This window comes from Macrobrachium rosenbergii, chromosome 11 (genome assembly GCF_040412425.1).
Source record: "Macrobrachium rosenbergii isolate ZJJX-2024 chromosome 11, ASM4041242v1, whole genome shotgun sequence".
NCBI lineage: Eukaryota > Metazoa > Arthropoda > Malacostraca > Decapoda > Palaemonidae > Macrobrachium > Macrobrachium rosenbergii.
Window position 1 is genome coordinate 28783235 of NC_089751.1, and position 144179 is coordinate 28927413.

A 144179-nucleotide genomic window follows, 5' to 3' on the forward strand; every position below is an offset into this window, starting at 1 on the left:
TCCATGTACTGGCACCTGGCTGGGCAGGGATTACATGGAGGTCATTGAGGGGTAGTGGCCTATCCTATATCATTACCAGAAGCACGATTATGGCTAACCTTAAATAAAATTTAAAAAACTACTGAGGCTAGAGGGCTGCCATTTGGCATGTTTGATGATTGGAGGGCAGGGGCGTCATTTAGGGGGGCTGGGGGGAACTGCCCCCAAGACTTAAGTTGCCCCCTCAAGCCTCAACTTGCCCCCCTCACCCCACCAAGCCCCAAGAAGTAACAGCAGCTAGTTTTCCATTATTCCTACCAAAATTCAAATGTGTCATCACATTAAGTTATATCTATCTATCTATTTTATGTGCTTCAAAAAGCACATAAAATAGCTCAAGATAAAAGAAAAACCAGGTGATTAGGTTCGCTTCGCCCTCCCCCCCCCTCCTCCCCATCAAAAATCTGAAATGACGCCCCTGTTGGAGGGTGGATGATCAACATACCAATTTGCAGCCCTCTAACCTCAGTAGTTTTTAAGATCTGAGGGTGGACAGAAAAAAGTGAGGACGGACAGACAAAGCCGGCACAATAGTTTTCTTTTACAGAAAACTAAAAATGGTACATTTTACTCATTTTACTTCCTATTTCATCCAGCCCATTTGCTGATTCATTTTCACTAAGACATATTCCTTTTAGCGCTGAAGGAAACAAAAACAGTTGTTCCTATGTTTTTAGATAAAATCAAAATGCAACTAATGTAAATCATATCTTGAATATTCGTGCATAAAATAATTTCATGGCAATGATTACAAACTGTCTGATACACAGAAGCTCACTGTATAGCAAAGAAGATGGTTGTCTAGGTTTTAGCATCAAAAGGAATAGTATAGAAGCATAATGATATATATAGGTATGAAAACTATCTAGACATTTTCCCCCTTACATCTCCCACTGAATGCTTATTACATACTCGTCAATTTTCTTATTCGTAAGCTTCCCTGATTAACAGCTTTCAACTTTTTTCGGATTTGAAATGCAGCAACATGAGAATGAATTTCCAGATTTTTTGCCCACTAATTTTTAGGCACAAACTTCTCTGGCTGTCTCCGAATATAGGAAAAATAATGACCCTACATCTGTTAGCTTATATTTGCAGGAGAAAAAATGAACCATTCATGAAAAACTTTATTTAAATACAACATTAAACAGGTAGGAAACGTTAATGCTGTTTTCCCACAGATTAACCCATTGTAATGCCTCGATTACACTAGTAAAACTAGCTCTTGATGATAAAAAAGGAAAAAATTTATGCAAATGAATTCAATCAGTAAGAAGTTTTGGCGAAGTTCACGTCCGCTCGAGAATCATTGTAATATTTATGTAAAAAAATGTAACAGCATCACCAGATAGGATTACATCGCCTTGAGATAATTACACCCATACAAACTGACGGATAAGTAAATAGATGACAAATAAATAAATAATTAAAAGACCTTAAAATACTTTTGAAAACTTCTGAAAGTTCCAGTGATATGTGCAAGAGATGGGGTCTTTGGCGCGTTATTCTCCGAGTGATTTTTGAGAAGCTGAGTTATTTGTTACAATTCCAAAGCAAAATTTGGGATATCGATACGTCTGGACGAATAAGATTTATCTCAGTAGATAAGAAAATATTTTTTCTAATAACGGTTCTTTAAGTCTTATTTACTCAAACTTGACAATTACGGGTTATCCCTTCTTTCTAAAAGAAATAAAATAAAAGTGTTTGCCCTGAAAACTTGCGGGACAAATTAGCAAAATAAATAAATAAAAGTAAATAAATAAATAGATGAATAGATAAATTAAAAAGGTCCTAACTGTAAAATAAAAGTCAAGGAATCAAAATGCATGTCTGCTGCTGAAAACAAATCCTGTGCTACAAAAATAATATAATTTCAGAATAACACAATGATCATGAAGGGTTTCGAGAACCACAAAAATCTTCAAACTGCCGAGTTTAAGTTTAAAACATTGAGAATATGGAAAATATTCAAAGCATTCTGTGAAGATCAACAAATTCAGAGCAGTCTGACATCGTTAAATATAATAGAGTATTTTGGTCATTTAAAATACTTTTCTTGGTGAATTAGTGATAAGAAACCTTTCATCATCACTGAGATGGTACCTAAGCCAACAGTTTACTATTCGTCTGATGCTAAGGAGGAGAATGGAACGGTGTAGATTTGTACATTTGTGCACTGTAATGAAGGCTGTCCTGGCAGTTTTGTGAATATTGTTGTGCCTTTTATTTTCAATTGTCTTAAATGCGTGGAGTTGTAAACTTCGTTTTACCTGAGCATTCGGTGGTAAAATAATGGGGAGAGAACGCCAGCATGTCGAGTTAACCTACATTTTGGAAAATGCACTTCTAGGAAATAATTTCAAGAGGTTGATGAATTATTTACGGATCTAGTAACAAGCTGCTATCGTTTCCTTGCTCGTTAATGATGACCTCACGAACACACTAGAGCTCAGCTGGAGCCCTTGCAACTGACAAATCAAAACGTCACAACTACTGATGGATGGATGGAGCTATGACTGATGACGATCGTCCGCTTCCCCTGGATAGTAAACAACACTCAGAGAACCACGAGATCTTTCATGAAAGTCATCTCTTCCTCGTCCTCCTCGCTGGCAATATCGTGATCTTCTTCTTTCTTATCTAACGTGACCCTCTGGACGAGGTCTGCCGTTGCTGCGAGGCTCCTGACGATGTCATCAGCGTTCGGTTCTTCGCTCGTGACCAAGACGGCAGTACTAGCGTTGTCACCTAATGAGCTGGGGTCCTCTCTGGGTCGACTGCCTCTTTCTCTGAGAGGATTTGGGTCACTTTCTGCGTTGCCAGTATGCCGACTGGTGGTGACCTGCAAAGCACGTGAATACGTAAAATAGTTTTGTTGTTGACAGATGGGTAGAATGAAGTTTCCATATATTTTGTCCCATTGTTTCATGAGTTTCATCGTCAGAGATTCTGACTACTGCTAGAAAGGTAGGCATTTCACTGTAAGGACACAGGGGTGGGGGACGGGCTAATGGGAGGGAGAGTAGCATAGAACCGAAAGAGTGGATGAGGTATGGTGGGGGAAAGGCAGTACGAGGCAGGTCTATATGAGCACATAATTAAGATGGTGAGGATAAATATGCCAGGTTTTGGAGGAACATTTTGGAAGGCAGCTTTTACTGATGGAAGTTAGGCCTAAAGAATACTACGAGACGTGTACTAAGAATAAAATCTTATTTAAATGTTCTAACTGATGATATAGAGAGTTAGTTTATGAGACTACTTGCTGAAAATGAAAGTTATGAACCTCAAGAATATGCCAATAAAAAGGCATTAAAAAGTAAGTAAAATTATATTACCCCTCTTTCTCCCGCTCTTCTGGCCGCAAGCACCACGGCTGCAGCCACAACAGCAGCTGCCGCTCTTCTTCTTGTTCTTGGCCGAGCTACAGCAGCAGCTACCTGCCTCACCACCTCCTGGAAATAAGACGTATAAATTTATTGTTAAACGAATACAAAATACTTTTAAAATAATTTCTTCTTTCTGTGTTTGATATGAGAAGTTTAAAGTTTGGAGCACGACATTTAAATGATGATTATTTTGTACAACAACGGCTTTATGGTCTAAGCTTGAACGCATATCGTCCTTTAGGCTCTAAACTAAAGGACGCAATGGGTTCAAGAAGTATTTTTTTTTCCCTGGTTGATTAGAGATACTTGGCAAAGGAATTGTACCGCTTGTTGTGTTAAGAAGATTGTAAAATTAGCATAAATGTATTATTCCAAGGCGTGTGGAGGTAAGATGAGGACCAGTAGAAGAAAAGAGTGAGAATGGGAAGCATTAGTTTCTGGGAGATATGAACTTTTAAAGTCTGAGTGAGTGGGGAAAAATGAGGAAGGTTGGTTGTGCTGTGTAATTTGAATATGATGATTGGTAGTGGAATAACAGAATGCGTGGTTGGTGGGTGTGTTGAGTCTAGAGTAAATGAGTATAGAGATCCTCATGGAAATATTTTCCAAGTCTCCTTAGAATAATTTTCATGAATATAGCCAGTGGAGAGAAAATTTTGAGAAAAATTGTGAGATTATGTATAAGAATAGCCTACAGTTGGTTATAATGGTATGCATTTCTGATCATTAACCAGTTGAAACAATAGTTTGCACAGAGGATAGGTTTTCCTCTTTTTGAGAAGAATAGTTCAAAATGTGGATGAAAGGGTTATAATGGATGGAAATCAGCTATGCTTCAAGATACTAAAGTAGAAGGCGTTTTAAGAATACGCAAAATTCAAGTATTAGGTCACTAAATCAGAAAGGAACTCGCCGGTATAGGCATTCCAGGACCCACTTATATTCATGCTGGAAGAGGAAACAGAATGGGTAAGGCGACACATGCAACGGGGCTGAAAAAGGTCAGGATTTGTTGAGAACTTGAAGTTACCTCTAGACAAAAACTTCAGTGAGAGAAGGAAACTGTACTGAAGGGAAGTGTTTAGAAACAGTATAGTCCTGCGTAGACAGTAAAATTTTAGAGTTGCGGAATATCAAAAAGTTATGATGTAAATGGAATACGTACTGACTGGATAATGAAGGTTAGTATAGATTTGCGACGTTAGGACGAGAGAAGAGGTTTGATCACATAATAGGTAAAGCAAGTGTGGTAAAGGGGTTCGGAGGGAAACAGAAGTTGGGATGTATGATGAAGTCACTGAACCAACTCTTTTTTTATGAAAGAGCAGATCTTGAATGAGAAAAAAAAGTAAAAAATGCTTTGAAGTTTCTTCGGCGCAATCGAGTTTTCTGTACAACAGCTACAGCGTATAATCAAGGTCACCGAAAATAAATCTACCTTTCGGTGGTCTTGGTATAATGCTGTAAGAGCCGTGGCCCATGAAACTTTAACCACTGCCCGGTGGTGGCCTGTCCTATATCGTTGCCAGAAGCACGATTATGGCTAACTTTAACCTTAAATGAAATAAAAACTACTGAGGAGGCTAGAGGGCTGCAGTTTGGTACGTTCGATGATTGGAGGGTGGATGATCAACATACAAATTTGCAGCCTTCTAGCCCCAGTAGTTTTTAAGATCTGAGGGCGGACAGAAAAAGTGCGGACGGACAGACAAAGTCGGCACAATAGTTTTCTTTCACACAAAACTAAAAAGAGTGAAAAGCTGAATCATATTGGTTTGAAGTGTTTGGTTACGTAGATAGAACGAAGCACCAGTGGTTTAAAAGTCTCTATGATTTTGAAGTTTCGTGAGGAAGGAGAAAAGTGAGACAGAAGATACCGGGTAGATGGGATGAGTTAGGTCTGAGAGCTGGAAGGGAGTCTTATCATCCAGGGAGTATGGATGTGCATGTGAGGTAGAGGTGAGTGGTACACTGTGCGTAGTGGGTCTATGCAATGGTGATGATCATTCTTTTTCATTCAGTCAAAGGACAAACTGGCAGTGATATTTGTCTTTTTTCAGAGAAGGGGCCGTTGGGTGTGAGGGGACTGCATATAGCCTATTAATAAAGAAAGTGCATGAGAACAGTAAAAATCATGCATAAATATTTGGTTATATGTGTAAAGACATTGATACAAGAAAAGATGAGGAAAGATTTGAGAGGAAATGAAAAGACCGTGAGAAAATAAGCCAGAAAAATAAAAATAGAATAAAAAATTATATATACATACATACATATATATATATATATATATATATATATATATATATATATATATATATATATATATATATATATATATATATATTGTATATATAACGCCCTGAATAGACCACTAATTAGGCGGACCCTTATTAAAGGAAGAATAATCTTCTCCACCACCAACTCTTAGAAGATATAGCAGATAAGATTCGGGCTGTCACTTCCACCTGCATAAACACCGTCACACTTCAGGGAAATATTTACCACTGCGGTTTTATTGAGTCTCCTTTAGATAGTTTTGTGTCCAACTCGTAGTGGAGAGGTCTTAGAAAACGGAGAAAATAGGGAAGGAAGAGATAAGTCTTCTTCGACCTTTAAATTAATGTCATCCTGTCTTCACGCTGTAGATTTAAGAAAGAGAGGTGAAAAGCAGATCATAATCTATCACTCATCAAGAAGGTTGCTGGCTAGAGTAAATGCAGGGTTCGAAATTTATGTTAGCAAAAGGAGGCACATTTAGACTGCGTAATGATACAAGCAGTATTGGGGAAAGAAATGTAAACTTATTGCGCTGTAAAGAATCAGCAAGGAAAACAAAACAACCAAGAAAGGATAAAAAATCATATATAACAGAAGCCTCGACTTGAATGAAAAGAACACTCGCAAATTGTTATAAAGGTTCCATTCTTAGTGAATCGAGGTCAATTTTAAAAAGTGAGATATGAAAAATAGAAGAAAAATTCGTCAAGATACAAACGGAGGAAAATACAATATTTAGGGATAAGATAAATACGGCAGTTGGAATGAGTTAAAAGATGACAGAAGGGCAGTGGAATGCATAGAATGTGCACGTGAGAAGAAGATATAGAAGATGATGAAGACGAAAGCTAACCGATAATGTTTGATACAGGGAGATGCAAGGCGTGAGGTTTTCCAATTAAAGTGCTGAAGTCAAGAGGAGAGATCATCTTGGTAGATACGGTAAGGAAAGAGACTCTTAATTACTTTTGCTTGTCTAATGATGTAATAAGATACTAGACTGGACAGGATTCTCAAGGTATTTTTTTTTTCTCTTTGATTATTATCATTATTATTACTGTTGTTCCTCTCCTAAATTTACATTCTTCTGTTACGAATGACTGTTTAGTAAAATTTAATGCCAGTTTCTAAAAATATAATTATAATGATTTATACAAATGTATCCGTAAAATATGATCAGCATGCATGTATATAAACTTACCGGCACCTCATATTTGTAGGAGCATAGAAACCGCGCATGCGTGTTTATACATGTTTATCTACTCCGTTCTTAGACATTTTAGGCCTACCCTTGCATACAAGTAACGAAAAAAAATTAGGTTCAAACGCTGATTTCTGACGCTTTGTACTTTCAGTATTCGATCACTGATGATATCTAAGAATGAATCGGACTTCTAATTGGGTTATCTATCTATTTATTATGGATAATCAAACATTGAGAGAAAATTTTCTGCTGTTATAAAGGAAAAGCGCTCTTTAGGTCTGTTTAATTAATTTCCCTCACAAACATCAGAAGCTTTGTGAAAATCTTTCGGCGCTGATTTTATGCATAAGTTGAAATGAAACTTGTGCTTTCGTGTGTTTACCTACACACATTCTTGCACATTCATGTAGATTTACGGCCCCGTACAAGAGTAGTGCCGTCAATGCACCTCTCGTGTTGCACTGTAAGCATTACTGTGGAGTGTTTGCAGCGTACTATCGTCCCTTAGCTGCATTCACGTTATTTGACCTTTTACTTTACCTGCATTTACCTCTTCCTTTCGTCATTCTTGCTGTCAGAACCTTTAACTGTTTTTTCCTAGTGCAACTGCGGGGGTTTCTCCCAGTTCCACTTGAAAATCTTTGCACCGCATCTCCCTTATTTTCTGGATCTCCTTATCTTGCTGTCCAACCACTCCAGTTTCCTATTGTCACTGTCTTAAACGCTGAATGAGTGAAAGCGCCCAGGTGCTTGGCTTGACAACCTGAGTTTCACATATCAGTCAATGCACATTTACCGGATATTTTACTCAAATCCATAGCTGCTTGAACGCTATAAGCCAGACCTTTCGAGTGTATCGAAAGTTCAAGTACTTTAAGACTCAAATTGATGCGTACTGCAGTTAATGTCCACGGAAGCTCTAGCCAAAATCTTTTCGTTTTAGAACCTCCTTATAGATAACATGTTACATGTAGTACGCGAGGTCTCAGAGATTTATTAGAACCACATGCGCAGAAACTGAGAGAGAGAGAGAGAGAGAGAGAGAGAGATGAGTGTGTATGTATGTATGTGTATATATATATATATATATATATATATATATATATATATATATATACTGTATATATATATATATATATATATATATATATACACATTTAAAATCACATCTTGAGGCATCAAAGACTTAATCGCTTCCTAACAATTATTTAATTCAACTACGCGCATGCGCAAACACACGATCAGACGACCGTCGCGTCATCCAAATTTGTCAAGAAATGAGTCTAGGCGTCTGATGGTGGTGGCGTTCACCGCGACCTGTTTATGGCGATGTCCCGTCGGATGAATCACTGTTCGACTTAATATAATGCCTGCATGATTGATGAGTTGATTTTGGACAGTGTCATCGTAGGGAACGCGTCAGTTGACGTCGATGAAAATGCAGTTTTAATGTGGCAGCGCTATTTATATTAAGACCACGGTGCTGTGGGTAGATAAAGAAGTGATAAGGAAAAGACTTTTTTACATGAGTCGCGTTTCGCAGATTTACTAAGCTAAATCATTTTAGGTTTATTTTCTTTATCTAGATGAGATTAAAATATGCACATATGTAAAAAATACTTTTATATATATATATATATATATATATATATATATATATATATATATATATATATATATATATATATACTGTATATGTGTGTATGTATTTATGCAAGTATGTACACATATACTGTATATATATATATATATATATATATATATATATATATATATATATATATATATATATATATATATATATGTGTGTGTGTGTGTGTGTGTGTTTTACGCATTTCCATGGTTTATGATGGCATACTTCTTTTGTATTCTGTCCACTTTTTGAACTGACAGACCCCAACGTGCAATCTAAATCAAGTGTAATTATAGCTCTAAATTACTGAAAATAATTTTTCATATCCTGCTACGAATACTGTCTCGAAGTTATGAGGAAGCTATATAGCGTCCCATGTCAAAAATGGCTTAGCAGACGTTGGCAGTGACCATTTCGGGCGCCACAAAGACTGACTGAAAAGTACTGTACGACGACATTTTAGTTGATAAATATTATTGTAAAATGCCAAAATTCAGTTTCCGAGAGAGGTCAAGTTTCCTAGTGATAATTTGATTTAAAATCGAGAGCATCTTTCGTAACCGTTGCAGAATTTAGACAAAGTCGAGAAGTAACACCGATCCTTCGTCGGTATTTAAAGTCATCCAGCTTTGAATTATCAGGTTCATGAGTATCATATCACGGTACGGCGCTTTATAAAACCTTGTCTCGCTTAGATCAAATTCCTTCCATAATCATTGGAGCGGGCAATGGTGGTAAGAGAACATCTACTATTATATGGAGTCATAAATCAAAGAGCATGCAAGTTTTCCAGTGGCCAAGTGAAACGATGCAGTGCAAGTAGTAATACCAGTTTTTATGTTCGGCATTGCGTTCAACTCATTAAGTTTTGGTCTCTCACCGTGTTGTCAACCAAATATTTTAGTCATATATTCTGTTGCATTTAAACAATGATATTCGGTATAGATTAGCGAAGGTAGTACTAGTGTTTTATTCAAAGTTAGTAGGCCTTGGTGTTGGTGGTGGTAAGGCCATTAGTACAATTTGAAATTTCTGTAACACTAATGCTGAAACCAGCTACACTGAGAACCACCGCCTGGATCTAAGGCGTTGTATTTAGAATCATAAAGCTTTGAGCACAGGAAATGGCGAATCTCCCCACCAAATTTCAGGTATTCCGGACAGCAGTTCTCTAGTTATATCTCCGGATTGTGAAATGAAAGTCCAGATTAACAGTGTGTCGTAAATTTACTAAATCTCTCTCTAAAGATATAAGGAGAAAATATGAACACAGGTCCATACTATTTTGGGAAACTCACAACAGTCCACAAGTCCGTTACAGTTTTGTAAAAAATCAAGTTCATTAATCATCAAATAACCAGTACATTTAAAAACCAGTTTCCGTTGTAGTTTTCGACATTTCCATTCCCGCGAATTCTCCTATTATCGTACGCGCTGATTGAGCCAAAATTTAAAACGGAAGACTGACTCAGGTTACTTGGGGACACTACAGTGTACATTAAACTTCCCATTCTTACGTGAATACCAGGAAATGAATTCACAAAAACCCATAAGGACCTGGACGTGAAGGAATTAGGAACAAAATAGCTTAATCAAACTCTCTCTCTTTTCTCCACCACGGTGGCAACTGAGAAACTTATCTTTAGTACCATTAAGCTAATATTATTTAGTTGGCAGCTCAGTAAGCCGGTGCTTTAGTGAGCCTATCTGTCTGTCATTCAGATATTATGCAGGTCTTGCATAATGATTATTAACGTCATTACTGAGACAAATCTTTTATCCTCGAGATAATCGTCCGGATAGGCATAGTTATTCCGTCTCCCCTGCATTATCAGAGTCTGATCAATAGTTCCTTGTATGACATGGCATCAAAGATGCAGAAGTCGTGAGGCTGTTATATCTTAATGAAACCATTAGTGTATCAGAGGTTACATTCCTTTATTTAATTGCATAAATAAGAGAACTCGAAAATGGTTCTGAATTGCATAGAAATGACGGTAAAGATAAATATGTAGATACGTAATAGATAGATATGCAAACTACCTCCACTATCTCTCTCTCTCTCTCTCTCTCTCTCTCTCTCTCTCTCTCTCTCTCTCTATATATATATATATATATATATATATATATATATATAGTCTCGGTAATTGGGCGCCTACTTGGAAATCTTAGCTTAATGATGAATAATATTGCCAAAACCAGGAAGAACATTCTTTATTATACAAGCTTTCGAGGTATAAAACCTCATCATCAGGCTGAAAAACCGACAAGGATGAGAACCAGTGAAATTACAATAAAATGAAATGTCAAATAAATCTTCAGCAAAAATACTAACCAAATATATAAAACGAACAGTAAATACAAACTAAAAGGGAGAGACGCAAAATAACGAAAAATTAAAAACGAACACAAACATAAAAAAATGATAAAAATAAGGTGAAATGTAAACAAACTACCACTCACAAAGTAAAATATGTAACGACCCAATTGTGTACCTACTATGAAATTACACGTTAGCTAGTTGAATGCCAGACGAGTTGTTGTTCAATTTCGGTTTCATCTTTTTAATAACCAGCGACTCTGAAATCAAAAGGTCCAGTCAATTTGAACAAAGAGACAGTACCTGAAAATCCAGGTCAGTGAAAGGATGGTCCTGTGCTAAACTGTGTTCCGTAATGGCAGAAAAGGGTGTTTGGAAAGAGGTAACCTAGTTCTAATAGAAAGACCTCTGTGTTCCAAAATTCTGTGTCTGAGCCAGCGGGAACTGGATCCCACGTATCGCAGACCACAAGTGAACAAGTAAACAACACAGGAATTAAAGTCCACACTCCACAGGCAGAATAGGCTTCTCCCTCAAAAGTGATCTTACAGTAAAAGGATTATTGAAAACAAACCGGAAACTAACTTGAGGGAAACAATGCTTAAGTATTTCTTGTAACTCTTTTCGGACCATATAGCTACTATGACCAAGGTAAGGCAATTCAACGTACTTTACATCTTTACTAGTAGTACTGTACATCGGTCTGGGACAAAACTTTTAATTTAAAAATTTTTTCAGAACTTTGTAAAATACAAAAATGGGATATGAGTTTTCAGAAAAATAATTCAAGAGGAAGACCATATCTTGATGAAAAAATTAAAATCACAACAAACATTGTATGCACGAAAGAATGGGAAGTTTAATGTACACTGTAGTGTCCCCAAGTAACCTGAGTCAGTCTTCCGTTTTAAATTTTGGCTCAATCAGCGCGTACGATAATAGGGGAATTCGCGGGAATGGAAAATGTCGAAAACTACAACGGAAACTGGTTTTTAAATGTACTGGTTATTTGATGATTAATGAACTTGAATTTTTACCAAAGTGCGTATTGAATTTATTTTATACAACTTTGGTGAAAAACTGAGGTAATTCAATCCCAAGCCAGTGGACGTACTTTTCCTATAAACAGAGGCCTCAAATTTGCCACTATTTCTGTATACCTGTACATCTAAACATGACAACTCATTATTCTGTTCAGTCTCACAAGTAGAAGAAATGTTAGGGTGACGAGAATTGAAATATTAAAAAAAACAAATCAATATGTGATAATTCCTTAAACACAAGAAAAGTATCATCTACGTACCTACGATAATACAAGGGTTTGAAAGCATTAGGGCATTCAGGCATCCAAATCCTTTCACAGTAACCCATGAAGCAATCCGCATATACAGGTCCGAGGGAATTTCCCATAGCTACTCCATCTATTTGATTATATAATTTACCATCAAAAGTAAAAATGCCATCAGCAGTTGCTAAATGTAATAATTTTTGCAAGTCTATTTTATTAAGTCCAAACATTGATAAGTGGTTATCACATATATTATTAAGAATAATGTCGGTTGTTTCTTTTAGTGGGATATTGGTGAAAAGAGAAGTTACATCGAAACTAGCCATTACAACATCTTGGTTAAAATTGAAAGAGCATAATTCTTTAACAAATTTGGAAGAATTTGAGATGTTAAGTTCACTTAAAGTTAGAGGGTTTAAAACTGGAACTAAAAACTTAGACAGGTTATAACTAAAAATACCAATTGAGGAAATAATAGGTCTTAAAGGGTTTCCTAATTTATGTACCTTAGGCAGACCGGACAAATAACCAGGCTTAGACCCTGAAGCAAATAAAGTGTAACTTCCCCAATCTTATCTCTCAGGCCTATTAGCAACCTATTTAGTTTGTCTTCTAATTTCAAAATGTGACTCGCAATATCTACATTTAAAATCCTAAATTTTGTGTTGTCGGACCTATTCATTAATACAACACTCCTACCTTTATCTGGCTTGGTAATAACTATACTATTATCGTTCTTAAGGTTGCGTAAAATATTAATCCTGTCTTTATTTAACTGATTATCACCCTCCTTTTTCCAATTAAAATTTTTGAAAGTATCGTTTGCAATTACGGAAATTTTAATAAAGAGTGAAGTAAGGGTTTCACTGCAATAAATGTCACAGCCTCTCAAAGTTGAACATAGCTTTTCAAAACTTAAAAAATGCTTAAAGAAATTGAATTTCATGGGGATCAAAGCAAAATCAAGACTAAGATGATGAGGTTTTATACCTCGAAAGCTCGTATAATAAAGAATGTTCTTCCTGGTCTTGCCAATATTATTCATCATTAAGCTATATATATATATATATATATATATATATATATATATATATATATATATATATATATATATATATATATATATTTATATATGTATGTATGTACAGTATATATAGATTGATACAGGTAGATAGATAGAATTAGGCAAACATCACAGAGAACTGTCAGTGTGTCTCGATTTTTACTTTTTAATGAAAGAATAAGCAGAAGAAAGAGAAATAAATTTCTAAGTCACCCAACATTCCTTCAGAATTTCGTTCACAATTTAAAGGGTAGGCATAAAAAAAAATCAGTGAACCTGTTCTCTCTTTTGTCTTTCTCTAGACTCATAATTCACCCAAGTTCTCAAGGAAGGTTTGACGTCATCGAGGATAAGAAAGAAATCTGCGTATTTGTTCTTTTTTTCACAGTGATTAAGTTTATGACTGCTTTCTCTCCTGAGCATCTTTTTGCAAATAGCATATCGCATACACAAACCGATCCACCACCATGCAACATACATAGATACATATATACATACATATGTATTTATAGATATAAAATATATATGTATATATATATTTATATATATATATATATATATATATATATATATATATATATATATATATATATATATATATAATTGTGTGTGTGTGTGCGTCCGTAAATAGATTTGTATTGTCTTTACATATGTAGATTTATAGATTAAAAGGTCGGTCATCGTGGCCTTCCTATATATATATATATATATATATATATATATATATATATATATATATATATATATATATATATATATATCACTATGACCTTTTAATCTATCAATTTACAAACATTTTTTATACAATTTTCGGTGCAAGTTTCGCAATCTGAAGGGAAATGAATTCAGAATTCCTCCATCCTAAGAAAGTATCGAACTCACACTGGTAGTGAGACTGTTCTCAGTGTTCAACTTCCTCTACCATCCACTGCTCATTGTCTGTGTCTTTATTTGTGAAATAACAAAAAAAAAAAAAAAAAATTGAAGCATGATTTGCGGTTATGTAAAATGTGAATTCTTTTAATTCTTTTATATAAATATGGTACTCAGGAGATAGCAACCCGCAGCTAACTGGTAGATAGGTATAATCAAAGTTTTGTTTTATTATTCGATGAATTGTAACCTACTTTGATGATTCTGATGATATGCTGGAGAGTAAGGTTCGAATTAACCCCCATAAGGTCACTGATCTCTCCTCCTCTGCTATTCATCTAGGGAGAATGCGATGCAAAGATTCTATTGCGCTTTGTGAAGTGCAGATGGCATCAGTTTTATGGGGCATGTTGTTGGCAGCAGAGCGTGACCTTGTCGTGCAGCAGAATGCCCTAAATTTAGGCATAGTATGACCAAATGACGTTAAGCAGGTTGTTATATATGCTATTATTTGGTAAAATATATATATATATATATATATATATATATATATTATTATTAAGATAGTTTAACCGGACCACTGAGTTGACTATCAGCTCTCATAGGACTGGCCCGAAGGATTAGAATAAAATATCAGGTCTAGGACAAGCACTGGGACCAAATAGGTAATTGGGCGTGGTGATGAATGAATGAAAATGAACTTAAAATCTACACAAAATTCACCTGAATGGGTATAGGGTAAAACTTCTTGAGATGTCCAGTTTATAAAGTTTCTTATGGTTTATCAACACGGTGGCTGATAATTCCCTGTTTCCCAATCATTTAATATTGTTAAGCACTGACAACTAGATACCGTTACGCGTGACCTGAATGGAGTCGACGAGACCTTGGTGCAGCTGACGTGGCTTTACGAAGCACCTTTGAAGGTTTAAAAGCCTTTGCGAAGATTTTTCCTCTTTGTTTTATCAGTCGGAGAGTGGATGGATTGATGAGTCCTGTCTGTGTTTCAGATATCACCACAAAAGATATCTACTCATGCGTAATTACTTCACGTCAGCCAGATTAATTCTGTATATACAGTGTATATATATATATATATATATATATATATATATATATATATATATATATATATATATATATATATATGACTCACATCAGGATCAACCCAGGTCTTTCAACTGAAAGACGAGGCCGCTGCCAACGAGGCCACACAAGTTGACAGCTGTCTCGTCTTTCAATTGAAAGACCGGGGTTCGAATCCTGATGTGACTCAGAAATTTATCTCTGTTCCACACGTGATTATGTATTGATTCTCTCTCTCTCTCTCTCTCTCTCTCTCTCTCTCTCTCTCTCTCTCTCTCTCTCTCTCTCTCTATATATATATATATATATATATATATATATATATATATATATATATATATATATATATATATATATATATTATAGAGTTTTGTTTTGACAGGTAGTTTGTCCATTATCATTCGTATTAGCATGCTGACGATAGCGTTAACCTAAATTCAGGATACTAATAGTGAGGAGGAACTGTCACCGATTCATTAACAAAAAAAAAAAAAAATCCGGACTTGACTTCGGTCGTTGCCATAGAAAACGTATCTAAAAGATTAATGAAACTGAAAAGTTAAAGATTCTCTGGCTGTAGTTATTTAATTTATTTACTTATATCTGATAAATACAAGAACGGTATCATGTTCAATACGACGTAGGTCTTAGGATTAGATAAATCAAGCAGCTGGCTTTAGTGACCGCTAAGATACAGATAGTAAATAGACCCATTAACATCCGCTGGGCCTGACATGGTGCTAACAACCTCGTCACTTTATGTAATATCTTAAAATTAGAAGAGCAAGTTTTCTTGGAGCCATGTATGATCTGGTGAATAACTACTGCAATTTGTCATTCTGGTTGCATTTTATAGTTTAACTACCAGATTTATCATTCAGTGATTATATCAACTGATGTTCTAGGGGTTTTAACAGGTCATGTTGGGATCGGTATACATTCGTTGGCAATCAGATCAGGCTCTTTGAAATAGAAATATATATATATATATATATATATATATATATATATATATATATATATATATATATATGTATATATATATATATATATATATATATATATATATATATATATATATATATATATATATATATATATATATACTCTTATATATTGGCATAAAACCAAGCTAACACAAAAAAGCAAGGTTCGGCTAACTATTGCAACCTGATTAAAGCGGAAGAAGATAGTTGACTCGAAAGTTTGTATACAGTATCTACATACAATATTTATAGACATACAAATGCAGGTGCATAATAAACCTTCAGTTAGTGACAGCTTGCTTCCGGGTTTAGTACAGGTGTGGGGAGGGGGAGACGGTGAAACACGTGTTGTGGAAAGATCTTAAAATTAAATTTTCAGTTCGGTTGACGACAGCAGATTCTTTTGTACGAACAACTCGGTCTGCGCCGTAACCAGCATGTTTACGAAAGTCCCCCTGCCTCTCGGTGGCATATCTTACAAATTGTTTTCGCTTAGCTAATGTTTGGGGAATTGATTTACTGGTCTACTCAACATAAACTTTCTCGCAAATTTATTTTTCCAATATTTCATTAACACTAGAAAAGGTGTTTTTTTTCCTCTCGATTTTTTTACGTGAAAAGAGCAGAGCATGAACTGTAACAAGATACCAGACCATGAGATGGCAACGTTTCCACCCATATGTTGTCTAGGTAATACACGGAACCATTACTGAAATGGAATAAATAATTTATAAAATCTTCAAAAGTGAGTGGATACTATTATTATTATTATTATTATTATTATTATTATTATTATTATTATTATTATTATTATTATTATTATTATTATTATTATTCAGAAGATGAACCATGTTCATATGGAACAAGCCCACCACAGGAGCCACTGACTTGAAATTCAAAGAAAGATTGTGTTCATTAGGAAGAAGTAAGAGGAGGTAAAGAGAAATACAGAGAGTAGAGATCTCGCTTATTAAAAAAGAAAAAAAAAATAAGCAAATTACTAAATAGATAAAAAATGTATTAAAATGCAAGGGGAATAGCATTAGGGTAGCAATGCATTGCACCTTCGCTTGAACTTTTGAAGTTCCAGTTGCGTGACATCCTCAGGGAGACTGTTCCACAGTCCAACGGTGTGAGAAATGAAGGACCTCTGGAACCGAGAAGTTCAACAACGAGGCACATTTACTGCACATTGTTGTTGATGTTCAGCAAATCATCATCCCGCCACAAGTACATCGACCAGGGAAACTTACACTGGTGTGGGTGTGCAGAGTTATAACTCGGTTCGTTAGAGGTAGGACAAGGCTTGAGAGATCTTACAATTCACGCAGGATGTAGCCCAGTTTTTTTTTTATTGTCATATGCATGTGTTTGTATCTAAACAAACTCACGTTTCATTACACAATCTACAGTTTGATCAATGTACAGTATGACAGTGTGACTTCAGACGAATAATTATAATTTCTTATGATACATCTTTCTCTGTACTGACAAGCCTTGAAATTATTCTTTTAAGTTTTTCTATATTTTCACGATCTCTCACTCTTTCAAGGAGTGTCTTCAGTAGTAGCGACGGGCGGTGTGTACAAAGGGCAGGGACTTAATCAACGCAAGCTGATGACTTGTGCTTGCTGGGAATTCCTTGCAACACGAGGGAATACATATAAGTGATACTGAGGGGGATAAGTTGGCGAAAAATTTTTAAAATTTGGGTGTGTTATGAGGGAGAAGAAGAGGAAGACCTAAAATGAGCTGCACGAAAGTAGTCAAAGAGGTATTAAAAAAAAAAAGTATTTCAATATCCAGAAAGAGCAAACGTGTAGGAAGATGGAAGTGAATGGCGCACTGTGAATAGAGGAATTCGATGTGATATTGGTAAGCCCTCTGTGTATTAGCAAACATTTGTTATGGAAGTTTTCTGTACATGGAGTTCATCTATGCTTCAGTAGTTAAAGTATGAATGTGGCATAATGTAACGTTTTCTCTTTTCTTGGGAGCCATCCTGTATTAGGGGAAACGGCCTAATATCAAAAGAGAGAAAGAGAAAGAAAAAAAATATATTCATCCATACACACGCAAACACGCATATAGCCTATAGACAAAAATGACTGTCATATATGAGAGGGTTGAGACGGCAAGCTTCCAGCTCTGGTTTGACCCATTAAATAAGGGTGAAGGTGATCGAGGATAAAGTGACAATTATGGGAACACAACCTTATATACTTAGTATAATCACGACAGCTCAGGGTAGCATTTTGATTAAAAAAGTAAGACAGATGTGACAGGGATTGATAGAAGAAGAACAGTGCAGTTTAGATAAGGAAGAGTGTGTGAATGAAGAGTTGTTTGTGAAGCAGTTATGTCAAAACTGAAAGCATAAGGGAAAAGCCGTGTGAGGAATACATGGACCTAGAGAATGCTTTTGACAGAAGCGGCACAGGCAACGTGGTCGGTGTTAAGGATGAATGTTGCAGGAGGTTAGTTATTGAGCGAAACTGAAAGTGGATAAAAAGTGTTTAGTTTGGTGTAACAGTCGGTCTGAAACAAGGTTTTGTCTCCATCACGACGTAATACCTTTATCGATGGAGTGATGCCAGAAGTCAATTAAAGGATTTAAGACGTGGGCGCAAAGTTATGTGACAGGGAAATTGATTTTGAAAGGAATTTGGAATGTCTCATGACTGTAGATGAAACATTTCTCACTGAAGATAGTGAAGGAAAACTGCAGAAAATGTTTTGAAGATGGTAAATAATTGCGATTAAGAGTGGGGCTAAGATAGCAAAGGGAAACTACGAAGACAGAACAATGAATGTTGAATGAATGGTGGAAGAATGGAAGCAGATGACTGGCACAGGTGTTTGAAAACAAATTTAAAAGATGATGGGTGGTAAGCTGAAGATAAGGATTCGGTTACAGAGGAGATGAAGCAAAAGGGCAGAAGTGTGCTTACTAAAGACTGCAGAGAGATTTGAATTGTCAGTGGGAAACAGTGTTGGAATGCATGAATGGATTGTTAGGCCAGCTCTCCTTTATGGAAGTGAAGTGCAAATGTTGACTGTGAATACAAAATAAAATAAAGGCTGGCGCTGTGGAGATGAATTGCTTGCGTGGGTTATGTAGTATCAGAAGAACTGAAAGAATCACAAAAGCGAAAATAGGTAGTAGAAGTGGCACCGCGGATAATGTGGCAATGGATGGATCAGAGTATTTTTCAGATGGCTTGGTCATGTGGAAAGAATTAAGGTCGACCGATTGGTGGAAAAAGCACAAAATCAGAGGCACAGGGAGGAACGAGAAGTAGACTACCTAGTCCTAGAGAGCACTAGACAAAATGCATGAAACTGGCATTGGAAAGCAAGGGTCTAAGTAACCAAGAAGCACAGAGTGCTAACAAGATAGAGATAAGTGGCGCAGTGTATTCAGGGGTTCAGTACACTGCTGATAAACACACTGTGTAGATACAAGAAGCAAATAATATTGTTGAAATATTCTACACGGGGACCCATCCATTCTTGTTTTCCCTCTAGAACCACACTTAGTTGGGTTGGACTGGTATATATATATATATATATATATATATATATATATATATATATATATATATATATATATATATATGAATCTTTTACTGTAATACAACAGTATAATATGAAGACAAAAAGGCCCATAAAACACTATTTGAACGTTGCAACCATATATTTCGAGCACTTCCTTCTGTGGCCCTGTTCACTGGTAAAATATGGGCGGATGATATATTACAAGAGTATATATATACAAAGCATATGCAGGTGTGGCAGCAAGTCTCCGCTGGTATGCAATTGTGAGCAGGGGCACAGAAGGAAGTGCTCGAAATATATCGTTGCAACGTTCAAATAGTGTTTTATGGGCCTTTTTATCATCATATACATATAGATATATATACAGTATATGTATGTGTGTATGTATATATACACATACATATATACTCATGTATGTATATATATATAAATATGTATATATATATATATATATATATATATATATATATATATATATATATATATATATATATATATATATATATATATATATATGGATATATGCGAGCGTATGTGCGTGCGCGTGGTAAGTGTGCCTATGTACCCTGTTTTCAGTTCACTGATAAATAAATAGGCGCACAATGTTCAGTTCAGTTTAACTTATCATTTTAGCTCTTCTGGGATACCATAGGTCTATGTATAGACTAAGAACATTCATCACTCTGAACTAAACATTCATGTCTGTCACACAAGAGCCATTAATTCTCTCTTTCATTGCGATAAAACAATACCCACATGCAATGACCAGTTCGTTTTAGCAGTAAACATTACCTTTACAACAGCAATTAAACAGTGAAATCATATACGAAATATTGCAACATCGTTTCTATGCAGTCTCTCCCGAGTATATTTAAAATAAAGCCTGATTGACGAGTTCATTTTAGCATTAAACACTTTCTTTACAATAGCAATTCAACAATGAAGTTACATGCGAAATATTAAATAATTTCTGTGCAATCTTTCCCTATTGAGTGTATTTAAATGAGGTCTGACAAAGGGAATGACAGAAATGAAAAAATCTTCTCATTTATTCCTTTTGACTGCCCAAGGTCTCGCCTCAGACTTACGAGAAGCCCCAGGTGATATCTACAGTATTTATGCCTTGTCAAACAGGTTTGCATATGCAGTTGAGCTCCTGATTTAATCTTTAGTATGATTAATAGACTCTAAAGCATATATGCTATCAAAATGATATCTACAAAAAATAATAAAATGATTAGAAGTTAGAAAAATTCACTGAAAATATTTTCTGAGCGATAACACTCCGTGAAAGTTGGGTCTTCTTCTTGAGGAGGGATGCCACCTGATTTTTGCAGCCTCGCTCTGGAATTCAGCCAAAAGAATAATGTAATCGCATATGGCACTGGGCATTGTCATACCTGGGCAAAGTATGCCTGGCAGGGTTGAAATCTGTTGTCATTGCTACACTAACCTTGAATGATAAAACCAAGGATCTGTCACGACTATATTTAGAATACATTTTTTTCTGTAACGTAATCCTGAGAAATGTGTCACAATTTGGTGCTCTAAAATTAATGTGATAGAGGTTACTATGGTGGCCGCAATGGTTTATGGGCTTCGAAATATGCCAGTGACGTGACTCAATTTTATGGAGATTGTATACATATCTGCTTTTGAGGTTTGGGTGTCTTTGCCAACAAGCAAAAGCTAAAAAAAAAAAAAAAATCCTAAACTTGCAGGTACTTGAAAATGTATGAATTCCGAGATCGAGGGATCTAAAGATGTCACTTGTTAAGATTTTAAGAGTGAATGCGTAAGACATGAAAGGTTATTAGTCAATAATCCCATTAAAGGTAACTCCGACGGCTGAGACCTATTCTTTAAAAAGGACCAGGTTAAATGATTCAAAAGGAATACGGAGATAAAATCAGGGAATTCATTATTTATAAAATGAATATGAAGGACTGATAAAATGCTGAAGCCTTACAGCAGATCAGAATGTCTTGAATTTAGATTCGTATTTTCTTAGTTTTTAACAGTAGAAGTTCGTTTATTGTTTGCAGTTCCGTTTGCACAAGTTTATAATAAAACAATGTTGTACAAGAAAGAGCATGGTTAATTCAGGAATAAGTCTTATGCACTTTACAAATTACTTGATATACAAACCATTATGTTTTGAACTTTCAGAAAGCGTGGATTTTCTTATCCAATGTTCCGCTAATTTCTAAGCTCTTGTTATCATCGCATTCTCTGTAATGCTCAGCTGACACTGACAAATTCTTTCGAAAAGTCCAACCTTATCTAAGGTCGTTACTCATAGAGTGGTGACGCTCTTCCTTCCTCGAGTGGCAAGGTCCAGTTAGGGTGACGTTTAGATCTCGTCAGACGTCCTCCGAGTTATGGTTATATAAATCTTATGCTTGGGTATAAATGAGTTCATATGTCTGCGTTACGTTTCTCCTTGTTAAGTATGAAGTTTAAATATGTTAACTGGATTTTCTTGCTATTATTATACATCGGGGTCTTTCTATGTTTGAATGAAGCACCTTTCAAGTAGTTTATAACTGTTAGCTTCCGAAAAACTTACTTGTTGACAAATATATCTAATATGTCCAGCTGCTAAATGCCTTGATATCGTTGGATAAAATACTTTATAAGCAATTCGTAGCTGTTATATTCCAAAATACCTACTAGTTGCCGAATGTAGCTCTGTTTCATGTGCAGTAATCTTGTATCTCCAGCTGCCTCCGTCGTGACTTGGTGACTAGGCCTATCCAAATTAGACAGGACAGTTTTATTCCGGGACTTAATTTATCTCAGGCAATGGAAAGTGCCCCGGAGAAGGGTAGTGCCATCAGTGCACCTTATGTGGTGCGCTGCAGGCATTAGCCTACTTAAGGATCTTTGCAGCGTGCCTTCGGCCCCCAACTGAAACCCTTTCGTTCCTTTTACTGTACCTCCTTTCATATTCTCTTTCTTCCATCTTACTCTCCACCCTTTCCTAACAATTGATTCATAGTGCAACTGCGAGGTTGTCCTCCTGTCACACATTTCAAACCTTTTACTGCCAATTTCCATTTCAGCGCTGAATGGCCTTACAGGTCCCAGTGCTTGGCCTTAGGCGTAAATTCTATATTCAGTTCAGTATATGGCAAGTGATGAATGTTACTGCAAACGATGTGAAATAAACCAAAGTGAACTTACTGTCAATATGAGGAGCAGCCTTTGATGATTTTTCTCTTGTAGGAGATTAATACGCTACCCACTGGTTCTTGGAACGCTGGTCGCGTGTGATCACTACACATGAAATGATTCGATGTTGCACCGTAAGAACATCAGTAGCTCAGTTTTCTTTTGATCCAAAATAGTTTTCTAGAAGGAATTCGTGTTTCTCTTGCTATTAAAATAAGCTTATGTAGGATTTGGCCAGAGGACATTGCTCTTTTTCAATATAGTGGCTGCTGGCTTCACTGACTGATAATAAATGAGAATGTTTACTTACAAATGTTCGCAGAAGGTTATTTTAAAAAACTCTTTCTCTCTATATAAATATATACATACATACTTAAAATATATATACATATACATATATACATTTTAGTTATTAAAAATCATCTTCTGTGAATATTTGTAAATAAACATTCCTATTTATTATTAGTCAGCCAAGCTAGCAGACTTTATATATATATATATATATATATATATATATATATATATATATATATATATATATATATATATATATATATATATATATATATATATATATATAAAGGCTGCTACCTTATTGACTAATTATAAATGGGAATGCTTATTATATATATATATATATATATATATATATATATATATATATATATATATATATATATATACATATACACACTAATCTCCATAACAGACCTAAACTGAAAAAGTTCTAACGGCCACCGGGCTATCACCGGCGCTCCAAATCATGAAAAAGCTCTCAGCTACATATTTCTCCTTCTCCTTCTTCTTCTTGTTCTTCTTGTGGGGCAAGAGGAAATTCTATTTCAGTCGCTTTGTTTGTTATCTGTGATCATGTCTCGGCGGTATTTGTTGATTTGGCCTCGGGATGGACAACCTTTTCGGAGAATGTTGGATTTCTGGCCGTGGGTGTGTTGCTGGTTGGCAAATATGCGATTTATTATTATTGTAAGCAGTTGTACCATTGCTGTTAACAGTATTGATATTGCAGTTGCTATTAATGGTAAGGCTGTTGATGAAGATGAAAAGTTTATTGCCATTGATAGGACTGTTACGACAACTACTATAAGTAATGTTGTTTACTCTTAATATTATTATTATTATTATTATTATTAAATACAAAATCCACATTTATGTAAAGTACTGTATTTACAAATAATAAAATGAATTCCAGGAGCTTTCGAGAGCCTGCTCAGCTCCCTTCTTCAGCTAGAAATGACAGTCTTGGTTATGAGAACCTAAAAACAAACTTTAAAAGCAAGGGTAAACAAGACGCATTCTTTACAAAAATGTGAAGAAGATTTGCATTATTATTAATATTATTATTATTATTATTATTATTATTATTATTATTATTATTATTATTATTACTGTAGTCGAGTTTAATATTAGACCAAATAATATTTACGATGAGTTTGAACACTTACGAGAGTTAACGCCTTGGCAAAAATATAAAAAGGTTGACTCCTGTTCGCGTCATTTGTTGGCAGCAAAAGGCAAAGCTGTACATGCGATTTTAATAAAACTTACGTCGGTTATTAATTATAAGGGCAATCATGTGGGTAACAGGGAGCCTATTACGAGTGAATTCACGCTTTACTATGAGACTAAAACTACCTTATAATCAGAGAATCTTATGATATAGGTCTAAGCGCAGAGTTTATTACTCGCAGATTAGCACTGCAGCACACACAAAAATAAATACCATATATGAATACATTTTGCATTTTTCTATAGTATAATAAAACAATTAGCTCTTCTGGTTTCAGATGATTTCTTGGACTTCGCAATTTATGATGTATTTTATGAATTTAATAACCGTTTATTATTATTTAGGGTGAATGACCTTTATTTTCATAAATGAATGTGTTTGCATATATTATGTTAACAAAATTATCTAATCCAAGGTGTTTTAATAAAGCGTTGAACTGTTAAAGTGCTGACTAAATAACTCTAAGGAAACGGATAAACTACTGCAGAATAAGAAAGACCATACGAAAGAAATCTCATTGTTTTTTCTTTTATTCCGCATAGGGGACTATTTTCACTGAACATCTGAAACATAAACCTGCTCTCAGTGCCGTAAGTGCTATTGTCAATAAACATTGTAGCGCGTGAGATGTAAATACGTGTACTTAAATCTCTCTCTCTCTCTCGGATAGTCATGAATAAACGTTGCTTTTCGATCATAATAATTCACATGACTAACTAATGGCATTCCTCTACGAATGCAGTTTAATGCAACGTCTTATCTCCAGTGAAGCCTCAAATTCTCGAGGCCCTAACATTCTTGAATGTGATTTCAACTGAGGACCTTGAATTTGTGTTTAAGAATAGAATGAAAGAAGAACTCTCCCTCAGACGCCAGAATTCAAACCACATTATCACGAAGGAATCTGTTACCAATAGATTCCTGGTGTTTGTAAGCTTGTGAACACGATGGAATGTATCGAAAGGGTTTCTAGATAGCCATTCTGATAGCCACTGAAGGATGTGTCTATTTGAAATTCTCATTCTGATGGTTTACCTTTGTTTTCAAGCTTTTCTTTGAATTAAATCTTGTGACAGACATTTGTTTTAGTATAAGCATTTCAACCTGACAGTCGTTTTTACTTCTATTAGTATAATATTTGTAAAATATTTCCACGACATATTTGAGGATATTTTCACCAAAAATTTTCTCTGTCAGAAACGTCTGATTAAAGAAAAATCATCTTGAATAATAAAACAGGACTTCACTTTCGACATCTTTATTGATGCTGTGAGCTATTCTTGCTCTCTGACCCTGATATAGCAATTTTAATTTGAATACCAAGGCGTTCATTAAATCCTTCGATGTGTACCGTCCATTTTGATAAAATTTTATAAATATTTTGTAAAGTATTTTGCAAGTGTTGATAAGTTTTTTAAAATGTTCTACAAGTATTCTAAAATAGTAGTTTATCAATATTTTTAAAAGTATTTTATAAGTATTTTTAGAAGTATTTCATGTGTATTTTATAAATATAATTATTTTGTAATGAACAGGGCTGCATTTTCTTGTTGGAACTAACAATGTCCTCAGCGTAGTGTAAAATTATTACCAGAAGAAAATAGTTCTCATTTGATATTTCATTCTATCGTAACAATGAGACTAACACATGCTTGTATATTCTTTACTAAATCCAATTAAATAGGTTTTGTCCCATGTATGAATGATTTCTCCACTATTCAATTAGTTTTCTTATTAGATGTCTAAATGTAATATGGGAAATCTACTCCATCTGCTATAAGAAGGATTTTCATCATTCACTCTATATGAATAAATGTCCTATTGACTATCGATTCAGCTTATTATATACGATGAGAAACCCAAGTCCATTCAACTGGTTTTGAAGAAAACATTAGATTTTTCTTTATACACGCAATTAATTATTATTTCTCCTACTTTTTCCAGTTCTGTTCAACTCTATTGAATATATAAGAATACTGGACGGACTGAATTCCTAACAGCCACTTTTAGCAGTATTTGCTTATGTATACTGAGACAAGTAAAAATTCTATACATGTCAAGTTAATTGTCAGATTATCAAGTAGATGAAAACTATGTAAACAAATGTCTATTAGTAAATACAATGTAAATGTAAATACACGCATTGATGAATGTATAAACAAGCATATGAATAACTAAATATAAATAGAACCCTATAATCACACAGAAAATAAACAGTTAAAGTGGATTATTCTCAGTTTTCTCCGATATCTGCCCTCTTTAAACATCACCAGCTTTCAAAGATCCCCATCACCTACGTTCAGGGACAGTTAATCTGAGTTTTTTCCTCTCTCTCTCTCACCTGTCCCTTTGTAAGCATCCATCTGACCCTTTCGCATCAGGTATGATGCCATCTCCACTCCCTTCAAAGGCCTTCTTGACGGCTCTCATGTGAAGCTTGAGTAGTGAAGGTTTACGAGCCCACTAGCTGAAGGTCACAAGGCTCACGATAAGAGACAGAGCCGTTTTAAGAGTTGCTCTTGGATTTGAGCTGGGACGGACCCCTTAGAGTGAGTGGTATGGGCGAGAGAGCATTCATTTACTCACGACAGTCGCTAGAGATTCTGGGAGGTCCAGATGTCGTCTGTTGCAATTCACACACGTACTGCTCATGGTTACGGCGAGGATTTTCTTTTATTACTTGCTGTAATATTATTTTTCACGTATGGTTCTACTTACGGTGTCATTTTGAAGGTGAATACCTGCAAATTATGTTAGTATTAACAAATAAAATATTTATGCGATGATATGGCGTGCACTTTACCACGGGAATAACTTACATCCGAAGGGAATTATGACTGATAACTTCTGCGCTGAAGCGCTTATCTATTATAATTCCATTTGGGTATCAGTTATTCCAACGGTATAGTGAATTCAACGTTAATCGATATTTATGGCCCAATATTTGTAGATATAAAAGAGACACGTGTATAAGTGACAAAACTAATTTTATTATGTTCAAAAATAGAAAGTAACAAAAATAAAGAAAGTCAAGAGGGCGAGCTGAAGTTAGTTTACAATTTCTTACCGTGACGTCATCCGCTGTCATCAAAATCTCAAGGTTTGACATTTGCAAGATTGCAAATGACGTCATCCGAATTTCTAAGGTTTAGAGGTCAATATCCCTTCTGGCTCATTTTAATAATTATTATAGTTATTATTTAAAAAAACAATAAGAAGGATAGTAATGGAAACGATTATTATGGTACTGTAATGACTTTTTCGTTACTGTCAAGATTTTGAATTTGTTTCTTTATTGACGTAAGTTATTAACGGAATGATGGTATTGAATATTATTCTGGTGACATTTTCATGATTATTAACAGTAATAATTTCATAATTGACATAATTACCTCACTGATAGTGAGGTTTGTCGATGTTCATAGAGACATAAAAAAGACTTTGACGCCTTAAAATACCACCAAAACTTTAAGACAAAAATTGACTTGTTGGATTTATATAGGTAGAAGTATGAGACTTCAAATACGTGTAATTACTGCAACAAAGGACTTCATAATTCAGTTCTGGCACTCACAATCCTACTTTACACTGAGATCCAGTCTTCAGTCACACTTCTTGATAGTTTAATCTTATTGATTGGGCTCCCTCCTAATTTTATTATTAATATCATTCCGAAGATGAACCCTATTCATATGGAACAAGCCCACCAAAGGGGCCACTGACTTGAAATTCAAGCTTCCAAAGATAGGAAGAAGAGGAAGAAGCAAAAGGAAGTAAAGGGCGATACAGAAAGAAGAGATCTCAATTATTAAAAAAAGAAAAAATATATTGATAAATAGATAAAGTAATTTTTATATTAGTTGAGCTTTTCAGTGTTTCGAACGGGATAATCTTTTAGTAAAGGAAACTCCGTTGACATTGTTTATTTTAATGTGAATTTTGTTCTTTTGTGCGTTATCCCCCAGACATTTTCGATCCCTTCCAATCTCTCTCTCTCTCTCTCTCTCTCTCCTTTGCACTTGCATCTAAAAAAATTTTTTCTTTCGTATTGGCTCAGAAAATAATGATGCATTTATTGCGCTATTTCATGAATATTATCTGAGAGGGAGTCAATAGAAAGTGCTACCATAGCAAACTCCAATGTAATTCCCAACATTAATTAAACTACCATTGAAGCATCATAGAAGAAGCAATAAAAACCTCATTATACCTTATGATAAAGAATGAAAATAGCTGCTTCCAACAGCCGGTAAATGAAGTATAGACCCAGTGAATGTCAACAGGGGATATTACTGACACTGTCAATCCACGCAATCTCCCCTTTCCGGTTTCTGTCAGCGACAGACTTCTTCCAACAAATCTTGATCCATTATTCTTCAACGCCTTGTCTCTTTTGCGCCCAGTTATTGGCTTCTTCAATTTTCTATCTTTATTCATTCAGTCGCTCCAATTCAGCTCGACTTTTCTTCTTTTGTCTTTTTCTTTGGACATTTTCTTGTACAGTAACAGTTTAGCAGCCATTTTTAGCTTCTTGTAGATAAATTAGTGCCCATTTTGAATAACAGTTAAAACAACATTGGCGATAGGGTACTGATAAAATTCAATGTGTATCGCCATATTTTTGTGTGTTTACAGATAGTCTGTCGAAAAATCATAGACGAAAAAATCCAGAGCAACATACTTTACTTGATATATCATTTACAAAATGCAAGGATAACATCTTTTACATTTTACAGTCATTTTTAACTACTTCAAAAATTCAAGCGTAGATGCAATGCATTTTAATACATTTTTATCTAATTATTAATTCATTTTTTTCATAAGTGAGATCTCTTCTTTCTGTATTCCCCTTTACCTTTTCTTACTTCCTAATGAACACCATATTCTTTGGAAGCACGAATTTCAAGGCAATGGCCCCTTTGGGCTTGTTCCTTATGAACATGACTCATCTTCTGAATAATAATAATAATAATAATAATAATAATAAAAATAATAATAATAATAATAATAATAATAATAATACTTCTATAACTGCTAGTAATGAAAAGTCTTTATTTTCCCTTTCTGTTGATTCTGACACGAATCCAAGAAAAAGACCCAACTCGGATTTTGTTTCTTTTATGTTAACGATGATATCTGCACCTGCCGATCGTTACCTGTCATTCTCTTGATTTTTTTTTTTAATATCTGAGACCACGTCAGTATTTTATGCGGCATGTGATTGTATGCACGCACACACATATGCATATATGCAAAACCTTTTATTTCCCAATGTAAGTCACTTATTTTTATCACATATGAAATTTTACTTTACGTTCTCTAATCGATATAAAGCCCCTTCCAAAAGTACGAAAATCCCCTTCAAGCTACACATGACTTCGGTCACAATCATTAAAGAGTTCGTAAGGTCCACTAACATTGTATATTAAAGTTCCCTCGCGCTTGTCTGAGCGTCAAAGCGATTATTTTAATTTACAGCGAATCCAAGCATCACTCACGCTGACTGTGGGAGTTATGAGAAATCCAGTCCCATAAATACGTTTGGTATGGCGGTTATAAAGACGGGCGGTATTGTGGGCAACTTTTATTCAGGCCCATACAACGAGAATTGACGCGAGAGTTGGAGAAGTGGCGGCGTTAGCACCAGCTGGTCGCCATTTGTAAAGACGGAAAGCATATGGGATGGCTCAAGCAGGGACAAGCAACGGACGATGGAGATGCAGTGCCTTCGTCCATCTGTCTCTATCTTTCATCAGTGGCTGAGCCAAAATCCCTAAAGATGAGTTTGCCTTCTGAAGGAAATTTATGTTAAGCGGGGACGTACACACTGCAAACGTAAATCTAACTAGGCAGGGCGTGTTTCTTAATATTTACACGCGATACTTGAAAAGAGGACTGAATGGGCGTTATAGAGTTTCTAAACTTATTATGAATCATCTGCACCTTGAAATTCTCTTAAGGAATAATATAGCAAACACAACACACACACATATATATATATATATATATATATATATATATATATATATATATATATATATATATATATATATATATATATATATATATATACAGATATACGTTTATTTATAAACAAACTTTAAAAAACGCGTGTTTGTTGACGTTTAAGCTACAGAATCTATAAATGATTAGCCATCGTCATGTAAAAAAAAAAAAAAAAAACACCCGGGATGTTAACGAGTGCATGATGACTTGGGACGTTTCTCAAAATACCATAGCGAAACTTATCCGGTCCCTTCAACAAGTGATCTCATTAAACTTTATCGGTGCACCTGTAGGCGTTCGTGACAGGTGGCCCGTGACTCAGGTTCGAAAATAGAGGCCACTGCCTATGTGCACTTGAGGCTTTAAGGTTAATGCATCGTCAGCTACGGCCATAAATTCTTCCACCTATTAGGAAAAGTTTCACACACAGTTTGTGTTTGTGTGTATTTTTTTCCGTTGGGTTATACGGTGCAATGTCTTGGGAAAAATTTCACAGTTTTGTGTGTGTGTATTTTTTCCATAGAGATATACGGTGCAATGTCTTAGTTAAAGTTTCACACACAGTTTGTGTGTTTTCCATAGTTTTTTTTTTCACAGCTTTGTGTGGGTACCATTAAACTTTCACACACAGGGTTATTTTTTTCAGTGTTATACAATATCGATGTACTGGTCCCAGTGACCTCTGCGAATTGAACAGGAAAGTAAAATCGTTTCGCTAAATGCTGATTCACATTTCCCACCAAATTAGAATTATGATCATCTGCAAATACAATGGTTTTAAAGGTTTTTTTTTCATATGTTCTCCTTTATGCTGTCTCAATCAGCTCTTAATAACAGCGCTTTTCGTTGATTTTTGTTTTGTTGTCAATATGAAAGAATTTTGCTACCCAGAAATACTAAGATTTGCTCTGCTTTCCAGTGCAATATATAAAATTGTAAACGTTTCCCTTAGCTGTATGTTACTGTTGTTGAACAATTATATACGTATCTTGTTCACCTAACGCAATCAGCACGCTCTTTAGATGAGAAAATCACTCAGGCAAGGTCTACTCATTCGAGTTTTCCATAGTTCTATGTACCTATTTACCCCATGAAGATTCCCTATCCATTTTGTTAATCAACGTAAGGCATTTTATTAGAACATTTTGTAATGCTATGGAACTATAATGACAACGAAAGGGATACAAACATTAAGGTTCCATGGCTTTGAAGGTCAAGAAAAGGAAGTTCAGGTAGAGGTTACTAACTTGTTCACTTAGAGCAACGGTATTTCTCCCAATGAAGGTTCACACTTATTATCATATGGCGTGTATTTGATGCAGGGTAATAGAAAACAAAAATATAAATGTACATGTGTTTGAATTGTCAATTTATAACATCAAAGCTGTATAGATGCACCTTTTCGATACCGGGAATATATAATTACAAAACTTGGTCCTTATATAAACATTCACGTGATTCCACAATTCATTAACCCTCCTCACAGTAACTGACATGAAATGCATATCAGAAGAAAACAAGTAAAATATGCGCCGAAGTTTCTTCGGCGCAATTGAGTTTTCTGTACAGCCACGGCCCATGAAATTCTCAGACGCGGCCCATGAAACTTTCAGCCACAGCCCGGTGGTGGCGTGTGTTGTTGGCACCTATAACAGAACCAGACACACGATCATGGCTAACTTTAACCTTAAAATAAAAACTACTGAGGCTAGAGAGCTGCAATTTGGTATGTTTGATTATTGGAAGGTGGATGATCAACATATCAATTTGCAGCCCTCTAGCCTCAGTAGTTTTAATGATCTGAGGGCGGACAGAAGAAATGAGGACGGGCAGACAAATAGCCATCTCAAAAGTTTTTTTTTTTTTTACATAAAACGAAAACGCTTATCTCTTAAAAAAAAAGTGAAAAAGAGCGAAACTGAAAATAATACTGAGTACTATTTATCAAATTAAATTCCACGGGTTCTCACCGTGCCATTAACGTTCTGGAATGCAGAGGGAGGGGTGTTGGTAACATCGCCATCAATAAATCCTCTTGAACGAGATGGGGGGATGGGATACCGACCCCTCTCTCTCTCGTGATCCGTTTATTCATCTCGATCGCTCTCTAACTTTGATGATATTGATGGATATTTTTGTTTTGCTGACCGGTTGTTGCTGTGTAAATCGTTTTTGTTGATAGTGCATAATTCCTTTGTAGCTCCCCGCCCACCCTCTCTCTCTCTCTCTCTCTCTCTCTCTCTCTCTCTCTCTCTCTCTCTCTCTCTCTCTCCTTTTTCAGGATAAATTATGTTACCACTTTTTAGCTCTATCTGCTACTTAAAATGATTGTCCCTCTACACAGGAAATTGCATAACAGTTATGTTTCTCTCTTTGTTTCTTTTCCATTCATGGTAACCGTCATAACTTCATAATGGCCGTTTTATATAACAAAGATACTCATTAAAATAACAAATGAAGAGTCATCCATACACAAACTTCATAAGTATAAACATGACCACGCAAGTGGAATAGTTGAAGTCTCTTTTCGCCTTTTGAAGAACACATCACAAACTCTCTCTCTCTCTCTCTCTCTCTCTCTCTCTCTCTCTCAGCAGGATTTATTGGCAGTAATGGCCTAGGAGTGACGTAACAGAAATGGACATCTTACCTGCCTTATTTTGGGCATCTCGCCAAGGCTATTGCGAAATAACCCCGCCCACTTCAAGTTTCCTCACGCACCTACGCAAACACACAAACATGCGAACGAGCGCGTGCTTCCACATACAAGCACTCGACATTTCACGGTTGCGGATCGTCTCCTTTGATTAATAAGGGACTCGCGTCAAGATTTGAATGTTTAGTGTATCGCGTCGTTTTCCTAACGGTCGATTCGCTTCGTTTATTTATCCGACCATTAATCGACAACTCGGGTATTTTTCGAGTAATGTCTCAAAGGGGGAGATGCACCTGCTCCGTTGTTAATTATCAAAGATACGTTCGTTTCTATTCATAGCAAATGAACGTGAAACCGTTCGTAATTGCATCACTTGATTTCAGAACACGATGGCTAAAGTTTAATGGACTGACGAACATCTCTGACCTTTTAAACGTTGATAAACGAATCCTATAAAAAGTAACGTTAAACTGTAGACTTTACAGAGGATATACTGTATATGTACAGCTTTATTCATTGTTATTATTAGGTGGTGTGACGATCGAAGAGCAAAGAATTCAACATCATTAGACGTATCGTCCTAATAACCTCTGAGGTTCAGCTGTACTTTCGGGCCAGCCCTAGGAGAGCTGTTAATCAGCTCAGTGGTCTGGTTAAACTAAGGTATACTTAATTTTTGTACTTTCTGTCGCTTGGTAAAGTCGAAGGGTTTAATCAGAGTGTTCTACTTTTACCGATGACACTGCTTTATCGTTGCTGAAGCTTTGAAGTGTACAGTACATCTTTAAATCTTTTTATTGTAGGAAATACCTTCTTTGCACGAAATATTTTCATATCAAAGGAGAGGATAGGTTTCTGCTATGACCAATATATATTGCGTTGTTTTTACGCAAAGTTCTTAATTCGCCAGAGCCAATCTTTTCGAAATTATTATTGCAGCTGTACATATTTGACATAATGGATTTGCAACTTAATTTTGGCTGGATTCCAGTGTTTCTTAAGGGAAATAGAATCCACTTTTGTTCAGTATATTTCACCCCCGGTTACCAAATTCCAATTCATAACATTACATTGGAATTGTCTTAGCTCCTTAACTATTATTGCTATTAGTATTCATAAGATGAACCCTATTCATATAAAACAAGCCCACCCAAGGGGCCGCTGACTTGACATTCAAGCTTCAAAGAATATGGCGTTCATTAGGAAGAAGTAAGAGGAGGTAAAGGGAAATACAGAAAGAAGAGATCTCACTCACTGAAAAAGAAAAAAAATAAATGAACAAATTAATAAACAGATAAAAATGTATTAAAATGCAAGGAGAATAGCACCAAGGGTAGTAATGCATTTTATCTTCGCCTGAACTTTTGCAGTTCCAACTGCACTACATCCTCAGGGAAAAATAGTATTATGCCACGAGGAAGGTGATGCCAATCTGCGGATTGTGTCTTGTACACATTAGCCTCTCACATGGATAATTTACGTCGGGAAACACCAGATATTATTATTATTTGGATAACGTGGTTGAATGTAAGGTATCTGTTGGATAAATGCCCCGGTATTGAAGATCTTAACAGTCGACTCTTTGCTTTTACTTCTGTTACAAGAGAAGAACTTTTGAAGCTCTCTTATACTGTTGGTATTTTCATATTGGCTTTCAAAGCTAGTTTTTTTTTTTTTTCTATTCAAGAAATTATTGTTGTATTTTCTTTCACAGCAATAAAATCATATTTATTTGTTTTTATTGCTGTTTACAACTGATACCAGCGCTAAAGGTTTTCACGCTATGATACTTAATAGCGCTATTGTTTTCAACTGCATCGCCAGTCAAAAATCAGTCGCGCATACTCTGACAACTCCTTTCCTTTTATACTATTACGAACAAGCGTTCAGTGTCTTCACTTCAGTGTCCGCTGTATAATAAAAAGCACAAATTTTCTAGTTGTCAAGTGGTTGTTTCCTTTGTATGTCACTTCGGGGCTGATGTTCATGTTTACTGTAAAATCATTTTATAGTTAGAGTTGCGAGTTTTGAATATCTCTTTCATGAAGTTTAAATTAAAACGCTTGTCTGAAACCGCGTTTTCATTTCTACTTTTGCTTTGGTGCTCGTAACCTCACCAACTTTGCTCTTCACTTTTTCTGCTACAAGTTCCTATCTATTTCATGGTACGAATGAAAATGGGTTGCCAGTTCGGTTGGCAATAAGACCCTTGCCTCTCCCTCTTCATTTAAACAGCGTATTACTTATCAGTGATTTATTCAGAAATAGTTAAGGTTATCGTACATTAACTGGAATAACTGAATCTAGGCCTTCGTCACGTGGTGTCATTTATATTCATAATGAATATGGAAGCGGTACATGCATTTAAGTTTTATTCATTGAAGCGAATATATAAAATTCCAAGCTCCTGTAAAATGGCGCAGAGTTATTTCAGTGACTACCCTTCTCTATCTCTCTCTCTCTCTTAACCCTTGCAACAAGTTTTAAATATTCATCCGGTGATGCAGAGCATGCTCGACAAAGAAAGACGATACAATATAAAGATTCAAAGATTCCACGTTACAGGAGAGGAGATGGCCAATACCCAAACAACAACGCTTGAAACAAGTTTTAATTATTATTCCAGTGATGGAGAGCATCGTCAACAAAGAAAGAAGATACACTTCAAAGGTGCAAAGAGTCCATGTTACGGAATTTCGGAAATTTCGTGATCGTTGTTTGGGTATTGGTGATCCTCTCAAACCATACCCTGTTCTGTAACGTGGACTCTTTGCACCTTTAAAGTGTATCCTCTTTCTTTGTTGACGATGCTCTCCATCACTAGAATAATAATTAAAACTTGTTTCAAGGTCTGAGAGAGAGAGAGAGAGAGAGAGAGAGAGAGAGAGAGAGAGAGAGAGAGAGAGAGAGAGAGAGAGAACTCTACACCACTTAGGTGCTTAAATACATCAAAGGGGAAAACGAAGAGTTCATGGACATTGCAGTCTGGGAAAATACAGACTGGAGGTATTTTGGGACTTCACTTAGTCGTGTGACAGAAAGTCTAAGAATAATGAGTGGGAATGTTAGAACTGTTTACCAAATCATTTAGTGACAGCAACATGGTAAATTTGAAATCATGACTTTAAAGAGGGTCATCAGACACTACACTTCCATTATTTATCTTTAAAGGGAAAGACTAAATATCGTTTTCATACTTGAAAATACGTTTCCCATCTTACCCGATCGATTTTTTTCTCCGATTTTTGGTTAAATTCAAGATGAAGACCAAACTTGTTCTCATTTAGAAGATAGTTTTCATAACGGTTAATTCAGAAAGCACAGTTCACATAAAAAAAAAAATTGTAATGGCAATTTTTTTTTTTTCATTTTTCACGGTCGAGGACAAAATACATTGGTCCATAAATTTTTATCTCCTCAAAAAATATAAGCTAACTAGTTACAGATACCCAGATGGAATGCCTCCGATGGATACTACTCTACAATATATTCTTTTCCTTCCTGTTCTTTCTCATTGGTCTATTTAATGGAAATCATCTCCCAAACGGATGATGATTATGATGAAAAGAACAAATTGAATGTAAATCACTCCTTATGGTTGCCTTGGGAACAAAGCAGTTCTATTTGAATATCTGGTAGGAAAGGTATTGTCAACATTCTAAAATGTGAAAAAAAGTAAAAATAAATCTTAACATACATTTTGGTGGCCTCCAAGTTCATAATATACAGTAACCTTTGAATTAAACTATGTTTTTAGTTCACAGAACCCTCCCAAAGTTGAATCTTTGACGAAATTCTTACGTAATCTTTTAACCGACATTCATGCCTGCGAGGAGAAGCGACCGCATCTCCTAATGGTAGTTTCGTAAGACGAACGTTAATGAAAAAATAATGTCTAATAGTCGTTTATAAGAAATTTATTGTATGTATACGTACACAATGTCTTATATATATATATATATATATATATATATATATATATATATATATATATATATATACAATATATATAATATGTATAGTCTATATATATATATATATATATATATATATATATATATATATATATATATATATATATATATATATATATATATGTATATATATAAATCTAAATCTTTGTCTTACGTTTTTCAGCGAACGTCACTCAAATCTGTGTAAAATACACTGCGCAAAAATGAAAAACAAATTAATGGGATATTTCTCGAAAACCCATTCAACAAAGTAATTGCTGCTTGCGTCAACGCGCCTTCCTCTCTCCGTTCTCGTGGGAGAATGAACGTGGGCGGGAAATAGTTTACTTAGAGCCTGAGCAAGTGTTTACTTTGACAGCAGCAATGAATGATTAGATCCTTGAACTGGCATAAAAATGGCTCCATCCATTGCTTGCGTTTGGACGTAGTCTCTAAAATATTTTTGGCATTGGTCACATAGTCTGGGCCATTGAATGTGACGGGAATAATAAACGTTTTTAAACGTGTTTTTATTAATATAATTTTTATATATTCTATATTTGAACATATGTTTTATATATATATATATATATATATATATATATATATATATATATATATATATATATATATATATATATATAATATATATATATAATAATATATAATCAAACAGCGCAAAAGCGAGAATAAGAAAAATCATTCAAAACACGTTTAAGTTTATTATTCCCGTCACATTCAGTGGCCCACACTATGACTTATGTGACCAAATGCCAAAAATGTGTTGGGTTGAATAAATTCGTCACAGAAGGATAATTGATGGTTTTCACGCAAGTTTTGATGTATCATTAAATGTCAGCACTCTTCACTTATGTTATATCCACTGTGTATTACTTGATTCTCATTCTGCTGTACTTGCTTTCATTTTTTGCTACCTATTTCATTAAGCAAGCTATCACCACTTAATTTGGCGTATAATTCGTTCTCCTCACTGGAAACATTCTAAATGAGCATGATGACATAACTTAAGGATTTTTTTTCTTCTATAGACCGACGTTTCTTTAAACAGCTGAATATGCTACATTTTTCATTGGACTTCTTTTTCTCCTGAACAGATTTCATTGACATTTAACTCGGGTCTTCCCTTGCGTCTCTGTCGGTTAAAAGGGTTCAGAGGTCCAGATCAGGCCCATTATTCTCTTTAAAACGTTCAGGCCGCCTTTAGCTGAGGCCTCGTACTAGCGTAAGGCTGACTTAATCTAAACAAACCAGCGGAGTTTTCTAAATCTTCGAGTTATTTGTAAATGTGCGAGTTCGCTGTCCCTTCAATAGCATGTGGTTTGTGGGAAACTGAATCAACAAATTCGGAAGCATGCTGAAAAAGACTGATTAATTTTGTCAGGGGCACTCGGCAATATTCAATTCCCTTTTCTCTGTCGCCACTAAATTTCCTGCAGGCAAAGGGTACAAAAAATCTTCAACATATGAAAACTTTTTGGTTAGTCGTAACCTACAAAATTAATCTGGTTTATGATTAGTGGTGATATAGGGCTTACCCCATATAGAAAATGGGAAAAAAGCACGTTAAAACGAAGAAGAAGAAGTTGATTAAGGATAAAAAATCAGGTAAATATATAAACTTAGGCCTTTCCATGAGAGAGAGAGAGAGAGAGAGAGAGAGAGAGAGAGAGAGAGAGAGAGAGAGACTGTAATACGAAAAATATTTCAATAACTGAGAATCGCGTAAGTCTTTATCAAAGCGACCTAATATACTGTATGTTCGAGGATAACTAATCTGGGCCATTTCGACAACTAAAGAAAACATAAGCATTTACTGATAGAAAGACGACAAGTGAAACTCAGTTATATGATATAAATCAATCAATCACAATTTTCTTCTGCCGAGGGCAATGTTTACACACTCGTCAGTGGGAGCATTAATTTGTCACTGGCGCTAGTAAATTTAATGTTCTAATTTCCGAGGATAAAAAGCTGTCTCTCACTACTGATAATGTTCTTTAAGGAACGTCTCGTGAAAAAATACAGAAGGAAAATTAAGATTTTCTTACCGTAGTGGCCCTGGAGGCGCAAGGCCTCTTAGGGCGTGATGTGGTCGGAAGACACAGTGTGAACTATTTCAACAGACTGCACGAGTTGCAACTGAACCGTTGGGATGAGCCCACGTTGCTTTTATGCTCCGTTACGATCTGGAGCTGCGCGCGCATCTCGAGGTTCTGTCACCTTTTACATCGCGTACATTTCACGGTCATGTTCTGTAGATACACTTCTTCCACTCTCGATTACTTATTTTTTTTCTCCTGAGATTTGCCTTTGTGCACATGGGACGTGAGCATCTAAGAATTCCGGTTACGTAGGTCTGTTTGATATCAAAAGATGACATTGGAATTTCTTCATCAAAGGCTGTTTCGGTGACATCAGATTATGGTTATTTACAAAGTAAGCATTACTGCGTCCGCATAATATATAAATTATAATATTTATACACACACACACACACACACACACACATATATATATATATATATATACATATATATATATATATATATATATATATATATATATATATATATATATATATATATATATATATATATATATATATATATTATTATATATATATATATATATGATTCTCACCTTTGCGTAAACATGCATGGGATATACGTACAAGTTTGTGCATTCATGTTATCTATTACAGTGTGAAACAAAATCTCGCAAATCGAATTCATTAGGAGAACGGAATATTGGCCTATGGCAAAAATTTTTATCAACAGCTTTATATACCCACTACTAACGTGGCAAAGACAATCCTGCAAAATCAAACTATTTAACCAACTGATTACAGAACTTATCTTGTATCAAGCATATATAAATGGAATAAAACCAGTGGGAATGCTATGGGATTATAACAATATTTGTTACTACTAATGTAGCTACACCTTACATAAAGAGAGGCAGTAAAGATTTTCCCGATGCAGTCGACAAATACTTCCAGCTAGCCTATTGCTAGTTGTCTAGTGACACAACCAACTAGGTATCAGAGCGTTTGGCCACGGATTGCTAAGTAGCTTCAGAAAATTATTTTAAAAATGAAGACGTTCATTATCATCATGTGAAAGTCATCTCTTAAAATAACATTTCACTGGGAATTTCTTATAACAATGCAATAACTATTTCATACATGCTTATTGTTAAACTCTAGGTGGGAAGAGGGAGTTTTTGTAAGATTTTGATAGAGTATTTATGTAGCCAACAGCAGAAGTTCTGTTTTATTTCGCCGTATTAATATGGCACAGATGATCAAGGAGGATTAACTGTCATATCAAATTATTTCAGGCACTTTTCTCAAGCCTGCTTCCTCCAGCAGTGAATTAGGCTGAAGTGACTAACCGAGGAGACAGTTACTGTTGTTAGATGAAGTGATGCACTTTGGTTAATTTTAACATATATCGATACCTCACAAATTGTTTTGATATTTTGAAACCTCACATGGTTGATAAGTTTTTACGGGATCACATTAACAAACCAATGCTCACAGGCATAAGCTTACTTTTACTATGATGGGCAACGATTTTTTTTTTTTTTTACATGTTTAGCAACAATAAGGCATGGAATTTTGGCGAAGAATTAGATTAAAAAATAGGAAAAAAGGAATTATCCAAAGAATGTTAATACTATTCTCACGTTTATTTTGGAAGTGAATTAAAGGTTGAGCGGTGGTTTAAGAATGTAGGCTGAAAACTGCAACGAGCAATTAAAATGTTTTTGCTCTTCACTCATTTTGCATATATCATAATTAGCAAATTGCACAATTAACAATGCTATCTTTAGATTTTAAGATATATAAAATATTTCAGCTGTGATTGAATTTTAATCCAAGCGTCACAGGAAGATCACATGCTGGCTATTTTAAGACTGGAAGTTGTTCCTACAATATTTATTGTTGCAGGATATCATGAGATGAAGTAAAAAGATTATGTCTATTAGACATATTAACGTTTTACCTTCTTTATTTATCAAAACGTTTGCACTGATTTCTAATTTTATTTATGAAAACATAAATATAATTATAGCCTAGCATGGGCAACGGTTTTCCTCACTTTGTTTTGATGTATTTAAATTAGTATTCGTAAAAAAAAAAAAAAAACGTAAATAATACAGAGGGAAAAAAGTAACTACATTGACTGAACAGTCAGAAGACAGCAATCTCCGATCACCTTTTCTGTGTTGACGTGGGACAATAATGCTGATTACTGTCAAACTTAGTCTAATGTGTAAATGAGTCGTCAATAAATGCAAAACAAACTTAAGCAAATACTGATAAACTCGTCCAAAGTAGAAAGAATAAGTCCAAGGAAATAGTTTCATTTCTGAATTTAAGGCGTTCTATTAATTGCTACTGTGTGTTTAAGGTCGGGTTTCCTTTGGGGTGACATCTTTATCTACACACTCGAATATCTTGATCGTGATCTCTTGATTAAATGTGTCAGAGATCTTCTAAGCACTTAAATGCAAATAAAAAAAAAAGGGGGTGGTGGGGGAAAGCCGAACTACAATGAGAAGGGGTTTCCTCTCTTAAATTCTCCGATAAAAAAACTCAGAATTTCACCGATGATGATTTGGAACAATATAGTCGATCAAGTCTTTTTAATTTTCGTCTGAATCACCTTCCTTTTAGACTGCTGTTTAGTATAAGCTCTGTCATCAGATTTTTTTTTTTTTTTTGTAATTGCATTTTGAAGTACCTTAATTGATCAAGGAAAGTTTCATTTTCTTTTATAACTTGATTTTTATTAATATATTTTTATATTTTCATCACCGTCAAGGAACGTGTTTAGATGATTTTCTTGCTTGGGGAAAGTTATCAAAGTTAAACGTCAAAGATCAAGATCAAAGTTCTACTGTTGGGATTCGTAACAACCAATGATCAGATTTCAAAGAAAAATTTTTATTAATATTTGATAAAAGAATTAGTTCAAGATGGAAATTCAAATGTTCAGGGTAAATGGGATTCATAGATGTGAACGCTACGTAGCGGGCTGCATAATTTTCATATTCTTTTCAGCTTTTAAATAATAATCTTTCATGCTAGCCAGAAAATTGTTGTTGAATGCTCTTTGCGAAGGCATCTACTGGATTTTCTTATAATTGCCATGGAATTTTATATATTTTTTGTGATATTCTTATATTACATAAATAGGCTTGATGTCTTTTACAATGGTGCTGCTTTCTTGTACGGTTTATAAACAGTGTTCATGAGATCAGGTAACAGTGATGTTAGCTTACAGAACTGTTGCAAATTGTTATGAAAACACTTTCATTTAGTTATGTTAGCGTTTCAGAAGCTCATACAGCTGCTTTAATTGATTTTGTAATTGACATAATGGTCCTTGTTATTTATTTTTTTTCTTATGAAACCGTTTCTACTGCGGCCTGGTTAGGCTTCAAATCATCTCATTTAACACTAAGGATAAACATCTTAATGTTATATAAATACAATATATATATATATATATTTTATATATATATATATATATATATACTGTATATATATATATATAAATATATATATATATTAACTATATATATATATATATTGTGTTTATATAACATTAAGATGTTTATCCTTATAATGATTTGACAATATATTCTAACCAGAACTATATGAAAAGCGAGCGCTATATAACACCATTATGTCATTATAAATAAAGTGTATGAAAACGCTAACACAACTAAATGAAAGTGTTTTCATGACAATTTGCAACAGTTCTGTAAGCTAACATCACTATATATATATATATATATATATATATATATATATATATATATATATATATATATATATATATATATATATATATATATATATATATATATATATATATATATATATATATAAAACCGATGCAGAGTACTGTAGGGAGACAGGTGTATACGGCGTGAGAGGTCCTAACCTTTCCTTGAATACCATGTCCTGATGCAACTAGATCTTACTTCCTAACCTAACTTAGGGCGCCGTGCCCTAACCTGGCCGGAGGATGGGCTTCCCAAGTAACACTGAATACCCTTGTCTCCCTGTTCTACATACTACCCTGTGTATACATGCTGTATTAAGTATATTATTCATATAAACAGTTATATCATCCAAGCCACATCAGTTGTAGCTTTCAGACAACGCATTAGACCCTCTTGACCTCCAGAATATCATCGTCTCAGGTAAGGTACATTTCATTGTCGGCATCAAAGATGCTAATAACGCCAGAGTGAGTTCTGGTCAAGTATCTGCCGAATTTATCTCCAATTCAAAGCCTCCTCGACGTCCTGTGACCACTTTTTTGATGAGAGAGAGAATGAAAAAATGAGGTGTTTTTTGGCCGGTCAAAGCGGACCCTCGCACGGATGACCCCTCTCCCCTCCCCGCACACACACGAATATCAAAGAAGAAGAAGAAGAAAAAGAAGAAGAAAAAAAGAGATATCCAAAACATCAAGAGGCGGTGGAGTAGTAAAAAACGAATAATAAAAGAAGTGCTGGGCTCGGGAGCCCTTGAAATTCCTGCACGACAAACGTGTTTGGAATAAATATTTTTATTTATATAGTCACTCGTGATTTCCTCCTAGTTTGTTTACGACGAATTAGCCTTGAATCAAGGCTTACAAGAAATGTGCGGGGTTGCACATTTAATCACCAACGGACTTGCATCACTCTGCAGGAATCAAGTCGAAGGAGATAAAGGAATAAATAAAACCATCTTTAGCGTAATAAGATAGTATATTTTCCCTTCTCCCTCAAATTATGAATGGCCGGGGATTAACTGAAAGAAATTCACAGAATTATGGTATACAGGTGACTGTAATGACTTCTAGAATTTAGAATTGGACGAGAAAGAGCAAAGAGGACGCAGAATCGTGATTTACGAAACACAGCTGTCTAATAAGGAAATATTTTATATACCTGTGATTTTGCTCATCAGCCAACTTCCATTATTTTTTTTCCATTTTGTACATTCATCTTCCAGTTTTTTCTTATTTTCTCCAGTCATATTTTCATGGGCTTATTGGTGGATATTAAAACTACCAATGTGATGGTTTTCTCTTCTTTCATTGACCGTAATTTGAATTAGAATAAATATCTACTGTTTGTAAGTCAGCTTAGCGTAAATTTAGTATTATAGGTAACGGTAGACTCAAAAAAACTTCGTATCTTATTTGCTCCTCTACCGAAGTAAATTCTATAATTTGGCTGCCACTGAATCTAAGAAAATTTTGTGATGCAGCTGCCAGTCTGCCTGCATTTCAAGATTTTCAACTTACTTTTCTTGTGGTTCAAGAAGAACGAAATAAGCATAAACTTCACATATCTGTTACCAGTCTTGTATATCTCTGGATCTTTACCGGTCATTCTACAATCCACTCTGTTAGTAAAAGACTCAACACGTAAATATTCCTGTGAATTTGTTGAAAAGCTAATCATAACACACACATAAGACCAAGAAATGTTTTGGCTGCCTCGTCTTATTCAAATATTTAGCTTGTTGTAAATCATACCAAACTAAAAGATAAATAGCCAAATGCTTTGTTTATTTAACATGCAAGAAACTGGGGCTGGATTTGCTTCGGAAGGTCAGTTAATGTACACAGATGCATCTGTCAATCTGTCTATCTATCTATCCAAATTGTTTTTTCCTTATTTTTTTACCATGACGAATTTGGAGATGGTGGCGACGATAGAAACATGCAGCCTTCGGTTTCTCAGGAAGTCCTTTTTCTTGACCTCACCGGGCACTGGTGCCCATTTTACAACTAGGTGGACTGGCTGGCCTCGGGCCACGAAGGAACCGCGGATCTAGCAAACGTGGGCCAATTACCGCTGATATATATATATATATATATATATATATATATATATATATATATATATATATATATACATGTACACACACACACACACACACATATATATATATATATATATATATATATATATATATATATATATATATATATATATATATATATATATATATATATATATATATATATATATATATATATATATATATATATATATATATATATATATATATATATATATATATATATATATATATATATATATATATATATATATATATATACTTTCCTACATCCCTACATATACTGTAGATGTGTACCCTTGTTGTTTGGTTTGCCGCATAGTATTCATAAATCCATCATAGGTCTTCAGCAAAGCGCTAGCCCTTATAGGACTGTTCCTAACAGCTAGGATTCTTCATTTAGCATTAATGAAAAATACAAACATTTAGCAAAGTGAAAAGCGCGATGTTTTCTGAATAAATGAATCGGTTAAATGACCCATTAGGTACAAAAACGAGCATATACATTAGGACGTGGATGAAAAATATCCGGTCATTAAGAAGTTCGATGTTGTAATAATTTATGATATGCCCACCAAGAATATATGAAAAGCAGAGGTTATGAGGTAAAGTAATACTTAAAGAAAGAGACGATGCAACTCTTTGCTGAAAGTTTTGTAAATCTCATAATGACTAAAAGTCACAACCTTCTTAATGCCAAGAGCTCTATTGGCGAGAAACGTTCTGGTGAACAGAAAGTAAAGGGTCACCTGACTGTAAGCATCTTCTATTCAGAGAAAAGAATATGAGAGTGAATAACTCTTAAAAGTCACTAAACCATTTTTTTACGAGGTAAGTGAGAGGCTTAATGTACATTATGAAGAACATCTAATGTCATTGCATAAGGAGCTCTTCGTTGGGAGAGTCGGTAGAGCTGTGGACTGGCACTCGCCAGCCCCGAGTTCGAGAATTTATTTCTGATGATAGAAATTCATTTCTCGCTATAATGTGGTTCGGATTCCACAATAAGCTGTAGGCCCCGTTGCTAAGTAACCAACTGGTTCTTAGCCACGTAAAATAAGTCTAATCCTTCGGGCCAACCCTAGGAGAGCTGTTGATCAGCTCAGTGGTCTGGTAAAACTAAGGTACACTTAACTTCGTTGCCTAAGGATTATATGACCATTTATTTGCATACTGTCAAGAATTAATCGTTAGGAACTTTGTGCATTTAAAGGGGGAAAATTGAGGCTAACAGACCTTGAATGATTGCCAGAATATATCTCATTTTTATCAACTTCAAGGAAACATTTTTATCAACTTTTTACAGGAACGTTCGCTTTTTCTCTTCATTTAGGCTGATATGAGGGACAAAAAATTTGGTAGAATTTAATGGCTTTTATTACATTCCTCACCTTTACTACAAAGAAAATAAGCTTTTTAACATTTAAAGACTTGCGTGATTCACGTTCGGTCATACTTTTCACAAGCACTTGCAGAAGAGAGAAGTTACTTCCTAAGCGCACACATAAAGATAAAAATTAAACGTTATACACAGATTACAAGACTTTATTCGTTAAGTTTAGCGATCACAAATTTGTATCTAAGCAATGCCTTCGGATCTCTTCATAGGAACAATTTCTGTTGACAGATTCACTTTATATGTAGGTGATAGGTACATGCGTTCAGTTAGAACTCGCTCTCTCTCCGTTGTTACTGTTGACCTCAATAGTATACTACATACCTGATTGTCAGCTGACTATTTTTTTTTATAGTGGGTCACAGCCGGTATTGGAGAGAGGCATAAAAGAAGAGAGGAGAAAAACACTGAAAAAATGAGGGAGCACTCTGTGTGATATTCTTCACTCCACCAGGGCTAAACCATTCATTAAGAATTCATCAAATCCTTTCTCTCTCTCTCTCTCTCTCTCTCTCTCTCTCTCTCTCTCTCTCTCTCTCTCTCTCTCTCTCTCTCTGGTATATTTACATCCTCCACACAAATAAGCATCGAACCCAGAACCCAAAGACAAGAGGAATTCGTTCTCGGTTGCTAATTTTAAAAACAAAGAGGATCGCTCTATCGTGCAACGAACCCATAAGGGACCCTGTTGCGTCGAAGCTCGTTAAAAGAAAATTAACGCAACGGCGAGTCCAAAAAATTCGGCGTTAATGAAGTCACTTAGAACGTATTCCCCGTCACTCCAGGGCCTTTTGTTTAAGAAGGATCTTTTATTCAAGCAAGGTTCGAGAGCTGGCAGGAAAGGAATTCACTACTGTGTCATGATGCTCTGTTCTACGTTCTTGCTGCATACCCGGAAGAGGCAGATAAGTGATCGGTTATATTTGTCATTTTGTGAACCATGGTGGGTAATCATAAGGAGATATTGTTTATTAATGAAATTTTTTGACAGAACAACATAGAAAAGGGTATATATGATGCAGTGCAGGCGAGATAACTTGAGAAGTCTGCGAAATAATATGAGAAATTCACTTTCTCCTGTTTATGTTTTTACGTTAGTCCTCGAGGGGCTGGTGCTAAACATATGCGGTCTCGCGACTCTTTTTTGTTTGTTTAAAACCTAAACGAAAGTCGGTAAATTTCATAACTTATCTCACCTGTACTGCATCATAAACACCCTTTTCTATGATGTTCAGTCAAAAAATTTCATTTATAAACGGAATCTCCGTGCGGAGCTATTACTTAGAATTGCCCTATGGTCTGCTTACAGGGGGTTAGCCAAAATCCACTTAAACAGGTTCAGATAGACAAAAGTTCTCAACTTTCTTCTTGCTTGAAACTTACCTTTCTCTGCCGACTGACTTACTGTTATCTCTTTTATTTGTTTAATCGAATTTCATTTCACTTATTTTCTGAATGTCTTATTTACACGTCCAACGGAAAAAGCAAGGCATTAACTAATGCCAGTCATTTTCTTTGGAAAACCGTAAGTTAATCATATACAGTGTATATATATTATATGTGTATATAATATATATATATATATATATATATATATATATATATATATATATATATATATATATATATATATATATATATATATATTTGTGTGTGTGTATAGTGGGGGATGAGTTCACTCGTGGTCCAGTGGTTAGGTGATTAAGACCTCACCTCAGCAGCAAAAGCTCCTAGTTCGATTCCTAGGCGAGCCAGAAAGCTTGATAAACATCTTTTGAATCCTTTGTGCTTCTGTAGAGATCAGCAGTGAATTATTACTTGGTACGTAGATGGTTATGGTGGGTCGCAGGCTCGAAGGAGCCACCTGCCAGTGCCACCTTATTTCATGGATAGTATATATATATATATATATATATATATATATATATATATATATATATATATATATATATATATATATATATATATATATATATATATATATATATATATATATATATATATATATTGCGATGTGTGTGTGTGTGGGCTAGAGATCGGATACAGTTATTTTCTTTTGACATACTTTTCCTTTTAAATAGATTCGCGTTTAATATGATAAAATATCAATTTATGTAGTACCCTGTTAAAGTAAACATCATAGGATTATTCGCATTACAACAAAAACCAAAGGAAATTAAACAAGACTAAATTTTGTGCTTTTTCATTTCTTACCTTTCTTCACAGACTTATTCAACTTACTTTTGAAGTTGAAATCAGCCTTCGTTTGCAGAATATTATATAGAAAATGGCCAAAGGTTCAATTTAGATGAAAGTAAATTTCGACGTATTGAAATGAGAGCAATACGGATTCACAATATAGATCATAAGGTTCCAACGGGATATGCTTCTATTTACTTGTAAGTCACTTACATGTGAAATTCATATTTGAAATTTACCTTTGGATGGAAGTAAACCGTAACAAACAATGCTATGAGACATCAAGGAAAAAAATGCTACTTGGAATATAATTTCCTTATCCGCTATCAGATTTGGTGAACATTATAGTGAGAAAATAATGCAAAAGCATAACACCAATGTTGGGCAGATTTTGTTTCGCAGATTTCCTGTTGCTCCAGAGATATGGTGGCTTGTTTGATTGTAACTAAATAGACCCCATGAACGCAATATAAAACTAGTTTTCTCAATAAAAGGGTTATATTACACCTTTTTACAAATTGAAGGCGATGCCACGTCAAGAAGTGAATGAAAATGACAATAGTTGAATTGGCCAAATAAAGATTATATACATGGCTCAGCAAAAATCCTCACAAACCTCGTTAAAGCAAACTATAACAGATCCGTTCATGAACCAACGACACACTGCAGGTAGGCTGCTCCTGAGTATGTCTCAGAGCAGCAAGAGTCATCTATAACACAGCTTCCTTCGTGCGACCTCGTCTGACACACCTTAATGCAGTCATTCGATTCGAAGTTGAACGCAGCTGGAAGATACGAAATGATGAGTCTAGGACTCAGATCGTCTGTAGGTTCTCCCTGATGCTCAACTGGAGGGTCATTACTTTGGTGTTTGGCTCTAGATGACACGGCCCTTATGGAGAGGGGGTCTTCAGAGACTGGTTCTCCAGATCGAAGAGCACCTGAGGATAAAGAGTAACGTACAATTGAATCTACAAAAATATAAAAAATAAAACCAACATTCGTTCAGTTTAAACTGCAGTAGTTGGTACTCTAATAAGTTTTTCTAGGTATTTATTCGTATCGTCTAGAACATTAATGGGAAGCTAAGGGCATCGAAAGAAGTGTTGGGAATTCCTAATTCCCTTCTTCGAGAATTAGCTTTATCTATTTTACATGATTCGGTTATGTTAAGTTAAACTGACAAGATGGTTTTCGGAAAAGCTGTCAAGATATTCACATACAAAAACAGAAGTCTCTCAAACATCTAAACAACTAAACATTGTGTTTAATCTTCAGTGAGTACTTTAGAACGTAATTACCAGTGTCCAGAGGAAGCGTTTTTCCGGCGACTTCTCCCATTAACGTCCACGAGATGAGAACACAAAGAATCCTTCGAAGGAACATCTTCTGCAAATTGAAAAATTACAGAACCAGAGGAGAAAAATGGAAGATCATCTCGAACTATATCATTAGCTTCTTACGGTGGTAGATACGTCTAGGAATGATTATTTTATAAGGATATTTAATTAGAATAGCTAATTGTTAACAGTGATTACTAACAATTATTTTGAAACGCAGAATTATGATTATTACGTGAAACACACAGACAAGCGCACACATGTACACACCAACATATGTATATATGTTTGTACACATACATAAATATACACACACACACACACATACAGTATATATATATATATATATATATATATATATATATATATATATATATATATATGTGTGTGTGTGTGTGTGTGTGTAAATAAATAATGACTTGTAGTTATCTATAAAAATGCATCCCCACAAATTCATTGAGTGTTAGAACAATAAAATGAAAAACAAATCTTAGATATGCCCCAAACATGTCGATCGTACGTTGGATCCACGAATTACAGTAAAATATAAAAGAGACTTTTACTTTTTCTCATGCATGAATATAGATTTTATAAGGGATATTGCTATACAAAACGAGAACCATTATACGCGTCAATTCGTCAATCGTCTTATGCATAATAATAATAATAATAACCATCTCTGTGATCTGAATGCTGTTTTCTTATTCTTAGCGTGCATTTTCTGCGAAAGCTTATATGTAATGTCATTCTTTACTTTTCTCATAAACAACAACAACAACAATAATGATCATAATAGTAACAAATGTAAAATGTACAATACACTATGCTAGGAAAAGTTCCAGTTGTTCCAAAGTCATTGTTCCCGATGTGATAACATTTAGGAACCTTGACTGACAATCCCGTGAAAAATCGGCCTTAGTCGTGAGCACTTTCAAATGTGATCTCCAGCAATTTTTGCAGCTCAGCGCAGAGGAGAACGTAGCTGAATGGCGCAGAACGTGTCATTTCTGGTTCTATTATTATTGCTAAAATGTAGGACGATGGAAATTGCATGCGTAACATTATTCGTCATATTGGAAGGGATACCCTAAGGCATGGAGGTGTAACTAAAATTTGGTAAAAGAGTGAGAGAACGAACAAATTTCATTCAAAGTTGTAATTTAGGTAGTTATCTATATTCAGATTTTGATGATTTTTGCCATTTTGGGGGGGGGTGCATAGTAACCTTGAATGTGGACTGATGTCACAATCAGGGGACCAAGGGGTCCCACTTGACAAATTTCATGAATATCTGAAGAAAATTTGGGTTTTAAAAAACAGAGGTTTAATAATAATAATAATAATAATAATAATAATAATAATAATAATAATAATAATAATAATAAGAGAGGAGACCTGTGAGGGCAGTTGCATTAAAAATTATAGCTGTTTCCACGGCATTTAATTTATAAAGTCTTCTCTGTTCTTCTTATTATAGAAGACTGTATAAATTAAATGCCGTGGAAACAGCTAAAATAATAATAATAATAATAATAATAATAATAATAATAATAATAATAATAATAATTCATTCATAAAACAGAAATCTTTGTATGTCCTTGGGAAACCTGATCTGCCAGCTACAGGCTGAGGAAAAAATGAAGAAGAATGGAGAAGACTGTATAAATTAAATGCCGTGGATACAGCTATAATAATAATAATAATAATAATAATAATAATAATAATAATAATAATAATAATAATAATAATAATAATAATACGAACGAAAATAGAAATTTCAGTATATTCACAGTGACCCTCGTAAAAGATTTCAGTGGACAGAAACTTAGTGGCACCGTTGAAAATAAAATGAGCTACAGAGAGACAATGTTTATCCTCTAGGAAGGTCAGTGAAAGGGAGGTGTTATTCTTACCGCCAATATGAAAACAAACAATTAATCTTTACCAGGGTAAGGAAAGACAAACTGTTAAGCCACCCAGCTAATATGAAGATAATGTTTATCTTTTGTGGGACTCACAACACGGGTGAGTTGGCATCTCACGCAAAACTTAACATTTCGGAATTACACGAAATGAGAGATTGGTGATGCTTGAAAGCGGAAATAATTTTCCCTTTTGGTTATTAATCGTAATAACTTCGACGGCTTCGCAGACAGCGCTTAGTATGGTTGCAAAACAGGAAAGAAAGTTTCAGAGTGACAATTATGTCACTGCAATGCAAAAATTATACACACACAAATTATATATATATATATATATATATATATATATATATATATATATATATATATATATATATATATATATATATATATATATATATATATATATATATATATATATATATATATATATATATTATATATATATATATATATATATATATATATATATATATATATATATATATATATATATTCCAGTCCGGTAAAAAACCAAAGAATTACATTTACATGGATTTTATGATACATTCAGGTAAATTATTGGGCATTTATATCAGGAAATTTCTTTTTGTTAATAGTTTTTCATATCAATAGCGTTCATCTTCTGAATAATAATAATAATAATAATAATAATAATAATAATAATAATAATATCAGGATTGCTTCGTCCATTCTAAATTTTACATACATGAATATGATCTTACCTAGCAGGCCTTTGCAGAAAATAGCATGCATACATGAATAAAAAGCAAAGTGGAAGGTTCTACGTGGTGATAAAAGTAAACAATGTATCAGCAGTTGTAAGAAAAAACAAGCATAAACACAATAATGAAATTATGACTTCGAAGATGGGTCTTTTGCAAATCGTTGATTGTAGAGTAGAAAAATTCTGTCTAGAGTTAATATTTTGCCTTAAAGTTTACTCTCTCGCTATCTGTCTGTCTTCACAATAAGAGTACATCGTGCAGCTTTCTAACACGTCGGAAAACGATATGGGAACCGCATACTAATATACTTAGTGAATGATGATAAGCAATATAGTTATTTGGAAATGTAATGGAACATTACCCTTACAGCCCAGAGCACTAGTGGTAGACGGTTAACGATATCACAAGCAGGGAGAACAGCAGACGCGCCGTCACTCAAACAAAGATGGATAACGTCTGGGCAAAGGAGTCGGCCGTGGTGGGTTTGTTTGGTCTCTAATGGCAGATTCACCCACTTCACCTTGGTTGGAGCAAGTTTTGTTTTTGCAAGTTGAAAGTCATAATCATCTGATAACGGCACCCCTTCGAAAGTTTGAGTGTAATATTTCTTCAGTGCGTACATAGAGCTGGAACAGGGTTGATTAATTTTTATGAAGATGAACGCTAGACCAACCTCGAATCTGAACGGGAAGAAAGGATTCTTTTTTCAAAGCTTGATCGCCATAAAAGTTGTTTGTTGTCAGGAGGGCCAGTAGGACTGACAGGAATTTTGCTTTCCAGCATTTAACAACCTGTTTAGGAGAGTGAATTTTTCCTCCTTCTGAAAGAGTGATCACTACGAGTATTCTTGATCAGATTTTCTTTTCAGTCGGTTGGAATATGGAAAATATTTTTTTTCTATGATGATGAATATTTTTTATTGTTTATTATAATGTAAAGAATGATTCATCACAAGCAAATTGCACTTTTTCTCATAAGATGCTGGATAAAGTTGAATCTGATCAATACTTGGATGGGTGACCATTAAGGTAACCAGGCTCTGTGCGCAATCTTTTTATAAGTTTTTCATTCATTCATTCATGGTCTAACACCCATGTCAGCAAATATGAAATTATTATATAAATTTTTCGATAGTTCTTTGACATCCATTGCTTTCAAACAAATTTGAAACAGAAAAACAATCACTGCAAAATTTGCAATCTTTCATCCGAACAGCAGATATGACAATGATAAACTTCAACATCTTTTTTCTCCTTTTTCTTTCAAAGATACCACAGACAACAAGTGAATAGACAGAAGTAACTTGTGAAATTATAATAAGATGGCATTATTACCATTGAGTTGAGGTCATAGAAGGGTAACATGCTAATTATAAGACACCCCCTGGACGGCCCGAGTTACTATAATTACAAATGTACATTCAGTGTTGTATCAGTGTCAGTTGTTAATGCAAGCTATGAAATAATAGTGATAAATGTTGGTACCTATAGTAGGGTTTCTGAGAGTGGTGCATTAAAAAAACACACACATTCACCTCTGAATCACTTACTATTGCTTACTACCATAAGAGCTTGCTCTATGCTTCCGTGCCGGAGTTGGGTGGTCCGTTTCCTTTAACGGATAATGCTATGGCCACCGAGAGACCTCTCTCGGTGTCCATGGTAAAGGCCGCCATTAACGTTCAGTTATACCTGCACATTCGACCTGTTCAGGCAAAATTGAACCCACTAACGTTCAGTTTGGCCTAAGGTATAACTGAACGTTAGTGGGTTCAGTTATGCCTGCACAGTCTGAGCGTTAGCGGCGGCCTTAACCTAATGAAGCCTTATGCGCAAAGAAACCTCATCAAATAAGATATTTTCAGTCGCTAAATAATGTTCAGAAAGCTTCCGGAACTCTAAGGAGAGTATTTAAGCTTGTTTGCTATTCGTCTTTTTCCTATCATAACTTCAACAATAGTGTTGGCATGTTGTTATTTGCATAACTATCTACGGGAGCGAAGCGTACAGGAGGTGAGCTTGATGAAGAGCACGAAAGTGCGAAGTAGCTTAATAAACGAAACTGAAGTCATAAAACTCTGTGGCTTATTCCAGTATCACCGATATCTGTTTAAAATGTATCGGCTATATAGACTTGCTCAGGGACACGACTGAGTTACAGTGCACTATGTGTTGTGTTCTCCTTGCAATATGTGATTGCTGCATGATTACAGTTTTAATATTCTGGAATGGTTGATGATATGATTATTTTCGTTTCAATAAAGGAATTGTTTTATTTACTCACAGAATTGTTCTGACGATTTGCCGGTGTTTTCTTCGTATTAGTTCATGCTCAGGATAAAATTACCAATGCCAAAGTGTTGTCATATGCTTGCTCTTCTTTAATTTCTCCTTTCCGTTTCTTGTATTTTTCTGAACTCTTCTTTCCCCTTATCATTGTCCCACTTTCTAGTTTTCAATTTATTTCCATCTTCATCATTTCATTTATTTGTCTCGCACGCAGGTCCCTAATTATCTTCTCTAATATTTCTTTTTTTTTCGTTTAGGGCGCTGTTTATAGGCTACACTGCAGCTTCCCATTTACTATAACTCTCTGTATAGAAGATGATATTTTCTTTCCCCTTAGAGCAGTGCCCCAGGTGCGCCCCAAGATAACGGAAGATTTAATTTATATAATATGCTTATATTTTAAAACTGTTTGATTTTCATAATTCTGAGTCTGAGTCAAGGCTTCGCCACATAACATTTTGAGCAGGGAGGTAAATTCCTTAATGGCTTAATCTTTAAGAAGCAATGGATAATCCTTTCCCTTTTTATTTCCTTGGGGATTTAAATAGGTCATTACTGATCTCTCTCTCTCTCTCTCTCTCTCTCTCTCTCTCTCTCTCTCTCTCTCTCTCTCTCTCAAATAGATGTTCTCTATAATTCCATATCCTGCTAATCTTCTTTTGAAATGTTAGCCGAAAATGACAGCCGTTAAAGGTTTTTTTTTTCTTAAGCCTACTTGATCCAGGTTAATGACTTCACCATATGGCAAATGAAAAGGACAAAGTTGATAACAAAGTTCCCCTGAGGTCAGTTGGTAATAGAATTAAGTAGGACTAAACCAAAATACAGTATTCCAGGTTATACCCTTTCCAAAATGTATAGATCTCTCTGGCGTGGTTGTTTGGGTCTTCGCAGGTAAGGCATATATGCCAAATGTATAACAACAACAGCGAGATAAAATCATTTCTCCCATTACAGATATCAAATAAAACCTTTTTCGTTACGCAGAATTCCAAGTCTATTACATAGGTTCACGACTGATAATGTTTTTAAGCAATTACAAGAAACGGAATCAGAGTTTCTATCAATATGGCATCTCATTTTGGTGGTGTTGCCAGTACCTCAACACGGATCCACGTGCGTTTAAATCCACGGGTAAGCAGCTTAAATTTTCTCTAGGGAGCATTTTTCGGTGGTCACGGTCATCAACAAAAGTATTATTATGTCTGGAGGCATTTCTCGTTTCTACATATACCTTGATTTCTTAACATCGTAGGTAAAGAATAAATTGGTAAGCAAGGAAATATGAAATAAAGCATAACAGTAAGTTTGCAAGAAAAAATAAACATTCGTATACAGACAGATCTCTGTCTCTCTCTCTCTTTAAGAAGGTTGATGGGCGCAAATTTCTCTTGGAAAGGCAAGATGTAACTGTAGCTCGGTCAAGATTTTTGAGAGAGATGAAGCGTCGAAACAGGGCAGAAATTCGCGTATCTCGACGAAACTTATCAATCAAAATTACATTGGGCTCAAGTGAAGTCTTATATGGCGAAAAAGAATTTGTTCAAACTGGCAGACCTTAAAATTTTAGTGCAAGAAGCATCGAACAATGTCACGGCGGAAAACTGGAAGAATGCAGCGAGCACGTAGAAAAATTCAAAAGAGGATGCCCGGCAAGATGTGGCTGTAAACAAGTTGGTTGACAGTTTTGTCATCAACATACTGATAGCTCTGATGACTAGTTTTCTGAATAAATTATATATAAAAAGAGAGGATTAGGCCTACAGGGAAACCTCTCTCGTTTGTAAAACAAAACGCACCTTGACTTTTAACTCCAGTGGTGGTGTGGAAAAAAGTTTGATTGAAAAAGGTAGTCTTTTAAAACTTAAGATGATCGTTACTCCTCGTTATAGATAATATATAGACGACAAAGAAGTTTATTTTAATTCGTATTTCGAAAAATGAACAAGAAATATATCACCTATTTCTATAGCATTAATTAAATACTTTTAAGTATCTAATTGTGTAATAATGATAAATGTACATCTATCTACAAGTACTGACAAAATAGATAAGGTGATCATATGTAAAAAAAAAAAAAAAAGCCGTAAGATTTAGAAAAGAGAGAGAGAACGCAGGGCATGAGTAGGAAGGAGATTAAAGTACCTGAAATCAAAAGCCCCAAAAATCTTATAAAAATAGCCTCAGGGTTTGTCTCGAAGACATTTAAAGGTCTGTCACAAACGTGTCAGTAGCCTGTTTTCTTAAAACTGGCAAAGGGCAGATCTTTAAAAGCCTCGCCAGTAGAGGATCTATTCGTCGTGGCAAGAGTAAGTGACATATAATCCACGTTAATAACTTCACCTCGTGGTGAATGACAGATTAAAGGGGGTTCATAACTCCGGACAACGACCTCTCTGTGGGACCTATAAATGGGAGGTCTTCTGCGGGTAGATACCCAGGTGCTGCTGCCACGGTCCTGTATATCTGGACCGTGGCTGCTACATTACTCTTCAAAGTTCTCGTTCAAGACACTCGGTGAATAATAATTCGTGGTTCGTTCTTATATATTTGAAAGAATAAACTACCCATACAATGAACAGATTTTTAAACGAGAAACGTACCAGTGAAGAACTTGATTATAATAATGAAACTTGGAATAGATTCGTTATTAGAATCAAGTAACATGAAGCGTCCAGCCAAGAAAAATAAGAATAGACCCAATCGCAAATACAACAAAAGATATTTAAGTTATGGCTTCATGGATTGGAGATGAAAATCAGCCTCAGCTAGTAAATTAAGTAAGCATTTTCGAACATCACGTTGCAATCTTCAAGGAAAAGACGTAAGTTATTTCAAAAGATTATTTGAGCAACAAACAAAGCAAGCAATTGCTTTCAAAAGTAAAGCAACGGTATCTGAGAAAGCTCACATTGCTTCTTATGAAATATCGGAAACGATAGCCATAAAAATGAAACCATATACTCTTGCTGGTTAAGACTATTTTAGGAGACGATGCAGAGAAACAAATAAGTAAAATTCCATTATCAAATTATACTGTTCATAGGCGTATTCTGGAAATGTCTAACAATATTGAAGAAAGTGTTTGCTGTAATAAACTTCAGGATTCATACTTCGCACTCCAAGTGATGAGTCAACCGACATAACCAACAAGGGCAACTATTCTCCTTTATTCGCTTTATTGGTGAAGATACTATAGTAAATCAGTGTCTTTGTTGCAAAGAATTGCTTATCACTACTAAAGGTGAAGATATTTTCATAATTTAAATAATTATTTTGAGAAATGGAAGTTGTAGCCTACTGATGGAGCTCCATCAACTACTGGTTCTTGCATCGTTTGTAAAGCAACACCATCCCAACATTATAACAATCCATTGTTTCTTGAAAGAAGTTTTTGATCAAGTTGTCGAAATGGTAAATTTCATTAAGATTAGACCAGTAAAAGCTCGTGTATTTGTGCTAGTTGTGAAAACATGGATTCACAACACACACGCTGACTTTTGCACACAGAAGTGAGATGGTTATCAAGAGGTAAAGTACTCTGCCGTGTGTTTGAACTTCTTCAAGAACTATTGGCATTTTTGAGAAAGAAAATAAACATAAATTTTGTGAACTTCTGAAATGTGAGTTTTGGATTTCAAAACTGAAATATCTGACCGATATGTTTCAACACTTGAATTGTCTGAACGTGTCCATGCAAAATGGAAAAGAAATCCTTCTCTCATCTACTGACAAAATGAAACCATTCCAGAAAAAACTAGCAGTTAGGAAAAGAAAAGCTAGTTTAGGCTGTTTGGAAATGTTTCCTTTGGTTAGAGAAGGCCATTCAAACAATTTAATTCCTTCAGTAGTGGATCTTTTAGCAATTCTGGAAGGCAATCTGAACCATTACTTTTCATTAATAAACACCGGGCAATACGATTGGATTCGCAACCCTTTCATTGACATTTCAGCTGATGACACTGGCTTTTCGTTAACATAAAAGGCGGAGCTGGCTACCATATCTACTGATCGTGGCTTACAGATCAAGCACAAGGAGGTGCCTATCGACCAGTTTTGGATTTCAATCAAAGAATATCCTTCAGCAGCTAGGTAGCCTAAACTATGACTTTTTTTTATTACAGTTTTCCACATCGTATCTCTTTAAACAAGGATTCTCTGTGCTAACTAACATTAAATGTAAAAATAGATAAAATATTAATTAAATGCACTGATGAAAAGGTATGAGAGTATGTTTACAAGGCCAAACATTTAGAAAATTGCGAAATCTCACCAAGCACATGTTTCACATTAGGATACTTAAATGCAAAATATGTTTAAAAAATAAATGGTTATTTCAGGTACTTCATCATTTTCCTATTTTCAAATTTCATGACTAATTTTACAATATTAAAATCAAAGATGCGCCCCAAGTTTTGGTTATTTCATAGGTGCGCCTTGAGATAAAAAAAAAGTTTGATAAACAGTGCTCTTAGAGTACAAAAGCTGTAATATTTTTCATATATACCCTATTTTCAATTCTGTGCAATTTCTCAATTTAAGATTCTGCCAAATTTATTGCATTAACACCATACAGAATGGCTGGCAGTGCAATACCTTGCCCAAATGATTTCCCTATTATTGCTTTGTTGCAGCTCCTCTCTGTGATTGAAAACACTAATTTCTTGGTTTTTTAAGCATGTACTCATTTGGTTTTGAATATATTCTTTGACTGGCACTTTACTTACTAAATACGTTATATTTCTTATTGACATCTTTAGCTTTTCTCTAAAATTGTTAGACCGTATCCAAAGTGCCGGTTTCTCCAGGTATCCTTAAAACTTTGTAGCTACTTATTCCAAGGTATCTTACGTCACAATGGATGTATTTTAATATTAACAGTGACTATTGATTAAGAATTCCTCAGATTAAGTATGTCACATAAAATGAAACTGTTTTTAGGCGTTATATAGATAGTCAATATTTTAATCTATTATCCCTCAAAATGATTATTAAGATATGTTACATAATAATAAACTCTTCACTTTTGCAATTTGAAAAAAATTATTTGTTAGCCTTTACTGAGATAACGCACAAAACCAGATAAATTTCAATGAAGTATAAATGTTTTCCTGAAAAAACTGCTGTGAAACATTAACCTTAAAAGATACAATACCAGAAATGGCTGTGCAAGCATGTGGTATGAAAACTCACGACTTTGGTTATGAAAGACCTGAAGTTTAGGGTCGAGATCATAACACAAACATGGCAGGATTGTTTACGTTGTCCCGGTCGCCTCCTCTGCTACGTTTACCTCTGTTGAATGGCAACATTGTGACTCGAAAATGTTTGTCCAGTGTTTCAAACAAGTCTGCGCAATGCGTAAGTTTCGTGTTGTTAAAGAAATCTCGTAAGTCTTAAGCACTTTGGTTTCCCCTGGGGTGAATCTGCCGACCATATCCTAACCGGCGGCTGCTTTCCCCCCCTCGGCTGACAGTTGTTTTCCTCCTATTACATCTTTCAAACCTCCTTTGCTGTCAATTTGTATTTCAGCGCCGAATGATCTCACAGGTCCCAGCGATTGGCCTTTAGCCTAAATTCTATATTCCAATCTAATTCCAACCGGCGCCTAGCCTAACTTACACCAACTTGACTCGATTCTCTATCGCATTCTCTCGCGTAGGGTGGCAGTGCCGTCATCGCACCTCTTGCGGTTCACCGTAGGCATTACTTAAGGTTCTTTGTATCGTTCCTTCGTCCCCTAGCTGCAGTTCCTTTCATTCCTTTTACTGTACCTCCGTTCATAATCTTTCTCTCTTCTTGCTTTTCACCCTCTCCTAACCATTGATTCATTGTGCAACTGCGAGGTTTTTCTCCTGTTACACCTTTCAACACCTCTTTACTGTCAGTTTCTGTTTCAGCACTGAATGAGCTCATAGGTCCCAGTGCTTGGCCTTTGGCCTAGCCTAAATTCTGTATTCTATTCCTATCGCATTCTCATAGGATGTAGACTGTATAATTATAGCCTAGGCATATAGTAACCTTTTTAAACATATATATAATAGCACTAGTCTCAGAGTAGGATACCTAGTCAAAGCATGTTAATTGACCCTTACTGTATCACTGTATTGGGTAAAAGCTTGATTGGTCAAATTTTAATTTGGTAATTCTAAACCGTAGTTCTGCGGTGAGCTAGACTATGGCAATTGACGTTTTCCTATGTTATTTGACTTGCTTTACAAGAATTTAAAGTAATATTTTGTCAGCCGGCTGTAACTAATAATTGACTTTTGAAGACTAATTACACGATGGGGTAGATCTAAGCCCGCATTCCGCGATGAGCCCCGCACCCTGCTCCATAGCTAATACGGCAAAATTGTAACCAGTAAACACCCCTAGGGTACGTTAGGTTGGTATTTTTAGGGGTGTTAACTGGTTACAATTTTGCCGTATTAGCTATGGAGGAGGGAGGGGGCTCGCCGTGGAATGCCGGCTTAGATCTACCCTGTCGGTAGTGTAGTTGTAGTGTAGTCTTCAAAGGTCAATTACAGTTTAGTTACTAAGTCTGTTATTTAGTACAAATATTAAAGGAAACATATTGGCTAATTGGGTACAAATGTTAAGTATTTGGTGGCTTAGATGATTTTTGATGTGGTTTTGTTGTATTTCTATTTTTCATCGGATTTTAACATAAACGAAATGCTTGGCTTAGCCTAGCTTTTTAGGGTAAGGCCAACACTATGTCCATTGAGGGAAATTGATATCTCTTGCTGAATAATACAAAACTTGGTTCAGTGGAATGGAGGGATGAATCCTAACCCAACTTATCTGGAGGTATTAGGCTGTACATACTCACTCCAACCAACCCTGACCTTGGATGCCATCAGTAGCCCATTTGAGTGAAATCCAGGGATGGGAGGTGGCTGCAAAGATTTCTCAACCTTACCTGACTGATACAATAAGAAATGTCCAGCACTAGCCTACTCTGCTGCCAAAGCAACCCTGCCTTGCACTGCAGCACCAAATGGCCCAAAATTTTTTGTACTGCCCATGAAATTCTTAGGAATCTTTCTGGATTCTTATGAATCTTTTTGGTTATGGTCTTGTGGTCTCTAGCCTGCAAAATGGTTACCATTCTTTTAGTAGTCTTGCAGTGTTCTTGCTATGTATAATACTTGTGCTTGTAGGCTGCTCATTCACTGTGTGTTTTCATGCTTGTCCACTAGCTGTGCCCATATGCTGCCATACTCATGTGATGTCTCAGACATGACAGGTGCAATATTTATGCTTTTTCTGAGATGCCGCATGTGCCTGTACACTGTCCATACTTGTGTACTGCACTTGTACACACAATACAGACACTACCTGTGTCTGTATTGTGTGTGTACTAGTGCAGTGCTTATCTTCCTACCCTGCTTGTGCACTATTCGTGTCATGTGCTATTCAGGACTGGATACTGCATGTGCTCATGCTGGCTGTCTCAATCTTTGCTTGTGTAGCCCACATGCGCTACCTTTGTGTTTGTATAGTGCATATCTATGCATACGCATACTCAGTGCCCTAACCTCACAGAGTGTGTCATCAGTCAGTTTTCCAGCTTGGCTACTGCTGTGAGCTTACAGTTCAGAGTGTGTTGTGCTTCATTTTGGTTCATGGCTTTATACATGATGGCAATAGGTTCAAGTTGCAGTACAGTATCCCTCATCATGAGTTGCAGTCCTGGGTAGGCCTAGTCTTTGTATTGAATTATCATAAGTCAATCTGCATGAACCTCAGAATTAGTTGATATTAATAATTACTATACCGTGTATGTATAGAGTATACTTTATTGTGTAGGCTAGACTACCCTATATGTATACATGGTACTGAATACCCTAGTGTAGGCTAGGCCATATTCGAGATAAACTTTTTTCCCACAAAGAGACCTATTGGTCCCCCAGATATTCATAGAAAACCGAGTGTTCTGGCTTTTTTTTTGTTTCAATCTGTCGAATTACTGCTGGCATGGAAGTAAAAGCTATATATAGGAGAGGTAAGTATTTAAAATATAAATCTTAAATTAAGTATTTATATTTTTTTGAGGTTTTTTGATACTGAATTCACTAAGTATATTCAGTTATACTGTATTTATATGAAATAAGTTCTTAGAAGGTATTTATACAGTATGTGTGTTATGGTACAGATTGGATTGTGTGTGGTACTTTTGCATCTTTGTTAGGGGTTGCAATGATTTTCTGTTGAACCCGTTTATGTTTCTTAGGTGTCAATTATAGCTAAATTTTTGTAAAATGATTTCTTTTATACTTACAGGTCGTAGTTCTGTCACAGCAATTCTCACGCTATCACACAAAAACCCGAGTAAATGGCAAAGTTCTTTTTAAACATGGTACAGTTATTTCACATTTTGCCTCAAGACCAATTCAGAGAAATAGCAGTTACTTCTCCAACATTCTAAATAAGGTCAGTGATTTAACAATTAATTTTAACATGCAGTTGGTGTTTTTAAGATTAATTCTGCACTGTGTTCTATTTTTTCATAAGAAACTTTTCTTCCCTTTCTTTCAATCTTTCTTCCTGAGCTCCCACCAGGTCTAGGTCTTTGTCCATTCCCTTCTCTGTGATTTCCTGATCCCTCTTGCAGGTCCTTGCCCTGCTACTTCAATATCAATTGCTTATTTAACCAACTGGTCCTGATACCTTCTTATCTCATGTCCAAACTGTCTCAGTTTTTTTTTTTTTTATCTTTTTAATGCCACATTTCTTCAGTTCTTTATTCATAATGGATGTACTACCTTTCCACCATACAAAGACCATGGATCTTACCATTTTATGGTCATACTTTTACAGTCTCCATTTTCCTGGTCAGTGGCCATTTTTCTGGTTCATAGAGTAAAACAGGTCTTATGTACCAAGGTCTTATGCACCATTTTAAGTTTGCTTTCTTCACTAATGGGACATTTTTATTGACCAGTAGTCAAGATATCTCTCACCAATTCATCCATTCTGCAGCTACTCTTTCTTATTGCTCTTTGAGCTCCTGCTCCACATTCCAGTGTGTCCCCAATGTAACAGAAGTGTTCTACCTCTTCAAGACCTGCCTATTTGTCACAGTAGGGTTCTCAACTCCTCTTCATCTTCATTTACTCTAGTAATGTATTTGAGGCGTTGAAGATCTCTTATTCCATGTATATTTTGTAATTCTGAGCACCTCTTTTTGACACTATCTTTTACATTGGCTACCCAGTACAAAGTTCACCCTCAACTCCTTTCCGACAGCAACCACTTGGCCGCTTTCCTGAGAAAACGAGGTTGAGAAGGAGGGCGTGGTTGTACAAGGCTTGATTTCTTGACGGGAGCCTTGTCATCTTTCTTTTGTACAGTTGGCTGTCTAGCAGTCACTTCTGTATGGCTGGGAGAAGAAGGAATAACAATCACCACAGGCAAAGCCTGAGCCACTTCTACCTCAGGGAAAGCCTGATCTGCTGTTCAAAAAAATCCTGAACTTTGTGGTGATCAGGAGAAGATACAGCAGTGATCGAGCGGTTATATGGATTCCTCATAGAAACGGCTGTGGAGTGTGTGGTTGTAACTGTCATTGATGTAATATGGCCGTGCTGAGATAACAACTCCCCCTCACCGAAACGAGAGAGGGAGAGCGGGAATCTAAACTTAGACTGCGAAACTTCTTACGAGGAGAAAGTGCAAAATCCCTCTTCTTCCAATGTCTTCTTGGGACTACACAAATCAAGGAAGACAGTGACTTTTTAGAATCAGGATGGGGATCTAAGGTGTTTCCTTCTAGGTCCCATAGAAACAGAGCGGTGGATCCCTTTGAGTACTGCAACCCTCTCCAGTAAGGCCTGAAGAGTAGAAGCAGTCGGCAACGAAGGACCGGTTGCATGAAGCTGTGACTGAGCGGCCGTATGTAGAACATCATATGATGAGGGAAACACGGAGGTAGACATATGGCCAGAAGCAACGGCTGAGACGCAGACATTTGTCATGGAGATAGCTGCGGAAGTCATACGAGTAGACGTCATCGACATAGCAGATGAAACGTTCCCGGTAGAAGCAGTGAGATGGGATGCCATCAGATGAGAAAGTAGTTCCCCAACTGTGGTTCTCTGGGGAGGCCTAAGGTCGACCAATACTCATGGAGAGTAGAGCCATCTATGTCTGAATCTGGAATTAAATCACAAACCGAATCTCGTACCACATCCAAGGAGGGGAGGAGTTTCCTCCTCCCCCCCAGGAGCAGGAAGAGAATCAACAATAGGATCTCCCAAACCCTCTTCAGAAACATCTACTGAGGAAACAACAGACGAACGTGAAGGGGTAAAATCTTCCAAGGAAGAAGCAGCAAGAAGATGATTTGGGGATGGAGAAAAGGAACCAGAAGGAATGGCGCCATCCACTGCCATCGAAGAGTTGAACCTCCCATGGCTGAGCAGCGCCCTTCCTCTTGTACTTCCTCTTTGACTCGAAATGTCTCCATTGCTCAGGAGACTAATCACGACATTCAGAACAGGGGCTACTTGCATTGCAAACTTGAAGTCTACACCTGCTACAAGTTACATGAGGATCCGTTTCAAAAGAAGCTAGGTAGCGGAAGCAAGGGTTGTTGGCAGTACCAGGGCACTTCCTTTACTTCTTAGCACTAGGCTTAGGTAAAAGATGGGTTTGCATGATGATGAAGCAAACATATACACAAAAAGACAATATTCACCACACAAAACACAGCACATAGAACAAGTTGCAAATGAAATGGCAGAAAAAAAAAAACTGGCTTTGATGAGAGATGAACAGCGTGCATCCGCTTGAGAAGGCGGTTAAGAAAAGACTGGTATGTCACGAGATTCTTTTGGGGCAAGCAAGATGAGACTCCTCCCACTCGCTGGTCCCATTGGGTGACACTGTGTAACTCCACGATTCCTTGATCGTATTGTGTCGAATTTTTTCATAACCGGTATTCCAGCTATGCAGGAGAGTTTTCCCAATCTAAAGCCTCAGATTTGTATGTTAGGAAAAATACAAATTGATTGAAAATTTGTGATTTTTCCATTGTTTCATATTTAGTTATCATAAGCTTGGTTTTCCTTAAGTTGATTTTCAAATCTCTCCTTTCCATTCTTCTCTCAACTATTTAAGAATTTCCATCACATTTTCCTCAAATTCTTGTGTTGGTACCAGGTCATCTGTGTAAAGCAGCTCCCAGGACCCACTTTCTTGCACTATTTGTGGCTTCTTCCATAACTATAATCAACAGCCAAGGGGTCAGTGCTGATCTGTGATGGACAGCGACATTTATCTATTCTTTGGATACACATACCACTGTCTTCACTATAGATCTAGTGTTATGGTAAAGTAGCACACAGTGAATGAGCCATTTTATTACCCTCTGCCTTCATGGTGCTCATTATATGTCAAATGCCTTTCCAAGAACCACAAATATGTGGTATAATCTTCATTGTATGGTACTTATTCTGCTGTTAGTTCATTTTAAGGTAAAAAGACATTTATTGTTTTGATATTTTTAACCCCTTCCTTGTGATGCCTTTTTCAATATTTTCATAGCATGCTCTGGAGTCTTATTCCTCCATAATTTCCACATTGCAGTGCACTTGTCATTCCAGATGGTCCTTAAGGTTTTCCATATATCACAATCGTAAGGGCCCTTTTAACCGCTTCTTCCTCTTAAGGTTTATTTTCTTCATTTAGAAGGTTTCCGGGCTGCTGACTCCATTGTTTCCTTACCTTGGTTTTCAACTTCAATTTCTCCATTTTCTGCTTATGTATACTTTGCCATTCTTACATCTTTTCCATTATTCCTTAGCTACTTTGCTATCCTGAATATTTTCTCTTTTCTCTCTGCTGTGTTAAATTCTGATTTTATACCTGTTAACTCCTATACTTTGCACTTGCCACTTACCTTTTAAGCTTTCTCCTCTTTTCCCCTGTCATACAGATCATTTAATCATACAATAGCCTTAAACTCAGTGGAATGTTCTGTGTTGATGAAGTAAAGCATGTCAAAGAAAACCATTCCTGCATGCTTCTCTAGCCAACTTCCTGTTCCACATGGGTATATATTATTAATATTCGTTCTTCTGTGCACCTTAGTAGTGGTTAGACATATTGCTCTTTGTTCCAGGACTTACCAGTGTTTCTACCACATTTAGTGATGTGCATTTGACTGGGTTTCATTTTCAGTGCATTTACATTTCATTGTCATCATATTTATGATGTGCATATATCAAGTGAGTTTTCATTATGATACCTTTGCCCAGCAACTGACGCGTTGCCGTACTGTTACACAGAGTAGCCCACTATTCTTCTGTTCTGTTCAGCAGGTTTTCGTCTCTCAATCGTGTAATAACTGTCATCATAGTTTTGATTTTTGCTTTGTTGTTGATAACCTTGTATAGTAATTCCAAATTGAGGTTTTGCTTTCCTTAATATATATATAGGGAAGCTGTTCATGTAACTTTTTCTTATGCCTTGTCTGATTGGGCTGTGTGGTTTGCATAGTAATGTTTATTCAGGCCATTCATTTCCTGTTTGCCTCTACCACAGTTAACAGTTATTTGGTTTTCTGTTTTTCCCAGCTTATTACATGGTTTTGTTTCTTATTTTATATTTTGTTTTTGGCAATACATTCACTTGGTTTTTATGCCTCAATGTATTTGTGCTGACAGGGATTTGAAGTTCTGCAGCACCTTTATGTCATCCTTGGGGGACTCCTGCTTGATATGCCTTCCTATTAGGGGCCAAGTGTGTTCTCTTCATTTTCAGTTTGCAAGGATAGGTTTAAAGGTCAAGAGTGTTGCTTAAGGCAACATTATGCCTGCAAGTGGTGTTTTTCTTCCTCAGCTGAAGAACTGTTGGATTAAGCTTGTTACTCTGTGACTGTGAGGGTCATTCATGGTTGTCCTTGGATAAGGCTGCCTCCTCCATGCCTTCGACTACTGCTACTAGATCTTTCCCCCCCTAGTAGTAGATCATTGTCATGTTTGGTCTTGATTTTTTACTCTCCAGGTGAATTTTCACCTTCCTTCATATCTCCCCTATCTGAGGGCCTCTTGACTTTATCCCTGGTAGAGGTGTGGTAGGTCCTGTGTCTGCAGGGATTGTTTCTTCTGCCATTATATCATCCATCCTTTTGCCCTTTTTTCCTCTTTCTCAGGTTGGAACTTCATCTGCCTCTGCACCTGGGCCTTTGAGTTAAGATTTCTTTATAAGGTTATGATCTTAAATCTTTGATCCTGAAGGACAAGGTTATGCCATCATTGACCCGAAGGTAGTAGAATTTGCCACTGCATTGGGTATTGGTATGCCAGCTGTTCTGTCTCCTTGCTCAATTTCTGTTCCTGTTGCCATCTTTCCTATTAATGCTGCCTTTCTTATGGCCTTGTCCTCTTTGATGCACTTGATCCTATCAGTCTTTCCCAAGTGTTCGTACACTTCAGCAGTATGACAGTTTTACCATGTATGTCTGAGTGCTTGACTGCATCTGTGTATATGGCTCTTCCACTTTTATATTTCCAATCCTGCAACCTTGAGCAGCACCATATTCTTTACCCCTTTCTCTTCATGTAATTAATTTTATTTTGGCTTTCTTGTCTTGTATGTGTGATCCCTTGATCATTAGTAGTTGAGCATTTTGACATCTACTGTTCATTAAGCTCTGTTGTATCCAGCTTTGTTTCCTTTACCAACTGGGACTGCCTTTGCTTGTGCTTCATTCATGAGTACCACTGTCACTTCAGTATTTATATACACCATAACCTCCAATTTCTTGCTTTAGCTCCTGCTTCTTCCTGCCTTACCTTCTGTTCTTTCACCTGCTTTGGCTCCTGTCTTTCTGGTGGTGCCTCTGCCTGTAGTTTCACGTGTGCCTCCCCAAACCTCTGCTTCATCATAATTGAGAAAAGGGGCCTTACCTCTTACTTTCCTTGCAGCAGCATAGTAATAGTTCTTTCTACTGGATTTTTGCTGCTTCACTGAATATTTTTTCAGATTGTTTTCATATGGGTTTTTGTGTTGGTAGTTCAGGCTTTGTATTTCACTCTGCACTGAAGATTAGCTAGTTAATTGTTCTAAAGTTAGTTCCCATTTGTATTAGCCAGCTGTTGAAGTTATGCTCAGTATCCTTAGGCTTAGTATGTATTGTCTATTTTACATTGTATATTATTTGGGATGAATCTTACCTACTGTTAAAGTTAGCTTACACCTTTGCACTGATAGGCAACTTTGCACTGATAGGCGAGTCGGCATTCAAACAAAAGATTGAATGGCTGCCTGGATGACTGTCTGATTCACCTGTTCTCCACCAGGTGTGTTTCGAATGTTTCCCTAAAAGAGTTCAGAGGTCTGGTTAAACAAATCATTTATAACTAACTAACTAACTTGTCAGAATTCTCCTTGCAGCCATTGTGTATAGGTGCTTGTTGGTATTTCATGACTTTTTGCTGCTATCAGGGTATTGTACATTTATTTTTCCTAGGATGCCTCTGCTGGAATCAAGGCTAAGAACATCAGGGTCTGTAGGAATGATTACTGTGTTAACAGAATGTTGATTTTTTAGGAGATACACACTGTTTATGCTGGCTGCAATGGTTTTAAGTGTGATCTTCAGAATAGATGTGAGGAAGTAGTGATTTTCGAAGGACTTTCTGCTTAAGTAGTATAGGAAGAGAAGGAAAGCAGTTAGATTGCAAAGCAATTAGTTAGGTCAGGTTATCAACCTGTCATTTCTCCCCCTTCTCCAGGTCCTTCTATAGTTATCCATACTCAGTCTAGGCTTTTCCTTTACTAATGCTTTAGTTAGTACTGAGACTTCCTCTTTAGCTCCGCCTTCTACTCCCATTCTGTTCAGGAAAGGCTTACTGAAAATTTAGAACTGAATGTAAACTTTATTGTGGTCAGTGCAACAAGATTTGTCTGAATTGTTAGGGAACCAGCCTTGGTCCCCCCTTTGTGCGACCATTTTCTCGTTCCCTCTTAAGAGGTAAGGTATCGATGCCCTCGCCTGTCTGTAGCCCAAGCCTAGGACTGCCTTGCGACAGTTGGATTCTGAGGAAGAAGTTTGCTGCCAGGGAACCAGGTCGGTTTTCGGGGTGATGTGGTTCTGTGCCCTCCGCCACCTGCCTCTCTGGTTTTTACATTCATAGTCTCGTATAATGCGTTAGCTGAATGATCGTTTTGGTAAGTGTTAATCTTCGCCATGTATGTGACTACTGTAATGCTGTCATGGGCACCTAGTACGAGTTTGTTAGTACTGACAGGACTAATATAGGTATACAGTGGACCCCTGCCTATTCACAGTACCAGATTCGTGGCTTCACCTATTTGCGGATTTTTCTGTGGAACATTTTTCATAGAGAAATATTCACTGATTACTTTATTTTCATATTTTTGTGACTAGATGCATTTTTTCTGATAAAACTATTAAAATAGTCAAGTATAAACATTTTTAGAGTTTTTTGTTGTTTGAACTATCAAAATAGGCAGTTATAAGCGTTTTTATAGGAGTGTCAAGTATTCGCGGATTTTAGTTATTTGTTGGGGGGGTGTTGTGGTATGCATCCCCCGCGAATACCAGTGGTTGACTGTAGACAGTTTATCAGAAATAATGTGTCTGTAGCTAGTTTTACGAATTTTGATGTTATGTTGACTCAGTCGATTTTTTAGCCAATCTCTACATTTCTTACTCATTCTAAATCCTTGTATGCCAGCTTATTCCTCTTTCTCTGTCGAAATGCGCTTGTTCGTTCTTTATCATGCCATGTCTTCGGCTATTGGCAGATCTCTTACTTCTGCCTCTATTAATGTTTTTTCTTTCTAAATCTACCATGGTTACAGTATCTTATGTTGTTTCCAAGCTAGATATTATTTTAGCTACATAGCTTTCTAAGGAAGTGTCGTATGGGAATGCTCTTAAGTCTGTTGACTCACTTTTGGATGAGGTGGGAGGGTCGTTGCAACCCTTCTCCCCCTGGCCCCTCATCTTTCCCAGTTTCTTTTGGTGCCTTGTTTTCTTTCACTCAGCTGAGACGTTTCATCTGCGATTTCCTGTCTACTGATGAAGCGTTTTCCTGTTTACCTGTCATCGAGTCGTGGATGCAATGCAGGTGCTCGGCTACTGTTGCCAGGTGTTGCTAGGAGATAGCTGTCTCCTCCTGTTACCAGGAGACAGCTGTCTCCTCCTGTTGCTGGGACACAGCTGTCTCCTCCTGTTGCCCTCTGGAGGAAGAAGAGTTTGAATCTCCTTTGGTTTGATTAGCGTTTGCTGGACCGGTGCTCTTTACTGTATCCTCATTTAGTTGAGGAAAGAGACCACATAGAGAATTAGGTCTTGGTTTTCTTCGAGTATTTTGTGCCCTGTAGGTCTGCCTGGGCTTATCCTCTAGTTTTTTGTAAGTTGTGGGGCACTGACTCTTGCGTTAGAGGAACTTGAACCGTCTTTGGTAGAAAATTCGGTTTCCTTTTCTCTTTCCTGTGAAGAGACGGACTCGAGACTGACAAGTGCCTTGGACATGCTGAAACAGTCTCACTTTAGATCGTTGAAGTTTTTATCTTTTATTGAAATTTTGCTCAGTATTTGCCTCTTTTCTACATCAGCTTAGAGAGGTTGAAGCTCCAGGTTAGTGTGATTTTGGCCCCAGCTTAGTGTTTTTGGCACCAGCTTGGGGAGTTTATGCAGCCAGCTTTAAGGTTTTTTGGTGCTTGTGGGAATTTAGCAAGGAAGAGTGTTAGTTTTTAGCTCGTTTCTGATGCTACAGGCTAATGTTCTCATGCTTACACTAACTCGGTTTGGAAGAAATGAGAACACTTATGCTCCTATCTGTAGTAAAGGCTTATGCTGCACAGGCTAAGGCGATAAGGAAGTATATATTGGTGCATTTTTCAGTATATCACGGAAAATTCGGTAATTCGCGGATTTTTTTAGTTGAAAAATATTCACTGATTACTGTATTTTCATGTTATGTTTGTGACAATACATTTTATATAAAAAATGTATTTAGTCACAAAAATATCTTGAAAATAGGCAGTTATAAGCATTTTTAGAGGGGTCTTTGGTATTCCAGCTATTAAAATACAGTTATAAGCATTTTTAGAGGGGTTCCAATATATTGCGGATGTTCGGTATTCTTGGGTGGTTGTGATACCTAACCCCCGGGAATATGGGGGGTCCACTGTATTTTTAGTGTGTCGTTTTAGAGGGCTTTTGGACCCAGGCACAGGGGTCTCCTCACGCCACTTCTGTTTCATTCTCTGCAAGGCTGCTCTTCACTGTACATATGAGAGCCTTGCTCCCAGAATGGAGTCCAACTTCCGGTGGTAGTAAGATCCGGCAAGGATTCCAAATCAGGTAAGAATGTTTTGGGCTTCATGCAAGAAACCTTTAGCTTGATTGGCTGAGCAGAATTGGTCTAGCTGCTCTACCCACCATCCTCTTCTCATTGTGGGAATCAGCTAACTTTAACAGTAGGTAAGATTCATCCCAAATAATATAAGTTTTCATAAAAAAATTTGTTATTTGGATACTTACCTACTGTTAAAGTAGACCCCACCCAACCTTCCCACAATTTAGTAGGCTGTTAAGGAGAATTCTGACAAGAGCTTAAACATTCAAAACACACCTGGTGGAGAACAAGGTGAACTAAACGGTCATCCAGGCAACCATTCGATCTCTTGTTTGAATGTCGACTCACCTATCGGCGCATAGATGTAAGCTAACTTTAACAGTAGGTAAGTATCCAAATAATAAATTTTGTGAAAATTTATAATTTTATTTTTTGTCTGGTCTTCTTGCTAGTGTAGTGCTAATGAGTACAGTAAACCCCCCGTATTTGCGGGGGATGCGTACCTCACCCGCCCCCTGAGAATAGCAAAAATCCGCGAATACTTGAAACCCCTCTAAGAACACTTAGAACTGCCTATTTTGATAGTTTAAACAGAAAAAACCCTCTAAAAATGCTTAAACCTGAGTATTTTAATAGTTTTATAAAAAAAAGTGCACTTAGTCATGAAAATGATATGAAAGTACAGTAAGTAGTGGATATTTCTCTGAAAAATACTGTGAATGGGTGAATTTTCTGCGATTAATGAGTAGATATGTTCTGCAGAGAAATCCGTGAATACGTGAGTCCGCGAATCGTGAGAATGCGAATACGGGGGTTTATGGTAGTGTTGTGCATTTTTAGTAGTATTCTATTTATTTTCACTGTTACCATCTCCAACAACCACTCCAGCTCGTGCTGAGGAATACTTTGGTTTCGTATATCTACAAAAAATATAAAGTACTTAAGAAAAATTTTTGTTAATTTAACCACTGTTGCAGTCAAGGCCAGACTTTCCAGGGAAAGGCCAACTCCACAGTGCCTTTTGAGGCCAAGATTTAAACAAGTCAACACCAAATAGAATTTCAAGGTCAAGACTGAGCTTGAGACCACACCATACAAGGCCAAGACCAAGTCTGAGTCCAACCTTTGTATTTAGTTTCTGAGATGACACCAAATGTTTAAAGTCCAGGTTTTAAATTTTTACTATGCACAATCAGTCAGTCAATGAAAGGTTCATTAATATGAAGAACTTTAACGTAAATAATTAAATATATTTCAAGTTGTGTTAATTACAGGGAACAAGTATGGCTTATATCAAACTGTAGTTGATGTAACTATTATTTAAAAGTACCTAAAATGATACACTGGGTAGGTAAGTTTTACTTCAGCTTATATGATTGCTCTACAGCTGATGCTAAGTTTTGACAGTTTGATTTTTAAGTGATGGTGGCTTGTTATGTGTAATGAAAATGCAGTCCTGTCTTCCTTCTACCACAAGTTGTTCAGTAGTTTTTGTGAAATAATGGGAATTGTAAGTTTATTGAAACTCACTGTAAGTTGTTCTTGATGGTGCTAAACATGTTTCAAGTGTACTAAAGAGAAATGCTCATTATCGGATATGATGTGCACCATTAACATTTGAACCTTGCAAAATTAACATAAAAGTATTGCATGTTTTCACCTTCATGTAACAGATAGTGGCAGACTGTGATAACTGACCTCTCAGAATAGTGTCTTGCTGGAGTTAGGTGCTCTCAGTTATCATCATTAATATTTAGAAGTCCTTAGAACACATTACAGACACCACCCTACTTGAGAACATTCACCTTACAAACATTCAGAGATACAAACAGACAGGATTACAAATTAGAATTGTGTTTAGAGCGCTTCCCTTTGCCACCCATAAGTTCAAATTCTATTTTGCACACCTATTCTGTACATTCAGTACTGTAGGTACAGTTCATTGCATTTTAGGATGAAGAAACGTACAGTGCTGTACTGATTTTATATCATACTGTACTTAAATAGGCATGAAAAGTACAGTAACCAATTTACAAACAATTCATCATACAAATGGCAGTTTAGAATGTAACTTGTTTGTAAGTAGGGTGGTGTCTTTACTGTACTGTAGTAGCGTTTTACACTGAGCCCCTGCCTTTTCCTAAGTAAAAGCTTTTTGTAAGGCAGTGATGTGTATTACAAAATTGTTTTATGGCATTAATTGTTAAGGTTAAGATGGTGAATATCTGTGTACTTAAAAAAAAAGTAAATTACTAATTTACCATTTTCACAGGCGTTTGTTGTTAGTGCAGCTGAACCCCTTCCCAGTGACAGTGAAACTGAAGCCCCTCTCATCAGTAGTGAAGGTATATACAGTTTGCATACTGAATTTTGGTGACGATATAAGTTTGTAGGAAATATTTAGTTTAACTGAATGTCAAGTTTTTTTTTATAAAGAAACTAGTCATAATTGAAAATCTTTCATTCGAAACAGATAGTGGTATTCTTGAGGATAAATCTGTATTGGAGTCACCCAGTATCATAGATGCCTCTGTTGAGTCGACTTTGTCTTCAGAAACCACGATAGGTATGTGAAACACCCAGTTTTAAAATATGTAGTTGTTACTATTATTATTATATTTATTATTATTATTATTACAGGCAGTCCCTGGTTATTGGCGATCCAGTTTTACGGGGCTTGCCTAGCGACGAAAGTTGGCAATTTTCGGTGCCGAAAATCGCCGATTTTCACTTATTGGCACTGATATATTGGGTATTGGTGCCGATATATACCTAGCAGAGGCACCAATAAGCCCTGAAACTTGTCAAAAAAATGCTGAAAATTGCCAATTTTCGGTTATCGGTGATTTTCAGTTATCGTCACGCCGTCAGAACGGAACTCCAGTTGATAACCAGGGACTGCCTGTATTATTATTATTATTTATTATTATTATTATTATTATTATTATTATTATTATTATTATTATTATTATTATTGAAACAAGACGGCCCTGTAATGAGGCTATTATATCGAGAATTAAAAGCCACAGTGGTGTTAAAAATATTTATGTACAAAGTTAAAAACGAAAAGGAGAGACTTTCAGATAATACTCCATATCCCTCATCAGTCCAACTAAGCGGTAAAATAGTGGAGTCTTGTAACAGTGTTGGTCAGGTAACCCCTGTTCGATTGTTTCTGTTGGCGAGGCAGTTGGAACGGTGAAGTGGTCGTACGGGTGATTCCAGGTCATCAGAGACCCCAACGGTGTCATGACTCTCAGCTATAGCAACATCAGTCGTCTAGGATAAAAGAGGTGGGAGCATCAGTCGTCTAGGATAAAAGAGAGGTGGGAGCATCAGTCGTCTAGGATAAAAGAGAGGTGGGAGCAGCATCAGGGGTCTCACAGTCACCAGAAACATGAATCTTAAAATTGTCAACAAAGTGGCCAATAATTAGTGAATTAACAAAATTATCCTCATCAGTGAAGGTTTTGTTCCCTTCAAAAGCACATCCCTTTCTTATAGCAGCCCCTTCCACTAAGCAATAAACATTAATATCCCAGGGAACCCCTGCAGAGTGAGTTTGAGCAGCACTTTACATAGATTTATTTTGTTCATCCATGAGTGGAATAGCCTTTGGAAGTGACTGGCTTTGCATCGGCTGACTGTCTCATCTGTGGAGTTGACCTTTGGGAATACTTTTGAAGCGTGGCCATCGGTCGTGTTGCTGTGGTCCTAGTTAGTGCGTGGTGTTTTGGAGGAGGTGGCTTCCCAGATCTGATGGTTAGGAAGTTGCCCTGCCTCCAGCAGACTGTGCAGATTCCTTCCTCTGCTGCTTTTACGCCAGAGGAAGTAATATCCAGAGGACGCTGAGGCTTTTGTTTTGGTACTGGATGCATAAGCTTGTGGGCTGATGAATGACCTCCTGTTGGAGAGAGTTCATCGGGAAAGCGTTTCGTTTATCACAGCAAAAGTAGCTGGATTGGAGACTGTGTCTGTGATGTCCCTCCAGATCATTTCATGGCTTGACTTCTGGTTAGACACAGCAACGATATCCGCTGTGTCAGGCTTTTCATCTAGGAGCTGGAAGGCAGTTTTCAGTATGTTCTTGTTGGGAGGTGGGGCTCTGACCTTTCTGGCACACCAGAATGCCAACTGGTGGGCAACCTTACATCTCAGAAGTAGAGACACGATTACCCCTCTTTTCTTGAAGCAAGATTTGCACGAGAGTATGCTTTCACAATGGAAGAGTTTGGGTTTAGGCTCATCACTACTCTTTCCCAAGATTAGTGTGGGCCACAGTAGGGGTTGCCTGTCTTGCCACTGGACCATGTGGCAGGCTTCCATTCAGAGTTGATTGCCCTCCTCTATTGGATCCACTGAACAAGTGCCACTTGTATCCTCCAGATTCACTGATGTCTCTGGACCTGTCGGTGTAAGTGGAAGTGATGATAGAGAAGGGCGTCATAGAAGTTGTAGACTACCAATCTCCAGGTTTCTGCAGTCAGATTTTCATTGGTGGAGAAGGTAGCAACTGGGAGTTGAGACCAGTGATCAACCTCTTGTCCCATAAACAAGTTTTTTTACAGACCTGTTTTAAGATGGAAACAGCACAGTGTTTGAATCCACCCAAGAGAGAGGGACTTTATGATTTTGATAGCTCTGAAGGATACATACTTTCAAGTACCCAGTCTTCAAAATTCTTGGAAGTACATCCATCTACCGGTTCAAGGTGATATTGCAGTGGCTTCTCAGGTGTCATCTTGGACACGTTACAAGGGTATGTGCTTGTTGTGGTGCCTGGACGATTGGTTGGTCCAGGTATCCACAGAGACATGAATCCTGGACAGACGTTGCCTTCTCACCTAGATAAGCTTAAAGATTAGGCAGCAGAGAGATCCTATCTAGTACTCTTGTGAGCAAGCTCAGGGAGTGACACAGTTCCTGCCCTGGAAGGAACAACTGGAGTGCCTCTCTGGATCTTCTTTCCCAACGCTTTCCCATGAATCAGGATGCCAGGGAGGACTTGTTATGGTGGATAGACAATAGAAAATTCTTAAAGGGAGGCCTGTCGAATTATCTGCCTCTGAAAATGCTTTTTTTTTTTTTTTTCAGACACAGAAGGGAGGGGTTGAGCACACGCCAGAGAGGAGCGCTTGTTTCAGGTGTGAGATTGAAGGATGTATCTTGACCTGCACATCAGCATTCTTGAGATACAGGGAGGATGGCTAGTATTGCATGCTTTTCAGGAATAGTTGAAAGGTGACTTGATAGTTTTGATGAGGAACAACACAACTGTTTCGGCTTATGTCAACAAGCAAGGGTAGAGGTGTCTCACTTGCTACACCAGTTGGCAGTGCAGATCCACGGGTAGACTGTGGGGTTGCAGAAGTGGGCCATCAGTTTGACTACCAGTTACATTCTGGACAGGCAGAATGTTATTGCAGATCAACTCAGTCACCAGGGTCAGGTTGTTGGGATGGAATGGTCCCAGCATCCTTAAGTAATTAAGAAATTCTTTGAGTTATGGAGATTTTCTGTGCTTGATCTGATCACGACCAGGTTGAACAGAAAACTTCCAGTTTTCTGTTCTCCAGTTCAGGACCCCTGGGTAGTGATGGAAGATGCATTTTAGCACCCCTGGGACAACCTGGACCGGTTTGCATTTCCATCTTTCAGACTTTTTTGCATTGTGATGAACAACTTGTCACCCCCACCCCCATGTTTACTTGTCTCTGGTGGCTTCTCGTTGGCCACATTCTAAGTGGTATCTCAACCTGCTGTCTCTTCTGGTTGAGGAACCAAAGAGCTGCCCTTATGGCCCACCCTGTGTCGGCACCACGTTTGCTGGTACCATCAAGCAGTGCACTCACTGCAGCTTCATGCTTGGAGGTTATCCAATGTCTCATGTAGGGGAGAGGCTTTTCTTGCAGGGCTGCAAGGGAGATGTCAGGGTAGCAAGGGAGATGTCAGGGTAGCTTGGACATTCGTCATCAAACATGTACTAGGGAAAGTGGGCCATGTTCTGTGATTGGTGTTGTAGAAGGGGTATCCCTCCATTTAGAGCATCTGTTCAGTAGATCATAGACTTCCTCATCTACCTTCACCGAGACAAGCTCCTTTCATTGTCTGCAGGTTTTCAAACTGAAGGGCTTGACCTCTCCTCTTTTGGTGGAGTTGCATATGCTGATTAGGAGTTTTAAAAAGGTTTGTACTCCTCAGGAACTCCAGCCCCCAGAGTGGGGCATACCCCTGGTTCTTTGGAGTCTTACCAGGGAACCTTTTAAGCCTCTGTGTCTCAGGCTATGGACAGAAACCTCGACACTTATGACTGTTTCCTATTAGCTTTGTCCTTGGCAAAAAAGGTGGGGGAGTTACATGGCCTGTTGTATATAATTCAGCATTCAGAAGGGTGAGGATCTCTCTTCTTCACCGTCATTCCTGAGTTTTAGCGAAAATCTTGGTTCCGTCTATGTCAGGCAAGAGATTCAAGAGTTTGTTAATCCCCTCCATTTGAGACTTCCCAGGTGGACATCTGGATGAGATGCTTCTTTGCCAGGTTTGGGTTATTAGGTCCTATTTGAAAGGAACCTACTCCCAGTGGCCAGAGTGTATGCCTCTTTTCATTATTACAGGCAAGCACAAGGAGGAAGTGTCTAGGAACACATCCAACTAAATGAAGTGATCAGATAGGCCTACACCTCCTTTGAGGAAAAGGTTGGCCTCAATTCCTATGTGAAAGCTCATGAAGTTGGGCATAGGTCCGTCCCTTGCTTTTCAGAAGAACTTTGGTTTTTCAAGTAATGAGTTCAAGTTTCTGGCATAGTCAGAGTATCTGTACCTAATTCTACTTGAGGGATGTCACCTGCAAGTCTCTTGATATCTTCTCATTAGCACCTGTGGTGGCTGCAGAACAGGTTGTGTAGTCACTCAAGCTCCATTTCAGATAAGGTCCGTATCTTATCTGACCTACTTGATGCCTAGTTTAAGTTTGGATGTGTGAATGTGAAAAGACTGGGTTCCCTTCCATCCTAATTCCCTCTTTCAAGAGCAGCATCTGAGCTGAAGTATATGCTGTAGTCAGACGAGATGTAGATGAGTATATTTTGGGCCTTCTTTCCCCATCAGTGATTGGGAGGTGTTGCCCTCATTCTCTCGCATAACAATGGGGAGGGGGTACTTGGTAGAGTTTACTTCTTAGCCCATTATTTGAGATAGCTAGAACTTTACTACCTCCTGACTTGAAGTCTACTAAAGGAGATGTCATGGTTCTCTGATTTTTCTTGACATGAGTTTCCCTTCTCATTTTTAGGGGTACTTGAACCCAGGGCCTTACTGCTCTGGCCAACCAATTTGCCAGATTGGCAGGAAGTTACAGGAATCATATCTGTGGTGATTCCTATTCTCCAATATAAAAGGTGATGGCTTGTATTTCTCTAGGAAAGAATAAATTTTTAAAAGTAATTTATAGTTTTCCTTAATAATACAAACCATAGCCTTCCATATGCTTAAACCCACCTCAGCCATGCCACTCAGTTCTGTGGCTGAAGGAAAAGTGAGCATGGAGGTTGGTGAGTGAGGGATACTCCCCCACTCACCCCTCATATCCACTTATTAGCTACCTGGTTACTAAGTTTTCATCGATCAATTCCAGCTTGTGCTGAAGGGTACTCCTGTATAAAAGTCTGGTGTGTATGCCATGAAAAAATGCAGATTATATTAAAAAATTGCAGTATTTTCTCATGAAATATCAATGATAATGTTTTATGTTTTTGTTGGGCTTAATATTACTACTATACTGTACTGCATATCAGCAATGTTTGTGAGAGAGAGAGAGAGAGAGAGAGAGAGAGAGAGAGAGAGAGAGAGAGAGAGAGAGAGAGAGAGAGAGAGAGAGAGAGAGAGAGAGAGAGAGAGAGAGAGAGAGAGAGAGAGAGAATATTATAGACTAGTCAGGCAGATGTTTGTAATATTGTTTGTTTGTGTTCCTATATTTGAGTTCATTGAATTACCTATGATGTGTTTTGGCACAGTAATGAATTTTTTGTATACCACACCCCATAGATAACTTAAAATTATAATATTAGATATGATAGGCTGTAGGCAAAGGCACCTCTTTCCTTGCAGAATGTGTTCCTGAAAGCAGGATGTTGAGATTGAAAGTTCATGGGGTTGAGGCTATGGAAATAAAAAGATGTGAAAATATTGGTTTAATATTCACAAACCAGTTTGAAATTGAGTACCACATATAAGATGACCAGGCAGCCTCAAATTGGGACATATATTTCATTCAATTAAGCAAATCATAATAAAATGATGGGAAGTTGACTGCCAGCTACTGATAACTCATGAGAGAAAGTAAGTCAGAATTTGGATATAAAGGTCAGAGTGCTTGTGAATTCATCTGTTTTTCATTGTGCTATACTTGTATTTCATGTGGCATTTTCAATTCCAGCAATGATTTTATACTGTATTATGCTGTAACCCTTTAGGATCTAACCTCTGTACTATAATTATACCAATGGTTCCAAAATCAGTGTAATTATGTCTTTACAAAAATTATACCCATGGTTCCAAAATCATTCTAATTACATTATAAAGAGTTTATATGAGTGTTTTCCTATGTTATTTTACCAATTGTTGTATTGCAGTGACTGAAATCATACCATGGTGATTTATTTTACAGAAAGCATAACCTACATTCCCCCGCCACCAGCACCACCTGAAGCACTGTCTCAACCACTTAATGCTTTAGGTGAACCCACTATCCAGAGTCTTGGATTGGGAGGTTGGAGCCCTGTTGGCATTATACAGAATTGTCTTGATTACCTTCATGTTTCATGGGACCTTCCTTGGTGGGGTGCCATAGCCATTGGTGAGTATATTAGACCCTCAGTATCATTTTTGTTACTGGAATGTTTGCCTCATTGAGAGTATTGTATAGCATAAAATTGTTACTTATCAAATAAGTTCTTTGCTATACAGGTCTCTTATTTTGTAAATTTGACATTAAATTAGGCATTTGCATATGTTTTCCAGCAACGGTTTGCATCAGGGTATTGATCTTCCCTCTTGTGATTACATCCCAAAAAAATGCAGCAAAAATGAATAACAACCTTCCTCAGTTACAACTTCTTCAAATGAAGATGACTGAAGCAAGAAATTCGGGCAATCAGATGGAGTGTAAGTAGTTTGTATCTTGTTATAAATATTTTTTTTAGAATAAGTTTCAATTCAAAGTGTAATCTTTTAGAAACAAAGGTAATTTTTTCAGTAAAAACCCATTACTAGAACATGTCAGTTCATCTGTAGGAAAGGAAGATCTGCTGGTGTGGGTAGGTTAGTGCATGGGCATATAGCCCCTTAGGTATATGTAGTTGACCCATGCTTCGGTAGTTTGAAATGGTGACAGATGTATGGTCCTGAGGTGTGTGATGTAGAGGATTTTTAGAGAAAAAAATGAATTTTGTTTTTATGTATTTTCATGTTTTATCACAAGCCCATATCTGTAACTTGGCCTGAATAAGGCAGTAGGCTTACTGAGCTTTTGCCGCTTTGACATGATGAGTAGCACCAAAAGGGACATAGGAGCTCCTTGACAAGGATGTGTAAAGAGTTCCAAGGTTCCAAGGAGATGCTGTATGCAGCTGAAATGTCAGTAGCGTGACTTATTGGTCTCACTAAAGTATTTTATGATAATCTGTATTATTTGTAAAGATAGTGTCTGTATGTGTTTATATTTGCTGAACTCCCAAAGTATAAGTCCAAAATAAACAAAAATATAGTCACAAGGATTATAACCCAATTTTGGCTCTTGTTTTGTTCAGATGCCGAAAAGTCATGACAATGATAATGTTCTCACAAGAGGTGAGAAGTGTAATGTGATTGAACAACATACATGCGCCACCTTTACAATCATTCACCTCATAGATATTTTGAAGTTACAGTGGTAGGTTATCAAAAGTACACAGACTGAGCAATACAGGTACGTCATGTAAATTTCTGTCATTTTTGACTTCAAGGGGGATTTTGTTAGTGAAGTGCAAAAAAATAAAATATAAGTAAAGTTAGTTTATGTGGTCTGCAATAAAAATGTGTCAGAATCACACAAAGATGGAGTCCTTCTTGGTGTGTCGGCAGTTTGTTTACCAAAAGCTGATGCCTCATCTTTCCCTCTGTGAAGCGATCATGTATCATAAACATTACAAGGTATATATTTCTTCACCATTTAAACAAACTTTTATATTTCACCAAGTTCACATTAAATAATCTGACATTTGTTTTCAGTCTCTTTGTTCTGCTTTCTATGCCATCATGACTATACAGTAAACCCCCTGTATTTGCGGGGGATGCGAACCCCCCCCGTGAATAGCTAAAATCCACAAATATTTAGAACACTTCTAAAAACACTTAGAACTGCCTATTTTGATAGTTCAAACACACAAAAAAACTAAAAATGCTTATACAGGTATTATCATACTTATGATGGGAGTTAGGTTCCAGAAAAACCCATCGTTTGTTGGAGAAAATGTACGGTATCTCGAATACAGCCTAGCCTACAGTAGGGTCAGTACCATGTATACATATATGGTAGCCTAGTCTACACTCTTAAAGTATACTCTGTACATACACGGTATAATAATTATTAATATCAGCTAATTCTGGAGGTTCGTGCAGAGTGGCTTATGATAATTCAATACAAAGAGAAATTGAATAACAAACAAGAATTAGCTTAGCCTACACTATGGTGTATTGTATACCTATTCGGTAGCTTAGCCTACATTATACTGTACTATATTCACTTATACTATACAAACATAAGCATAACGAATATGCATCTTCTCCATGGATCTTTTAAAATGTTATGCCTTAATTCACTGTATCCAATAATATTTTATATATTCTTATTGCTTTTGTATTATAAATTGCGATCATTGCGATCAATGTTTTGGTTTGGAAATTGATTAAGCGGTAAGTTTATTTTGTCATATTTAGCTCGGTTCAGAGTGCTTTTCTTGCTTCTAGTTAGTGTAAATGAATCTCTAGATACTTTATTTATATGGGGCAAGGTTATTTTTCGTTATATGAAGTGTTTTTAAGTCGAAATATAACTTGAACTACGTCTCATTGTGATATTAATTTAGCAATTTTTTTTATTTAATAGATAACTTTGGCTGTTTGGGGGGCATTTTTTTTTTTTGTGTAAAAAAAATAAAAGTTCTCTTTGCTATTTTCACTTGATTTCATTATAATATGAGCTTTACGTATTTATTGTTTATCGAGGTAAAAATAGCAGTAATGTGTTCTTTCATGCCCAGTAGTTTTGATTAAAATACTTGATCTCCAATTTTAATTATGGTCGAGTTTCATCCATGTTGCTTATGCATGATAATTTATAGTCATTAGCAGCTTGAACATTGTTTTCTCAGTTTAAGCTACAACTTGCAGCTTAAATTTATCTGTATATTTCCTTGCTGATCTTTTATCCATACCGAATAATTTAAAAATATATCGGTCCTATTCTACTTAATGTCATTTGTAATATAACTACGATAATGGTTTTCTACTGTAAGATGGTTGAAATACAAGCAAAAGGGCTGTTGGTATCCGATTCGGTGATAGCAAAACAACAGTTTCTCATTTGGTTGGCTGTGTGCATTTACGCAAGAGTATAACGTAACTATCAATACTTTTACCATTCTCTTTTACTTTTTTTTAACTAGAAGATGGGATAAAGAGGTGGAGGAAAAGAAATTGGTTTATTTTAATTTGGTCTCTCTCGCTGCCTGATTGTACGCTGCTGCCTGCGTCTGCGTGAAATTTAAAAATATTTTATAAATATTGTCGTATCGGTATTAATTGCTTACCCCATTGCAAAATCAAATTATCGTAACTTGAGCACTACCAGGGTACCTCAGTATTTTAATAGTTTTATCACAAAAAGTGCATTTAGTCATGAAAATGAGATGAAAGTACAGTCATTAGTGAATATTTTTCAGTGAAAAATACTGCGAATGGAAGAATTTTCAGTGAATAATGTGTATATATGTTCCATAGAGAAATCCGCGAATAGGTGAGTCCGCGAATTGTGAGACTGCAAATACGGGGCGTATACTGTACATGTCTTTACACATTGTGGTCCATACTCTTCACCATCCTTTCTTGTCACCTTCTTAGCCTTCCCTTTGTCCAGACTTGGAAATATGCAGGAGGATGTCTGGAAGGCAACCCATTGCAGGAAGAAGGCCACTTACATGATCTTGTAGGGAGAGGAGTGCTGTCTCTTGACTGCCTGCACTTGCTCTTCTTTAGAAACATGAATAGAAGGGTCCACAGTTCTCGGACTATCGGCCACACTAAGTCTTCAGGACATGCCCATGATTGGTTCTCCGGACCAAAATAAACATGGTTATACTCCTTTGTTTATCAACTGGGCCATGTTGGAGTGTGTGCAGTTGGTGTCGACATGGCTTCTGCACCACTTTGTAATATCCACAGGAGATAGGAAGTACAGGCTCCTGCTAGACTAGATCAAATAGCAGAGCCAGCCTGGTTGGTTTTGCTTCTGCTTTAGGTCCATGGATATGCGGGGGATGATGCTCAGTTCTCTTCAACACCTTTGAATTGTGACTAGGTGTCTTGGTCTTGCCACACACACTCAAGCACTTTCCCGAGGCTGAGAATCTTGTTCATGTGTGCCATGACTTCAGTGGAAAATGACCTGAGTAGCTCCTCAACATCTGGTGTCCTTTATTGAGTGCATCCAGGATTTTGCCCCAGAGGCATCACTCCCCTTGTTTGTTGGGAGGGATCAATTTTTTGGAGTACAAATCAGGAAATTTCTTTGTCTTTTCTGGCCTTGACTCTCGGTTGAACAGCCCTGATCTTGCTATGCCATGGTCTGGGCTGACAATATCTTATCAACCAGGAATGATCTTGTAACCAGCTGCTTGAACCACCTTACAGCTGGTCACTGCTGCCTTGTCTCTTAAGTTTTGGCTGCCCTACCCAGGTTCATCAATCTAAGCAAGGCTCATATTTTTTTATTGAATCTTGGTAGAATCAACTTCTGGGGGATGATTGCTCATTTCCTTCAGTGCTGCTACAAGAAGACTTCTCGTGCAAAGTTTTTCATATGCTTCCTGGGGTTTCTTCATGTACCATTCAGCCCCTCATGGAGTGGATTATGTCTTTAAGACCTGAGCTTTATCTCCTTACTCTGCTGAGCCCAGAAACCTGGATCATGGAGAAGACAAGACTTCATGTGGTAGTTGTTGTTAGTTGGGAACATGCATTCCCTATTGCCTACTCTCTTGCTTACACTGCTGCTTAATGAATGTAATTCACCTTTTAACCATTTGCTTACCCTTAATTCCTTATGGCTCTTCAAGGTTAAGGTGTGTTTCAGGAAACCTGTGTATGATTAGTTACCTTCTTGTAGAGTCAGACATCTAACTTTTCTTTTATCTTTACCAATTCACAAACAGCCTGGGACAGGTTGACATGACCCTTTTGTTGAAATATTGTTGGTGTCTAGAAGGTGAACAACTCACTCTTCTTTTCATATTCGATTTTGGGGATCCAGCCTTCATTCTCACATTATCTCAGTAGATTCTTGAGAGGGAAAGCCAGAGGTGTAGCTCCACCTTCATCTCTGCTTTGTCTGTTCAGGTGGTATTTGTTTTCTGTTGCCCATTGAAAGACGTGCTTACATGCTGAACCTTCTCTTCACTGATAGCCTCTTCCCCAACTTTCCCTCTGTAAGACTTGGAAAGTATAGTATTCATTGGTTTTCCAATAGTAACAGGTTTTGAGGAAGGGAAAGCTTCATTCTTTCCCCTTCCTCTGTTGGGGACTGGGAACAGTCTCTACTGTCCTACATGAATGAGATTCTTTTGACTTTTGAGCAGCTCTGTCTTTCTAGTTGAGCAATCTTTAGGGGAATTGATGTCACATACAAGACTCTTCCTTTCCTTTTTGGGTAATTTTCTTCCAACCACTCTTAGGAAGAGGGGGAGATGTAGTAAACACTCAATTCTATACAAGATATCCATTGATATTACTGACTTGGCAATTTTGACTCAACTTCAGTCATACACTTGCTACTCCTCTAGGGCTTCTGTCAGTTGTTATGTTAACTGCTTCCTTAAAAACACTGGTCAACTGACAGGAGAGCATAGCATCTCCCCTTCTGACCCTGAGTCCTTGAATGGTCTTTCAGGTTTCTTTACCAGGTGAATGATTTTGTTTTCCATTCGTGTTCTAGTTCATAGGGTTCTGATTTGCAACTACTGTACCTGTTCAGGCTAGGTTTGAGGAAGGAGCTTGGCTCTCTTCCTTGTATATTTAAAAGGATACCTATAGGCCTCTGGCTTTTGTTCCTTGGTCCAAAAGTGGTTTTTAAATTTTTTTAGCTTTCCTAAGTGCTGAAAAGATAAATATGCATCTTGCCTAAGGGCCATGGTTGGGCTGAGGTGGGAGAAGAGATACACTGGATGTTGGGTCTCTTCATGCCTTTCTAACTGTAAACAGCCTTAACTGCATCAGATGCCATATTGCATTGAAAGTACAGCAATCACCTTTTCCCTGCTCAGTATACTTGACTGGGAAGCTTGCATTAAGGAGTGATGACAGACTGTCCTTTCAGTCTCTAGCCTTTGACATAAACTGTATGGGATATGGCAGAGAGTATTAACCTCACGTTCCGATTCCTTTGGAACAGTGCCACTCCTAAGGAGTGAGTGTTTAAATAGTGAAAGTGCGTATTATCATAGGAAACAATGACAAATTCAAGATATTATACTTATGTCATAATCCATCCTCTAACAATGCCAGCTTTTGTCCCTGTAGCCAGTGGAAAAAGTGATTGGGTTGCTGACAAGTTGGTGGGCCGTGCCGTACCTGCCATCATCAACTACCATTTTGCCAAGCTTCAGTAACTGAATCAGGTGTAGACTTGAGCTATATATACTGTATAAAGGAAAAATGCAAATTAACCTCATAACCCCAAAAATTATTTTGTGACTGCATATGAAGGGTAAATCCCCACCTTTGTGAACCAGTGATCTTTCTCCACACCCTCTCATTAGTAATTCATGTTATTCCGTAGACCAAGTAAATATTGTTAATGGAAAGTATGTTTGCTAATAAACTTTAAATTGGTTAAAAATTTGGGATGCTCATATCCCTTATATTGGTTTCTTCTGCATTTGATTCACCTTACAAGTATTATTGTAGTTTTATTTGTATTATCCCAATAGAGACCTTACAAAATGACAGAAGTATATTTTTGGTAATCCTTAATCTTGTAAGTATGTTGGCAAAGTGATTAAATCACTTTGCCAACATACTTAGCTTTTCTTTACTGCACCAGAAGCGAATCCTTGCCTCTGTGAGCTAGTGATATTGTTTCTCTATACCCACCCTCCAGTAATTCCTTGCTGTTTGGCCAGATTTGGATGTTGTATGTCCTACCCTGTAGAATTGATAGAGTATTGTAAAGGGAACGTTTGTTTGCTGAAAAACACTGAAATTGGTTTTAGATTTTGGCATTTGTCTTAAATGAGACCTTTCCTATCAACAGAAAGTTTCAGTATGCAGTACTGTACTTATATACTGATTTTTGCAAATATGCTAAGGTTAAAATTACCATATCTCATGTTTACAATATTTTGGTTTTACCCAAAGCATCTTAGTTATTGTTAAAAGAAATTGTAAAAGTAAGGTTAGTAAACAAAGATCTTTTGTAAAATATATTTTTTTTCTGTTTAATATTTAATACAGCTGCTCGATTGGCACAGGAGATGATGATCTTCATGAAGGAAAAAGATATCAGTCCAATGAAGAATGTTGTTGTACCTCTTGCTCAGGTAAGTTTTTCAGAAGCAATTGTCTACTGATTAATTAAAAACTTATGTGGTGTATTATCCATGTATTTTTTGCAAGATCTATTATAGGGATAGGTCTGCGGGAGTTTTAATTTCCTCAGAAAGGGTTTTGAGAAATGGGCAAACTTGGAGTGCAGTAGTAATAAAAACTGATGTATTTTGATTACAGAAAGAACTGATGTATTAGTTTTTAAGCTTCCTTTTGCTTTTATCTTCCATATAGAGAAGAAAAGAGAACTTATATCAGAGCTACATGGTAAAGTTATGATATCTGGAAAAGAAGCAAAGGAAAAGTACGGTAAGGAAAGTAGCCATGCAGCTGCTGTGAGAAGAGGGGAGCGGGAGGAAGGGTTTTGAATTCAATACTATGTATCATTTTTTAACAGACAGCAACACAGACTTGCCCAGTTTTACAAATTTGTTCTGGAGTTGAGATTTTTTATATCCCAAATGTATAAGAACGCTTGTAACCTTGGAGGACCTGAACTGTGAAGAGTTATTGAGAGGGAAGAAAGAAAAAGAGTAGCATTAGCTTTAATGAAGTGGAATGAGTTGGCTGGACATCTGATAAACAAAAGTATCTCATGGGAGTATTATCTAACATGCCGGTCCAGAGCCCAGGTAAAAGAGGAGGGTTGAGCATGGGTTAATACCCCTGCCTTCTAAAAAGCATATTATTATGGAAACTTACAGCACACCTATTGACAGATCCTTTGTTGACGACAATGTGAGAAATGGACTATTGAAATGGAAAACACTGAAACTAGGCACTTGGAATGTGTGTAGTCTGTATAGAGCGGGATATGCTCAAACACTCATCAGTGAAGTTAAGAAGTATCAGATATAACTGATCTGCAGGAGACAAGATGGACTGGAAGTGGTGAGTGTAAGATAGATGGTTATATAGTCCTATACAGTGGCAGAGATGATGGTATCCATAGGGGTGGTGTGCCCGGGCTTTTGTCTGACAGCTAAAGTGTATAGAGTGGTTGAAAGCTTACGCCAATAAGTGAAAGATTAGCAAAAATCAGAGTACAAAGTAATAGTAGCATATTCTCCCACAGAAGAGAGTGATGATGATGAGAAAGATGGTTTTTATGAAAAGCTCCAGGAGGTTGTAAAACAAACACCAAAGCTTGCTGTAATGGTAGTATTGGGTGACTTTAATGTCAACTGGGCCTAGCAATTGGAAGACAGTGTCCATGAGGTTAGTAGTTAGAATGGAATAAGGCTTGCTTCATTTGCCAACTCCAATGGGATGGTTGTAGGTGGCACAATATTTTTCCCATAAAGAAACTCACAAGGACACATGGAATTCACCTGATGGAATTACAAGAAATCAGATTGATCACATATATCACATATACAACACAAATTCAGAGGTTTCATTGATGGATGTACGTAGTTTCAGAGAAGGTGGTTGTTATTCTGACCATAACTTAGTGATTGCCGAAGTCAGGACCAAGTTGAATATGAAAAGGAACAGTAGGAATGAAAGGAGAGAAAAATTTGACACTGAAAAGCTCAAAGATGAGACATGTAGGATGGAATACCAAATAGAGATTAGAAACTTACAATTGCTAAATGAAGATGAAGAAATAGGACTCCAGGAAAATGTGGAGACATAGAACAGATTGTTAAAGAAGCAGCTGAGGAAACCATCGGGTACATGGAGAGTACACGTAACAAACATTGGTTTGATGATAACTGTAGAAGAATGGCAGATGAAAGGAAACAAACAAGAATAGAATTCTTTTAGAACTGGCAGATGAAGGGAAACAAACAAAAATAGAATCCTTTTAGAACTGCCAGATGAAAGGAAACAAACAAAAATTAAATAAGGAACTGGATGGCATGGACAGAAACATGAGAAATGGTGGGATAGGGGAAGGCTATAGGGGTGTCAGGAAAATAAAGAATGGGTACCAAGCAAGAGGCAGAATAGTGAAATTGAAGTATTATGGTACAGGAGGACAAAGTACCAAAGATATGGAAGAACTGTTTCTGTGAGCTGTTAAATAGAGATGACCCAGTAAATCCTATTGAAGGGAGACATGCAGGCACCAGATTTAGATAGGGCACCTGGTTTAGATAACATACCAGCAGAGCTTCTTAAGAATGGTGGCATGTTACGCTCAAAGTCCTTACATTTGCAGATGATGTTGATTTCATAGGCACAGATATACAAAATGAATGCTCGTATATACCATTCAAAGAAACTGCTGCCAGAGTAGGACTAGAGATCGATGGAAGTAAAACCAAAATTATTAGATTGTCAAGGAATAACCAACAACAACAGCAACAGCAACAACAAAACATAGGAGATGTTGAGGACATGAGAGAATTTAAATATCTAGGAAGCATGTTAATCCTTAAGGGACGGGCTAATTATATATCATACAACTCCCCAGACCAGGCACATTTAAGGTTGGCCAATTTAAGAAAAAAGCATATCAGTGGAAAGCGGAAGATATGCAAATGCACATGGTGTAAGAAAAAAAATTCTAAAAAATTTCCCCCACCTTCTATGGAAAGTTGAAAGTGACCATTTACAACCCTGTGTGGGGCCTCTTTTACAGAACACTTGTAAGTTTTACTAAGTTACTGCGTGTTTTTTCTAGTAATTTATTTTATTTTGTAAAATTATAATTACAGCTCGTACAATTTCATAACAGATATGAACTAAAATCAGTAACAAATTCTGAGTATATTTGTTGTAAAATATTTATGTAAATTTACTGAGATCAGGAGATGCAGTACTGTAACTTTTTTGGAAGTATACGTGTTTTTTCTAATATTTTCTTTGCACTTTTATTTGCAAAATTACAATTATAACTGACATCATATCATAAAAGAAAAGAACTAATTTACTGAGATCAGGAGATGCAGTATTGTAATTTTTTTGGAAGTATACGTGTTTTTTCTAATATTTTCTTTGCACTTTTATTTGCAAAATTATAATAATTATAACTGACATCATATCATAAAAGGAAAGAACTAAAACCAACAGCAATCCCTGGGTATATTTATAAGCAAATAAATAAAAAGACATCATGGGAGAAAAAGTTAAGTATATCTTAGTCTAACCAGACCACTGAGCTGATTAACAGCTCTCCTAGGCCTGGCCCAAAGGATTAGATTTATTTTATATGGCTAAGAACCAACTGTTTACCTAGCAACGGGACCTACAGCTTATTGTGGAATCCGAACCACATGATGAGAAATGAATTTCTATCATCAGAAATAAATTCCACTAATTCTTCATTGGCTGGTCGGAGAGTCGAATGCTGGGCCAACTGTTTGCTAGCTGAGAGCTCTACCCACCCCTCCAATGAAGAACTACATCATGGGAGAGAGAGGAGCAAGACATTCCCCCTTCAAGTCAAGAAAAAGTACTGAATTCTCTGAGACGCCCACAATTGAGCTGAGCTGAATTCTCTAGTTGCCACAATTCATTTATGGGCCATTGAAGTGATGGAAACTCTTTCCCGCTGGATACAGCCAAATCATGTGGCACGTAATATTAATACTCCTCCTAGGGGATCCGTCCACCACCCAAAACTTGTTTTAGGTCCTCTCATGAGGGGATCTGTTCATTATGGGTTAACATCCAGAAATGGGATGGAGAGAGAGGTTCTGGCTAGAATTACAGCGGGAACAGGTGCTTTTTCAGTCTACAACATCTTTTGAAGAGCAGAAACATCACAAGGTCTACCAAATTAAGAATTTACAACACCATTATCAGATCAGTAGTACTATATAGTTGTGAGACCTGGACACTGACTAAATGTCAAGAACAGAGACTGGTGGTTTTTGAAAATAACATTTTGTGTAGAATAACATGTCCCATATACAATATAAAGGGAGGTGTTTGGAGAAGAAGGCACAACAATGAAATAAGAGATTTAACCAGACAACCACTAATAATTGCCGCTGTAAGAACGTAGAGGATACACTGGGCTGGACATGTCGTTAGAATGGAAGAGGGCAGAATGCTTTAAGTGGTCATGGAGGGATCAGTAGAAGGGAGAAGACCGGTGGGGAGACTGAGGATGAGATGGAAAGATATGTTCAGAGATCTGAGAGAATTGGGAGTGGAGGATCCTGAGAATAACTGGAGACGCAAATGGTCATGGGCCACCAAGAGGCCTGAGAGCCACTGGAGTGAGTGATCCCATCAGTAAACAGAGCAATAATTTGTTTCCATAAGGCCTGGTCTACTGTGTCCAGCAGATACATTGGCAAAGAAATTCAGAAAGGAGGTGATTTTAACAGGTGACCATAGAATGCTAAGATTCATGGTCAGAATGGGTTGGGAAGATCATATTACAAATGAATTTTGGGGAGATCTGATATACTGTAATTGGAAAATTGTGATGGTTTAGATTAGAAGGGATGAGGAACTATTAGTCAGAAAGGTAGTAGATGTGAAGGTAGCAGGGTGAAGACTTGTACTTAGGAAATCTGGAGGGCCATAGGTGAAGTTGGACCAGAGAGGAATTCTGGTAAATGCAAAGGACAGAAAAAGTTGAGAAAATTAATTTTGCGTCTAATCCCATGAAGGAGATTAACATAAAAACGATGATGATTACAAAATAATAAAATGTCCAGGTGGAAAATCTAGTACCGTATCTGTATAATGTATTTTGAAAGATAATTTTTTCTTCCAGCCAAACTTTCATCCTTGTCTAATAGTTACTCTGTGTTTCAGGCCCCACTTTTCATCTCTATGTTTATGGGACTACGAGGTATGGCCAACCTCCCCTTAGAAAGTATGAAGGAAGGGGGACTCCTTTGGTTTGTAGATCTCACTGTTTGTGACCCATATTATCTTCTTCCACTAGTCACAGCTACAACTATGTTGGCAACCATAGAGGTAATTGTTTTAACACTTCCATAAAACATTGTGGATAGTATGTCTTCTACAGTTCCATAAAACATAGTGGTTAGTATGTCTTCTGAAGACATTTTCTTGATGTTTTTAATGTTTATTAAGTAGTTAAAGGAGACTTCTGGTGTGTAAGTTGATAAGACATGGAGCAATAGTACAGTATTTTTGTATGTAAGTTGTTATAACAGGACAAATATACACCGGAGAACAGTAGATACATCTAGCATTTTGTATTTATTAGAGTATGTTGACCTTTGCTTTCCCTTTTCTAAGAAAGTATATATGTTTTAAAAGTTTATCTTTGAAGTATGGCATTTATTGATTCAGTTTTTAAAGCTTATCTTTGAAGTATGGCATTTATTGATTCAGTTTTGTTATGTTTTGTATCTGATAAGATGATCATTCAAGTTTTTATTACTGCATATTATGTAAATTATTAATTTTTCAGCTTGGAACAGATGGAGCTAGAATGAATACTCCCACCATGCAAAATGCCAAGTGGGTATTGAGAGCACTACCTATATTGGTCTTTCCATTCACCATAAATTTTCCTACGGTAAAGTTAACTTGATTATGGTTTAGAATTTTTTCCATCTACTTTTATTGGCTCATCTTCATAATAGAACTAGATCTAGTGCAGCAGTGTTTAAGTGAATATATACTCTATAAAAGACCACATTTTTTTTTAAGTACTTCATATCCATGAAGTTTTTGTCTACATTAGCTAAGAGCTTTTCAGCTAATATAGTGTTGAAAAGGTATATGCTTAAGTGGATGAAAATGAATGTACTTGATACTTGTATTCACAGATTTACAGTATTTCAGAAGATTTGTTTATTGACATTTTTTGTTGACCAGAATTTGTCACATATTTCTGATTTTTTGAGTATAGTGAATGCTTTGTGTATGATGTCAGTTTTTATTTATTGTTTTGTAAATGCCTTAGGACGTTGCCTGAGAATAATTTTTTCTTCATAATGATGCGTATTTATTGTCTTAGTCTCCATATTTAAGAATGGACCATATAATCAGAATGATTTATGTAGTTAATTGTGGTAATTTTGTTTGTTACAAAAATGCTTATAACTGTCAATCTTGAAAGTTCAAACACCAAAGTATGCCTAAAAATACCAGCCTACATCAAATATACATTAAACTATTATCATATTACTGTATTAATCTTTGAAATGATATTATTAATATCATTTCCAAGTCATCTTTAACATTTTATCATTAAAAATATATGTACGTACTGTTTGGCTTACAGCTGTAGGTGAAAATAATCCAGTCCCCCGCTACATGTTCAGCCACTCATATTTTCTTTCATACAGTTACAAGCCATCCCATTTTCTGTTAGAGGGGAAACATTGGTATTTATATGTAATTCACAAAAAGAGAGAGAGACAAAAAATATGTATGCACATTTTAAAAAATTTAATACTACGTACATATTAAGATTACTACATACGTAAATCATACAGGTACTCACCAATAATGAATGTTGATTAAAGATGATGATGAATTAGCTGTGCAGTCCGATGAATGAGGAAGATATGACTGCACAGCAAAGCAGAGGAGTTACAACTCATCTGAGGGTGCCTCTTCACCTTCAGGAGGTGCTTCAGGAAGCACTTCTGTCAATTTGGGAGGCATTTCTTCAGGCGATTCGAGAGGCACTACTTCAGGTGATTTGGGAGGCTTTGGAGGGGCCTTCTTTGTCCGTTTGATGAACATGGTGATAGGCAGCTGCTGTCGCTGCTTCTTCATGGTGGTGAGGGCTTGATTATAGGGCTCCAATGCTGAATCAAGGATGTTTGAAAACTTTAAGGAGCATTCCATATAAGGATCCCATGTTGAAACAAACTCCTGCGTATTCTTGATCATTCTCCTAACTTGGGACAGGTGTTCCAAAGTCAGGCCCTTCTCCTCCTCCTCCTGCTCCTCCCCTGAACCGGGCGTATCTTCTTCCTCACTGGTAGACTTCGTAAGGTCTTCCAAATCCTGGTCCGTCAGGGAGTCAGTGGGCATCAGTGAGGGTGCCGACTTCATCCTCGGTGATGTCTTCGAAGCTTCTCCACCTAGAATGCTTGCCAACTGGACAGCCTTATTAATGGGTGAATATTGAATTTCTTCAGGAGAGAAGCCCCAGTAATTATGAACACACACTGGCCACAACTTGTTCCAGCACGCATTCAGGGTCTCCTTCAATGATTGGTTGATGATGGACAGACATGTGGCAATTGTTAATTTACACCAATATTCTTTTAGCATAAATTCACTGTCATTGTCCATTGCATTCACAAGGTGCTGGAGGGAGTTCCTGGTATAGAGTGTCTTGAAGGCATGGATCACGCCTTGGTCCATAGGCTGGAGGAGAGAAGTAGTATTGGGAGGAAGGAACTCAAGCTGGACTCCCTTGTAATAGAGATCGAGAGGGTGGCCACCAGCATTATCCATAATCAGCAACACCTTGGACTCCATTTCCAAGTCGTTCAGGTATTGCCTAACATGAGGGATGAAGCTCTGATGGAACCAGTACTCTGTAAGGACTTTGGTGATCCAGGCCTTAGGGTTATGCATCCAGAACACAGGCAGCAATGAGCATGAAGCCAGCCACATTCCCACACATTAGAAGGTTAACCCTATCCTTCTGGGCCTTGAATCCTGAGGCTTTAGCTTAGTCCTTCATGAGGTATGTCCATGACGGCATCTTCTTCCAGAACAGGCCAGTCTTCCTGGATAATTTTCTTGAAGGTCTCCGGATATTTCGTGGCCGCTTCAGTGTCTGCAGAAGCTAATTCCCCATGCAGAGAAACAGACTTTAGGTGGAATCGCTTTTGAAATCGGTGGAACCACCCCTTGCTAGCCTGGAAACCTTTAGGCGCTGATGATGGTCCTGCTTGGGGTTCTTCTTCCTCTTCTTCTTCTTCTTCTGCTTCTGTAGGCGCAGGTTCATCAAGGCCTAAGAATTCAAATTTCCCTTCTTCAACGCCTTCCTCTGCCTGTACTATGTGGTTGCCTTCCATAGCAGTTGATATCTGCTGGTAGAGTTGTTGCACTTTCTCGCGAATGATGTTGGAGGTGAGGGCACGTTCTTCTTCCGGCGGTCTTTTATCCAGAACACCAGCGCAGATTCCATCTTCATGACTGTTTTATCCCGCACTGTCGGAACTGTTTTTGCACTACAGAAGTAGCTCATGCATACAGACTTTCGTATCTCTGCCGCTTTCTTCTTTATATATCTCACCGTGCTCTCATTAACATTAAAATGGCAGCTAACTGTGGCAAAACCTTTGCCCTCCTATAACATATCAAGAACTTTCCCCTCTCCTCGAGTTTCATAACCGTCTTCTTTCTTTTAGGCTCTTTGCCAGAAGTCTTAGAAGGAGCAGGGCTTTTTTAGGAGGCATTTTAGGGCCGATTACCGCTGATGCACAAAGATTAAGAACCCACACACAAAGATCTGTGATTTCATCCGATCAGAAGATCCTATGGACTATGCATGAACTGAGAAGGATGCCGTAGATGTGGTCTCCCAGAATTCCATGTTCGCGAGTTGGTTTTGAGTGTTCAGCCAATCAATGCCAAGTGAACAGCCAATGAGTGCCAAGGAAAATGAATGGTACTCCTGGATTGGCTGCTTTGCAGATGACAGCCAATAGCGTGTTGAGCATCATTGATCCTGGGTAGACGGCATCCAGCATCTCGAGTTCTTTGTATTTGTGGAGAGGTGGCTTGGGTGAAGCACTTTTTAAGAAAAACAAATATATGTTATTGAAATTTTGCTGTGTTTACATTAATACATTACAGTACTGTAATATTTGAAAGTTAGGAAATCTTTTTTCATCATACAAAATGTACTTACGGTAGTCATGAATATATACTTAGTATGTATATGAAAATGTTGCACACCACAGACGTGAACATAGGTACTCTGCTATTCCCGTTGACTTACGTATTTTAGATGTGCTGTACATACTACCTGTATGTGCAGAATATCAGTGTTAGTATATGTGTGGTCAATAGTACCGTGCGTATACCATAGCGGCAAATGACTCAATATAACTTGGTTCATTGATATCTCTCGTTTGTGCGTTTTGCGTGCACTGTACAGTACTATGGACTAGGAATATTTTTTGAAATCATGCATTAAGATATCCTCTAAATGCTCTGCTTCTTCTAAGGCCTCTGGCAAAGATCCTAAGCGCCAGAGGCCGTTACAGTTAATGACTGATGAGAAGAAAGTAGACATGATTATTATGTAAAGATAGGGCAAAAGTCAGAGAAGTAGCAGACCATTATGGCGTGACATTAAGTGCAGTCACCTGCATTGAGCATGAACAAGGTAAAATACTTGGGGAGGCCATTCTTGGAGAACTTGCCAGCCTCTTAACTATCCCACCAATGGACCAGGATATTGAACAGTTTCATGGTCTGTACAAGTTTATTAAGAAAGTCAGGCAGCTGCAGACAATGATAAAGGCATTGGATAATAATGAAGAAAGGGCCACAGATATTTCCAATACCATTAATGAGATCATGCAGCCCTACTGTACCACCTTCGTTGCCATGTTCAAATACCTTAACATGACAGTGCCTCCTGGAACCCCTGACAAAGCACCTCCTGAAGAAGGTGAAGAGGTGCCCTCAGACGTGATGTAACTCCTCTGATTTGCTGTGCAGTCATATCTCTATCGTCATTCATCACACTGCACAGCTAGTTCATCAGCATTCATCACCGGTGAGTACCCGTATGATTTAATCTTATTTATTATTATTATTATTACAGGTACCCAGTGTAGTATTACGTATTATTAATATTTGATTTTATTACTAATATGGACGGTAGTGTTATTATTACTTTACATTATTATTTAATGTTATTATACAATAAATAATATGAAAATACAGAATATTGCTATATGAAAAAGATAAAAAATCTGCATCCGTGAATAGGCAGGTTCCCTGCGAATATTTTTATGGATATGTTCCACAGAAAAACCCGTGAATGGGCGAGTTTTCCCGTGAATAAATTTAGATAGGTTCCACAGAAAATACAGCGAATAGCTGAGTCCATTTTCATAAAAAATGTTCCCCAAACAATGCACAAATTCCAAACACAAATCTCGCAGGAAAGAAAATGCAGCTTAGGAAGCTGAAATATTCAGGCACAATGCTACTTGACATGCTATTGGCTGGCGTTTGCAAAGAAGCCAATCCAGGAGCGCCATTCATTTTCCCTGGCACTGATTGGCTGTACCCCCAAGACTTTGTCTCATGGAGATGTGCTGCAGGAGCTTGCATCTCTGCCAGTTCACCGTATAGACCTCTGCTGTTCAATTGTCACTGCATATCAGTGTACTTTGTGTATCTTGTGTCTTGTTTTTAATCTTTGTATATATTTTTAATCATGCCCTAAGATGCCTCCTAAACGCCCTGCTCCTTCTAAGGCTTCTGGCAAAGAGCCTAAGTGCCAGAAGAAGGTCAAGATGCTCCAGGAGAAGGTAGCACTTCTGGAAATGTTGAAGGAAGGGAAAAGTTATGCCACAGTAGTCTGGCATTATGGCATGAGTAAGAGTACCGTCTGGTACATCAAGAAGAAAGAGGCGGTGATAAGGAAGACTATAGATGTCAGCTTCTGTGGTAGTGCCATGACAGTTTCTACTGTGTGATAAGAGTAATGTGAAGATGAAGTCGGCCTTGACGTTCTGAATAATGGACTGCCACAAGAAGAACATTCCCCCCGATGGCAACATCATCCGTGAGAAGGTATGAAAACTCTACCAGCAGGTTTGGACTGTTATGGAAGGTGGCGACGTACAGGAAGCAGACTTCTTAGGCTTGGACGACCCTGCCAAAGAAGAAGAGGAAGAAGCTGGACCATTGTCAGCTCCTGAAGGTTTTCGGGCCAGTAAGGGTTGGTTCCACCGTTTCCAGAGGCGGTTCCACCTAAAGTCTGTTTCTCTGCATGGGGAAATGGCATTGGCAAACATTGAAGCAGCCACAAAATATCCTGAAACCTTCAAGAATATCATCAGGGACAAAGACTACCTTGAGGCATGCATGGTGCCTTATACCCTCCTCGTCAGCATGAAGAAGCAGCAACAACAGCTGCTTATCACCATGTTTCTCAAGCCCATGAAGAAGGACCCTCCAAAACCTCCCGAAACTCCTGAAGAAGTGCAGTTGGTTGACGAAGTGCCTGAAGACGGGGAAGAGGTGCCCCCAGAGGAGATGTAACTCCTATAACTTGTTATGCAATCATATCTTCATCATCATTCATGGGATTGCACAGATAATATATCATCTTCAATCAACATTCATCACTGGTGAGTACTCGTATGATTTACGTAATCTTAAACTTTCCTTTTATTTCATATATTTTTTCAATGTATATTTAAATATTTAGGTACAGTACTTAACTGTTCCCTGTACTTGAGAATGTACCAATGTTACCCCTATCTACTGTGTATATTAAAAGAAAACAGTAAGGTTTAAAAACTGTATGAAAGAAAATGTGCATGCCTGAATATAGGGTTAACTTGATTAGCTTTTGCCTTGGTAAGAGTATATATTTTTAGGGTAATGTTATAAGATACTTTGAAATATTAAAGTAATTTAATATGACAATTTAAGGTGTATTTGGTGTTTGAACTATTAAAATAGGTAGTTAAAAGCATTTTTAGAAGGGGTCTCAAGTATTTGCGAATTTCAACTATTCACAGGTGGTTGTGGTCCCTAACCCCTGCAAATACCAGGGGTCGATTATAGTGGTCATTCAGTCTCTGATAGAATTCAAGTAATTTTTGTGATTGTGAAATGATTCATAAGAAAACAATTGGAGCTTTAGTTAAAGCCCTTGCTCTAATTTTAAAGTTTTTGTATTAAGATCTTGAGCTGTTATCCATTGGTTTCAGTTTTTATCAGTACTGTGTTAGATGATTTTGTGTTAAATCTTTAGTGAAGTATATCCTAACAACTGAAATTTATGAATGTCTGCATCACAGGCTGTGTTGTGTTACTGGGTGTCCACCAACTTATTTTCCTTAGCACAAGTAGGACTTTTGAGGATCCCGACTATACGAGACTTTTTTAACATCCCAAGACTGGTAACTCACAGACCAGAAACCCTACCCCATAAGCCAAAGGGAATGGTTGCTGGTTTTAAGGAATGTAAGTACTTGATATTTTTATGTTAGTAATACTTATACCTTAGGAGATAAGTTCATGGCTACATCAGTAGCTCTCTTGTTACTTATACCTTAGTGAATAAGTTCATGGCTAGGTCAGTAGCTTTCTTGTTACTAGATAAAATGAATGCAGTAGAAGGTCCATTGATGGATGGGAAAAAACTAATTGGGAATAGATGAAATGACAAAAGATAGAATTTTAAATAAAACTGTACATACTTAATAATCAGTGAAAATTTATACCTTAGGGAAGAAGTATTATAGTTTTCATAAACTTGAATAACATCAACATTCCTAACATGTCAAGAAGATAGTTTCATACTATTGTAAGTTAGCAGCGGCAATCTAGACACATTGCATGTCATTAAGGGACTTACTTTCAAATATGAAATCAATATAAAGACAAGACAGAAGGTTTTGTCTCATTTGATTGGTCCTATGCCTTGGACTTTAGGAGAGGGTCATACTTCAGGAGGATGGCATCATGCAGATGATAATAATCCAGACTGATTGCATCCATCTGCAGTTCATTGAAAGATATTCAAGAATACCAGTTCATTTTGGCTGAGGGAGTGATTTTAAGAAACAGTAGATTCGCCTTGCCCAACCATGACTGGAAGGCTGGTGCGTGAGTCATCCCCTCTCACCTCGATTCGTTGGAGTCACACAGAGGGGGGGGTTGGTTTGCAAGGCTGCTCTTGAAAGGGTTTGTGCAGCCTGTTTTATAGTCGCTCGCTAAGTCTGCAGATTGGGGTTTCCACAGGCAGTTGGGAATATTGCCCTCTTGGTCCATATATGATCATTTTGCGTGACCTGTTTACTATTTGCTTACCCAGTATGTAGATTGTGTTTGTGCTGGTGCCAGGGAAAGTTCTCCTTCCCAGCCTTCTCCAGGTGGTTTCCTGGGTGAACCTACTTCATTTGCATGCTTGAGACGTTTGTGCTTTCCAGAGCGTACAGGATCTGAGCAATCCCTGCAGGGAATTCTTTGAGCTCCTCCACTTCACGTGTACATGGCTAGCCTTGTGGCAGGTATGGGAGTAGTTGGAGTGGTGCCAAGTCGTCTTCCTGAAATTCTTTGCCAAGTCTTCTTCCTCAAATTCTTTCTCAGTTTTACAAAGTGTCAAAGCAGGGAGCAGCATTGTTTAAGTCAGAATGGGGTTCCCATGTTGACTCCAACACAGCTTTTACCTCCCTGATGAGAATCTGCACCTGGTTCCTTACAAGTTTGGGAACACCCCAGGGAGCACAGTTCTGGTGAGTCTCCTGTGGCTGAGGGAGGAGCAGCACTGGCTTCCTTAGTTTGGAGGGGACTGGACACTTTTTTCTGGACCTCTTGAAGGTCTAAGTGGAGAAGCAGTTCTCAGAGAGTATGAGAGAAATATCCTTTGGAGGTGGCTACGGCTTCATTCCAGCATTTGGTCTCATATTTGGAGTATAGCTTCAGGTATACTCCAGAGATGCCTCCTGGGCTCATTGCCATCGAGACAGTTAGCAAATGGTGTAGGAGGAGGTTAATGCTCTGATCTGTGGGTTGGGAAGTGACTTTGTCCAGCAGATCATGCAAACTTCTTACTGTTGCTTTTATACCAGAGGTATTCGTACTAGAGGTGACTCCTTTGACGATGTTTGAACCGGCTTGTTGGTTGTCTGTCAGTCTCTGGTTTTATGTTCATGGCAGTAATTTTTGTGGTGTTGGAGATTGTTACCACAACATTCGTCTGCAGTGGTTCCCAATGTTAAGCATACGCCTCACCGGGGGGGTAATTTGATTTTTAGGGGGCGCAATTCAAGAATGTTTAAACAAAGTTAATGGCCTTTTAGGCTTCTTCCATGTGAGTATACGAATTATATACTGTATCATCACAGGGGGCATCAGAATTTTAAAGGCGATTAGGTGGGGCATAGCCAAAATAAGGTTGGGAACCACTGCTTTAGACCAATTAGTGGTTTGGCCCATGTTTATCATGCTAATGGTCTACACCTCATCTGGCATTTCACCTAGTGCGTGATGGCAATTAGGGAGGTTTAGGGGTCAAGGGGTAGAGTACTCCTCCCTGGTACTGCCATGTGCCATCCCACAGGGCAAACTTGCTTTTCTGTAAGAGAGAAATCTCTCTCTCTCTCTCTCTCTCTCTCTCTCTCTCTCTCTCTCTCTCTCTTGCTTTTGCTTGTGAGTTGCTTCTTGCTTTGGAATAGTTTGGTGTTGGGCTTTTCTCTACACTTTATAGTATGGAGCTCATGGGGAAGAGAGTCACATACCCTGGGATTCTCCTTTCCTCTGTGCTTACTTTAAACCTGTGTGTTTAATGGTGCATTCTGTCAATCCCATGGCGTTGGCAAAGCTCCCTGTGTCTGGAATCTCAAAGAAGCCTGTCCTTTGGTAATTCAGATATAAAGCCCATCCTTTTCCCTGGAGTAAGATAGAGACTTGCTCTTTTTACTTGTCCCCCTCTGGCAGTGCCAGGTAGGGAGTAGAGAGGAAGGAGGAGGAGGGGGAATAGCCAAGAGTAACTATTCTCTTCCTCCGTTGCCATATTGGAAGACTAACCTCATGCCTGTAGTTGGGTGGAGGGAGGAGAATTATTTTCCTAGCAGTTCTTTGGAACAGGTATAGGCTTCTGCTTTAGGATGTTCTCTCCTCTTTGAAACACTAAACAAATTACTTTTCTTTCTCCAGATTCATGCATGTCTCGGTTGTGTTGACAGGCAAAAGCAATCTTGGAGAAAGGCACCTTTAAAAGTCTTCAAACACAGGTTTCCGCTCTTAATAGCTAAGTTCTGTTAGGGAACATGACCAGGGGTTAGAGACCGATGTTCAGCTTTTATCCTCTGTTGAGTTTGTGTTACAAACCCGTCTCCCAGCTATTTTGATGGGCATGTCTTGAGTACCCATCGGGGGGAGGGGGGGACTTCTTACTTTTGTGAATTCTGAAGGCTAAGTACATTCAAGTACCCATTCTTCATAACCCTCCTTGCCTGCTGTGGAATTGTTTGCCAGTTCACAATGCTGTTTGGGACTTTTGCCTTTAGTTAGCTTTGACTGGGAAGAATTTAGTCTCAAGTGTGTGCCTTACAAATACACCTCATCTTCACTCCACTGTTCTTGCAGAGCTTGCAGGGTGGTTAATTTTCCAGGTTTTTGCTGCAGTTCAAAGTCTCTCAGTGTAGTAAAAGTGAAAGGTGTCTCTGATTATCTGTCAGTTTTATAAATTTAATCATTATTATTTTGTTATCTACATTAAATGGGTTAGTGAAGTAGGTGTAGTCATTATATATTTCAGAAATGTACACAAAGTACGCTGTCGATTTTATTGGGTGTTTGTAAAGCCAGTCCTGTCATTATGTTTGGAATGTTGCAATGGTTGTGGTTGTGACGTCATAAGACGCACAGAAGATGGTAGTTGGGAAAACAGTGGTGGCGAAAGGTTGTGAGTGCTCTCGTTTGAGGTTTCTTTTGGTCTGTTCATAAGTCTTTCTTTTGTTTGTTTGGGTCATGAGCTGGCTTGGGCAAGCAGTGCAGCAGGAACAAGTGTGCAAATTGAGTAACTGTTGCATATTGGTTGGGCTGGGTGTTTATTTAAGTGTTAGTAGAGCTTGGTTAGTCAGAAATGAACGGATCTGACAGTAAGCATTTGGGGGTAGAATGGAAGTGAAGATGATGTCCTAGATTTAGAGGGACACAGGGTGAACATAAAGGATGGAGAGGACAAGTTGAAGACTGGCTTTTGGTGTGTGGAGAGAAAGTGAAATATCTGGGGATAGAGATAAGAATGAGTGTAAAAGGAAAAGCTTTAGAGTTGACGGAAGGGATAGAAAGAGAAGAACTTCAGGATAAAGCAGGTTCAAAGATAATATTGTCTAAACTAGATGTATATCTAAAAGATAATCTAATGGAAAATTACAGTAAAATGAAAAATTATTTTAAAATAGAAAGAGAGTCTAGTGAAAAGATGAGAGATTTTATGATTAGGTATGAGAAAGCAGAATGAGAATGTAGTAAGAGTAGGGAAGAGCGTGCATGAAGGAGAAGCAAAGTGTTTTCATGTATTAGAACAAGCGAGTCTCACAGACAATCAAAGTTAATGGTATTAGTGGCTTGTGGTTAAGGAAAGTTGGAATATTTTATTAAAAGAGAGTCACAGGTAATGAAAAAAATATTTAAGGGATTAGGGAATAAAGATGAAGGTGAATAGTGGGGCTCAGAAGGTTATGTGAATTTTGGGAGAGAGAGGGAAAATCAAAGATATTGTGGAAAATGGATTCGAGGTATAGAGGTGAAAGAAATCCTATAAATAGAGAAGGAAAAGTAACACTGTGTGCAATATGCAAATCGGAATGGGACTGGGCTAGGGATTGTCCTCAGAATTTTCAAAATAAGAAGGAACTAGAAACTGGACATGAGGAGGAAAGAGTTTATGTAGGAGAAGTTAGTAAAATAGATGAAGAATCTTGGAAAGAGGTTGATGTGATTTTTAGACGTGTAAAGCTACAGTTTGTGGAGAATTGTGACTAGCACACATGATTGTGGGTTTGAATCAGAAAGGGTTAAAGAGAATGAATGAGACAAAGAAAGAGTCTAATAAAGTATTCAATTTTGATAAGTCATCATACAAATAGGAAGGAGTAATGGAAAACCAGCGATGTTGAAAAACAGTTTTATTTGAAGACAGAAATTTTTCAGGGTGATGTACCGTGGTTAATAGGTAAGAAAACCATGGGTCAAATGGGTATAACTATAAATTTAAAAGAGGATTGTATTAAAATAGAAGTCTTAGGGGGAATGGAGGTGAAGTTAAGAGAAGATAAACAGGGTCACCTAAGAATACCAATTTTGAGGAGAAAGATATTAGAAGAATTGTTGCTGGAGGGATAGAAGGGAAAGAGACTGATGCAATTATGAAGGTACATCTACAATTTGGTCATAGAAGTGGAGAAAAATATGGAAGCTAAGGGAAGAAGCACAGTGGAGTGATGGTTTGAGAGACAAAGAAAAATTAGAAATTAAAAAAATTACTTACAGACTTGACTGCAAGTTGTGAGGTATGTAAAAGATACAAAAGAAATCCAGCTAAACCAGTATAGTAGTGGGATTTCCTGGGAGTAAAATATTTAATGAAGTTGTAGCAATGGATGTGGGAGAGATAGAAGAGAAAAAGTTCTTGGTAATGGTAGGTACGGCAACGAGGTATCGTCAGGTTTTTCAGAGAAAAGACAAGAAACCAGAAACTACTGTAAAGACACTTTTTGATGGGTGGTTTGCAATATTTGGAGCACCTTCTAAAATATTATCAGAAAATGGGGAGAATTTCAGAATGAAAAAATAAGGGGGATGGTAGAAAGATCGAATATTAAAGTATTGGCCACAGCATCAGAATCTCCATGGAGCAATGGATTATGTGAAAAGACAGTAGGTATAATCAAAGAAAGCTTAAGAATTCTGATGAGGAAGTGGATTGGTCAGTAGCATTAAGATGGGTAGTGAGTGCCAGGAACTGCTTATTATATAATGGTGGTTTCTCCCCCAACCAATTAGTATTTGGAAAAAACCCTTCATTGCCAAATTTAATGGGAGAAGAGAGTTCAAGTCCTGCCAGCCGAGAAAAAGGTATGGAAGAAAGTATAGTAAGGGATACACTGAATGCAATGCATAAGGCCAGAGAAGTGTTTATCCAAAATGAGTCTTGTAATAAAATAAGATTTGCTTTAAACAGAAATGTCAGAGAACATAAATTTGAAGAAGCAGTAGTGGGAGATGAGATATTATATGAGAAAGAAAATGAAAATGAATGGAGAGGACCTGCTCAGGTGGTGGGAGTATCAGGTAAAACGGTAGTGGTAAAACATGGGGATTCTCCTAAGAGAAGTACTGTAGCTAGAATACATGTTACTTGGGTCCAAAGCCTGTCATCAGAAAAAGAAAAGATACCTAAAATAGATAAAACATATTCTGAGAAGGATGAATCCTGTGCATCACAGGAAGGGAGTATAGATGGGCAGGCAGGAAAAGAGATGTTAATGGGCTGGAGAAGAACTGCAGTAGGAGAGGAGGTTATACAGGGAGATTTGATGGTAGTTGGGAAAATGGTGATGAGAGGGGTCTTCTTTTATTAGTACTGATTAGTGCCAAAAAGAGTTGTCTTTCTTTTCACTGTGCTTGGGTTCATTGGACTGTCACCTCCTCTGAGGAGGGAATTTAGTTCCCTTCCTGTGGGAGGGCTCTTGAAGTTAAAGGTTTTAGTCTCTCCTTCACTGTTTGGTTGAGTTTTTGGTTTAGGTAAGGAGGGTGATTGTCTGAAATATTAAACTTCCCATTCCTCGTTCTACACAAAGGATAGCGCTCACTAGTCCCAAACACTTTTTCTTTGTGACTGATGGTGGCTGTCCAACTAGTTATGCAGTTACCTGAGTTGTTTTGGACAAAATCAGTATCTTGGCCAATGTACCTAAGCTTGGTATGTTTGGAGGTGGAATTGGATTGACTTGGATTCCATTCAATCCTTATTCCCTCTTGGGAGCAGCATCTGGCCCCAGGTACACATTGGAGTTGGGCAGGGTATAGGTGATTGCACTTCAGGCATCCTTTTCCTCATCAATGACTAGTAGGCATCTCCCTCATCCTCTCTTATAGCAAGGGGGAGAGGGGACTAGGTAGAATTTTGTCTGGCACCCAATACTGGGTTTTACCTCGACTAAACTGCCTTCCAGCTTGTTAACTGCTGGAAATTTCTTGCTTGCTTTGCGCAGGTAGAGAGAGTGGGATGAAAGATTTATTAATCTTCGATGCTAGAGGTTGCACTCTATGTACTTCGAAACTTCTAGTGTATTACCTTTTTATAAAATGTTTTTACACTGAGGATATTTTTATTGAAAGCATTGTAAGAAAATGGTTTTGTCAAATAGCAGTTGTAAAAGGGAGGATTTTCTAGTTAAGCTCATTGAAGAACCATTGTGTAACTGCTTACCACATAGGTTTTTAATTTCTTTTGTAGTAAAATTGTTTCACAGTTTTTAGTCAGTGTTAATCTGTATATAGTGATCTTGAGTTTAAGATTGTCTGTATTTTCATCAGTATTGTTGAATTTTTCCCTGTTTACTGTATACTGTATACACAGTTTTCATCAGTATTATACTATTTTTCCTTTCTTGATTCCATTTTTCCATTTTTTTATATATATTGTAAGGGCAGAGTTTCAAGTAAGCTTTCTCATCAAGTATATATAAAGCCTTTGTGGCATGTTATGTTATAAGTTCCACTTGGTTATGTTCAAGTACTTTACACATGAAAAAGTATGTTTGTTCCTACATATATACAAACCTTCAGTCTTTACATATGGGATTAACTTTCAGCACAAGCTGCAGCTGGCTGTGTAACTAAAAACAAGGCGTTTATTGTTAGTTGGCTACCGAAGGTAGGGGAGGTAGCCCCACCATCCAGTTGGTATGCATTCACTTTTCCTTTTGGCTGCAGTCTGGTACAGATGAGTTGCGTCTGCTGCCTGCCGTTCGACTTAATTCTTAATTATTTTTTTTATTTTTGAGCATATTGTTGTTTTGAGATATTTTGCTTATTTGCAACCTTACAACACTTTCTATTCTGTTTAATTTTTGCTCTTTCTTGCTGCATAGTTGTTCTTACACAGTTATGCTGTGTAGTTATCAACTTGTTTGAGTCTGTGTGACTTTTTCTTTGATATCCTCTCTAACTTGGTTTTGACTTTTGATAAAATGCAAACCTAACTCTTGTCTTGCCTTGGTGTTTGTTTTTTTATTCTCTTAATTCTTTATTCTATTACACATCCAAGGAGAGAGGATCTGCCTCTCGCCAGCAACGATTTTATTTTTAGACGCCTTCTCAACCTCGTTTTATCAAACATCCTTGCCCTACTTCTGCTTCCAGTTTGCTTGTTTCGGAAAGAAAACACTTCTGAACAGAGTTTTTATATTTTGACTACACGATTACTTGGAATGTTGTAATTTTTTAGTCTTTCAGATGAAAGGAAGGGAAGGAATGGGGAGTCCCTTGTTGAAGGGAATGAAGAAGCAGCTGCCCATGAAGAACTGGCCTCCCCAGTGACTATGGGTGACCAAGAACGGCTTGCAACAACTGGGCTGGTTGCCCCTGTCGAGACAAGGACAGCCTTGCTGTTGTATCTGTTAGCCTTGCAGATACTTATTCTTGCTTGGGTGAGTGTTCAGACTTCTCAAGTCCAGGCAACTCTCAGGCTACAACCAAATCCAAGAAGTCAGTCTTGACCTAGAGACGTTGCGCATGAGAGCTCGCCAGGACCAATTGATTGTTGATATATATTAGGAAACATACCCTGAATGAACGAGCCTTAGTCAAAGCCAAGATGAAAGTTAAGTGAAAACTTCCATCCTCTCCCCAAGTTTTCACTTGGCTTCAACTAGGACTTGTTCATTCAGGGTATGTTTCCTAATGTATATCGACAATCGATTGGTCTTGGTGAGCTCTCATGCTCAACGTCTCTAGGTCAGGATTTGGTTGCAGCCTGAGAGTTGCCTGGACTTGAGAAGTCTGAACACTCACCCAAGCAAGAATAAGTATCTGCAAGGCTAACAGATGCAACAGCAAGGTTGTCCTTGTCTTGACAGGGGCAACCAGCCCGGTAGTTGCAAGCCGTTCTTGGTCACCTGTAGTCACTGGGGAGGCGCCAGTTCTTCATGGGTGGCTGCTTCTTCATTCCCTTCAATGCAGATTGAAGGGGTCCTGGTCTTCAACAAGGGACTTCCTCTTTCAGCAAAGAGAGGCAGGTCTTAGCCTAATGGTTAGATGACAAGTATTTCCTTGGTGCGTCGTTACACGCTCCCCCTCCAGAGATACTTCGTGCTTCGAGGCATCGACCAGAATGGCAGTCACCTGCACTTGGTTGGGTACTTAACCCAACCTAACTTAGCGTAACCTAACCTAACCTGCACTTCAATATCCTGGAACTCCTTAGCTCTTCAAAAGCCTCAGGATCTGAGGATAGGTGCTCTGTGGTGATGTTAAGAAACTGTACCACAGCAGTTCCATAGTCAACAAGGGAGGGGGATAGTGTCCTTTCATCTCCTCAATTGACAGTGCAGGTGCACAGGTGCGCAGTAGCACACTCAGCACAACGGTCAGCCAGACACATTCCAGGCAAGATGGATTTATGAGACAAGTTCGGACACTAGGGTTGGTGTTAGAGACAGTTGGTCTTGGCACTGATATTTCGAATTATTGTCAACCATCTTGACACACCGAAGCTGTTATTGTTTGGCTCTGTCTTTCCAGACTGTGGGCACAACAGCTGACGACCATACCACGTCGAAAACGCTTCTTCTTGTCCGATCAGTGAAGTTTAGTAATGTTTGGTCTGGTCAGTACTCGGATAGGTGACCGTCTACGAACACCACATGTTGTTGGCATGTATGAGATGCCTTTTGCACTCATTCGTACAAGTCTTATGGCTTATGCGCGCCTGCTGTTCTGTCTGATTCATCAAGTGATCAACAGTATATGATCGCTCCAAATCCAAGGACCCTGGTGGCTACCAAGTGACCAAAGATCTTTTGCATTAGCACCTAATGACTTGACCTTCAGTGCTGGGTGCTGACAACTTGTTTTAGTTCCGGCTTAGCCAAGAAGTGGTGTCCAGAAGCACCATTTCTTTTGAATTTGTGTTACGATAAAACAGACGTATTCCACAACTGTCGTGATGAACAATAGTACGTTCTGGGCGAGATTTCACAAGGTCAGCAGCATTGGTCTGCCCTGTACATTCAGGAAGAACCTGTCAGACAGGTACTAAGGACAGGAATATGGTCACGACAGACCACATTCACCTCCATTTTACCTTTGGGATGTTCATAGATCCTTGAGGGAGAGGTGGTATCTTGCTTAAGGTGTACGGCTGCAAAAGAGAGGGCGTGTGTGGGACTGGCTTCCTATCTTTCTCTTTTATACCCTTCCTCTCCCAGTGGACAGAGGGATGGATAGCAAGCTGTCACGGGCTGGACGGGCGTGCCTGCAGGTGTTCTAGATGACTAAGTATCTTGTTTATAATCTAGTCTCAATTTGGATTAATATTTGCAAGTCCTACCCTCTCTCTAGCATGGAGAGGGAGGGGCTGACAATGAACAAACCTGTTGGTTATCTTCAGCTTTATTGTCCCTGACAATATGGGTTCATTCAAGCCTTTCTTTGAATCAGTGATGCTACATCCCATTTATTTAAAAGGCCCAGAAGTTTGGCAGTTGAATATCACACACGCTCAACAGATCAGAGGCATGGGTCTCCTTCCATTGCTTTTGCATGAGCAGGAAGAGAGGCCGCAGGTGAGGCGAACTACCAGTCAGTTCAGAGATTTGCTCAGAATCCTCCCACCAAAAAGTAAGTCTCCCATATGTAAAGACTGAAGGTTGGTATACAAATTTTTAAAGTAATTTGTATTTTTAAATACAAACCTGAGGTCTTTACATAAATGGCCCTCCTCTAGCAACCCCTCATTCTGCTACCTGGGCCAAAAGGTAAAGTGAAAGTATACCAACTGGATGGCAGGGCTCAATAGCCACCATGTTATTAGACAAACGGCTGGCTCCAGTTTGCGCCGAAAGTTAATCCCATATGTTAAGACCTCAGGTTTTTTATGTTAGGAAAAATAACATTTTTATTTTTCCTAATTACCTTTCAGCTTGGTCCAACATGAGGATCACCAAGGAACTAGAAGAGCGAGAAAGATATGATGAAATGAGATTCAAGAAAGCAGGTGCTGGACCTATTGTCCGAACTTTTAAACACGATCCTACCAAAAAAAGGGTAATTAATGTGCAAGCTAAAGTAAAAAGCAAAAATTGAGTCACACAGTGTTGTAGGTTGTAAATTTTTTATATAAAAGTGGAATTGTTGATTTATTTGGTCAGTCACTAATCCTAAAGTTTTCAGACCATTAGTTGAGTCATTGCTATTTATATTGTATAATTTCACATATTGAAAATTGTAAATAATACACTGTATGAAATTTCATTTTATAGTTACGTTGTACAAAATATATATGTATATTGTTTCATACATTAAGTTTCAGTTTTGACTATTCTGTGTTTTTTTTTTACATTTTAAAGTCTCCTGTTTTCTTTACTATACTAGTGGCTCATCAGAATTAAACTTGGTGTAGTATTACGTGATGTGATGCAAGATCTTAAGTCATGGACATAGCAGCTTAACGATCATCCAGTCATTGACAGTGGTTGAGCATCTCTACACGTCATGTATCTGTTGAATTCAACGTAGCATGCTCTTGATTTGCAACAACACAAGGATGTGTGTGACATGGCAAACTGCAATCAAGTCTCAGTCTTAGGAATCAAGGTGATAATCAGATCACCACACAACCAGTGCCAAAGGACCTTCACTGCCTTGCCCACTGAGTACATACACCCTATCCCCTCTGGATATCAAGAAAAGCAAACACCTCAAGAGTAGCTGAATTTTGGCATCATGGGTTGTGTCCTTCCACTGCTGTAAAGCAACTTATCACAGTTATTGGCTGGTGAAGGTAAGCTAATGCTGAGGATAGACCTAACAGAGACCCCCACAGCTTCATTCTCTCATAATAGTCCTATAGGATGGCTACTCTTCTCAGCAAGGATCTCACCACATGTGGTGAGCTTAGCAAACATCCAGTCATTGACAATGTGTAGGTAAATGGTAAGAGTAACTAGGGTTCAGGCCTTTTACTTATTTCCCTAGCTATTAGCTTGCCTGCAGAATAATGGCTTGCCAGCTTCGCTAATTGTCAGATGCCATGCTGGGTTGTACTGTTGCATTGCACAGGGTTTGTACAAAAACTGTATCTAAAATACATTTTTCTATTTTACTTTTCAACTGTTAAAATTGCAGCATCCTTGGTTTTCTTCATACACAGTAATATTAAAAATTAAGAATTTCTTGATTGTGCCTTTTGCTGTGTGCTTGAATAGTTCAAGATTCCATTTATGCACCTTTTCGAGTGTAACTACCTTGAGTGCTAGTTGCAATTTTGATCACCACCTTCGCTTCAGACTACGGTTTACCTGAGCGAGGGTTAGCCAAGACAGTGCAGCTGCCATTCACTCTTCACAGCAAGCACAAGACACTAGGCCATATTCTAATGTGAATCTTACTTTCAGTGCTACACGACGTTATTTGCTGTTTTGCAATAGAGTACTAAATTATTTGAACGTGAGACTTCACGTTCATCGCCCTTCCTTCTTTTGTAATCACTGATGGGCTGGACATGGGATCCTGTGTTTTCTATGTCCTAGGAAACTGCAATTCAAGATGGCATAAATTTTGGTGACTATTGGATGTGTTATTGAACATTAATGGATTTCCCTGCTGAATAAACCAGCGCAAGGCATTCTTTGAGGTAGGTCTCGTTCCGTTTGACACACCGAACAAGACTTTGAAGTTGCCCTATTTTTTAGTGTGCTTTCATCAAGCCTAAAAAATAAGCTGTTTCCTTTAATCCTTAATCAATCAATTTTTTGTTTTGCAAGATCCTTTAATTAACATTGATAGTAACGTCATATCCTTATTTTTGTCACAGCTTTTATATGACCATTATTTTGATCTCGTTTATTGATAGTTACCTTCCATTTTTAGGAAACGGTATTTAAGGAATAGAGAGATTGGTAGCCAGTGCCAAGGATACCAAACATCTGGACAGCATCATTTTTTGTCTTCTGGGGGAATGTGCATTCGTTCTGTTCAAGATAGGATTTTACTTTGCAGCGAGTTTTATCTCACGTTGGTACAGGTTCACTAAATTCTTTAACCTAGCACATTTCATATTTTTTCATCTCTCTAATATTATTGAATATGGCAATCATGACTCAGGATTTGAACCTGCAATCTTTGAATGGTTGCCATATTAAAAAATAATAGAGATGAAAAAAATATGAAATGTGCTAGGGTAAAAAATTGATTAAACCTATAGCAATGTGAGGTAAAACTCGCAGCAGAGTAAAATCTTACCTTGAACAAATGAGCACTCCCTCAAAAGACAAACAATGATGCCACCCAGATGTCTGGTATCCTCGGCACCGGTTACCAATTCCACCCCCCCTTCCTCGAATACCTCTTTTCCCAAAATTGGAAGGTAACTATCAATAAACAAGGTCAAGATAATGGTCAAATAACAGCTGTGACAAAAATAAGGATATGAAGTTACTGTTACAGTTAATTAAAGGATCTTGTGAAACATAAAAAATTGATTAAGGATTTAGGATACATGCTTATTTTTTAGGCCTGATGACAGCGCACTAAAAAAAAAATAGGGCAATGTCAAAATCTTGTTTGGTGTGTCAAACGGAACGAGACCTACCTCAAAGAATGCCTTGCACTGGTTTGTTCAGCTGAGAAATCCATATATGTTCAATAATGCATCCAGTAGTAACCAAAATTGATTCCATCTTGAATGGCAGTTTCCTAAGACATAGATAGCACAGGATCCCATGTCCAGCCCATCAGTGATTACAAAAGAAGGGATGATGAACGTGAAGTCTCACAGGAATCATGTTCAAATAATTTAGTACTGAACTGCAATACAGCAAAGGACTTCGTGGATACTGAAAGTAAGGACTTACATTAGAATAAGGCCCAGTGTCTTGTGCTCGCCATGAAGAGTGAAAGGCATCTGCACTGTCTTGGCTAACCCTTGCTCAGGTAAACAGTACAGTAGTTTGAAGTGAAGGTGGCGATGAAAAATGCAACTAGCACTCAAGGTACTTTACACTCGAAAAGGTATATAAATGAAATTTTGAATTATTTAAGCACACAGCAAGGCACAATCAAGAAATTCTTGATCTTAATGCGTATGTAAAACATCAAGGAAACTGCAATTTTAACAGTTAAAGAGTAAAATATAAAAATATAAAAATACAGTTTTTTGTATAATCTCTGTGCAATGCAACAGTAAAACCCAATGTGGCATCTGGCAATTAGCAAAGTTGGCAAGCCATTATTATGGCTAGGGAAACAAGTAAGAGGCCTGAATCCTAGTTACTCTTACCATTTACCTACCCATTGTCAATGACTGGATGTTTGCTAAGCTCATCACATGTGGTGAGATCCTTGCCGGGAAGAGTGGCCATCCTATAGGACTATTATGAGAGACTGAAGCTGTGTGGGTCTCTGTTCTGTATATTCTCAGCACTAGCTTACCAGCCAATAATTGTGATAAGTTGCCTTACAGCAGTGGAGGGGCACAACCCATGATGCCAAAACTCAGCTACTCTTGTGGTATTTGCTTTTCTTGGTATCCAGAGGGGTAGGGTGTATTCAGTGGGCAAGGCAGTGGAAGTTCTTTGGCACTGGTTGTGTGGTGAACTGCTTTATCACCTGGATTCCTAAGATCAAGACTTGACTGCAGTTTGACTAATATTTTGGGTGTACTCCCAGCACTGCCATGTCATGTACACATCCTTGTGTTGTTGCGAATCAGGAGCATGCTACTGTGAACTCAACAGGTACAAGATACGTAGAAGATGTTCAACCCCCTAAGGCAGCCAAATGATGCATCATCGTGTCAACGTAGTAATGAGCCTGCAAAGGAAAAATCTCTGTAGAAAGCAAACTTAATTGAATATGAAATAATATAGCTTGACGCTTTCCTTAATGAGTTGATCAAGATATAATTCTCCAACATACCTAACATTAAACACTGTTTTCTGTCGCGGACTGTCAACACCTGTTGTCAGTTCCTCCGCTTTTTGGATTTCAATATTTTGTCACTTGAGTATTTTGGTTGTTTTTGGTATCGACTTTGATCTGTGGCTTGGCATACGCTTTTCTGGACCGTTTTTGAATTTTGCCTTTGACTTTTCTTTTTTATATAATGTCTTCCTCTAGCTATCGTGTTTGTAGCTTGGGTGGTTGTAAGGTGAGGCTATCGAAGGCTTCGGTAGACCCTCACACCTTATGTATGAAATGTAGAGGTATGGAATGTTCTGTGGACAATCGATGTAATGAATGTGAGGGATTATCTGAGGGAGAATGGAAGAAGTACGAATCCTATATGCGTAAGTTGGAGCGTGATAGGATGAGGAGGTCTTCCTCCAGAGTGTTTCTGTGGACGGTCGGTCAGGGATTTCTCATTAGTAACCCTGTAGCTTGTAGTCCTAACCCTTTAGTGTTGCCTTCTGGGCCCTGAGGTTGTTGCAGAAAGTAATGCTCTGACTCTCGTTCTTGAGTCTAGTTTAGTGGTATGATATATAAATGAACACTGACTAAAATTGGAAAAATCCCAGTATAATGTACTTAGTGCCAGACTAAATAACTAAATTTAATGCTAGAAAAGACAGCCTGGAATTTCATTAGTAAGGAGCAACATCTTGTGCAACTAAATTTAATGCTAGAAAAGACAGCCTGGAATTTCATTAGTAAGGAGCAACATCTTGTGCAAAATGCACTGTTGTAAAAAAATTTGGATGAGGTTGAGGACACTTATCAAAAGCCTTAATACGCATTATTCATAACACAATTATCGTACTGTTACGCAGAAACTTGCTACTTTAAATGACAGTTGTTACAAAAAGCTCAGAAACAAACTCAGACCTACAAACTGTGCATGAGAGGAACACAGACCTTTCAAGTTTCTAAGAAAACTGGTTATTGCATTCATTATTTCCAAATTAGTAATAGACCAATAAATCAGAAGAGCTATAACACTTTGGATTTATCAAATATTCAATCTCATATTTTTTATTCAGGAAACCTTTGGAGTAAACCTATATTTATCTGGAATGTTCAACCCATGGGTGATTTGCAGTCCCTAAACTAATGATGGACAGATCATCATCCATTTTACTAAAAACTATATTAAAGAACAACAAATTGACCATTTTTGTATGTACATGGCTATCATCTGATACATTGCACATAAGCCATATGCTTCTTAACCATTATTTAGGTAAAAAAAAAAAATTATACACACTTCCTTACCATTCAGCAATAACTGGCTATATGTTGATATTTTCATAGGAAAATTGAAACTTCCAACTGCCTTCTCATGCACCAGATGTGACCAGTCATGCAGAAAGCCCAGAGACCTGAGAAACAAGATATTCGTTATTATTAGTGTTGATTAAATTTAATCCTAACAGAAGGATTTTACTTCTGTAGTATTTGAAGGAAAGAAAAATCCTCGACAAATAATGCAGCAAGTGTGTGAAACGATATACCCAAGTACAGTACTTCTTTCCTTTTAGGAATATTGTACCCAGGAACACTATTTTCCAAAAGCTGGATCGAAGGAAAGTTTCTTCCCTTGAAAACTTAGCCATGTTTAGGTTAAAAAAAAACATGAGTGTAAGCTATGCTTGTGGCCTTTGGTGGAATAGCCAAGTTTGCTGGGTGTTTACTACAGTATGTGTTTCTTTTTTAGTAGTGTCCCACTCTACTGAAGACGCTATGTGAGACCTGCAGACTCAATTCATCATAGACATGATAATGCAGACATCTTATCACCTGGCTAAATCAAAGTTTTGGGGGGGGGTGGAAAATAAATCTCTCATTTTCACATGGTTTAGATGAGAAGGGTCAGATGGAAAAGAGTAGTTTAGATTGAATTAAAAGGCATTAAATTCTTAGTCTCTCAAGAAAGGATGGCTCTTGCTACTACATAAAGTATTATTTTACTCCGAATCTTGTGTAAGAAAAGTAAACAGAACAGCCAATCAAGTTGATTGATTTGTCTATGTAATCTACCTTTGCAACAACTGTGGTTATCATGTATTGAGGTAAAATATTTCCTTATATTAATTTCACTCTACAGATTTCGACGACTTAAGTAAAATATTTTGCTAACGAAATAAAGACAAAGTGAAAGTTCTCTCTTGCATAAGTACATTTAATGAGAACTGTTAGATATTGAAATATTGAAGTTACTTTCATTCAGTCAAATACATTCGTATACACATTGACTGCAAACACCATATGCCATCCCTCAATACAATCTGCAAATTTCATTAATGCTTCTGTGGAAGGCATTGGCACTAGACTATACTCAACCCTGCACTTTTGTCTGGTCTTGGAGCTGACCTGAGGAAGGCGTTTGTTCATATAGTAAATGGATTTGATAAAAAGAAAAATAAAGGTTAAATGAAGAATGATCAAATAAATGAACTGATAAGAGAAGAGAAGAAATAGAAGAAACTTTTCTGGACCAAATGTGTGAATTCGAGGATTATCAAAGCAATGAGGGAGGGATATTGCCAATGGCAGAACTCAATAGGAAAGAGATACAAACTGCAGGACTGGAATGTGGGAGGGTTAGGAGAGATTGCAGTATCTGGTAAGAAAGTCAGGAGGGAGGGGAAAGGATTGTCAAAGCCATTTCAGAATTGAGACACTTATTTAATCTTTGAACCAAACGTTTTCATTGGTTTTTCTGAAAATGAACTTTATTAATATCAGTTGGAATTTTCCTCATATAAGTGAATGCAAACAATGCCTACAGATTCAATTTGACAGTTTAAAATCTAAATATTGCAAATGTGTGTGAAACAAGACATATAAAAATGTCAAAATTCCTCAACATATTTTAAATGAATAATTGCTTGTATAGTATCAGAAAAATGCAGCATTTAGGTATACAGTATTTAATTTGATTTACTGAGTAATAGACAAGAAGTGAAGAACTTATGACCATATATTGAATAGTTTAAATATTTAGAAAAAAATAAGCTATTGGTTTAAGAAAATATCTGATCATGAAAGGAAAAATTAGTAATGAATCTATAATAAAAAGATACTCCATCGCAAAGCACATTGCAAAGGGTAGCAACTTCACTTCAAAAGATACACAAACAATATATATATAGAGAGAGAGAGTGCAATGGATAAATTAAATAAAAATTCCTGGCACAAAACCAGTATTTATGAATATATTAATACAGGGACCACTTCATACGTATCGGAATAAACTATTTTTTTTGAGAGAGACACGCATATCTCAAGGGTGGATGATGAACAGAGCAGTAGAAGAGTTACTATAATTACACGTCCGAGGGAAGGAATTTATGCAGCTTTTCTGTTGCTCTGTTTTAAAGCTTGTTTATTTTTATATAGACAACAAAAAAATAATCAAAGTTCTATTGAATTTCAGCTATTACGATTACAGAGCCTGTTTGTTCAGTAGTGTTGCTTCATGACAGACAATGGTAAGTGTTTGTTATTTACCTGCATTGTATTACATCTTTTATATAAAAATATCCATGATCTGGTTTTAGTCTCAGCTGAAAATAACAATGTTTACTTAATATGAAGATGATATTAAGATGTAAGCAGTGAGGGTAGTGATTACCATTTGTCATTTCACATAATAATCTACGTAATAAAATAAAGTTAATGGCAAAAATTTACAGATCTTTATGAAGATTTTTGAATTATCAATATATTTTTAATAAAAAAAAAATAATAATGTAACTACATCTTGTTATAGAATATCAAACCTCGCTTAACAAACACGCAATCTCTCTTTTTCTTTTGTATTGTATCTTGCCATTTAAGTGAATGGAAAAATTCCAGTGATTATTATGAGACTTTCCTTTATTTAATGTCTTTCTTATCTTGGATTTGAAATAACGCCATTCCTTTATCAATTAGAACAAATAATGTGTGTACTGTACTGGCCGAGTGGCCTTCGGATCTGACTGACAAATCCAACCTTTGGCAAAGAGTAAAAGGAATGAATGGGGTTGCAAGTACTATATTGCCGACACTACACCGGGTGAAGTGCACTGATGGCACTGCCATCATTGTTTTGTAAATAAAAACGAATCAGTGCATAGAATTTTTCTGGCAAACTTTGAATTTGGAGAAAAAAGGTCTAGAATTATCCCCCATCTGGGAAAGTCAGTCATCAGCTGTGTATGAAGCTACCTGGTTTGCATATTGGATATTACTTTACCATATTACAATTTTGCCCATTGGAGATTAAACAAAGAATAATTGTTAGAATCATAAAAATCTAGTAAACACTGAGTATTAACTTCATTCAACAAATCAAAACTAGCACAGATTCTCACATATATCAATGATGGTTATTATAAGTTGAAAGACAAACTTTTCTATTGACATTATTTTGCTCACATTTTGTAGTAAAATATATACCATTAAACTAGCTCACTTAACATTTGATTACACAAATGAAATCTAGCCATGCACTGTACTGAGATTTCAGTGCAACACTAGATTAAAATAATACAAAAAATGTATAACCAAAAACTCTCCTTATTAAGACTTCAGTACAGGGCACTAATTCCAAAGAAAACTTAAAACCCTACAAGAACAACCCTCGAAACAACAGACTGAGACTTCTCACAACCACAACCTCTCTCTACCAAACCGCCATGCTCTCTCCCCTCTTGCCAGCCATCCTTTCCTCACCTTTACAAACCCCCTCCCAATCCCCATGACCAAATGCCCCCATGATCTTAAGATCAAAAACTAAAAACAAAAATTTTTCTTATCTGTTACAGTGAAACAACTACAACATCAACGAAACACAAAAACAAGCACACAAGAATAACAATATACATACCGTACTATTAGCAGAAATCTACTCCAATTCAAAGTTCCTCCTCCAGGTACTCCAACTCATAGTCCTTCATCCAGGTTGGAGTTTTTTCTCCTGGGATATCTCCTGTTATCATCAATCCTTTCTTCATTCACCTCCTCCTCACTAGATTTCACTGAGGAACTTGACAGCTCAATCCCACGTAAGGCTAACACACGACGTGGCATACCATCCACAGACGCTATTTTTAGAGTTAACTCCAGTTATGATCCCCTTCTTCCACTGAGTAGTGCAGAGCGCTTGGGGAGGCTTGACCCACACTTCTTCTCCCACCTGAACAGGAGCAATGTCCTCAGTAACAATAACTGGCACTTTTGCCGGGTGTCTCCATTCATGTTTGTAGATAGCCCTTTGGTGGAACACTACAGTACTCTCATCTAACCCTTTCCTGGGTGTCATATTATACCAGAAGACAGTTCTAATGGACTTATTTCTCCCCTGTCAGAGATAGTTTTAATAGTTCTGTGGTGCCTCTGTGCAATACATTCCCATTTGTGCAATAGGTGTTGCGAAAATATCTCTGAATATTCCACCCATCCAACATCATCTTTAGGACTTCCGATCTGAACACTACTATTATCCATAAGAATCACAGATGACTTCCGATCTGAACATTACTATTATCCATAAGAATCACATCCACATATTCAATATATCTGCTGCTTCCTCTCCACCCCCTCTCTTCATATCTCTCCACACCGCAAATCTGCTAGGACCACAGCCAATTATTGACAAATATGGTACATTCCTATAATGTGCGACATCTATGGCAAGTCTCTTCCAATCTCTGTCCATGCTCACACTACCTGCCTTGTGCACCAATGGACCAGGACCAATTGACTGACACTGCAAACAGCTTTTCACAACATGTTTCACCATTTATTTATCAGCTTTGGAGTCTAGTCTGTGCTAAAAACGTAGTCTTATCTACACCCATATGATGTCTGTTGTGCTCCTCTCTCAAATCAGTAGTGTTCATGCAACACATCTCACTACTCACCTGGTTCTTCACTTCATTCAAAAACCAACTCTTTTTAACCCAGGTCAATTTATCAGCCTTGTTCTTCACCGTAGTTACTACCAGTGTCATCCTCAGTTCTAAACCAAATTCATCAAGAAGTTCCCCCACAATACCCAATCATTTTATTATCATCTCCAACTCCCTTTGTACGCACCCTCTTATCCTCTGTGATAACAGATTTCATCCATTTGAGAACAGTGGCAGAATCAGTCTTAATCGCACCAAAGAACCCCATCCACAGACTGAGAAACATGCCACTGCTGTTGCACTGGATCATCTTCGTTTACTGCCCGGACAACCTATTTGAGCATCAACACATCAGCGTCTACATTACCATCCCATGACCCAACACCTGCTTGTCTCTTCACATAGCCACAAGCTACTTGTAGCCAACTGGCAATGAGGCGGTGGCCCACCAATTTTCCACAAATTGAAAACAACTCTCGTCTTGATATCTCGTCCAAAATCATTGGGATGGTACCTCTTGCAAAATACTGAACACCATCTTTCTCATTTATCTTAAGACCCAAAGTAGCACTCCTAGCCAAAGTCTCTGGTGGTTTATCAGTCAATCCATTTGGTTTTAAGTAAGTGACCAACTCAGAAGTTGGCACCTGTGTTTCGTAAAACAAAATGTCATTGATGTAAGAACTTGTAGAGTCTTCTATATCCTTACTCCTCCCCAGAGCAGTTTTTAAAAAATTTTCCCATAATTCGAGGAGCAGAATTCAACCCAAATCCCAACCTTATTAAACAGTAACAGTATGTCCGCCCTTTATAATTTACAAGTTGATAACACCACAGCTTCCTGGGCACTCTAATTTTCAGATATGCTGACTGCAAATCTACAATTGCTACGTTATCTTGCATTCTGCGCCATTCCCTTAAGATCTCACCACACACATCAATAGCGTCATCCCCAGTATGACAATCTACAAACTTGTTCAGCTCTCTTAAGTCCAACACTGGTCTAACTTTATTTTTAGTTGGTTGCTCAACAGCCATTAAAGGCAAGACTCCATCCTCAATTTCCCCAATCAAAGGCAGTTATGACCCTTCCTCCACTAACCTTATCCACTAAATATGAACCAAGAACTGTAGTAGAACAATCTGTGTCCACCACGCCCACCGCAGAATACCCATTCACCTCCAAATTAACAAATGGTAACCTCAAATGGGGCCCACCACAGAATACCCATTCACCTCCAAATTAACAAATGATGACCTCAAATGGGGCACCCTTACACCTCTGAGGGGGGAAGCAGTTGGCACACCAGTCCCCACTTTTCTTGTTTCCCGAATCACATTGAGTTGAAATATGACCCACCTTATTACACCGGAAGCACACAACTGGTATTTGGCTTTACAATAACGCAGCATATGTCGGCCTCCACTACTGAACTCATTTGCCCCTCCCCACAACTATTGCTTTACTCTCAACAGACTTGGACCTAGATGTACTCACAGCAGCAACATCAATGAATGTATTATCAGTCAATATTCTCACTCTATTAGTAATTTCACTCATTGACATTCCCTGTAATCCTGGTAGCTGCTGTAATGATGCACTGACATGACCATTAACAAATGATAATCTCACTGTGCTCCAACCCATCCCCTTAAACCCAGGTAACCCTACCAACCTTCTTAATTCATTTATAGAAACATCTACCTGCTCCCCTGCCCACCTTGAATTAGTTAATTTCCCAACTGCTACAAAAGCTCCATCTGAAAAGGCTACCTTCAGTAATTCTTCAGTCTTTTCACTATCACTTTGGTCATCTTTCATTTCCACATACAAAGCCAATGCATCACTTTCCAAAAACAATGGAGTAAATGCAGTCACATCATTCACTTTCTGAATCCTAGCGACAAATTTTACCTTTTTTAACCAAGCAATTATGTCTCTTTTGCCCTAAAGGGCTTAATCATGTCATTTGAGATTTTCGTTGCCATCTTTGCCAAAACTGTTCAGATAGCTTGTAGATAAAAATAAAAAAAAAATGTATAACCAAAAACTCACCTTATTAGACTTCAGTACATGGCACTAATTCCAAAGCAAACTTACAACTCTAAAGCTGGCCATGCACGTACGCGACTGGCACGCTGATTTCATAGCGACTGGCACGAACCGGTCAGTCTTTAACGTGTATGGAGGCTATTGATACCAGTCCTGCCGAGACTGGCCTGTCCCGTCATCCTTTCAACATGTTGAAATGACTGGTGCGTCTTGCACAGGCCAACTCCTTTTTACATGCTTTTATTTAACTTGACTTCTGCGTCTGTCTGTCTGCCTGCCTGTTTGGGTCAAATCTTGTAACTCAATTTTCGATCTGTTCCCTTCGTCTGATGGACTTGAAATTTTCATCTCCCCTCTCCTTTCCAAAGCACACGATCAAGTGTTAATTTAGCTGTGCCCTCCCCTCACCCTCCCCTAGCACATGATCAAGTGTTAATTTAGCTGGGCCTTCCTCTTCCCTCCCCTTTCCTCTTCCATCCCCTTCCCCAGCCATCCCCCTTCCCAAGCACACGATCAAGTAATTTAACTGTGTCCTCCCCCTCCCCTTCCACCCCTCTCCCCCTTCCTGAGCATACCTTACTATCAAGTGTTAATTAAGCTGTGTCCTCCTCCTCCCTCTTCCATTCCCTCCTCCTCCTCAAACACACGATCAAGTGTTAATTTAGCTGTGCCCTCCTCCTCCCCACTCTTCCATCCCCTTCCCCTCCCCAAGCACATGATCAAGTGTTAATTTAGCTGTGTCCTGCTCCTCACCTTCCTGTTGTTTCCATCTCCCTCCACTTCAACCTTCACTCCCCTTCCCTTCCAGAGCACACCAAGTGTTAATTTAGCTGTCCCCCTCCCCTTTCCCTCACCTCCCACTTCCCCTATCCCTTCCTCCTCCACCCCTTCCCATTTTCCTCCCCTCCTATCCCCCTCTCCTTCCATCTTCCCTCTCCCTCCCCCTTCCATCCCCCTCTCCTTTCCCTCCCATTTCCTCTTTCCCTCACCTTCCAGCTCCCCCTCCCCCTTCCTCTTCCCTCCCTTCCCCCGTAAACGGATAGACTATCAGTTTTGTTAACTGCAATCATACATCGTTACAATTTCTGTCAAAACTAAAAAGTATAAAATAAAAAAAAATTTTAAACATACTTTTATTAAAAAGCACTAGGCCTATAAAGCAAAAATTTTCTTGAGACACACCAGGATTTTCTTACAATTAATCATGTCTAACAAAGATAAAAGCATGGGCGCTAAACCTGGAAGGAAATGCTATAAGAAAAGAAATATATATGTTTTTTATTTCTTGTAGCATTTCCTCCCATGTTTGGGGTCCATGCTTTTATTTTTGTGAACATGATTACATGTAAGAAAATCCTGGTGTATCTCAAAAAATTATTTTTTTACTTTTTATGCATTTTAATAAAAGCGTATTTTGAATTATTTTAATTTTTTTATGAAGACCTAGGCTGGTGGATAAAAATAAAACCACTGTTCTTTTTTTCAATATAAAATTTAGTTCCTATAAAATTTGTTCAATGATACAAACATGTGTCCGTTTGAGGCTCATTGCGCATATCTGTACATCTGTATTTGCCTCCAGTTTGATATATATTTGAAATATCTCGCTATACTGTACGCTAACAAAAGCAACCGAAATACAGTACAATAAAATGTCATTGAGTACTAGAAAAGAGATGAAATATACAGTAGTATAAAGGAGTTTAATAGAATAAAAAGTCTCCGAAGGCATCATCAGTCATTCTTAAATAATTTCCTTTCTCAGCCATGACTTCACCCATACTTTACGTTTTTTCTTGCAAAATTCATGTTCGTATTCGTCATTATTGCACTAATCTTCCTTTTACTTGGTGCCGTGATTTAACACGATCTAAATCAAAGGGTGGAAACTCACTATCAGGACATAACAGGAGTGACAGGAGCACGGCCACTGCATATTCACCTGCCCTCTCAAAATATGCGTAGAGCAAATCATCTGCAAGCAGGCTGGAGCGCGCGCTAGTCCCGGCAGGACAAACCCGATGCCAGTCACGTACGCGTATGGCCAGCTTAAGAGAACAACCTTCGAAACAACAGACTGGGACGTCCCACAATCACAACCACAACCTCTCTACCAAACCGCCATGCTCTTGCCCCTCTCACCTGCCAAGCTTTCCTCACTTTTACAAAACCCCTCCCAATCCCCAAGACCACAAACACATTAAGAATACTCATATTTACATAAAAGTAAAAACCTATAATTTTATAGCATCTGAACACGAATCAAATATCTACGAAAATTACCAAAATATTATCCTACATATCATCACGATACTTCAAAAAAGAATCTTCTCGGTTTCGTAGACCACATTCTCCTCTACAGAGCTCAAACAGGCTTCACAGGATCCTTCAGTTGCAAACTTGCTCCCTGAGCAAAATATTACTTAACGTTTATGCTAAGTTTATAAACACTACTCTCTGCATTTGATTTTACGAACGTCATTATTTTCGTGTTAAAACCATTTAGTTCTTAATGCTTTACTTGTTTTCAAGATTTTTACGAAGATGCTTTACCAGTATACTTTAATACAAACTACAGCACATGACCAAGTTCCAAATACTTCTCAAAGCAACATTACTGACTTTTAAAGTGTGTGATCCATTGTGCAGCACAGTTTGCAATTTTAAATTGACGTGCTTGGAAAACAAAGATTTTAAACGTTGCCCCAGATTTAAAATTTATTATATAATCTGTGAAAGACAGTCGGTCAAACATTTCTGTTTCTGTTAATGCCTTACCTTTACACAGGAGGTGGATCTAGGTGACAATTTGGGCTGTCTATACTCAGGTACAAAATCTTGCAGTTCCTCCTTGCGACCCGTTCTCTTTGAATTATCAGGCTAGAAAGAAAACATTAAATCAGAAACTTAAAGAAATCCTTGTATTCTACAATAAATTTGTCCAAGGCTTTAAGCAAGGTCTTCCCAGAGCACATCGGGTTGTAACAAAACTTTTCTGATGATACCATCATTGCCATGTACAATCCCTTATAAAGCATCAATACCTGTCTTATATAATCACTTACTTTTAAAAGTGTGCAGGCAAGTGGCGTCGCTATCGGGGTTGGGGGGGGGGCGGTCACGGGTGGGCCCTGGGCCCCTGAGTTGATATTCCCTTTGTTGCTAAACTTTAACCCTTTGGTGGTCAAAAGCAGAATTATAGTTATAGTTTTTTTTTTAACACAAATTACATGTTTGTTCATGATATTTTGATCCAACTTAATGTTATCAACTTACGTATAAAGTGACTGAAACTATTGTTACAGTTTTGAATAGGTGCGATACAGTTTGCACTGCTGCTTAGAGTTAATTTCCGGGACGAGGAGGTGAAGAAGAGGGAATGGGATAGCTTGAAATTTTGAAGAGATTTTGGCTGGTCATAAGTCTTTTGTGTTATTGATGATATGCCCTATTTTGATATATTTACATGATAAGGATATTGTACTACAGTTGGAAATTAAAACTTGATAATGGAAATTAGGCTAGTGTTGAATATAAGGTTGTGAGGAAATTTACATTACAGTATTTGATACATTTGCATATAGTAAGAGTTGAAAATTAATTGAAAATTGAGCTCTATCATTTCAAATACAGGTTTATCAATTATTAATACTATTATTTTCCTTAATTCACATGGATATATAGGCCTACATTCGAGAATAGTATATTTTACTAATTACAGAATTGGTACATTAGTTGTGTAATTTTCTTTGGTCCCCCAAAAAAAAATATCATGGCCCCACCGAGGCCCCCACACTGATGGAATGCCAGCTACGCCACTGCGTGCAGCTCAACTCAAGGGCATCTCGAAGTTGTTCAAAATAGTCTCATGGTGGATAACGCACCTTAAGCCATCCTAAGTTGGCAGTTTATTCGATACAATTCCTACATGGAAAGCTACTTGTAGTTTCTAAACTGCATCTGATTTCTCTTTAATGCAAGTAATTTTCTGCAATCGATTAAAGATTAAAATTCTCCCCTTTCATAAATTAGCACAGAAACAGCTTCAGCGCTAAAGCTGATTTGTTCAAATATTCACGTTAAAAAAAAAATTGTATTATCGTTATATTCATATGCAATCAACTGGAACATGTAAAACCCGTTATTTCTTACGACTAGATCGTACTATTATCTAGTACGTTTGACAACTCTTAAATTATTTGTTAATGTAGTTATCTTTTACTTTTATTACTTTTAATGATTTCGTCATTCCAATATGATAACTACCTTAATACACCATATTGATTTCACAAGTCTAAATTTCCAAGTTTGTAATTAATTTACAGATTCTGCGATAGTAATTTACAGTACTACAAAAAAAGTACTCAAGACGCTTGGCCAAATGGTTCCAAAAAATTTACGATTAACAATGTTTACTCCGGAGGCGAATGTTGCTCCATTTAACGCCTATGTCAAAACGAACACACTTACAAGAATAGTACACAAAGCAAATTTCGATCGATTGAAAGAGTTTTCTTAATTCTCTGTGTCAAAGGACTGATTTTCCGATTTATTAAATGCTATATCTGGATTTGTGTTTATAAAAAAGAAGAGAAGTACTTTGTTACGAAGATGTCAACAAAATCAAACTGGTATTTTTTTTCCTGCTCCACTCAGTAACCTAATGACTTGACGGACCTTGTCAACGGGCCCCCGCCCCCGTGAGTTGTATCGAATTGTCTTTATGGATGTACTGAAACTTGAATCGAAAAAGTCGTACACCCTGAACTGAAACCTTGTCCGTGAAAAAAACCTACATCATTCACTTATCAGGGAAATTATTTGATACAAATAAAATTGCAAAAGAATTGTACCACATAATTCCTGAAGCTCAGTAGCTTTGGGGCTAGAATACCCACTAAATTGGTCTCTTCATAACACATGACTAGTGTCGTGTAAAAAAGCATCAAAAATGTTTAAATAAGTTGTTTACATATACACTGAATAAAGCCCAGGCCAACTATTTATTTAATCTGGTACCAGTTTATGATATCAAACGCAATTACTGACCTATTCTAAAAGAATGATGATAAACGTGCCATTTCCTCCTTAAAATGCTTTCATAAGGTACTTTTAAAACCCAGTGCGTCAAGATCTAGCAGCGTTCATTTCGACTTACTTCATATAATGAAACGAAATTGTGTATAACATTTCCCATGCATATGGCAAGCCTACGTTAATGATAAAAATAATCTCGATAAATCGCAGACATTTTCTTAAGGTACCTCTTTTTGCTTGGCAGCCAAAGACAGTTTCCCCTCTCTTCGCATGCTATACGAGTTCATCATCATTCGACATATATTTGTCAATAATATAGAAATGGATGCTGGCCCAACGAATGAACGCTGGAAAGCTTTTGATCAAACCTGAATGTCCCATCTAACTTAAGCCTTACACAAAATGAGTTGCAATATAACTAATTCTTATATATTTCAATCCACATTTGACTAATTTCTTAGAGAACAAAGGTATTTAACGTTAGCCCAATCATTTGAAAGTGGAAAACACTTTTACGGTTATTATGATCCATGCTATAAATCAATTTAAGTTTCAAGAACTTTACCACCTCACAACTCGTGAAACCTACAGTAGTACTGTAATGTGACTTATTAACCTTCTAATAACCCCCTAAAGGATATCACTTTGATTCAGGTTTGGTATATATACTTAAACTGAGCAGAACATGTCCAAGCACTTCGTTAAAAATACCTGCGTTTTATAAAAAATATTGCATTATGTAGATGCCAACTATCCTTTGCCGTGAATTCCACCACCTATATGCTTTGCCTTTACTAAAATAATACCTGTACTAATAACTAGACTTACTCCCGTAATACAATCGAGTACTGTGATACCTCAATACCTTCTGTCCTTAGCAGTACTTTGGGGTTTTAAATAAATAAAAAATACACGAGAGAGTTACTCTATAAACCTGAATTGAATGTCTTCTGCATCTGTATGTTCCCGGTTTATGGCATTCATTATACACTTTAGTAGACATACATTCTCATTCTAGTCAAAATAATCGTAATGTTCCTTCCAGCAGAAAATGAACAACCTGGGAGATATTTCAACATGGCCCATAGCTTAGGATCTTGAATTATAATTGCATGCTACGTCTGCAAAAATTCTGACTCTATCGATCACTACTACTTGTTGTCTGAGTGTTGAGATAGTGTAGAATAAGTCACCATTCTAGAGTACACCTTATGAGTCTTCGAATGGTTGCATGCACGAGTATGTGACAAATGAATGCGTGGGTAAGTTATCTGTCATCATATGTTGACAGATGAGGAATCCCACAGGTAACAACGGGTAAAGCTCAAACAACACACTACAGTTACTGTGTTCGAAGTACAGTTCCTCATCAGTAAACAAATTAACTAAATTTTGCAAAAATCAGCGTTCAATAAGGAATTCAAGTTATAATATAAAGAATTCAAGTAACAGTCTGCTATTAACGACTGCATTTACGCATTATCTGCGATAAAGTCACTAACTTATATCAGCATTTTGAGAACTTATTTTGAGACGTAATGAGAGGGAAGGTATATCTCGGCGTGTCCAAATATTGCTGGAACCCTTTCAGTAGGGTTTAGTGAACAATGGCCATATTACTCCTCTGACCTGTGAGCTTTCGAACAGACAGGCTTAAGACTCTCACTTTTAGGAATGTCCTAAGAAGTTTATAAACCTTTGTATTACTAGACCCTATGCACAGACAATTACAAAACCTCTTTCATACAAAAATCTTGAAACTTATGCAGTCAAGTCCACTGAATGCCTTACAAGCAGTCAGCTGAGGCTAAAATTCCAGCTGGATTCTGTTGCGAAATGCAGCACGATAAAATAAACTTTGACTAGTAGAGTGAGGTTCACTCATATTTAACGCTTGTCAAAAATAATCATTTTAACTCACTAACTATGCACAACAAATTTATTTCCTTAAAATAACAACAATTCTAGTAAAAAGAGTAACACGATTCTCAAATGGGAACACCCTCCTGTGGAGTGCCATAGTCTTATTACTTACCAGACTTGCACGTAACCAAGACTAACAAAGACACGTTTTAATGTCATATATTCTTCAGTGTACAACACCACTAGATTTACCAGTATAACAAGATAAATATTTAAACTTAAAAACATTTACATATATACTATCAACATAAGCAACGAATATTCCTTTTTAACCATGCAATATTTTTCTTGATAAATGTTTTACTGCAGCAATAACCGCAAAAGATAACTCAATGTTCATTACCAAAAACTATATGCAAAATCTTAATGGGACAAGGAACATAGTAGTGTAATTCTGAACTGCCGCGAAATAAATCACAGCAAAGGTACGTATAAGATTCAGTCGATTAATCACGTCATTCCAGACGGAAATTATTTATTCAGTTTACCTCGGATGGCTTTAGCCTAAATGCATGAGTGTAATGACGGATTTCCACAAATATCTTTCATTACCTGGACACAGCCACACTTGCAGTATGGGTTCAAACTCCATTTAGAGTTAAGTCGCAGAATATTCCCTGTAAGCAACTGATTCAATACGATAAAATTTTTACTAAATATTAAAAGTGCGAAGTCACGGAATAGGCTAAAATTTTGGAAAAAAAACAGAAATTTGCAACACAATTTCGCTAAGTAATATTGTCGCTACTCCTGACTTGCTCGTAACCGTGGATTAACAAAATTTCTTTCATTTTCCCACGTCCTCAGGTAGTACCCAACTCTTTAGGCCTACACGGACTACGAGTTAATGTAATGATGCTTAAAACCCCGTAATTTACATATATACCGTCAATCTCAACAGCAGGCATTACTTTCGATTTGTCCCCAGTCATAATCTATTGTAAATTTTCCCGGTAAATGGGACTTCGAGCAATAACAAATTCGTCGTATTTAATTCCCTAATCCACGGCAATGATAACACATTTAAAAGTTACATTTGAAAACACGTACTTATTTAAAAGTTACATTCACCTTTATTTGTCTTGAGTATCTTTAGTAACGATCACACGGCAATGTCGCTGATAACCAGTAGTTTACGTGACTTTAAATCTCACTATTTGAACACCTGTAACTAACTCTACCAGTACGAAAGGGAATAAATACTATATATCAAACAAAATGCCTTTGCTACCCAGAAACTCTTACCATGTAAATAATTACACCATATACATGGAATTTGAAACCTTCAAAGGACTACCTGCTACAGTCATTAAACGCTTAATAAGTCCACCTATTCTCGAGCATGACTGGTGATTCACTCACCTGCCCGACCCGTAATCCGTAAATCGCACTTCCGGTTACCTGTCAAGTCACTACGAAACTAAGGCGGTGAACTTCGTTGGCAGCTGGACTTAGGTTAATTAGCGTCAGAGTTTTTTTTTTATATATAATATATGGGCAAATAAAATGAAACAAATATACACATGACCATAGATTGTCCAAAACAGTTTCAAATTTGACAAACAATAAAGTGTCTTTTGAATTTTTCCCTGGGGTTCTACCTATGAGAGAGAGAGAGAGAGAGAGAGAGAGAGAGAGAGAGAGAGAGAGAGAGAGAGAGAGAGAGAGAGAGAGAGAGAAATCCTAACCTAATCTCTGCTAGAATTGAAGGGATCTGATTTTTTTCCTTCAAATTCCCGTTAATGAAACAACAGGTGGGCGTGGCAGATGCTTCGAGCTGTCAAACTTGCAAACGGTTGTCGAAAAGACCAATTGGAAAGCTTTGTCGTCATTTCTGATAAAAGATACAGAGCTATACGAATAAAAAAAAAATTAATGTGCGCTCGCGCGCGCGTGCATGTGTAAAATTTCCCACACCCATCGCTTCCCATCCATGGCTCCTACCCACCGAGAAATTGGTGCAAAAGTCGATACAATATATATGCCTATGCGTCCTTTTGTGCTTTTGATGACCATGTTTAACAAACGACACTATATCTATACAAGAACCTCTGATTACTCAGTTAAAAACTGTCCCGAGCCTGGATTAATGCCTATAGTACCTTTAAATGATTTGAGATATGAAAGTTGGGCCTCACTCTAAGCCCGCGTCTGACATTTAGAAGGCCTAAGCAATTATCCTGTGATCACGGTTGTTCCCCTGATTCAAACAATATGCTGCAAATTCGTGATGTTTGTTCAGCAGGTACTCAAGTAACTGTTAAATTAATTATGGAAGAACAGACGAATTCAGTCACGAATTCGAGATGTTGTCTCAGCAAGTAGGCCTACGTACTTGGCCAGAGATCACCAGTGTAACCCAAATATAGACAACAAATCTAAAAACACTGATTTTCCAAGGATTATAAGACATCGATGGTGAAATTTAAGGGCCGTATCATCTCAAGTCTAGCTATCCGATTTCCTTCACTAAAATTCTATTTCATTCTGAGATAATTATTTAAAACTGCACATATAATACTGTCGTTTTGAGAATTTGTAGTGCAAGAGATCGAGATAGTTGGGTCCTTGCCACTTTACCTGAGATCGAGAAAGTCGTCTTAGTTTAAAAGAGCCAAAATGGCCACACCAGGCCTCTTAACCACTTCAGTCCCTTACCGGATTTCAGATCAAGTTTTGTCACGGACCTCGAACCATGAATACGTTCAAGAACCTTGCAACGGTCACATGAATGTGGGAAGTCAATGTTTTAAAAAGTATACAGTGGCTTTTCAGCTTCGAATGACTTTACAGTCTACATAAAGGCTTTAAAAAGTTACAAAAATCCCGATTCCGCAACTACAATGCTTCATTCGATGGACATATCGTCGACATATTCTAGATTACCCCTAAGACTGTTTTGGAAACTAATTTGGAATGCCTTGGTCTTACCGGAGTCCTTTCCGTCATTTATTAAGCTCTTGTTTATATACAGGTCCATCAGTCACCGTGTTTACAACTACACTGTCACTGACTCACACTGAGTTGACTTCCAATGCCAGGGCCCAGGATAGGAATTGTTTTGGCCAATCAGAGTCCTCCACCACAACCAACATTTCTATCTCCATCTTTCATTAGCTGAAAGCATTTAATTTTTAGCAAAACGACTTCGTAGATGACTCCCCATGGGCTTGTGAAATGAAAACCAGTTTTCAGGAGACATTTCTGTAGGAATCGTTATTACCTTCAGTGTGCTAAGTAAAAAGAATCAATAGGTAAACACATGAATACAGATAGGAAAAACGAGAAGTCGAAATGTAAGGAAACGCAAGTGAAATGAGTCCCAGATAAACAAACTCTGTCTAGGCCAACGATTAGTTACCCAATATAGTATTATGCGCGATGAAGAAATTATTGCATGGTCAAAGTGGACTGCATGCTTAATGGTGTTACTTGGTCAAAAACCGCTAGAAGCCTTACTTAAAAACGTCACCACGCACCTTTGCAGTTTCCATCTTACGGGAAGATAATATCTCTCAACCCAATTCAGTACTAGCAAGGATGACACACTAATATCAGTAATCATTAGTACCACAATTAGGTACATTCACTGACTGAGCAGTCCCTCTCTACTGGAATACGTAATATTATTCTTTTATTGGTTTCAGGAACTTAAGTGTTTAGAGAAAGAACAACACCACACTTAGAAGATCCAACAAAGAAAAAATTCAGCATTGCAACAACAGCAGGATACTACCCACCCTAGTATTATTGGTATAGTATTCAGTACTATCTTGACATTTTGAAGTCCCTATATAACAAGCTCTATGGGCAATACCTAAAAGGAAGACCCAGGAGCGTTGCTTCCAGAGTTTTTCTTTTACCACGGAAGCTTACGAAAGCTTTAAAAAACGCATGTGACTTTAATCAGGCTTATTAGATGATCTCAGTTTATCATCGCTACATTATAACAATTGCAGTTGCATAGTATAACAACATTTGTTCTTAATCACTGCATTTTTCAAACAGATTATCAGGTATGTAGCACCTGTCTTTCCATGACAGCCTCCTTAAAACTGTTCGGTGCAAAGACAAGAAGACTTTAACAAAAGAATTCCATTGCTCACAAGCTTATACCTAATACGACCATCAGGTTCCAGTCAGTAGAAAAAGCTTAGTTTCACATAGCGTTTCTCTGGTGGTCAAGAAATCAAGAAAATATTCTTGTATTATTAATATAACCGTGACAATATACGAGGAACTCTCTCTTTTCGCTCTCTTATTAAGCGCTGAGTGCATGGCTAGTACCCTACGGCTTGGCTTGACAGCCGAAATTTCATAAAATCAATAAAAAAATCAAGTTCTGTTTCCACCTATATATCCCAGGCACTTTCATCAAAATAAATTTGCGTCGGGAATTAATAAGACAAGTAACAAATTGTACATTTTTATTAAATTACAAAATGAATATTTCATATTCACTGCAGACTTACTGGTGCAGAAAAATCCACATTTGACTTAATGACAATAAAATTTTCGAGTAAAAATCTTACTGATGTTCATCACAAATGATATTAGGTAGTCTGTGGCACTTTAAAGAATACCACCAACAAATTCTGTCACTAAATACCAGACATCTAGAAGAACTGCAGTCCTCAAGTTGTTTTATTAATGACAAAATTTATCTGTTTTTTTTTTTTTTATTCGTATGATGCTAGTTTAGAAGTTAAATGCTGTTGAAGTTATCTTTTCCAAGGCTTTTCTGGAATCTGCCTAAAAAAAAAAATCTGAAATATTATGAGCATTTATACTTTTGAGAGGAGCTAAAATACCCTTTCGAAGTTAAACGAATAAGAATCACGTGCCATTCGGAACACTGTTAGACAAGATGTAAAAGGGTATAAGAGTATTACATCATTGTAAATGATAAAGCCAGATTGATAAAGCAAGATGAAGTTCAAAACTTTTTCATTCATTAGTGATTCCTAAAAATAAATACATCTGATGCAATATAAAAAATATATATCTTCTACACCTTTTTTCCAGATAAATATATTGTAAAGGTTGTGCTAAGGAAGCCATCCAACATTTACGTATAATAGAGAGACTGGTTAAACTAACATGGGGAGGTACAACAATGTTTTATTTCTGAAAATGGATTTTTATTCCACAGAGGTACAACTTTTTTAATCTTAAGAAAAAACACACAACACTACTATACTTACGAAAATATAACGTTATCCACTTACATCACTTCCTGTTACCTTAAGGAAATGATTTGGTCAATAGGTATAGAGCACTTGTAATTGTATAAATGTTTTCATTAGGAATATATCTTGCAATGTAATGTTTTGACTTTAAAAGATTTTATAAAATCTCTCCCATTCCTGACGAACAAAGAAAGAAAAATACGCAGTATATACTGTATTCCCAACTGCGATAAGATAAAAAAAAATATGCTGAGAGATATTTGTACAAAGTACTCCTACGCTCGTTCCCCCAAATTTTAAGAGAGGGAAAACTATATTCTACAAGGATGTCACATGAAGTAACGTTTGTAAACCATTGCAGTACACAATTTCCTAAATCACAGCTTGTTAATGTAGCCTACTTTCACAACGAAAGGGCTGGAAGAAGTTACAGAGCTTAAAATGATTTTTTGCCATCGACTACAGTACATAACTAAAAATGTCCGAATGGGCAAAAAAAAAAAAAAAAAAAAAAAAAAAAATCACATGGTCTCAAAACATTACTGTCGAAACTACTACATTACACACAGCCAGTTATGAAAGGTCACTTTTACATAACATTTCTTTTGAAAATACAGCAGTCACAAAGTTACTTCTCAGTCACTTTATAAACACCACAGTAAGAATATATATATATATATATATATATATATATATATATATATATATATATATATATATATATATATATATATTATCATGAAGTTACAAACACTTATTCAAATACTACAGTTCTAGATTTTTCTTGTACATGAGAATCACTATGTAGTAATAAAGAGCAGAATCATCTTTCTGAAGAGTACAGAAACTAATACTAATCCATGAACACAACTACCACAGTCTTTTTTAGAAATAAGAACAGCGGGTCCCCTTGACTAAGACCACGCATTACGCGTCGTGGATGTAAAATATCTTAAATTAGGAAGTATCTGCTTCATTATGTGCCGTAGTAAAGCAAGGAACAGGTAACGTGTTATAACGTATGACCCTGCCAAGACACGCTTCAGACTGAGAACATATCATGGTACAAGTTCATCAGTAACTGAACATTAGTCAGACGATATTGTCGCTAACAACTCCACTTACCGGAAGACTTTTGCTGCACTTTACTGTAATTAAGTGACTAAGTTAGGAACAATGCATCAAAATCAAACAGTACGGGCACACTGGACTACTGTTCTGCATTATGATCCATACACGATGCTTGGCACAGAGATCTTCCAAACGTCGAGAACACACAAAGAGAGACCTCAACATTATCACTAATCTTCTCTTTCTAATTCATCAATAAGAGTTGCAAAATCATAAACATACCAAGTCGCAGCTTTCTGGACTGATTCCCTGACAATGTTGCCACCAAAACCTGCAAGAATTAAAAGCACAAGTGAGTTTTTATTGATTTGATGGCGAGAGGAGAATGTAATAGTTTTTACTGCTGCAGGAATCAAACAGATAATTTTTGTTATAGAGACAGAGCTACAGCCCATTTTTGAAATATAAAACAAGAGAAATGAAATAAAATTGAAGTGTAAATAACATAAACTTACAGCAAGACGCCTGTAGTGCAATTTTCCTCTTAAAATATTTCTATAGGTATTGAGGTAGAGCTTCCCTTTTGAATTTGTAGACAGTGAAAATGAATGAAATTTTATGATTTTGTCACCATTATTTCTTTCATTATTCACAGTCTCTTGATATTTTGTTGTTGATGTACAGCAAAGATCCCATTTCTTTGTCTTGAATTTACTGTGGTTCAGTTATACCAACATCTTTATCTAGATTGACGAGTTGTTGAGTAAAATCAAAGTATGGCATACTTATCAGCCTTTCCAACATTTTGAAGTTATAACTTAGTTCATTTAGAAGCTATAACCTGGTTAATTTAGAAGATATACAACCTAGTTCATTTAGAAGCTATAACTTAGTTCATTTAGAAGCTATAACTTAGTTCATTTAGAAGATATACAACCTAGTTCATTTAGAAGCTATAACTTTGTTCAATTAGAAGCAATAATCTAGTTCATTTAGAAGATATATAACTTAATTCATGTAGAAGTTATAACTTAGTTCATCTATAAGCTATAACTTAGTTCATCTATAAGCTATAGCTTAGTTCATTTAGAAGCTATAACTTCGTTCATTTTGAAGCTATAGCTTAGTTAATTTAGAATCTACAACTTAGTTCCTTTAGAAGCTACAACTTAGTTCATTTTGAAGCTATAACTTAGTTAATTTTGAAGCTATAACTTGATTAATTTAGAAGCTATAACTTAGTTCCTTTAGAAGCTATAACTTTGTTCATTTAGACACAACAACTTAGTTAATTTAGAAGCTATAACTTAGTTCATTTTGAAACTATAACTTAGTCCATTTAGAAAGTATAGCTTGGTTCATTTAGAACATGTAACTTAGCTAATTTAGAAGCTATAAATTAGCTCATTTAGAAGCTACAACTTAGTTAATTTAGAAGCTATAACATAGTTCATTTAGAAGCTATAACTTACTTCATCTATAAGCTATAACTTAGTTCCTTTAGATGCTATAACCTAGTTAATTTTGAAGCCATAACTTAGTTAATTTAGAAGCTATAACTTAGTTCCTTTAGAAGCTATAACTTATTTCCTTTAGAAGCTATAACTTAGTTCATTTAGAAGCTATAACTTAGTTCACTTAGAAGCTATAACTTAGTTCTTTTTGAAGCTATAACTTAGTCCATTTAGAAGCTATAGCTTGGTTCATTTAGAAGCTATAACTTATTTCATTTAGAAGCTATAACTTAGTTCATTTAGAAGCTACAACTTAGTTCATTTAGAGGCTGTAACTTAGTTCATTTAGAAGCTATAACTTGGTCCCTTTAGAAGCTATAACTTAGTCCATTTACCTATGAAGGCGTCCGCTGGAGGACAAGCTTCCATGTCCGTTGCTCCGTCGCCAATCATGACGACGCTGGAATATCCTCCACGCTTTTTGAGCCATGCTATCACTTCTGCCTTTCCACCCGATCTGCTCGTCAGCTGAGCTTCGTCAAATCCAGCATATTCTCCTGTTAGGTTTGAGGATGGAGATATATTACGTTATATATAAAGATATTACTGCATTTGTTGTCATTAAAGTTTGACATTTCAGAATACCCTAAACACGAACGAAAATGATTCACAAAACCGTTGCAAATTTAGTCAAGGTCCAACCTTGAATTTAGCCATGGCCTTTACATAGACTCAGACTAGTAAATCGCTTTAGAATGCTTTAGTATTTAAAGAAGGAAATGCGTGAAGATATAAACCATCATAAAAGAATTTCAGTCTGCAGGCGAAGATGTTTTTCAGTGGGATATTTAGCAATTTTAGCCATGGCCATTACGTAGACTGAGATTAGGAAATCACGTTAGAATACTTTAGTATTTAAAGAAGAGAATCCGCGAAGATACAAACCATCGTAAAAGAATTTCAGTCTGTTGGCGAAGATGTTTTCCAGTGGGATATTTAGCATCTTGGCGACGGGAGCAATCAGGGATCGAAACCCTCCAGACACCAGGTACACGTCTGTGTCGCGAGCTTGTAAAGCTGATACCAGTTTACTGAAAAAAAGAGAAGAAGAATCAGCCATTGTAATTAAAAGAACACGAATCAGCCACTGTAATTAAAAGTAGAAGAATCAGTCACTGTAATTAAGAGAAGGAGAATCAGCCACAGTAATTAAAAGATGAAGAATCAGCCACTGTAATTAAAAAATGAAGAATCAACCACGGATGGAATTTCATTATGAGTACCCAGGCACAAGAATTAAGAATATAAAGAAAATGAGATGAGCATCATCTTTACAACAGGTAGAAAACAATAATAAAATATAACGAAATAAAAACGCTACAATTATGAAAAATGTACTTAAATAAAAATGGCAATACAGTGAAGGAATTATTACGGCAACAGACAAGAGTTGCACGAAAGGCAAATCAATTGTCAGTAAGATATACCAGATTTAGCTTATAACTTTAAGGTCATCACGTGTGTATTTTGTAAGCGTAAAACTGGAGCGAGTAATACTAGTAATAATAATATCAGGAAACAGAAGCTTCAGTAGTTTTTTCCTGTGTTTATGAAAAATAGAGCAGAAGCTCCTGTAATTACCAAAAAGTCTCAGCAGGCTATGAAAAGCTCTCTCTATAGATTTTTTGTTGCGAGTTTTATTCTTCATTCCGGTGCTCATGATATTAAGAAAAAGTAATAATAAAGATAATAATAACAATAAGCTAATCAGGATGCGCAGCGTACTTTAAATTCTACATTATAACCGAAATTTCCATCTGTGTCCCAAAAACGGAAACAAAACAAATCACATACTAAAGTGGTCTCTCTCTCTCTGAAGATTCTCAAATAAATTCTACTTTTTTTCCTCTGTTCCTTTTTGTGGGATTCTCTCTCTCTCTCTCTCTCTCTCTCTCTCTCTCTCTCTCTCCTTTACACACACACACACACACACACACACACACACACACACACACATATATATATATATATATATATATATATATATATATATATATATATATATATATATATATACATACATACATACATACATACATATATATATATATATATATATATATATATATATATATATATATATATATAATTTCAAATGCAGATTCTCTAAGAAATCTAATATATAAAGCTTCTTCTCATCATTGCTACTATTACTCAACTGTGTAGCTGCAACACATACATGCACACACTTACGCACACGTGTGTGATATATATATATATATATATATATATATATATATATATATATATATATATATATATATATATATATATATATATATACAAACATATATATATATATATATATATATATATATATATATATATATATATATATATATATATATATATATATGTGTGTGTGTGTGTTTCAAATTTATGCACATATATGTGTGTAAATATATGTATATATATAAATGCTAAATCTAGGTTCTGTAAGAAATTTGTTGTATAATGTTTCTCATAATTATTTTTACCATTACTTAACTGACTAACTGAAACACAAACGCTGAACTGAAAAGAACAAGCTGCAAAGTTCGAAATGCAAATATATATATATATATATATATATATATATATATATATATATATATATATATATATATATATATATATATATATATAAGGACAAAACTAGACAAGGAATAATAAAGAATACAAGTTCTGAGAAATTCATTGCACAAACTGTCAAGAATGAAGTTGACAAGACACTGAGTTCAGACATATTTCAACTCTGGCCCCTCCCCACAAAAAAAAGGAAGGAAAAAATCCTTTGGCATTAAGAAGCTTCACGGTGTTTAGTTCTTGTCATTTAAACAGGAGCTAAAGTTTGTTCAGTGAATGGCAAGAGAGAATAAAGGCAACCATGCAGAACGTGACAGAAGTAAAGCTTTATCTCAGAAGTTTACCCACTTTGATTCTTATTTATTGTCTTATTTTACTAGAGCAATGCAGTCAAAGCCTACAAAAATGGGTTCTTTAGTTGGAGTAATGACCCTATTCCTTTACGAGCTGTAGCGACAAATCTTGTTTATAAAAACAATGCCTATCAGTAAAAATTGTGCAAATCTGCATAAATGTTAGATACATTATGCAATTCTGAGTGCATGAACACTAGAAATATTGCATCGCCTGTGCAATACTGTTGCGTTAATTTTTTTTTTATTTGAAGACTGGCTTGAAACATTCGTACTTACTCAACATCTTTGGTTAATTTGGGTGGGTTGGCTTTGATAAAACGCTGCACTGTTTCCAGATTTGGTCTTATCAGGTTCAACCTGGCGCGCAGTGCGTCTCTGAAGTCCATTCCTCCTTGCATAGCCTGTATTGTCCTGTAGAAGAAAATATAAAATCATAGGTTGTGGAACCTGGACGCTGACTAGACGTCAAGAACAGAGATCACTGGTTCTTGAAAACAGCACTGCGTAGAATAACAGGTCCCATTTACGACATAACTGAAGGTGTTGGGAGAAGAAGACACAACGAAGAAATGAGAGATTTAACCAGACAACTGATAACAACTGGCTATATAAGATCTCAGAGGATACGTTGGGCAGGACATGTGGTTAGAATGGAGGAGGGCAGAATGCCTAAGGTGGTATGGAAAGATCAACAGAAGAGAGAAGACCAGTGGGGAGAGCGAGGGTGCGGTGGAAAGATAAAGTGTCAAGAGATCTAAGAGAATTGGGAGTGGAGGATCCTGAGAATTACTGGAGAGATGCAGCTCTCAACAGGGGAACGTGGAGAGGTCTGGTGCAAGCGGCCATGGGTCACCAAGAGGCGTGAGAGCCATTGGAGTGAGTGAGTGAGCATAGTTATGTACCATTTCTGTCTTTTAATAATTCTGTTCATTTATTTACTCATTTTTTTGGGAAGAGACAAACAGGAAGGAACACATTTTTATCTCAGGTTAAATTAAGCTAAGTGGCGTGGAAGAAACACGAAATATTATCCATTTTACTTCCACTGGTGATTTGTGGTTATTGTTTTTATGAGGTGGATAAATGAGACTAGCTGAACTCTTTCCAGGGGGTGCCAAAGAACTTTAGCCTTTAAATATCGAAACCACACTCTTTCAAGGGGTGTGGTCTGAACGTTAATGGATCCTATACGAGTATACAGCGCGCGTGCGCACCTACACACCCATCTGTCTATTTGTCTATATATCTATCTGTCTATTATTATATATATATATATGTGTGTGTGTGTGTTTGTGAGTGTGTGCATGTATGTATGAGTGTGTGTACTATAAATACTTTATAGCTGCGCAAGGCCATGAAAAAGAATGAACACTAATGTATAAAAAGGGAAACAAAAGAAGTTTCAAATACATATTGTATACAAAAAAAAAATCATACTAAGAACAACAAGACAACATGAATGAGAATAAAAGGGAGAGAGGAAATAGGGGAATAGGAAACGAAAACGAAAAGCAAATAAAAAGCAAACATCAGCAAGCGAAAGGGCTGGTAAGCTGCAACCGCGGTTCAAGTTTATAAAAAAAATATATAATTTTCTTACTAAAATGGACATGTGGATTGGATAAACCAGCATAGATGAATGCCGAAAAAAATAAAAAATAAAGAGAGAAAGGAGAAATAAACACAAAGGAAAAGAACACGATAAATACCAGTCTCAAAAATTGATAGTGAAAGATAATTGTACACATATGTACAAATTATGTATGTAAAGTATATATACCTTTATTTCCAATATAATATGAATAAGGGAATGAAAAATAAATTATTCATCGGTCTGTTTTTAAAATGATGTTTCCCACTTTAGAATTCCAGCGCACATTCATCTCTTTTTCAGTTTCAAAATCAGTCGCAAGCATGTGAATTAGCAAATGACCTTCACTTTGCCCTTTTGAAATTCGTGATGTTATTCTGACAGGTGAAGACACAAGCTTCAAAAAAAAAAAAATTTTTTTCGACAAACAGGAACTGTAACACGTTTTCAACATCAGGCGTAAAAGTCGTTGAAGTTTGATAATTTAATAAATCATATTTGCAAATTTGTGTAAATGAAAAGTGGACATATAACGAAGAAAATGGTTCACACATCACCAACAGTTGAAATATGCAAATTGACGTAAATGAAAAGACTGGATCTATAAAGAAGAAAGTAGATTAATCATAGAGAAAGCGTCAGTAGAGCATCCTGCACTCTGAATAATAATGCATAATGCAAATTGGTGTGAATGAAAAAAAATGGATACATAAATGGTTCATACATCACCAACAGCTGAAATATGCGAATTGAGGTAAATGAAAAGATTAGATCTAGAGAGAAGAAACCACTGTAGCTTAAGCGCTGTGTTTCCATTTGTCAAAATACCAACACAAATTTTAAAAGGGCGAAGTGAAGATCATTTGCTAATACAGATGCATGTGACGGATTTTGAAACTGAAATAGAAGTGAATACAAGTTGGAATTCTAAAGTGGGAACTTTAGAATTCCTGCGCTCTGGATGACTTACAATTTCTTGACCTCCTCGGCTTTGCCACAGAATTTGGCTAGCTGGTCCAGCCCCTCGTCGGTGATGACGGTGGAATCGACATCGAAACAGACGGCGTCGGCGGATCGCCATATCTCCCGGCTCTCCTGCAGCGTCGGGAGGCTGTATCCTGAGAGGGGAGAGGAACAGAAGAGGGTAAGAAACTGAAACAGATCTAGATCAAAAGATCTAAGCACAAAAAGGTATATATATATATATATATATATATATATATATATATATATATATATATATATATATATATATATATATATATATATATATATATATACCTAAACAATTGTTTCATATTTATTAATACTGAGACATACACACATATTCACACATGTACACACATATTCAAGCAAACACACACACACATACATATATACATAATCATTAACAGCCGTTTTTTCCTAATGATCACGAGTGTGTGTATATATATATATATATATATATATATATATATATATATATATATATATATATATATATATATATATATATGCTTAAAATTGCACAGTAGATGCACGTGACTTCAGTATATAAGCGAATATTTATAAATATATATATATATATATATATATATATATATATATATATATATATATATATATATATAAACGAATACCAAAGGAAAATATATATATCGCATTCTAAGATTACATTCTAAGCCTTCACTCAGCTTTGCTTTACAACTTACTCTAAGCCTGCTCTACTGAGCATTAACAACGAAGCCTTCCCAGCATCATTCACAGTATAAGCTGCTTAGAAGCAAATATGTTAGCGCAAACGTCGCAGGAAATGTTGATCCCACGAAACTATTTGCGTACGGAAGTGACCCTTGAATAATGACGGGATGAATCAAGCATAATTGAAGGCTGATGTGTTCTTTAAATACTTCGGTGGTTTTTGCAAACGTTCTTTCCCATGGGCATTTTCTCTTTTTTTTGTTTTATGTCGTCGTTTCGTCCCTGTTTTGACGAATTGGCCTATCGCATTTTGTTTTTAAGTTTTTGAGTTTTCCAGTTAAAGTGTCTCAGTATTTTGTACTCTGTGAACATTGCAAAATTTTAGATGTCTGCGTTGCCACATTTTCCAACAAAAATTCCTCAAAGGATGAGCTAATTAGAAGCTGTGAATGGTATCATTATTTTCGAAGCCTATTTTCTCAGAATAAGGAAAAAATGGCTTAC

General features: G+C 36.9%; 3 protein-coding genes and 1 long non-coding RNA gene across 6 annotated transcripts in view; 1 reads left to right on the plus strand and 3 right to left on the minus strand.

Moving 5' to 3' along the window:
- Positions 1 to 1153: 1153 nt before the first annotated feature.
- On the minus strand, positions 1154 to 39285 carry LOC136843275 (uncharacterized). Its single transcript, XR_010854505.1, has 3 exons — positions 39109 to 39285; positions 3381 to 3497; positions 1154 to 2884 (listed from the first exon to the last, which is right to left on the minus strand). It is a non-coding gene; the product is annotated as an uncharacterized lncRNA (long non-coding RNA).
- Positions 39286 to 48522: 9237 nt separating this feature from the next.
- Positions 48523 to 52994, minus strand: LOC136843572 (uncharacterized). The gene is made up of 3 exons (XM_067112083.1): positions 52886 to 52994; positions 49836 to 49923; positions 48523 to 49475 (listed from the first exon to the last, which is right to left on the minus strand). The coding sequence occupies exons 2-3, from the start codon at positions 49918 to 49920 to the stop codon at positions 49180 to 49182; spliced, it is 381 nt and encodes a 126-aa protein (XP_066968184.1). The 5' UTR covers positions 49921 to 49923; positions 52886 to 52994; the 3' UTR covers positions 48523 to 49179.
- A 6974-nt stretch (positions 52995 to 59968) lies between these two features.
- OXA1L (OXA1L mitochondrial inner membrane protein) lies at positions 59969 to 111182 on the plus strand. The gene is made up of 11 exons (XM_067111451.1): positions 59969 to 60173; positions 63102 to 63251; positions 74430 to 74502; positions 74631 to 74723; positions 80823 to 81011; positions 81176 to 81319; positions 87920 to 88005; positions 92735 to 92899; positions 93363 to 93470; positions 99922 to 100087; positions 110784 to 111182. The coding sequence occupies exons 1-11, from the start codon at positions 60057 to 60059 to the stop codon at positions 110945 to 110947; spliced, it is 1455 nt and encodes a 484-aa protein (XP_066967552.1). The 5' UTR covers positions 59969 to 60056; the 3' UTR covers positions 110948 to 111182.
- Positions 111183 to 135392: 24210 nt separating this feature from the next.
- aay (phosphoserine phosphatase) overlaps positions 135393 to 144179 on the minus strand; it is a 46756-nt gene continuing 37969 nt past the window's right edge. For 2 of the 3 annotated variants that reach the window (XM_067111452.1, XM_067111454.1), the window contains 5 exons: positions 142966 to 143113; positions 140681 to 140815; positions 138369 to 138514; positions 137819 to 137980; positions 135677 to 136300 (listed from right to left, as the gene is read on the minus strand). In XM_067111452.1, coding sequence (XP_066967553.1) covers positions 136200 to 136300; positions 137819 to 137980; positions 138369 to 138514; positions 140681 to 140815; positions 142966 to 143113 — 692 coding nt within the window. In that variant the 3' untranslated portion in view covers positions 135677 to 136199. Of the gene's footprint in view, positions 136301 to 137818; positions 137981 to 138368; positions 138515 to 140680; positions 140816 to 142965; positions 143114 to 144179 lie in introns of all 3 variants that reach the window. The other variant, XM_067111453.1, reaches the window with a different exon arrangement.

What these genes read in the sequence shown, in the direction of transcription:
- LOC136843572 (XM_067112083.1), bottom strand. Translation starts at nt 49,920, where the DNA reads ATGTTCCTTCGAAGGATTCTTTGTGTTCTCATCTCGTGGACGTTAATG. An exon ending in AACGCTTCCTCTGGACACTG is followed by an intron (nt 49,476 to 49,835) that starts GTAATTACGTTC and finishes CTTTATCCTCAG; the next exon opens with GTGCTCTTCGATCTGGAGAA.
- OXA1L (XM_067111451.1), top strand. Translation starts at nt 60,057, where the DNA reads ATGGCAGGATTGTTTACGTTGTCCCGGTCGCCTCCTCTGCTACGTTTA. An exon ending in CCCTCTCATCAGTAGTGAAG is followed by an intron (nt 74,503 to 74,630) that starts GTATATACAGTT and finishes CATTCGAAACAG; the next exon opens with ATAGTGGTATTCTTGAGGAT. An exon ending in TTCGGGCAATCAGATGGAGT is followed by an intron (nt 81,320 to 87,919) that starts GTAAGTAGTTTG and finishes TATTTAATACAG; the next exon opens with CTGCTCGATTGGCACAGGAG.